General features: G+C 46.2%; 1 protein-coding gene and 1 long non-coding RNA gene across 5 annotated transcripts; one reads left to right on the forward strand and one right to left on the reverse strand.

The window, feature by feature from the left end:
- Positions 1-25,412: 25,412 nt before the first annotated feature.
- On the reverse strand, positions 25,413-113,963 carry prmt2ip (PRMT2 interacting protein). Of its 4 annotated transcripts, XM_085972215.1 has the most exons (4): positions 113,507-113,963; positions 108,465-108,505; positions 32,973-36,628; positions 25,413-27,921 (listed from the first exon to the last, which is right to left on the reverse strand). In XM_085972215.1, the coding sequence occupies exons 3-4, from the start codon at positions 36,583-36,585 to the stop codon at positions 26,912-26,914; spliced, it is 4,623 nt and encodes a 1,540-aa protein (XP_085828341.1). In that variant the 5' UTR covers positions 36,586-36,628; positions 108,465-108,505; positions 113,507-113,963; the 3' UTR covers positions 25,413-26,911. The 4 variants fall into 4 exon arrangements, with proteins under 4 accessions (XP_085828341.1, XP_085828340.1, XP_085828343.1 ...); XM_085972214.1 differs by lacking the exons at positions 108,465-108,505; positions 113,507-113,963 and adding an exon at positions 59,501-59,605; XM_085972217.1 differs by lacking the exons at positions 108,465-108,505; positions 113,507-113,963 and adding an exon at positions 59,372-59,463.
- Positions 113,964-129,003: 15,040 nt separating this feature from the next.
- On the forward strand, positions 129,004-131,817 carry LOC147097334 (uncharacterized). Its single transcript, XR_015074359.1, has 2 exons — positions 129,004-129,694; positions 129,736-131,817. It is a non-coding gene; the product is annotated as an uncharacterized LOC147097334 (long non-coding RNA).
- Positions 131,818-144,179: the final 12,362 nt, after the last annotated feature.

A 144,179-nucleotide genomic window follows, 5' to 3' on the forward strand; every position in this document is an offset into this window, starting at 1 on the left:
TCGATATCATATTGATGTGCCCCTAGGAAAAGGGACCATCTCTGAAGGCTCTGCGCCGTCATTACCGGAACACCCTTCTTAGGGTTGAAAATGGAAACCAATGGCTGGTGATCTGTCAGCAGCGTAAACTTTTGGCCTTGCAGGTAATGGTTAAATTTCTTAACTCCCCACACGAGGCTGAGAGCCTCCCTATCTATCTGAGCATAGTTGCGCTCTGCGGAGGTCAATGATCTGGATGCGAACGCGACTGGCCTTTCCAAGCCATTGGAAACTTATGTGAGAGCACTGCCCCGATACCATATGGAGAAGCATCACAAGCTAAGCGAATAGGCAGCGTTGGGTTAAAGTGAGCCAACACTTTCTTAGAGGTGATCAGTGCCTTGCTCTTTTGAAAAGCCCGCTTACAATCATCGCTCCACTTCCATGGTATTCCCATTTGCAAAAGAGTGTTCAGCGGGTGTAACACCGTGGATAAATTTGGAAGAAACTTGTGGTAATAGTTAACCAACCCAAGGAACGACCTCAACTGGGATACATTTTCCGGAGCAGGAGCTTTCACAACAGCTTCGATTTTGTCAGGTGACTTATGGAGCCTCTCCTGGTCAATGACGTGGCCGCAGTACGAGATTCGCTTTTGAAAGAACTCACATTTCTGGCGATTAACTCTGAGCCCATATTCTTTCAATCTGGTGAGCACCTGCTCCAAATTCGCGAGGTGATCCTTATCGTCATCTCCTGTAATCAGGATGTCGTCCAGGTAGCATTGTGTGCCTGGAATTCCCTGCAATACCTGCTCCATGGCCCTTTGCCAAATCGCTGGAGCCGATGCCACTCCAAAAACCAGTCTATTATACCGATATAAGCCCTTATGTGTGTTGATCGTGAGATACTGGCATGATGCTTCATCAACTTCCATCTGTAGGTACGCCTGCGCCAGGTCTATCTTGGTGAAGTGTTTCCCGCCAGACAGCAAAGCGAAGATATCTTCAATCCGTGGAAGCGGATATTGCACCGTGTGAAGAACCGGATTAACAGTGATCTTGAAATCGCCACAGATGCGAACCTTCCCAGGTTCCCCCGGCTTGTTGCTCAATGAACGCTTCATGACAGGAACAATGGGTGTGGCCCATTCACTCCAGTCCACCTTGGACAGTACTCCTGAACATTCTAGCCCTTCCAGCTCTGCTTCCACAACAGGTCGTATCGCATAAGGTACCGGTCTGGCTTTGAAAAATTTGGGGTTTGCATGTTCTTCAACCTTGATGTTTGCCGTAATTCCTTTCAGTGTTCCCAGTCCCTGTTGGAACACCTCCTTAGCATCGTCTAATATTTTGGACAGTCGTTTAGGTTTGATGTCGTCCCCTTTACAGGCATCTACAGTCAGTGCTTGTATGGAATGCCAGCCCACATTTATTCTCCGGATCCATTCCCGTCCCAGTAGTGGCGGACCTCCATCAGGTAACACATACAAGTCCATGTTCTGACTTTACCATTGTAGACCACATTTACTTTTATCTTTCCTTTGGGGTATACTATTTGCCCCGTGTATGTTTTCAATACAATCTCCGTATCCCTCAGGGGAATGTGCGAGAATAACCTTTTGTAATCTTGCTTATTCATGACCGTCAATGCCAATCCAGTGTCCAATTCCATCTTCACTTGGACTCCTGCTATCCGAAGCATGACCCAAATAGTTTGGTGGTCTGCTGTGTTACCCACATTATGTATTTTTAGACAACCCAGTTCCTTACTGCTGGAGTCTGAATCCATCTTCTGTTCATCCGAACTGTTCTCTGTCACCTTGTGTACTTTTTTGTACTTCTCCTTCGACGACTTTTTGCTGCTGGTCTTCTTTCCTGACCGGCATACTCTCGCTATGTGACCAAGTTTGCCACATTGCCTGCATTCTTTATCTTTGAACCAGCACTGGTTCTGGTCATGCGTTGTCCTTCCGCAACGATAGCACTTTACTGCGCCCAATGCCATTTCATTGGTGCTGAATTCCAATGGCCTTTGCTGTATCTCTGCAGCGCCTCGTGCTGCTGCCTCGTGCGATGCTGCAATGCTGAAAGCTTTGTCCAGCGTAAGATCCTTTTCCTCTAGCAGTCGCTTCTGGGTTCCTTCCCTTAGGAGCCCACACACAAACTTATCTCTCAGTGCATCTGCTAGTCCTGTACCGAACTGACAGTACTTTGATAACTTGCGCAGTTCGGTTAAGAATTCAGCGTTGCTTTCTTCTTTGAGTTGAATTCTTTTGTAGAATTTAAATCGTTCCATTATCAGCAGCGGCGTGGGGTTTAAATGCTCTTGCAGGATAGTAACAATATCCGCGAAACTCTTTCCTACCGGTTTATCTGGTGTTACAAAGTTCCTTAATAACCCGTACGTCTTCGCACCCATCGAGTTTAATAGGGTTAGTGCTTTCTTATCCTCCGGTACCTCATTCGTTGTACAGTAAACTTCGATGCGTTCCACATAAGTGGCCCAATCTTCCACATCGCTATCAAAAGCAGTGATGTTACCCGTTTTTGGCATCCTTGTTGAGTTTCCTTTCCTTCGGATATGATTATTATTTTATTTATTTATTTATTTTTCAAAATGGCTGCTTCCCGCGCTTGGCGGCTTTTCCCGCGCTTGGCAGCTTTTCCCGCGCTTGTCTTCTTCCCCCGCCGACTCAAAATGGCGATTACCGTGCTGTTGCCGTTCTCGCCTCCCAGCGGTCCTTTATTTTCCCCTACGCTGCTGCTCTTGTTCCTCGCCGCTCCCGCAGTCCTTGTGGTCATAAACGATTGCAGTCCGGCCCCTGACACCGGCTGCGGTCGTGTTCGCCGCCCTTTTCGTCGTTTCCCTCCCCTTCTCTTACTGACAGCTCGGCCAACTTCCCCCCCGTGCCGCTCGATCGGGCTTACCCGCCGCTGTTGTCGAAGGGATGTTCACTAATGTTTGACTCCGTGGCCAGAAACCAACCCGGGTTCCCGATGGCCTCCCGTGCGCCGTGCGATGCAGTGCCCAGCAGGATGTTGAGGGTGGATGTCCTTGTTCGATGCCCGTTTCAGAGGGCGAAGCTTCCTTTGATGCAACTGCCGCTAGGTAAGATCAGACTCGTCGCCACTGTTGAGTCTGTGTTTTCAAATGTAGTTATGCTGAATAACAGGACACAGACTACAGAAGTAATCAAACAGGTCTTTAGTGATTGAGGGTCAAGGCTGAACTGGGATACACTTTGCTCCGCAGGGTTTATATACCGGTGTGGTCACCACCGGTACTACAATGTACAGGAGCCATCAAAAAGTAGTCCATCACCTTAAGGTATCCTCTTAAGGTGGTACAGGTTACATACACCACAGCTTCCTGTTTAATCCGTCTTTCGGACGCTAAACCGAGGCCCCCGTCTACCCTCGCAAGTGGAAGTAACAGATCCCGCGGCACTATTTCAAAGAGGAGCAGGGAGTTATCCCCCGCGTCCTGGCCAATATTTACCCCTCAACTAATATCATTAAAGAAAATGATCACATTGCTGTTTGTGGGAGCTTGTTGTGCGCAATGTGGCTGCCGTGTTTCCCACATTACACCAGTGACTACACTTCAAAAATGCTTCATTGGCTGTAAAGCACTTTGGGACATCCTGAGGTTGTGTAAGGCGCTATATAAATGCAAGTCTTTCTTTCATTCTGTCTTCTTTCTATTACTGGTGTTGTTTAATACATTTATGGCATGCTCGCTTCACATTAAAATGTGCAACTATCTCTTTCCTGTTTTCTCCTCTCTCAGAAGCATTGTTCCATGGCACTTATTGCCCAAGTGGTCATTCTACACACGTGAGCTTTGACCTTGAGGGTCAACAGGTTATTCCACTGATCCAATGTTCACCTGACATTCAAGCGCCAGCACTTTCAAGCAAGGGGGGGGGTCATTGGACAACAATCAGGAACAAAACTGCGGCTATTTTTGTCCAATGCTTAGGAAGGAAACATTGAGGCAAAAAAATAGCATTGCACTGCACCGCCATGTGAAATCATCGAATGCGTCACAAAACAAAGATGTCACGCTTTTGGTGGTTCATAAAAGATTGCTGAGGACCTTTAAAATGAATAACTGCCAATTGTGTGACCCACTAAGTTAAGCAATACTATCTTTTCATGTCTGGGATCTAGCCTCAAATCTTTTAGATAAACTGAGGCCCCGTCTGCCCTCTCAGGTGGACGTAAAAGATCCCGCGGCACTATTTCAAAGCAGAGCAGGCGGGTTCTCCCCGGTGTCCTGGCCAATAGTTATCTCTAAACCAAAATCCCTCCCTTCCTTCCTTCCTTCCTTCCTTCCTTCCTCCCTTCCTTCCTTCCTTCCTTCCTTTTCACATCCATAATAATCATAATCAACTTTATTGTCATTGTTAATGCACAAGTGCAGTACAACGAAATGTAGGCTTGCGGCTCCCGAGAGTGTACATTTAGATTAAGACATTTAAACATTCAACATTCATTTGGCTTGTAACACATTAATATAAACATAATAAAGTGCATTGGCAGATGTGCAGGCTTTAGAGTTTATTTGTGGAGTTCAGTAGGATGACAGCCCTGGGAAAGAAGCTGTTCCTAAATCTGGTCGTTCGGGTGCAAATGCATCTGTAGCATCTCCCAGATGGTAGGGGGGCGAACAGACTGTGGCTGGGGTGGGTAGGGTCTTTGATGATGGACCGTGACCTCCGTAAACAGCGTTTCTGGTATATGTGCTCTATGGTCGGTAGCCGGGTGCCGGTAATGCGTTGGGCAGTTTTGACTACCCGCTGCAGGGCTTTCCGGTCATAGGAGCTACAGCTGCCATACCACACTGTGATACAGTTCGTCAGGATGCTCTCTATTGTGCAGCGGTAAAAGTTAGAGAGGATCAGGGGTGACAGGTTACATCCCTTCATCCTCCTTAGGAAATATAGGTGCTGCTGGGCCTTCTTCACCAGAGAGGAGGTATTGAGGGACCAGGAGAGGTCTTCCGTGATGTGGACTCTGAGGAACTTAAAGCTGTCCACCCTTATCTCCAGGAAAATCAGATAGTATGTTTTCCACTAGAAATCCAGTTGCTGATGCTCTCCAGGGATATCTTTGTACTGGTTCCTACAGGGGTGGGCAGACTGGAGTTCATCAGTCATTACTCTTGCTACATTTTATTATCTAACGCTAGGAGCTTTCAGATGATGCAAAGGACTTGGTGCAGCTCCATCCAAAGTTGTTTAGCGATGGCTCAGTTCCCCATCAGTTTGTGGTAGGGTGTCTTAAAGGCTGTTGATGATTGCTGTCACAACACTGCCGGAACTTGTTTCACTTAACATCAAAGAACTCGACCTTGGCCTTTAACCGACAACTCAGCTCTGAACGGCTCGCTCATCCTCAGATCATTGATCTGAATCACAAGTAGGTGCCAACCACGTCCCTCGCAAATCGCAGCCAAATTATAGCATTTTGGAATGTTATCTTGTTAAAGTGCATCATCTTCAAGAAAATATTTCTGAAGGAAAACCTCTTTGTTAAAAAAAGGACTATGTTAGCTCCAACACAACTGTATTCCAGCCCAGGGTTGGTTTAGCATTTAGGCTGAGTATTTCATTGCTAAAACGAACCTGGTAGCATCATTGTTTAAGAACAAATTTCGCATGTCAAATGAACCGCATCTTTCCTTATATTAAGGTTAAAAATAACATGATCCAGGCTTGCTATCTGACACAATTGAAGCAGTAAAACCACAATGCAACAACGTGAGAGCCCAGCCACAGTTAACCAAGAAAGACCTTTGTGTCTATCGCTGAAGCTCTTACATTCGCTAACTAGTATGCCTCCACTGTAATAAAAGTTAACACTAAGTTTACTATCATAGAATCGCACAGCCAGAAGGTGGCCATCCGGCCCTATATGCCAACACCTGCTCTTTGAAAGAATTATCCCATTAGTCCCATTCCCCCGCTCTTTCCTTGTAGCCCTGCCAATCTTTCCTTTTTATTATTTATCCAATTCCTTTTTGAGAGTTACTGTTGAATTTGTTTCCACCGCCCTTTCAAGCAGCGCATTCCAGATCATAACAACTCGCTGCGTAAAAAATATTCTCCTCATCGCCCCTCTGGCATGTTTACCAATTACAGGAAACTCTTTGGTATCCGGCACCGACGGGACCCGGATGGTGCCGGTTGATTAAAAATTCCGGATGACGGAGAGGGTTATCTACCGAGGCTATTTTTAACAAACAAAAATAAAAAAATCAAGAAATGTGCAGTATACAGTCATTGGTGGATCGGAAGAGACTCCCGGCAGCGCAGGAGAGTCAGGCTCCTGTTACAGGGGTATTGAGGTGTTCGGACTTCTGACAGCGCCAAGAAGCCGAGTAGTGGCAGTTTGGAGAACTACTCCCCACTGACTAACTCGGCCACCGCGGAAGACTCGGGCTTGGCAACATTGCCGGTTATTGAGGTGTTGTTTTCGGAGTGAGAATTTTGCCGGTTAATAGAGAATTCTGGATATTTAGGTGCCGTTTAAACTGAAGAAGACTGGTTGCAATCAAGATGTTTTGATTGGAAATCTGAGTCCTCTGGTTAATGACTGCTGGTGGAACCGGTTTCTCCCTATCTACTCTATTAAAAAATGTTGAACCCCTCTATGAAATCTACCCTTAACCTTCCCTGCTCTAAGGAGAACAATCCCAGCTTCTCTAGTCTCTCCTCATCCTGGAAATGTTTCCTGATCTCCTTCCAAGTTCCGTAGATGGTGGAAGTGGCAATGACTCTATTAATAATACCCTAGTAGGTTTTGACATAAGAAAACTACTAGGCACTTGGTCTAAGCATTAAACAAAGCTTTAATCAACTGTTTTACAACATGGAGGTCTAGTTGTGTCCTTCACTAGTTCCTGTTAAGAATGTCCTGCGCAAGCTGGGCCCGTGCCCGAGTATTTATACTCTCCCTGGACAGCGCCACCCGTAGGCCGCTCAGTATTATTTCATAAGTCTTTCTTTCATGAATGACTGATTCATGTCAGGTTTATTTTCTGAACCAGTGCATGCTCAAGCACAACACATCTACCCTCGTTTCCGAGATCTCTTCCACAGTGTCGTTGAATGGGCTTTCTTCAACAGTTTCTGAGTTGTGCAATTTCCAATCAAAACATCTTGATTGCAACCAGTCTTCTTCTGATAGGAAACAAGAGGCTCATTTCTAGCTTGTAAGGTGTGACGAAAGGTCATCGACCTGAAACGTTAACCGTGTTTCTCTCTCCACCGATGCTGCCTGACCTGCTGAGCGCTTCCAGCATTTTCAGTTCTTATTAAAGTTTAAAGCAATTTTATGTTCAGCAACTCACCTGGATGAGTGTAGCTGCAACGATACGCACAGCACCATCCAGAACAGAGCAGTGCACTTGATTGGTGCCCCTTTCACCAGGCTCCATATCTACCCTCTCCATCACTGACGTACTGTGGCTGCAGTAGGTACAATCTGCAAGATGCACTGTCGTAACTCACCAAGGCTGCCTCGATTGCACTTTTAAAATTCTCATCCTTGTTTTCAAATCCCTCCGTGGCCTCGCTCCTACTCCCTAGCCCTGTGACTTCCTTCAGCCCCGCAACCCTCCGAGATCTCGGCGCTTCTCCAAGTCTGGCCTCTTGCGCTCCACCATTGGCGGCCGTGCCTTCAGCAATCAGGCCCTGAGCTGCAGAATTCCCTCCCTGACCCTCTCCGCCTCTCTTATCTCTCTCTCCTCCTTTACGACGCTCCTTAAAAACCTACCACTGCGACCACCTCTCCTAATATCTCCTTATGTGGCTTGTTGTCAAATTTTGGTTGATAACGTTCCCCCGAAGCACCTTGGGACGTTTTACTACCTTAAAGGCGCTATATAAATGCAAGTTGTTATTGTTGTATTAGATATATCTAACCATTCTTTTAAGGAACCAGCCCTTTGATGTGGTTGCTTTGCCTGTTGTCCCAAAAGTACAGCGTTCACCAAACTGGGAGTGTTTTACAGTAGTATAGCTTTGCCATCACATAGTGAAACTAGAAGACAGACAAATATGTCACGTTGTTTCACTTTGAATGTGATAACGTTCAGCGGGGGAGGAGGGTGCTTTGAAAGACTATTTCAGCTTTCAAAATATATGCAGCTATTCTTTCATATAACCGTCTGCACAGAGCAACAGAACATTCCTTAATTCTGCTCACGATGCGGTCTCCTCTACATTGGGGAGGCCAAACGCAGATTGGGCGACCGCTTTGCGGAACACCTCCGTTCAGTCTGTAAGGGGGACCCCGAGCTTCCGGTCGCCTGTCATTTTAATTCACCGCCCCATTCCCACTCAGACCTCACCGTCCTCGGCCTCTTGCATTGTTCCACGGAAACCCAGCGTAAGCTCGAGGAACAGCACCTCCTCTTCCGATTAGGCACTTTACAGCCTTCCGGACTCAATATCGAGTTCAACAATTTCAGATCATAACCTCGGCCCCTATTACATTTTTACTTATTTTTTATCCCCACCTTTGTTTTGTGCCCTTCCCCCTTTTTCTCTCCCACATGGCAGCTGTCTCTCATCCTGCCAGCGCATTTCACACCTAATCTAGAGCCGTCTATTGTCTCCACTAGTCCTATCACCATCTCGTCTGGTTTTGAATACCTCTTAATGTCTCTTCGATTCTCTTTTGTTCTTTCATCCCCACTTCCCAGCCCCCAAACTGGCCTTTTAATCTGTTTCCTTTCCTGTGCTTTTTCAGTCCTGATGAAGGGTTTCGACCTGAAACGTTGACTCTATTTCTCTCTCCACGAATGTTGCCTGACCTGCTGAGTTTTTCCAGCATTTTCTGTTGTTATTCCTTAATTCTAAGTACCTCTTGTCTCAATGGGTCCAGGCACTGGGCGTGCTGCACTGCAATGCAGTCGAGCTCAGATCCACAGCGGTAATTCTGCATTTGACAGGGGTACAATTGTCCGTCACAAGGCCCGGGCGTTAATCTGGCAGAGGGGATCTCCTGCCCATTGTCCAGCTTTCGTTTCAGTGAGTTCAATGGAAAATTGGACGGGATCGACAATGGGTGGGTGATCCCAGGCAGTGAAGACAGAAATTTTACCCAGGAATTGCAGATCTTGGCGCAGACATTTTGGAGGTGTGTTCCAAGGGGAGTGCGGGGGATGGGGGGGGGGGGGAGTAATTCGGTTGCATCACTCATTCAACCCCACTCGGAGATGCCCTCTCAGGTGGACGTAAAAAATCCCATGGCACTTGACGTAAGAAAACTACTAGGCACTTGGTCTAAGCGTTAAACAAAGCTTTAATCAACTGTTTTACAACATGGAGATCTAGTTGTGTCCTTCACTAGTTCCTGTTAAGAATGTCCTGCGCAAGCTGGGCCCGTGCCCGAGTATTTATACTCTCCCTGGACAGCGCCACCCACAGGCTGCACAGTATTATTTCATAAGTCTTTCTTTCATGAATGACTGATTTATGTCAGCACTATTTCGAAGAAGAGCAGGGGAGTTCTCCCCGGTGTTCTGGCTAATATTTATCCCTCAACCCAACATCACCAAAACAGATTATCTGGTCACTAACACATTGGTGTTTGTGGGATCTTGCTGTGTGCAAATTGGCTGCCGCGTTTCCCACATTACGACAGTGACTCCACTTCAAAAAATACTGCATTGGCTGAAAAGCAGTTTGGGACGTCTGGTGGTCGTGAGGTGCTATAGAAATGCAAGTCTTTCTTTCTTTCTCTCGTAAAGCACAGAGGCAGTACCTGGAGCATTTCAGCCCTGATTTTGACTTCAACAGAACGCAAAACCGGGTGGGGTGTAAACTGGGCGTCCCACCCGAACCCCTCCCGTTTCCGCCAGGTGGGTTAGATTAAAATCATTCTCTTCATTTCATTTTTGTGCAGAGATGGTACTGAAGTCCTCAAAGGTTGAATAGACCTCTGCAAATCAAAGTGATACACATTATACAACTTAATAGCTTAGAAGAATGAGAGGGGATCTCATTGAAACTTATAAAATTCTAACAGGACTAGACAGACTAGATGCAGGAAGGATGTTCCCGATGGCGGGGGAGTCCAGAACCAGGGGTCACAGTCTAAGGATAAGGGGTAAGCCATCTAGGACAGAGATGAGGAGGAATTTCTTCACCCAGAGAGTGGTGAACCTGTGGAATTCTCTACCACAGAAGGCAGTTGAGGCCAATTCATTAAATACGGGCCACAGCGAAAAATCGCATCGACCTCCTCAGAAGACAAACACGGGACACAACCAACAGAGTACCCTTCGTCGTCCAGTACTTCCCCGGAGCAGAGAAACTACGCCATGTTCTTCGCAGCCTTCAACATGTCATCGATGACAACGAACACCTCGCTAAGGCCATCCCCACGCCTCCACTACTCGCTTTCAAACAGCCGCCTAACCTCAAACAGACCATCGTTCGCAGCAAATTACCCAGCTTTCAGGAGAACAGCGACCACGACACCACACAACCCTGCCACAGCAACCTCTGCAAGACATGCCAGATCATCAACACAGATACCATCATCACACGTGAGGACACCACCCACCAGGTACATGGTACATACTCATGTGACTCGGCCAACGTTGTCTACCTCATACGTTGCAGGAAAGGATGCCCCGGAGCATGGTACATCGGCGAGACCATGCAGACACTGCGACAACGGATGAACGGACACCGCGCAACAATCACCAGGCAGGAGTGTTCCCTCCCAGTCGGGGAACACTTCAGCAGTCAAGGACATTCAGCCTCCGATCTTCGGGTAAGCATTCTCCAAGGCGGCCTTCGAGACACACAACGCAAAATCGTCGAGCAGAAACTGATAGCCAAGTTCCGCACCTATGAGGACGGCCTCAACCGAGATCTTGGGTTCATGTCACGCTACATGTAACCCCACCTGACGCAGGGTCACCCAGACTCGAGTCGACATTGGCTTGTTCTCTCTACACAGATGCGGCCGGACCTGCTGTGATTTCCAGCAAAAAAAATGTTTTTTGTCTTTTTTTGTTTTTCATACAGACCCCAGCATCTGCAATATTTGACCCCTTGTGACCCCACCTCATTGTTCTTTGATGTAATGTTTTCCTGACTGACCTGTTTGGACACCATTCACACCTTTGATTGCTGTGATTATCTCTCTGCCGAGGTGTGATAAATGGCAGTTGGAAAGGTTACCTGTAAACATCTGACATTATTCTCTGACTATATAAGCTGTGTCTTTATGCATTTCTCCACTTCACCTGATGAAGGAGCAGCGCTCCGAAAGCTTGTGATTTCAAATAAAGCTGTTGGACTATAACCTGGTGTTGTGTGATTTCTTACATTTGTCCACCCCAGTCCAACTCCGGCATCTCCACACCTTAACTATATTCAAGAAGGAGTTAGATATATTTTTTAAGGCTAAAGGGATCAAGGGATATGGGGAGAAAGCAGGGACAGGGTACTGAATTCGGATGATCAACCATGATCTCATTAAATGGCGGAACAGGCTTGAGGGGCCGAATGGCCTACTCCTGCTCCTATCTTCTATAGGAAGCAGGTTAATTTTGAAAGATTTCTTTTTTCTTGCCATTTTCTCTCCTCTCCTCTCCTCTCCTGAAGGCAGCGATTCAGGCTGAGGGTTGGCTTCGCAGGACCTTGCAGACTACAAGTAGCTCACACGCACGAGTGAGCCTCAACACTTGAGTCAGCAGGATACTTTTTACTCTCTTCACCCAGAGAGTGGTGATAAGGTGGAACGCGCTACCACAAGGAGCAGTTGAGGCGAATAGCATAGAGGCATTTAAGGGGAAGCTGGGTACAGGAGGGAGAAAGGGATAGAAGGAAGTGTGCTGATGGGGTGAGATGAAGCAGGGTGGGAGGAGGCTTGTGTGGAGCACAAACACCAACATGGACCAGTTGGGCCGAATGGCCTGTTTCTGTAAATACTTTGTAATTCAATGCAAAAGGCAAGACAGCTGAACCTGAAATCCTGTCCTTACCTGAGACCCCCAATGCCACATTCAGTAGCACTCACTGGATAGCATTCAGAAGTGGCTGATTTTACCTCTTCCTTAGCCCATTGAGACCAGTTTCAGAACTGCTAACTCTGGTCAAACAAGGGGTAGAGTCTGGGATCATCAGGGACGTGTGGTTCAACACCAAACTGGGTGCTGTATTCACCCAGTGAGACACCTGGGAGACATATAACGTAACAATTCCATTCCACTTCATTCTGATGCAAGTGACCGTGGCTAATTTTTTTATTTGATCCTCATACACCATCGTTAGTTCATGGATCAGATAGTTGGATTTTATTGTTTGGTTTAAGTTATTGCAATGAGCAGTTCTGCGTTTTACATTTATTGGCCCAGAAATTCGGGTCGGGGGCTTCCCGCGGGTGCAAGCCCCTGACCTGCACTTACCTAGCGCACCGGCCGTTGTGCTGTGGGCCCGCGTGGGATTCCGATCCTGGGCCTGCTCCAACTGCCGGCGCGCAGTGCTTGCGTATCCCAGGGGCGCAGTTAGTTCGAAGCGTCCCCTGGGATCACGTGGGCCATGGAGAGCCAATGGTGGCAGGGAATGCTTCATTCATAAGTTTGACAGGAAGAGCTGTCAAACCTATAAATACTATAAGCCCCAAAACATCACTAAAACTTCAAATAGATTTTTTAAAAACATCACATTTTAAAAATAACTATAAATTACATGAAATAACTATTGTAAACAATAATTCAAATTTTTGAAAAAATTAATTAAATTTTCTAACGGGGCTAAAAATAAACTTACCTTTCTTTAAAGTATTTAAAAATAATAAACCTGTGGAAAAAATGTTTTAATTTTAATTAATTCACCACTTACCTTGTTAAAAGCAGGCCTTGCGCCTGCTTTTTAAAAGTGTAACTGCTGGAGACTTACCCTCCCGGAGAAACCTGCAAAAAAAACGGAAGTTCGATGCGCACGCGCTGCCTCTCCGGCGCACGTGTTCCACCTGTCAACCCCTTCTTTCAGGGGAACGGAAGTGCCGGTTTCCTGCGCATGCGCAGTGCATGCACGAAACCGGCACTTTCGTTGGGCCGACGCGTGAGTGCCCCGTGCGTACTCACGTGTTGGGACCCGAATTTCTGGGCCAGTAACATTTTAATCTGTGCAACTTAAAAAGCGCAAACCGATTTACAATTGTTCCCTTAATAGTAAACACACGTTGACATTGGAAGGTTTCCTGCGCTGGTGAGATGGTTCTTAGATGCTACGTTTTATTCTGCTCCTCTTGATTCACACCATAGGGATAATGAATTTAAATAAAGACAAAGGCAGAGTCCGACTATTGGAACGACTTCAGACTTTTGTCTGAGAATAGCGAAGCCGCTTTTAGATGTGTCAACCATGGCTCACTGGTAGCACTCTCGCCTCTGAAGGTTGTGGCGTCGAGTCCCACTTCAGAGACTTGAGCGCATAATCCAGGCTGACACTCCCAGTGCGGTGCTGAGGGAGTGCTGCGCTGTCGGAGGTGCCGTCTTTCGGATGAGACGTTAAAACCAAAGTCCTGTCTGCTCTCTCAGGTGGATGTAAAAGATCCCATGTCACTATTTCGAAGAAGAGCAGGGGAGTTCTCCCCGGTATCCTGGCCAATGTTTATCCCTCAACCAACATCGCTAAAACAGATTGTCTGGTCATTAGCACATAGAAAGAAACAAAGAAAAAAGACTTGCATTTATATAGCACCTATCACTACCTCAGGACGTCCCAAAGCGCTTTACAGCCAATGAAGTACTTTTGAAGTGGAGTCACTGTTGTAATGTAGGAAGCGCGGCAGCCAATTTGCGCACAGCAAGCTCCCACAAACAGCAATGTGATAATGACCAGATAATCTGTTGGTGGGAAATAACAACAGAAAATGCTGGAAAAACTCCGCAGGCCAGGCAACATCCGTGGAGAGAGAAACAGAGTCAACGTTTGTGGGACCTTGCTGTGTGCAGATTGGCTGCTGCGTTTTCTACATTACAACACGGACCACACTTCAAAAATACTTCATTGGCTGCAAAGCGCTTTGGGACGTCCTGAGGCCGTGATAGGCGCTATACAAATGCAAGGTCTTTCTTTCTATTGCATTGCCATTTAAGCCCTCTCGCCAGCAGAATCAGCTGACCTGCCAATTTGTGAAGTAAATAAAAATCACAAGCGGGCTGTGGGCTTTCTCACCACGAGTGCCTGGGCTTGGCCATCAGCTCTCACTCCCAGCAAGCGCGACGGTCCTTTTTCAGTCGGAGTTGCCCCGGCAATTACTGCAAGTGCAGCGAGGAGGGAGCGGGATTTCCTGGGCAGGAGCGTAAATGTCTAGGTGCAGCCGCTTAAAATGGCAACCTGGACTTTTTGTTGACTTTGAAAACTGGGCATTTTCTGCTGTTTATTGCACTGACGTGTAGCAGGAGTCTGTTAATATCCATTGGGGCAGAGCGAACAGCCCCTATCAGACAAGGTGTCTTCAGTGACAGAGGTGCAACAGTGATGTTGAGACCCAACAAAATGAAACAAATAGATCTGCTCCAAAGAAACAAGCAAGAATATAAGGCAAATAAACCAAAAAATGAACCAAAAACAAGGACCAGAGATATAGATCAGCCATGATCGAAGTGGATGGCGGAACAGGCTTGAGGGGCTGAATGGCATACACCTGTTTCTATGTCCCTATGTTTCTATTGACCAGCTCTGACGAAAGGTCATCGACCTGAAACGTTAACTCTGTTTCTCTCTTCACAGATGCTGCCTGACCTGCTGAGTTTCTCCAGCATTTTCTGTTTTTATTTCAGATTTCCAACATCTGCAGCATTTTCTTTTTCTATTGACCAATCCCCCCTAAGCTGTAGAAAAAGGCAGGGGTGTGCTTTGCTCTGGTTTTGAAAGGCACACAGCACTAACTTCATGGACACACCATGACAACTCCCCCAAATCAATGCACTAATGAGACGTATGCCAGAGAGAAAAGAAAGACTTGCATTTCTATAACGCCTTTCACGACCACCAGACGTCTCAAAGCGCTTTACAGTCAATGAAGTACTTTTTGAGGTGTAGTCGCTGTTGTAATGTGGGAAACGCGGCAGCCAATTTGCGCTCAGCAAGCCCCCACAAACAGCAATGTGATAATGACTGATGTAAAAAGACTACTGAGTACTTGGTTTGAGTATAAAACAAGGCTTTAATCAACTCTTTCACAACCATGAGATTTCTAGTTACAATCACTAGTTCCTGGTTACAGAAACATCCTGAGCAAGCTGGGCCCACGCCCGAGTATTTATACTCCTTGGACGGCGCCACCAGCTGGCCGCCCAGTGTTACTTCATGATTCATGATAAGATTCATGACAATGACCAGATAATCTGTTTTCGTTATGTTGGTTGAGGGATAAATATTGGCCCAGGACACCGGGGATAACGCCCCTGCTCTTCTTCGAAATAGTGCCGCGGGATCTTTTACGTCCACCTGAGAGAGCAGACGGGGCCTCGGTTTAACGTCTCATCCGAAAGACGGCGCCTCCGACAGTGCAGCGCTCCCTCAGCACTGCACTGGGAATGTCAGCCGAGATTTACGTGCTCAAGTCCCTTGGAGTGGGACTGTGAACCCACAACCTTCTAGACTCGGAGGCGAGTGTGCCACAGCTGACACAGAGAGCAGCGTAAGCCTCCTGCACCCACGTGGAGCCCATGCCCCTATCAGAAAACATGAGGCTAAGTGCACAGCCAGTGCGTGTAGACCAAGCCTGATTTGCTGCCCAGTTCGTGCCTCCAGTGCACAGGAATTTCAGCCCAATAGCCCAGTTACTGGCCAGTGAGTTCCCGAACCCAAGGTGGCTTGGATCCCAGATGAAGGCGGGTTTATGTCAACCTTTTCCGCACTAAGTACAGCAGCAAAAGCCAATCTACCCCGTGAGCCAGCTGAAGATGAAAGGAAATCAGAGGGACATTGCAGGTGGCAGAAGGTTAAATGCACATGTCTTTGAAGCAGAGCATGACAAAAGAAAAACTGCAAAAGACTTATCAAAGAGCTGCAAAAACCGATCAGAAATACACTGAGGTATTGTTCCAAAAATGAATGGACTGTTCTGAAGAAAGAATGCTTTACAAAAGCGTAATCAAGTGGCCCATTCAGCAAGAAAATTCAACGTTTTATAATTAAAAGCCGCAGTTCCGGTGATATGTGAGACATGAGCCATTGAAGGTTTGAAAGATTAGTACTCAGACTTCCATGACCAAAAAGAATTTCATTATAATAGAAGTTCGACTTAGTTTGGTCACATGGTTAGATGACCTTGGAGAACCATCAAAAATTTAGCTTAGGTATTGGATTTACCTTCACAATTGAGACAATTTAGGCAGCTGAAAGACAGTTTAGCACTTTAAGTCTTCTAATTTAATTCACTGAAGTGAAAATTCACATTTACAAATAGGACATAAGATTCACATGCAATTTTGGATGAATCCGATCTGTTTTCTAAACTGTGACTTACAGATTCGTAAAAACTAAAAAACACAAAGGGCTAGAATTAGCTTACAACGGGTCAGAAAGAAAACTCAAACTTTTGGAAAACAGAAACAAAAAGCCCGAGAAAAACTGGAAACGCACCAGTCAGTCTGTGGCGAGAACAGATAGTCAATGTTTTGGACTCGCGCCCTTCTTCAGAACTAGAAAATAAGAGATGGACAAGCATATTAATGAAGCAGGCGGTTAAGAAGGCAAATGGTATGTTGGCCTTCGTAGCGAGAGGGTTTGAGTACAGGAACAAGGATGTCTTGCTGCAGTTGTACAGGGTCTTGGTGAGACCACATCTTGAGTATTGTGTGCAGTTTTGGTCGCCTTATCTGAGGAAGGATGTTCTTGCCATGGAAGGAGTTCAGCGAAGATTCACCAGGCTGATACCTGGGATGGCAGGAATGACGTACGAGGAGAGATTGGGTTGATTGGGCTTATACTCGCTGGAGTTTAGAAGAATGAGAGGGGATCTCATTGAAACTTATAAAATTCTGACAGGACTGGACAGACTAGATGCAGGAAGGATGTTCCCGATGGTCGGGGAGTCCAGAACCAGGGGTCACAGTCTAAGGATAAGGGGTAAGCCATTTAGGACAGAAATGAGGAGGAATTTCTTCACCCAGAGAGTGGTGAACCTGTAGAATTCTCTACCACAGAAGGCAGTAGAGGCCAATTCATTAAATATATTCAAGAAGGAGTTGAATATATTTCTTAAGGCTAAAGGGATCAAGGGATATGGGGAGAAAGCAGGGACAGGGTACTGAATTTGGATGATCAGCCATGATCTCATTGAATGGCGGAGCAGGCTCGAGGGGCCGAATGGCCTACTCCTGCTCCTATCTTCTATGTTTCTATGAAGCCTTTTCATCACTGGACAGACGTTTATATGGTGCAGTCGTGTAGTGGTGATAAAACACGGCTAACATTGCAGAGGTCATGAATTAAAATCTCAAGTTGTTGAATTGAATTCAATGCATCTGGTAATCTGGGGACACAGGAAAACAAATGAGGATGGACGCTGTCGGATTGTCATAAAAACCCAACTGGTTCACCGGTGTCCTTCAGGGGAGGGAACCAGTTGGGTTTAGCCTACACGTGGCTTTAAACCACACCATGTGGTTGACTCACTGGGGGCAATTTTCCCAGCCCTGGGGAAGGTGGGTATGGAGGCGGGACTGCCGGGAAAATGGCAGAAACTGGGAGCGGGTACCGACCCCGCTCCCAACCCGGCTCTGTGCCATCTTCCCGGGAGGCGGGTCTCCGACTCGCGCAGGGACCCGTCTCCTCAAGGCGGGAAGGGGATTAGAGCCAATTAACTGCCTGTTAACAGGTAGTTAACAGGCAGTTTTGAGGCTTATCCCCATTTTACGCCTGCAAGTGCGGGCTTCCCGATGGCTGCGAACCTCGCCAGGGTCAGCGAGGCGAGCAGTGGGTCTGCGGGGGTCAGAAGGGTCGAAAAGTCCACTGTGGAGATGAGTAATGGGTGCAAGTGTGGAGAGATAAGCATGAGAGATGAGTGTGAAGTGTTGGAAAAAGATTCCTTACCTTTGCTTCTTCATGCAGGCTTCAACCTTTGAGAATCCGGAGGTGCCTTATCTCAACGGCAGAGATGACAGCATGGCTGCTGCATTCTCAGATGCAGCAGCCATCTGCTTTCTGCTGAGGAGAGGGGTTTTGGTGAGCCTTCTGTGCAAGGGCTCACCTTAGAACAGAGATTGCCACTGTTTGACAGCTTCTCAAAGCTGTCAAACACTGACAATTCATCTGTCAAAAATTTTTCGACAGATGAAACGTCATACGCTGACGTCCTCTGCCACTGGCTTTCCCTTAATTGGCCGGTAAGGGCGGGCTTAACAAGGTCAATCAAGGGAAAATAGCGTGGGTTGGTCAGACGTCATTGGGGGTGGGACTGAAACCCAAAAACCAGCAGTCCCACCCCCAACGTGCCCCCATTGACAAAATCCAGCCCTTAGTGTCATCTGACAGCAAGCCACTCCATTGCAAAAAGAAGTGCCACCAAGGAGAAGAGCTGCCACCACCTCAGGGCGATGAGGGTCACATCCTGAGAACAAACTTAAAAACATTGTTGGCATGCTTTGTGAATGGCCAGTCTTCTTGTCACTTTATTTCAGAAGCCATCAAACAGAGGGCCATGTTCTCAGCTGCTCCATCACTTGCCGGATGACTCATGCCTGCAAGCTGGGTTTATTTTCCATTTCTACTTTGTTGCCATTTCTCTGCCCTCTCCCTTCAGCTGGGCTTTGGGAGCGTTGCTGCAGGTATTTAAAGGGTTGCAGCAGCCTCCTAGAGTGGAACTAACCAGGACTAGTATCTTGTTGGTGGTCACTGAAACCTTTAGTACTGCCTAACAATTCTGGAAGGAATAAAGTGAACAAATCTATTCATTTGGATCAATGTAACTATTTCACAGTCTTAGAAATATTTAGCCTTCAGTCATTAAAAAGGTCCAGCACTTAAAATGATCCCTACTATACAGGAGGCATATGCGCAAAGGTACTATGCAGTCTTTAGTCAAGTTCATTGCTGTACGCGCCAATGATTTTGCAAATTATTTTTTTTAGCTTTTCTTCCCAGGGTATAGCGCCACAAGTATTAGCAGCCTTCCAATAACTCACCAAAGTGATCATTCTTCATTCCTAGTTAATGAGTGTTAGCAGGCAGACCACAGCCAGGCACAGTCGGCTCATCTGATACATGCACTTGCACTTTACAGGAAACATTACGAATAGCGATCAGCAATAGGAACACTGGTTAATTTTTCCCCTTCTTAATATGGGAGGGCGGGGAATTGCAGCTAATTATTAGACCCCACTCGGCACTAGCTAACCCAGCACAGAGCAGGGATCAAACCTGGCATCTTTCTGCAATGGATATAACTTAGTTTCACAGCATTTACTCACTGAATCATGGACAGGGGAGGGAGAAACACAGAAGAAACACAGAAGATAGGAGCAGGAGTAGGCCATTCGGCCCTTCGAGCCTGCTCCGCCATTCAACGAGATCATGGCTGATCATCCAAACCCTAGCACCCAGTCCCTACACCGACAGCCATCCCACCCAAGCCCTATCCCCGTAACCCCACGTATTTAATCCCCCCTAACACTAAGGGTCAATTTTTATCATGGCCAATCAACCTAACCCGCACATCTTTGGAAGTGAAACCATTGCAAATATCGTCCAAATTTAAATGACTCAACCATTCTCTGCACTGGTGTCACTGCTTGTAACATATGGGGCAAAGAAATTCAACAAGATCAAGCGATTGTATAGGGCCTTGGTGAGGCCACACCTTGAGTATTGTGTGCAGTTTTGGTCTCCTTATTTAAGGAAGGATAGACTTGCATTGGAGGCAGTTCAGAGAAGGTTCACGAGGTTGATTCCTGAGTTGAAGGGGTTGTCTTATGAGGAAAAGGTTGAGCAGGTTGGGCCTATACTCATTGGAGTTTAGAAGAATGAGAGGTGATCTTATTGAAACATGTAAGATTCTGAGGGGGCTTGACAGGGTAGATGCAGGGAGGAAGTTTCCCCTCGTGGGGGAATCTAGAACTAGGGGCATAGTTTCAGAATAAGGGGTCGCCCATTTAAGACGGAGATGAGGAGGAATTTCTTCTCTCAGAGGGTCGTGAATCTTTGGAATTCTCTGCCCCAGAGAGCGGTGGAGGCGGAGTCAGTGAATATATTCAAGGCGGAGATTGACAGATATTTGAAAAACAGGGGAATCAAGGGTTATGGGGAGTGGGCAGGAAAGTGGAGTTGAGGCCAAGATCAGATCAGCCATGATCTTATTGAACAGTGGAGCAGGCTCAAGGGGCCGAATGGCCTACTCCTGCTCCTATTTCTTATGTTCTTATGCGCAGTCTCAAGAGATGGTCACAGTTTGAGTAGAATGAGTCTCAATGCTCCGAGATGGATCTTCCCCACCCACATCGTAACTTGCTAACTGCAGCGATGAATTTATTCAATTATTTGTTGATTCTACAATTCATAACATAGTATTATTTTTTATGTGAGCTTCAACACTATTGCCACTCTGGGTCCGGGCTCCTGAACGATGCCTTGTTGCTTCTGTTCCAGCGCTTCTGGCTTCTCTTATCCGATGACAGCAATCTCGCCTCCCTTCCTTGAACATTTACAACCCACTCGTTTATGACCAGTTTTCTTCCTTATCTTCTTCTGCTTATTATTTTTCATCAGTTCATTATTTTTTTTATCTTGTTAAGAGCAGTCTTCTTCCTTACCTTATTTTTTAACCATCCTCAAGGTTCTTTTGCATATTATTTTTCATAAGCACTTTTTAAAATCTCGTTAGAGCCATGATAACCATGACCCGAATCTTCCTCTTCCATACATGCATTTTTTAATTAGCATGGTATTTAACACTTTTCCATGTATTTTGGTTTTTAGAGAAATGTAATTTCAGTTAGCAATGCCTGTATAATGATATACAAGTTGCTCCCCTAGTTAACTATACTGTGAAAGATGGTCTTGACTGGCTCCTGGTGGAACGTCCATTTTTTGTGGTTATTATTTGCGCTGTTCCGAAGGCCTCCACTGTCTTGGATGTCTTGCAGCACCATGAGCTGCTACGCCAGCTAGCCTATTGATCTGTATGCACCGGTGGCAGATTTGCAGTTTATCTGCATGGGACATGAGGGAGCTAAGTATTCCTCTTCTCCTATTTACATCATTGAATCATTGGGGTACTGTCACTCCGTACTTTGATTGTTCTGACCTGAACCCTGTTCTCAAAAGTATTTGAAGGCCAGCTCAACTGTTAATTCAAGTCAAATGTAGCTGAACAAAATGGAAGGAGGTTGCCCTGCCATTGGAAACTTGATTGGAAAGATTCAAAACTGGGAGTTGTGGGACTGGGAACAGATTTGTCGGGCAACGCACATTTAAGAACTTTGAAGAGAAAAGGGAGGTTGAAAATGAGCTGGTAGTTTGCAAGGACAGAGGGGGTCTAGATGATCACTAGGCTGCTATATGAAGTGTCCCACCTGACCAATATCATCTATATTGGCTTGAACGTTGCTCTTTAGCCCCTTTGCCTCATGTTAATGTTTACCCTACCAATGCCAGCATAGGAATTAGTGACCATCAAGACATTTCTTGTGATGATACAATTGGTTGAGTGAGGGACTCAGCCCCCAACCTTTCTTTGGTGAGGTCCTATATGGACAGCTCTTTGGCAGTATATTGGCCTTTGGAGGTCATTCAGCTCAATCACATGACATCACTGCAGGAGTTCCTCAGGGCAGTGTCCTAGGCCCAACCATCTTCAGCTGTTTCATCAATGACCTTCCCTCCATCATAAGGTCAGAAGTGGGGATGTTCGCTGATGATTGCACACTGTTCAGCACCATTAGAGACTCGTCAGATACTGACGCAGTCCGTGTCCATATGCAGCAAGACCTGGACAACATTCAGACTTGGGCTGACAAGTCGCAAGTAACATTCACACCACACAAGTGCCAGGCAATGACCATCTCCAACAAGCGAGACTCTAACCATCTCCCCTTGACATTCAATGGCATTACCATCGCTGAATTCCCCACTATCAACATCCTGGGGGTTACCATTGATCAGAAACTGAACTGGACCAGCCATATAAATACTGTGGCTACAAGAGCAGGCCAGAGGCTGGGAATTCTGCGGCGAGTGTCTCACCTCCTGACTCCCCAAAGCCTTTCCACCATCTACAAGGCACAAGTCAGGAGTGTGATGGAATACTCTCCACTTGCCTAGAGGAGTGCAGCTCCAACAACACTCAAGAAGCTCGACACCATTCAGGATAAAGCAGCCCGCTTGATTGGCACTCCATCCACCACCTTCAACATTCACTCCCTCCACCACCGGTGCACTGTGGCTGCAGTGTGTACCATCTACAAGATGCACTGCAGCAACTCGCCAAAGCTCCTTCAACAGCACCTTCCAAACCCGCGACCTCTACCACTTAGAAGGACAAGGGCAGCAGACGCATGGGAACATCACCACCTACAAGTTTCCCTCCAAGCCACACACCATCCTGACTTGGACCTGTATCGCCGTTCCTTCACTGTCGCTGGGCCAAAATCCTGGAACTCCCTTCCTAACAGCATTGTGGGTGTACCTACACCATATGGACTGCAGCGGTTCAAGAAGGCGGCTCACCACCATCTTCGCAAGGGCAATTAGGGATGGGCACTAAATGCAGGCCTAGCCAGCGACGCCCACATCCCATCAATGAAAAAAAAATGTCTGATGCACATTAACATCAATGGACCTCATCTACCAACAAATCTGTGGCTTGTGGCTCAATGTCAAAGGCCATCAACATGGGAAGCAGTGTTGAGGTACTTGAGGACTGCATCACGACTGCTGAAGGAATTGCTGACGTGTCACTTTCTTGCACTGACAATTAAGTGAATGTAATTTGAAGGTTAGGTCACTCCTCAGCAAGCCACCTTGGAGGAGGTTCTGTGAGATCTAAGATCAGAAATACCTTCTCTTAATCAGAGAAGCTGGCCGAAAGCATCTTGGCCAAGTGTAGCCGACTCATGACACAATAGATGGAAGCAATCCAGAAATATCCTGACAGAAGTCAGGATTCCATCCTCGTGATTTTTACAATCTTTGTGTTGACTTCACTTGTTCTTGGTCGTCTATTCAGTGACCTTGGGACACCAGAAATAAACAAGATCACAGAGGAATTTATTTGAATGGTTTATTTACAGTACTAGGTACAGATAAAGCATAGTTACCTTAACCTGGGGCACAGAGGTGTTGTGGTCTAGACTCCTCTTATACGAGGCCCATTGGTGGCTATCCCAGCTCTATTTATACTTCATTGCAGTCGCCTGGGTTTGCCAAAGGATAGTATATTTAACTCGATTATAAGTGGTCTGGCTTTCCTCAAGGTTAACCCTACAGCTATTCATGCATTCCGCTGTTATCACAAACTCAGATACCGTCTTCTTGGCAAAGAATGCCTGTTTTCATATCCTTTCTCTAAACAATGAAGGCATATCTGAGCGAGGTGATCAGTCCACACAGGCATAACCTAATTAAGAATGCTGGTGCTCACAGTAGTCGTAAAGGGTACCTTGGTTCAAATGTTCTGTAGCTTTCCATTTTGGGCAGGTGTGTATATCAGTACAACATTGCGCTTGTCCAGATAACAATACCTCAACTGCTCGCATTTACAAAGCCCAGAAATTTCCAAAAAGGTCCTGATATGCACTAAAACTGACAAGAGTCATACACCATCCTGACTTGGGCATATATTACCGTTCCTTCATCGTCGATGGGTCAAAATCCTGGAACTTCCTAACAGTACTGTGGGAGTACCTTCACCACACAGACTGCAGAGTTTCAAGGCAGCGGCTCCTCACCACCACCTTCTCAAGAGCATTTAGGGATGGGCAATAAATGCTGGCCTTGCCACAGCTCATGAATGAATAAAAAGAGACACCAAAGATAAAGGTTGTGGTTGTCTGAGAAAAGCAACCAAGAGGAGTGCCATTACTTAAAACTCTGCAGGAAGAGGCCATAGGCATCATCGGCTTAGACGGTTGAGTCTCTAGCTGGCAAGGTTGAAGTCAAAGTTGGCAGCAGGTTAGCAAATCAGTCTCAGCTTCACAGGTAGCAATGATTGCTTTAAGCAGAAACGTCACTGCATGCACAGCTAAATAAGCTCTTCTATATTTCATATATCACAGATGGCGTCTCGAAGAGGCCAACTACTCCAATCACTTGGGAACATCCCTTCACAACTCCTGCTAGTTTGTCATATCATCTCACATGTGCAAGCACCAGCTCAGACACACCCAGGAAGTAGTTAGTGAGTGAGAAGGGGTGCCAGTGGGTGTAGCACTGAGCACCAGTGAAAACAAGGGCCTTAGAAATAGCTGCAGATAGGGTGACTGAAATTTTTGCACTTTTGGGAGAATGTTGTTATATAAACATGGCTTGACTATGTATAGAATTCGGACTTCACGCCGGTGTATGCTTGCAACTTTTGGGGGGGGGGGGGGGGGGGGGGGTGGTGTTTAGATGTTGGCAGGGTAAATGTAAACTTGTCTTATGAACAAACTACGCAGAAGTCATTGCCAGGTGAGGACTTTGCAAGGACATAGAGAGAGAATAGGCAGGTATGAAGTGACTTTATATGGTGAGTCAATCTTCATTTATTGAAAGCACTGGGCTATCAGTTGTGCTCGGCTCTGGTCCTGCCCTGTCCCAAGTCCCCTTCAGATGTCATCCGTGGCATTACTCTCACCTCAGAGGGTCATGGAGTCACAAGCCTTTCTCACAACTTGAGCAGATAGTTTAGGCTGACACTAATACAGCAGCTGAGAATGCAGCATTGCCAGAGGTGCTGCCTTTGGGCTGGGACATTACACAGACTGCAGCTGACCACTCCAGTGGACTTAGATCCCATCGCACGATTTGAAAACCAGATGGAAAGTTTTCCTGATGTCCTGGCCAACATTTATCCATCAACCAATATCCAACACAGATCTGTTCATTTATCTCATTGTTCTGTCGATCCTTTTTGTTCTCTCCTATTTGTGTATCCTCCACCTCCTGAGCTTCTTGCCGCAGCAAACTTTTCTTCATCGCGATATTATGGTAGTACACAAGATGCTGCAATGATTGTTGGTGCCTCTCACTAGGCCGTATTATAGGGCTTCACTAGATTCATCCAAGCACCAAAAACAAGAGCAGAGAATGCCTACAGTCTGCGGCCATGTGCCGTGCATCAAATGTACCCCCCCCCCCGGCATCTGTGAGCACCTTATCGCAGTCATAAGCCATGACAGCAGTACCTCAAGCCATAACTCATATTTGTTACATACATTTGTCCAAAGAATGAAAGACAAACTTCAAAGTGGTTTCAAATCTTTATACAAAAGTATACACACTTAAGGTAGTTTGCAACAACACTGGGTTTTAGACCTACCATTTTCACATTTAGGCACAGTATTTCAATAACATAAATGACTCAAATAGGAAAATGTAACAATTGAACTGTAACTAGTTATTAGAAAAAGTACATATAAAACACTACAGTGTAACTACACTACTCTGCAGTTATGTTATCAATGCCCTAATTTATCTTAGTCTGTACAGCAGTAACATTTGTCCCAAGGATTTGTACGATGAACACTGTAGGATGGGTATAAGGAGGGAGGAGAAAGGGAGAGAGAATTTGTGTTTTATTTTATTGCATAATGAAAGTTTGAAAAGTACATTAGAAAAACAAATTACTAGCAAGTGTTTTGTAATTGCTGCCAATGAAAATTGGTTTGAACTGGATAAAATATTGAAACTGAGAAAGGCTCCTGTACTACCAGTCGTCAATTCTTGATAAATATCTTAACCAGCAGAGGCCAACAAGCAGCATTGTTTTTGCATTGGAGCATAATTGGCAGAACTCTGCTGGTACCTGCCTCAAGAGATGCAAGTGAACAGCGACAATTGTTCTAGTACTATTGAAAGTTTGTAACTAATTCTATGTTTAAATAATCTAATTTGCTGATCTGAACTTGAATGGCTGCGATACATTTACACAATGATTTATAAATTAACCACAGGTGGTGCACAACAGAAAACCCCGAGCGAGCTCATTTCTGCTGGGGATGTGGTTTGAGGAGCCACAACTGACCTCAGTAGCCTAGGGGCTAGAAAGAAGATTACAATTCCTATCCAGAGACTTCCCACTGGAACTGCAAGTGTGGGCATCCAGCAACAACTGGACCAGACTCTGCTGCAATGCTCCCCATAGCCAAATAGCCCACCAACACCCACTGTCTTGGCTCACACATGAAGAATGACTACTTGGGCAAGGACTGGAGGCTGCTGGCACATGTGGACTGTGCCCCCAAAGCAAGAGTCAGCACCTTCACAAGAGGAAGAGGAAAAAAAACACCTGGTTTTACTAATTTAGTGGTTTTGACAGTGGAGAAAAAAAAAGTGCACCATGTAATTTTATCTAGAAAACCATCCAGTCATTCATACTTGGCTCAGGAATTACAATGGGATGAGATTTGGTACATTACAATTCTTTCCTTGGATTAAATAATGTTTGGAACAAGTATACCTTTATCTTCAGTTGACTCCAATAGGAACATTATTTGCCCTAATTTCCTTCCAGCATTTTCAGATGCCAGTGAAAAATCAGAGCACACAAAATATTCTGCGCCTTTGGAATGAAGAACTGCAGACGTCTTTTCCCCTGCAAAGTAAACTAAATAATGACGACTTGCTGTGCTTCTCCCACAGACATACAAAATGTACACTTCTACCTCGCCAGTCACTGACAGGTGTCAGAGATTACCGTTATAGACGCAAACAAAAAGGCTAAAGCATAATGCTTAGTTTTACAAGTCAGTCATCAACCCTTAGCCACCCCTTTTCATAATCCTGCAAGAGTTCAAGGTAGTACTGCCAGTCAGGTTCAGTGTCATATTTAACTTCATACACAGTCTCTAAAGGATTCTGGTGCTTTTCGTGCACTCGGACCACTACACCTTTATACCAGGACTCGGATTTATCATTTTCCTCATACAGGTGTCGGATACGTTTGCCCACTAAATTTGGGTACTCTTTTCCCTGACGTTTTGTGAAGCGTAGAGGTTTCGCTATCTTCTGATCCAGTCGCCGGCGAGCATGCGTTAATGAAGGTTTTCTTGTAGTCATGATTGGTTTCAGCACTATATTTCTACATGGAGCAGTCTGCACTGGTTTCTGAAATTTTAACCGCACAATTGAACCACGAAGATGCAGCACTTTAGATGTGCTTCTAGTTGGCCTCAGTGCACCATTGCTCTTTTTCTTTACTGGCATTGGAGAATCTTTGATCTTTACAGTGGGGGAAATGTCCTCATTGACGGACACTCGATTCAGTCTAACCACCAAAGTACTGCCCTTCTTTTCAAAATTACCTTTGCTGAAAGCCTTTTCCTCCCAAAGTCCTTTCGTTCTCTTTCGTAACCTTCTCGGACCTGGCTGGGACTCCTTGCCCGACTGCACTGTACCAGCATCTTGATCCGGTTCTGTGCAGGAAGTTTTCTCTGAATGGACAACCGACGATGGCTTTACTTGATGTGTGGATTGCGAACCGCCGCTTGAATTAGTACACGCAGGGTCAGAATTTACAGAGGAGGATGCAGCTTTGCTTTTCCTTCGTCTTTTTCTTAGCTTTACGTCAAGTCTGGCTACGGTGACGCCGCTGTCAGGCTTCTCTGCTGAGCAAGTAGTGTTTGCTACCGTCGTTTTGTTTCTCGTTTGGGTCTCTCTGGTAGAACTAGCGTGCGTTTGCCGATTTTTATTACCACTCCGGTCAGCTGGATTCGGAGCGATAGTCGTCTCCTTCAGGTTTTCATCCTTTTGCTCACCTAAAATAAAAAAGGCAAAAATCGTATCCCATTAATATTGCAGATAATCAAATCAATATTTATGAAAGAAAACAAAAACAAAAAAAATAAAAGTGCTACAGGATTCAAAACACTGGTTAAGAGATACCTGCACTGGAGCATCTAGACCAACATGTGAAGGTAGATCTGCAAAAAACAAATTTATTTACAGTGATCTTTAACTATTAATGTAAGACTTAAGTCTAATATATTCCAACTAGGTTGGTTTGATAACACTGGTTTCTAGTACTTGCTGCCTAGAAAATATTTTCAATAAGAGTTTCAAAACTGCTGGCCCACGACTAACACGATAGTTAGGTTTAAAAAAATCTGAAGCCTTTATCTCGTGGTAATAAGATCCTTCTCCCTTCCCCTCCCCTTTGTAATTTCCCAGGATTAGCTAGCTCAGATTCAGGAGGGCAAAAATGGTCTTTAGCCACGGTAATATCAACCATGGGACACCATTTGAAACATCGAAACAGGACATAATTAACCGAGACAGAAAATCTACCAAAAAACAAAAAATTCCAAATTGAATTTAAATTTAAATGCATGTAGAAAGATGCAAAAACGTCACAAGACGCAAGGCACAGAGATCCTCGATTTTTATTACAAAAAAAAGGCTCTACACGACGAGTATTTTCTAAAGCTTGGGGGCGCGGAATTTCAAACACATCATGCCATCCCCAATCAAATGACACCTTCCCTTTCTACACAGTCACTTCTTCATTAGTTCAGTCAAGGTCAGTGGTAACTTTTGTCAGAAAAGTAACAGAAAGTAAGTCATTTAAACTTCCCCACTGAGCAATTTTTGGAACAGGAAAAGTAACACAACCAAATTGTTACTAGGATGCCAAAATCCTCAACCTGCCTAGCAAACGACAAGACTGGATTTTTGCCTCTAATGCATTTAAAATAAAATCAGCCCAAGATCTAAAGTTCCTCAATCGCGAACAGGATTTGCAGAGGGTAGGAAAGTCGGTATATGAAAGAACAGTCCTTAGTTAAAAGAGGTTAGGAATTCATAAAGAAACACCCAGGATAGAGGCACAACAAAGCTGTTGGAAAGAATTCAGACTAGGGCTTGGATGGTTTGGGGCTTCAATGTATTGCCGAGGAGGCTGAAAAACCTAATGAAAAGGAGTGCGGGCGAGACAGGTGTAGATGTAGGGCACAACATAGGATCTGTAAGAAAATATTAGTAGGGCTGGAAAAATTTGACAGCAAGGTAGAGACGGAGCTAGGAGCAGGGCTGAAAGTAATTTTACAGCGGGACCAGGAAATTTGAGGAAGGCTGGGATTGGGACACGCATTGGAATGGCACTGGTGTGAAAATGGCGATGCGACGGTGAATTAGAGTAAAAATCGCTGTTCAAGGAAAGAAAAAAAGTGGTATGGGGAAAAACAGTTCAAGCACAGAAGTATAAAAAAATCTTAATAAAAACTGTAGAAATGGTTCTCAACTTCATAGAAAGTTGAAATGCAGAAACTGCAATAGAATGGGGAAAATTGAGGGGCGAGCGGTCTAGAAGCTAAGCTGCTAGGAGACAGCTCTGTCCCGAAGCACAAGGGGATTTCATACAAGGCAAAGCCAACTGCCTTGGTTCACAGCAATGACTTTCGGTTGAGGCTAATTTCAAAGACTGTAAGCAGTACTTTGTGATAAAGCCATTAGGTAATAGATTCAGTTTAAAATATTCCAACATTTCAAAAATACCAAGTTTTCATTGTTGACTTGTTTTCGGTTAGCCCAACTTAATTTGATAGGATTTTGCAAGTGAATCAAGCGAGAATTCCAAAGTGACTTTCAAGTTCATTATTTTTTTTGAAAACTCTTGAATTTCTCCAAGTTTCCATCCTTTTCTCTGAAATGATGCAAACCCCACAAGCACTAACAGCGCTACAGAATATTACCCGTGACCATTTCACGTGAACCTTCGACAATGCATGTCTGCAACCAAGCCAGATTCTGTTCTCATCCGACGTGCCCACGTGCACTTTCCAGCAGAGGTCATTAGATAGGAATCGGGAATGTTTTCCCTTCTCCACTGCAACCTCCTAACTACTGCCCCAGATACATCTGATTGTCTCAGCAACGACTGGGAATAGAAGCTGGGCATAAGAGTTACACTGGGTGGCGCATTTACTCACTAGGCTATTGGTACAGCTCAAAATCTGAACATTTAACACAATGGTTACTCCACTTCCAAGTTGCCACGAGGCTGGTTAAGGCACAACACAACACATTCAATGTTGCACCTAGCCCCATATGCACTTTAAAAGTGGTTCAGTATACCTCTACAGGTTTACGGGAGAGTCTGTTTTATATTCATGGAAGCACTGGTTTATCCATAGACTAAAACTTTGATTATACAGTAGCAAAGGCTGTAACTTTTGACACGGGCATCAAGGGTCCTGTGAAGCCAGAGAAAGGCAGTGTTTGACAGCGAGGTAGAGACGGAGCTAGGAGCAGGGCTGAAAGCAATTTTACAGCGGGACCAGGAAATTCAAGGAAGGCCGGGGTTGGGACCAGCGTTGGAATGGCACTGGTGTGAAAATGGTGATGCCACTTTTTTTTCCTTCCCTTGAACAGCGATTTTTACTCTAATTCACCCTGTCGCATCACCAATCACGGCAAGTTACTCTCCTCAGCTGAATGAATGTGCTTAGCCTCTCCCCACCCACTAAAGTGAAAACACAAGAACAAGCGGTGGCGAAATAAAAAGCAGTTTGATTAACATAAAACATGTCCGTGACTTTGCCCCAAGTTTTATATGACTGACATTTAACCACGACTAACCTATGGTTTCCCCCAAAATTACAGCCACTAAGGAAAACCAGTAAACTCCACCTCCATTAGTAGTAAACGGACTCCATTTCATTAATACTAAGTGGCCTCTCGGACGTAAAACTCGTAAACAAAAGCAAGCAAGAAAACGAAAATTGAAAATAAGCATCAAAAAAGGAAAATAAAAGCAAGAGAAAGTTAAAAAAAAAGTCGAGGAGGTAGAACACATTACAGGAAACTCGTTTAAACGGCACCTAAATATCTGCAATTCTCTAATAACCGGCAAAATTCTCACTCCGAAAACTACAGTATACAGTCGTTTAGAAGTTTTGTTTTACTGTTAAGTAATTAAAGAGTTATGGATTACCCTCAACTGGCAGTACTGTACTTAATCAAGCATCTTCCACCATCCGTTTAACAACATTCTGTAGGTGAGTACCCAATTATACTGCAAGTTTCTTGATTTTTTTAATTTTTGTTTGTTAAAAATAGCCTCGGTAGATAACCCTCTCCATTATCTGGAATTTTTAATCAACCGGCAACACGCCGGTCCCGTTAGTGCCGGATACGAAAGAGTTTCCTGTACTCCACATGCTAGATGCCAGCGCCTACCATTATGCTTTACCAAAAATCCTAGCAACAATCCTGCAGGTAGGTCAGGAGTTGGAATTTTAGTTAAGATTAATCTTCAGTCTTCAGATATAATTGTAGTCATTTTTAGAACTTAGAAAAACCATGTATTAAAAGTGTAATATTTTGAAATGATGTAGCACTTTCTTAAAAAATAATTTCTCTTTGGTAAAACATTAGCCAACACAAAACCCAAAATCTACATTTCTTGGAGACAGCCATTCACATCATTAACTTGATGGGACTTGTCCATGGGAATTAGAAAATTAGAGATAGCACTTACTGTACTAAGTTGTGTTTATTAAAAAAAAATTTGGGGGGGGGGGAAATAATGTGATGGCAGCATCCATCAGGAATGGATGAGAGTTTCAGTTCTGACCTGCTTGGCTCCTGCCATGAGCCATATTGAGCAAGCAGGTGCTATGGCTTCCCTGAGCAAAAAACAAAAATGGGTGTGGGGAAAACCTCCTCTCTCCTCCATCACCCAGATAAAGCCATACTTGGGAGATCACTAGCATCTTCCAGTGACTTCTGCCCTCTTAACTGCACAGGATCAGTGAATTGTAAATCGAATCACCGGGGGTTGGGGTTCACTAGCACGCAGGATGAAGGAAAGTCCAATAAAGCTAATTAGATCATGACATTCAAACCCACACTTTCTATTCCGTTAACTTCGAGCCTCATCTTGAGCCATGTCAAAAACCGAACATTTTATGTTGGAAAAGTAAACACCAATATCAAATTTGTCAACCAAATAATTGAACACACAAGTAAAAGCATTATCCATTCATTCCCTCCCTTTAAAATCATTTTTTATATTCCTGCTTTTTGCTCAACTTACACCCAAAACCAGTTCCCAAGTCTTCTCAAATCCAATTGTCTAAAGTTGGACCCATCAACAGCTAGAACTAAAAACCAGGGATAATTTTCATACTGTCTTTTCAAAAATAACCTGCGCAGTAGGCGTAAACCAAGCATTTAAACAATATATGGGTTATATAATGTGGAAAACTGGTACATAAGGATGTTTTCAAGAAGGCTGGTCACTTCCAGTTCCCATACAGTTAACTGTTTGACGACTGTTATAGTATTTCTGCACCAAAAGAAAAGTAACAAGATTAGTTTTATAAATTAGTGGTTTGGGGTTTAATATACTTATCCTACAAGATCCAACATTAGCATTTTAATAGAAAGAATAGGAAACATGCAGATTTTGAAAGTGGCAATGATACATTAGCATGCAAAGAGTTAACAGGTTAATCCTTGTAAGATGAAGATGGCATAAGGGATAATTAATTGGGAAAGAGAGTGTGTGAAAAGAGGCAGGCAAATATAAGTAGTTGTAGTGTAGTTTGGGAAGTGACATTACGATTCAGTGCATTTATGCAGAGACAATAGGTTATTTATGAAATTACAGTAAAATAACCCCAGCGATACCAACATTTGACTTTTAGTTCAGCTAACGCAGTATTTTTTTTTTTTTTTTTTAATTTCAAAGTTAAAAAGAAAAGTAGCCAGCTTGATAACCATATAAAAAAGGTCATTTCCCCCAAGATCAGACTTGCCTGAAGAACTACTCTCAGCCAAGCGCAAAGAAAAATGCCAAAATACTCACCAAGACGAACTTTCACACAAGAATGCCAAAGAACATTCAGCAAGTCTCGATAGATCTCGGGCAACTGCTTCAAGGAAAGCAGCTTGATTAGTCTGGAGGAACACCTTTGAAGCTGCAATTCACTTTGCAGTTTCTTCTCCTCTGAAAGGGTGGCTGGTCGCAGTTCTATTTTGTGCTCCTGAAAAACTTGATCAATCATTGCTCCCTTGAGGCTGGAAAACAGTTTCTCCTTCACCAAATAGATTGGAATAAAAATCGCACCGGCCCTTATTACATGGGGAAATGGGCATACTTTAGTAAAAAGATAGGTCTCCAGGCGAGAAAGCAGTTTTTGCATGGTCGGTTGAACTTGCCCATAGTTGTGCCAAATCGCTCTGGATTTTGACATCAATACCTCAAAGTTTCTGGTACCATACTTTGACTTAAGTGAAGACTTCAATTTTGGATATTCCTCGTCATCGTTCTGCACGTCAATGTCCTGCAAACACACACGCAAAACTTCCTCCGACGTTTCAGCCACAGACTGTGCAATCATGTCACACAGGGACTGGTGAAGTTGCACAAAATAACCGTAAGCGTCAGTCTCGCTCTGCATTAATAGGCCATTACCGGGCACACTGACTATTATAGTTTCACAAGGGGGCTTTTTAGCTTCTGGAACAGGGCTCAGTGATTTGGGCACATCAGGTAATATTAGCTTCAGAGGTCGCAGAATTAATGTCAAAGGGTCAACTGGTCTAATTGAACTAAATTTATTAGCTTCAGTAGGCTGAATTGGATTCGTTTCACCAACTTTTGCAGGGGCAGGTCTCAGTATTTTATATTTACTCATTTCTATCCTATGGTAGTTACTCATGTTGCTGGTTTCAATAGAGGTTGTAACAATAGTCTTTTCTCCATGCTCTCCAGGGAGTCCTTTGCTTTCATGTTTCTCTGCATTACTCACAGATTCTGCAGGATTGCCTTTCTTTTCTTCATTTAACATTTTTGAACTTTTCAATTCTTCTCCGAACCCACAAGAAACTGAACAGGTTTGCTGAGTGGCATCCACAAGTTGATTTTTATTCTTAATACGGAGGTCCAAGGCCATATCAGCATCCATTTTGTTCATCCCAAGCTTTTCATCAACATGGTCACCGGCACAGCTTGCGTTACAATTATTACTCTGGTGTGTGCCATTTCTGAGCCTACTGTGGTTAGGAGATAGATTAATGTCTGGATGATTAATGTCTTGATGCTGAATGTCTAAAGAGTTCTTTTGGATTACAGTTTTATTTAGCTCGTCTTTTCCTGTTGCGCCTTTTTCGTTCGTGGATTCTACGCACACAGGGTTGTTTTTCTTCAATTCAGCCTTCTTGGCTTGCAATTCATTGATGACCTTTGAAAGCCTACTAGGGCTATGCTTATTTGAATCCAGTTCGATGACCTCTTTTCCTGATGCGCATTTTTCGCTCATGGATTCTACGCACACAGGAGGGTGGGGTTTTTTCAATTCACCATTCTTGGATTGCAACTCATTGATGGCCTTCGCAAACCTAATAGGGCCGTGCTTATTTGAATCCAGGTCGCCGACACCACCATAACTGCAAGTTTGTGTTTTATTTTCTGAAGAACAGGAACAGGTTAAAGATTTGTCACAATCTGACTGACATTTTAGACATTTTGAAAAGAACAGACCCGTGGCTTCCAGGTAAGCTTTGTAAGGTGCCAAACTGAACACATTGTTTATGACTGGCATCGGAGGGGAAGCAGGAGGAGTTGCTCTCTTGTCTTCCTTAGAAGCAGGAGGGGAAGTAGGAGAGAAGTTCATCTCCGATGTTCTTCTGGTTGGACTAATATTGTAACTCTTTGGTGGGCTTTCCAGTCTACCTTCTACTGGTTTATTGATATTTTCACTTTCTTTACTGAATACAGACCTTCCATGATCACTGTTGGATGAAATATGAATGCTTGGGATAGGTTCCTGCATATAAATGTCCTTTGGTCGTTGATCTGCAGGAGTGCCAGCAGGTCTCTCAAATGTCCCCTTCAGGTGTTTTCCAGACAGTACCGGGTGAAAGGCACTGTGCTTACTTATCAACTGTTGCTGACCAACGTATTTCTGATTATAAAGCGAGTTTAATGAATTGTAGCACCTTTCATCTGTTTGCGCATCAACGATGACACGAGGCCTGAAGTGCAACATGTCCGGTGAAGGATGCTTTACATTGGCTAGATCTTGGGGAGATGCAGACACTTTTTTTCCAGAAGGACTCGGTGACTCAAACTCTGTTGGTTGTGCTACAGGATGAAGCAAGGGATCGGTCATGGGGACACTTTTCTGCAATGAAGGAGGAGGGGGACGAGCAGGATAGCCTAGAGATTCCGAAGGCGGTGGATAAGGATTGCCCGGACTGAGTTGACCTGCAAAATTAGAACTGGATACTGGCATCCGCCCACCTGTGCCTGGAACTGGATACTGGCACCCGCCCACCTGTGCTTTGTAGCTAGGTGGATGCAACAATGAGTAAGTACCCACGTTTGGCTGGTTTGAAATAGTGTTTTGAGAGTGTATAGCTTTTGGCTGAATTGGCATTGGATACTTTGGTGGCGATAGCTTATCACAATACAAAGGTGGCTGCATCTGGTGCCCATCAGCTGCTGCAAATGGGTGTACGGGAACTTTCCGGAAGTCTTGGAGGTTGTGCACAGTTGCGTTGATGCGACTTGATGCGTTTCCGTTAGAGTTTTCATACGAGAGTGCAGAATATCTGGGATCTTGTAGGACATTCCTACTGTAAGCTCCATATCCTTGACACAGAGGTGCATGCACTCCAGGTAGTCTTCCAGTTTCTTTGGCGATTCTGTCCACAGGGCTAGTCTGTATATTGCCGGATTCATGATGCAACGGTTTATTTTTCAAAAGAGGATTACCATATTGCAGGTTATGCATCAGTTGATCGTTAGCCGCAATTAAACAACTTGAGGTAACCGGCGGCGGCATTCTCCATTCCGTTTCTTGTCCTCTTCTACGAAAATGATCCGCTGAATTTTCCAAAGAGCAGCCAGCCCCCGAACAACAGACACTATTTCTATATACAGGTTGCGGAAATGCTACATTTACACACGAGGTCGAAATTAAATTGTGCTTTCCGGCTGCGGAAGAGCAGAGCACTGGCGGGAGAGTCTGGCCATTTCTCAAGCTCTTCTGCCGTTCGACAAAAGTGACCCATTTTGACCGAACATTCATCAAATCTTTCACCAAATCAAGCTTATCCTTCTCATTTACAGATGGCTGAAATGCTGGGGATACAGTTTCAGGCTCTGTCCGATACAAGTGGCTGCCGAGACGGGAAGAGTCACTTGGCTGCGACTGGATAGTTGGATTACCCATATGGTGCAAATAAGGTCTTGGCTGGCTCCAGACTCCTGGTAGGTCAGTTCCATCTCGATTTCGGAGATGATATGCTAAATAAGATCCAGTGTACTTAAGGGGATTTTCATGAGTATAATCAGGTAGGGGGCTGGGCTTACAAAGCCCTGGTGATAATCCATTATGTTCATTCTCCAGTCGAGGTATCTTGCTACAAATAAGCGAATCCATACAATCAAGATTTCTTTTATTAGCCATCATGATGCTTCCAGTCTTTTATCCGCTCCAGATAAAGGAAAAGAGCCTTAACCAGAAAAGAAAGAGAACAGAAAGTTAAAATTAATCATAGCTTTGTGAAGTTTTAAAAGTGACACGATCGTGGTTAAGAGAACTATAGAATGTACATTACATAATTAACAAACAACTAGATGTTTATGGAACATGGCAGCCTGTGCAAATATAGACTTGTTCCAGCGTAGCCTAATTTTCAACATTCTGCCACAGTTTGAATGTATTTCAGCATCATGAAAGAAAAGACTTGCATTTATATAGCACCTTTCACAACCACCGGACGTCCCAAAGCACTTACAGCCAATGACGTACCCTTTGAAGTGTAGTCACTGTTGTAATGTGGGAAACGCAGCAGCCAATTTGCGCACAGCAAGCTCCCGCAAACAGCAATGCGACAATGACCAGTTAATCTGTTTTTGTTAGGTTGGTTGAGGGATAAATATTGGCCCAGGACACCGGGGAGAATTCCTCCTGCTCTTCTTCAAAATAGTGCCACGGCATCTTTTACATCCACCTGAAAGGGCAGACGGGGCCTCGATTTAACATCTCATCCAAAAGACGGCACCTCAGACAGTGCAGCGGCTCCCTCAGCACTGCACTGGGAAGCGTCAGCCTGGATTATGTGCTCAAGTCCCTGGAGTGGGACTTTGAACCCACAACCTTCTGACTCAGAGGCAACTGTACCACAGCTTGATAAGAATGAGGAGTCAGAATACACACACACAAATTGTGAATCAAAAGACTAGGGTTTTCTCTGGTCTCCTAACCCATTTTTCACTTTAGTTGTACTTGAATCTTCTACAAACGCTGTGACACACGTCTGTGCTCTTTGCAGTTTGCAAGTTTCATTTGCATCATCAGGATCACAAATTTTAATGGGGCAATTCTTAATAAGGTTTACAGAGTGAGGACTCGACTTGTCACTATCAAAATGTTTTATTAAATGGTTTACAAGTTGCAAATAAAAATCCCAGTTATCTGACCCAATTTGTGGCATGCTTATCCTCCTGTGAATAGACTTGCCTCACTTCCTAGTTTAAAAAAAAAAATCTTCCTGAAGATCAGTTACTTGAACCATTTATATTACCAGCCTCTCACTATTAGTCACCTCCTACCAGCCAGTCACAAGCAGTTCAACTGGATTATATAAATGAATGAATGTTAAGTACAGTATATGATGCTGGTTTGACTAGCAATCGATTAGTTCTCACACTTTAATTATCGACCATGTTTACATCAAGTACTGAGTACAAACAGCAGAACTGAAAAGGAATTTGAAGGAATCCATTCAAAGTTGCAAGTTGTTGTGAAATATTCAAAAGCAAGCGTGCAGGACTTTCTAACTAATTTCAGGGGAGTCGCACCATTGCTACTATTAGCACATTTGCAACAGAAATTTACATGGATGCTAGACAAGACACCAACTTTTTAAAGAATGCCATTTCTTCTCAAAGCTCAGAGCTCGGAGCTCCAACGCCATCTGTTGTGGAGCTTGCACGAGGACTCGTGGAGAAGTACAAGAAAGCAGCAGTTCAACTGTGCTACACGCCACTGAATAGAAGGGCTCAGCTGATGCCTCAAAAAAGAGAGTGCATCACAAAATCACAGTGAATAGAAATCTCAAACTAGTAATAAAGTTTTTAATTAGCACTGCACAGACAGGTATCCAATGGACAACTGACAGTCCAATTAAGACAGTAAACAAAAGAATCAAGTCTAAAAATTGAACTATTAGTACATTTACAGAAGATGGAGGCAGAACTTCAATATGCCAATATTTTCTCCAAATTTGACTCCTCCACACGGTTGGATAATCAAATATAGATGCACAGTAATTGCTACGTACAGTGTAAGCGCTTTGCAGTATGCTCAATCAAGATTGGAGCCTGAGGATTATGGTGGTGAACCAATACAAAATAATACTGTTACACTAATTGTAAAAAATCTTCTACAAACTGGGTTGTTGTCTGCAAGTCTTAAAAATGACAGAAACCCGATATAAAAACGGTTTTGATATGGTCACGGAAACCCATAATCTCATTATCCAAGTCACCTGTTTTGATTACCCGTGTACCTATATGCTACAAGGCGCCATCAATTGAGGGGTTTAAGCTAAAACTCAACTGATCTCTGTGCTGTGATATTATCTCAAATCAAAAGATGATTTACAGCCTTTTGAGTAATTATTTGCTGCTACGTGTGAATATACACTTCTAAAGGCAAGTGTTTCTTGTAGTTATGCAAAGTCGGTGGTGAATTATTGTAACATTAATAAAAAAGACAATATAATCAACTGCACTTATGACTTATAATACAACAGGTTGTGTACTTAAGATTTTTTCATGCTTATAATTTTTTTTTTTTTTTTTTTTATAAAAAGATGCAGTTTTTCCAAACTACCAGTAAGTGGCGCATGTACACAAGATTTCCAATAAGGCTTATTACAATGCCCTTTCACAGTAGAAGACATTACATGTGCATCAAACCCACTTTGCTGCGAGGATGGTCAGGTTGCTCGTTTTAAAAGGTGCAACATCAAGTGAAAAATAAATTGTGGAATTTACAAGATTTTTCAGGGAATTTCGGTTGAACTGAAGATGACTCATTACAGTTAGAAACGTTTACCATTGACTTCAAATTGTGTTTAAAATCATAAGAAAAATGTACACTTAGTATTAGAATGTTAATATTAAAGCACCAGTATAGAGGGGTAGCTTCCCCCATTCAATGCCTTCTCAGGCAAGTTTCAAAAAGAATATTCCTCATCCAGAAAAATGGTCCAGTATGCATTGATCGTAATTTTTTTTTAAATCCAAGTTTTGTATCCTTGATTTTCCTGTTCATGACAACCAGTGCAAAACGTCACCACGTAAGAAAAAACTCCTAAATTATTAATCTGCTATCGCATCTTGTATATAAAGTGGTCACAACAGCACAAATAATTAAATGATGTAACAAATACAATCCATACCATTATAGATCTTTACTGACATGGTCCATCATTAATCCCACACAGATTTAAGAAAAAAAAAGACACGCACAAACAAAAACTCGGCACATCTGAAACTTTAGGGAACTCGACCTACGTCCTGCACTGCAGCAGAAGCAAGAACGAATGGAAAGTCTTGGGTGCTGTCTGCTGCCTGTTTGGCAAAGGAAGCAGACTCGTGACAATCAGTGCAGGATCAGCCAATAACCAGCTGCCAAGTGCACTCTGTGAAGAGCAGCTATCAGCAGAGATTGCAAATATTTTTTTTTAATCCACTGGCCACTATTAATCTAACTACACAGTGTTTTCAATCATGTACTGACAAGCAGATTTAAAAACTGAAAAGATAAGCAAATTTATATCTAGATTAAATCACAAAATTTGCCTCGTGCTCTAGTAGCTGTGAACAATGAATCTGAATATAATTTAAGCATAGGTCCTCTTTCTCAGTGCTTCTATTTTCAGCTGAAGCTATATAGAGTTTTCTCCTCCAGTATAAAAAAGTGAAACAACACTTCGCTTTCAACACTTGCCAGCTGTACAACACTGAACAAGGATTTTAAAATGAAACTTTTGGCAAACAACAAAGCTTTTCTTTTTTTTAATAAATGAAAAAAACACACACACACACTAGATATCCTGCCTCTATTTTATATCATTTACCTTTTCAGGTTCTGTAAAAGGTGAAACCTACTAATTCAATTTTAAAAGGCATCCCATGTTGAAGCTCTCGGGAAAGAAAATCACTTTGAAACATGTCTGAATTCAATGTATTCTACTGATGCCAATGTTAATAAACAATCTGCTTTCATAGAAAAAAAAGGCACCGCATCGATGGTTGAGTTAACACAATTTGTTTAATTTGGATGAAAACCCAAGGGGGAATGCCAAGATTCCCCAATCTGGCATGCTGACTATTTGTTCTAAATCGTTGATTTAATCCCAAAACTAATGATGTCAGAACCATGACAAAAGTAATAAAAGTGCCAGCCTTATATTAACATAATTCCCTCTGCATTTTCACAGTGCTACCATTCAAATGATTATAGGTGCCTAGCCACAAAATCTGCTGGAGGGAAAGTGGTAAAAGGAACAGAGGGGGTATTTAATTGCCACCAGTTAAAATATTTTCACAATGTCTTAAGAGAACCCTTACATCGGATATACGGCACAGAAACAGGCCATTCGGCCCAACCAGTCCATGCCGGTGTTTATTCTCCACTCGAGCCTCCTCCCGTCTTTCCTCATCTAACTATCAGCGTAATCCTCTATTCCCTAATATGCTTGTCTAGCCTCCTATTCGCCTCAACCACTCCCTGTGGTAGCGAGTTCCACATTCTCACCACTCTCTGGGTAAAGAAGTTTCTCCTGAATTCCCTATTGGATTTCTTAGTGACTATCTTATATTGATGGCCTCTAGTTATGCTCTTCCCCACAAGTGGAAACATTCTCTCTGTATCCACTCTATCAAAACCTTTCATAATTTTAAAGATCTCTATTAGGTCACGCCTTCTCTTTTCCAAGAGAAAAAAGAGACCCAGCCTGTTCATTCTTTCCTGATATGTATACCCTCGCATTTCTGGTATCATCCTTGTAAATCTTCTCTGCCCTCTCCAGTGCCTCTATATCCTTTTTATAATATGGCGACCAGAACTGTACGCAGTTCTCCAAGTGTGGTCTAACCAAGGTTCGATACAGGTTTAGCATAACTTCCCTACTTTTCAATTCTATCCCTCTAGAAATAAACCCTAGTGCTTGGTTTGCTTTATGGCCTTGCTAACCTGTGTCACAACTTTATGATTTGTACTCGAGATGCCTTTGTTCCTCTACCCCACCTAGACTCACACCCGCCAAGTGATAAGTGACCTCCCTATTCCTACCAAAATGTAATACCTCACATTTATCTGTGTTGAACTTCATTTGCCAATTATATGCCCATTCTGCAAGTTTATTAATGCCCTCCTGTAATTTGTTGCAGTCCTCCTCAGTATTGACTTCTGGGGAGGGGTAATTAATTTGGTGTCATCCGCAAATTTAGAAATTGTGTTTTTGATTCCAAAGTCTAAATCGTTCAAATTGTGAACAGCAGTGGTCCCAGCACTGATCCTTGTGGAACACCACTACTCACCTTCTGCCACTGTGAATAGCTACCCTTTGCTCCCACTCTCTGCTTTCTGCCTTGAAGCCAGCTAGTTATCCATTCTGCTACTTGTCCCCTGACTCCGCATTCTCTGACCTTAGAATCATAGAAATTTACAGCACGGCAGGCGGCCATTTCGGCCATTCGTGTCCGCGCCGCTCGACAAAGAGCTACCCAGCCTAATCCCATGACAAAATAACTAGGGAAATGAATCAAATAACTTGTATCCCCTAGGGGACAGCATTAAAAGATGTATTCAGAGTCTAAAACAAACTATTGCACTACATTACTCTAGACTGCTTACAGTTGTGAATTGGTTACTTGGTTTGGTAGAATTCATCAAAGGCATTATTACGAAGTTAGCTTTGCTGCAGGCATCTACTCGGGTTCAGTCACACCAAGAGCATGCTGGCCAGTTGCTTCTTAGGGAAGACAACGCCCACTGCCCAGGGAGTGCAAGAGTGAAGCTCCAATGTGTTTGGGACCAGATCTTTACGTCACACGCACGTGTACTCCTTCAATCTCTCTCCCTCTCTGTTAACACTAGGCGAGATGATGTTCAGTTCAATTCATAAGCACAAAAGGCAGACCAGGGCAGTAGTTCTCTCCTTGCAGTCTGCTGCTCTGCGCCTTTCTGGAGTCTGTCCTGATTATTTTAAAAAGCCTTTCAAAAAGACTGATACAGATCAAAATAATTTGCAACACTAAAATGAGATATCTTCCCGAATGTCCAGATATTGCTAACACATCGGTCATTGTTTGGGATTTGTGCAGTACAATAGCCCATCCTGCATTTAAAATACTTCTCGTCTGCCTATGCCCCCACCACTCAGCATGGGGTTGGTGTGAAAAGCCAGCAGCCTTTGCTCAGTTTACACATTATATACACCACTTGCATCCAGGTCCTCGATGCAGAAAAATGGCCAAGGGTCCCAAACCGTGGCAGTCATTGGGCATCCTCGGAGACAAACAATTTCCAACCACAAATAATGGCTTTTTCAACAAATGACTCAATTCTACAGTTTAAAAGCTGTTCAAGAGTGTGATGGTCAGACCATGCATTTTTACGTTAGCAAAATACTGCGGATGCTGGAAATCCAAAATAACAAAACGCTAGAAAAACTCAGCAGGCCAGGCAACATCCGCAGAGAGAGAAACAGTCAACGTTTCAGGTCGAAACCCTTCGTCAGAACTGAGAAACAGTCAAAATGGGCTGAATAGCCTTTATCATCTGTATGCATATGATGGCCCTGTAACTGCTGTTACTCACTGTATAGAATTAACTACTTAATGCCCAGGTGGGCAAGGTATCAGAAGGCTACCTGCTTCTACAAACCTGTATCTCTGAGCATGAATCAGCACCTTCTGGAAAGGACAAGATAAACAAGAGGGATGGGAAGAAAATACTTCAGGCAGGCACACCCCAAAAATAATTTCTCCCCCACAGGCAACGTCACAAAGTATTAGAAATGGTTTAACTGAAAAGCTTTAGTAGAATACTGTGACTTGAAGTCTTTAATTTGTTGTAGTGTTACATTGAATTGAATTTATTATGCTACTCTATTACTGAGATGGAGTGATTATTTTTTCTGACAATATTTTTTTTAAATACATGACTATAGTTAGTTATTAGCAGAATAAATAGTCTCCTACCTAATCCAATATTTACAAGATAAGCCAACAGTTTGAGGAACGACAAGTTGGAGTTTAGGTTTGTTTTTAGTGTTTTTAACATGATCCCGAATGCACTTGGGTCAGACATAAACTGCGCCAATTAAAAAGCTCAGTCACCAGCAGGGGCCAAGCACAATACAGGTAGACTACCTTTTATCCGAACTTGGGGTGCTAAAAGTAGCGCCGATTAAGTTAGCGCCCCAAAGGGGGTGCAACCCAATTTTTCCCCTTAGGCTTTCAGCTTAGAGTTGAATTAACTGACTGATAAGAGACCTCAGTATACCAGATAGTAAATGGTATAGAAAAGGTGACTCCAGAACATCATCTCAAATTAAACTAGGACAGGAAGGCACAAGCTAAAATTGGTGAAAATTCAAGAAATTCTTCTTCACAGAAAGACTAACCAACACATGGATGGATGGTGTGCCAAATGGTTTTCCTCATCTGTATCCACCTTGCAATCTTGTGAATGTAAAGGCACGAGACTTTCTTGATTAGGTAGCATTTTAACTGCTATGTCGAAACAGCCCACTCTTCCTCTGTGGTATATTGCCAGTAAGCTGCCTGTAGTCTTCTTTCCCCCCCATGTTTTGGGCAATCTTTTACTCATGTTTGCGTAACACAATTGCAGTGGAATCTGGTTATACTGATCAAATTAGACAGCTGACCAAATGATTACTATAACCGATCGATCAATAGCAGCGATTCCTGATGTGCACTGGACTGCCAAACCGCCTACAGCCAAGCGACTTTGGAGTGCGCCCGATGATCTCATCCAATCTTGGAAGCTAAGCAGAGTCAGGCCTGGTTAGTACTTGGATGGGACACCGCCTGCAAATGAAAAGGTGCACGGCCAAACAGCGATCAGTGCTACAAACAATTGATTGGATGTTTAGCCTCGCTTCGCCGATGTGCTGTTCAGATGTATTTTTTCAGTCCCATTTTCCGGTCAAAAACCAGCACTTTAAGCGGAGTGTTAATCAGCACTCGCCACAATTATAAAACAGCGGAGCAGAGATGATAGGACTGAGCTGGATTGTGATTCCATACATGACTGACAGCCCTGCAAGCATTGGTCTACACCATGAGGACCCAAGCTTTACTCTTAGTGAGCCACTTAGCTGCACTTCATGGAACCTTGCATAAAACATGGCAAGACCAAACACAAATCATGGAACGCTAGTTCAAAACAAAAACATTTGATTTGTTAGAAAACTGATTTTTTTTTTATATAAAAGAACTCTACATCACCAATTTGTTTTACTTAATGCCATATCTCATTGAAACTTATAAAATTCTGACAGGACTGGACAGACTAGATGCAGGAAGGATGGCGGGGGAGTCCAGAACCAGGGGTCACAGTCTAAAGATAAGGGGTAAGCCATTTAGGACAGAGATGAGGAGGAATTTCTTCACCCAGAGAGTGGTGAACATGTGGAATTCTACACCACGGAAGGCAGTGGAGGCCAATTCATTCATTAAATATATTCAAGGAGTTAGATATATTTAAGGCTAAAGGGATCAAGGGATATGGGGAGAAGGCAGGGACAGGGTACTGAGTTTGGATGATCAGCCATGATCTCATTGAATGGCAGAGCAGGCTCGAGGGGCCGAATGGCCTACTCCTGCTCCTATCTTCTATGTTTCTCTTAATTGAATTTCTCAGTAATATACATTCATTTGCTTCTTTTTGGCAACAAGGTATGCAATGTATTCTTCCTGATACATCCCCAATATCCTGGTTCCTGCTTTTCCCATCCCAATTTCCTGGTTCCGGCTTTGCCACCCCCCCCTCCCACACTGTCCTGGTTCCTGCTCGCCTCGATGTTGACTGTTTACATTTCTTACTCAGTTGGTTCCTTCTACTTGAAATTTGGGTGGATTACAAGGGTCTTCACAACACTGTTCCCTCATTGGTGGCTTTAAGATTATTTGCTAATTAAGGACCATCCCGAGAAGATGTTTCCAATCTGCCAGATACACAAAATTAATTAGATCACAGCTGCATATGGAAAATTAGTTGCAAAAAGACACACCGGGACTTCATTAGGTTGGATATCGAAGGCTGGGGACCGAATATGAATTGACCGTGGTTGAGACACCTTTAGTCTAGACTTGTATCAAGAAATTTCATTCGATTAGTCAAGAATATATATATATTTTTTTAAACTAAACTGTGAAGAGATTTCCAGTCTAATTGCATCTTGGGGGGTTAACATGCATTAAAATAAATGCTCAGAAACCCCTCATGATTTGTAATGTCTGAGCCCCTTCTGCACTATAATCAGTTATCCATTATCACTATACAATATTTGTAGGGAGAAATAAATTGCATACGCTTTTACTTTAAACTAAAATCAGCTTTCTGTTGAAGATTATATACAATTGTTCCAATTTAGGTCATTAAAACACTATTTTCTCAAGTAGTAAAATTTGAAACAAAATAGAAAATACTGGAAACACTCAGGAAGTCAGGCAGTAACTGTATAGAGAAAAGACAGTGAACGTTTCAGGTATGGCAGACCCTTTGTCATAACTGGGAGATATTACAAATGAACAGTACTTTTTTAAAAAAAGGAACAAGGGGAAGGGAGAGTGGAAACCACAACACAGGAAAACGAAATCGAAAGACCTGGAAAGTGGTTAAGTGAAAAAACAGGTGATGGTTCAATGGCATGAGAGGGAACCATCAGATAACAGGAAGCAGAGAGAGAGAGAGAGAGAGAGAAATCATCATAAAAATAAAAGACATACAAGACACAGCGTGTGAATAGCAGAGGTGTGGGTAGAGGATAGGCAAGCATGAAAACTTAGCAAAGTGGAGAAGATAGAAATCACCCCACCAGCAGTGTTGCAATTAGGGTTCCCACCCCATGCAAACTATCCGCTCCCACTCATTCCTGGAAAGTCTAGCATAGTCAACCCACATTGCCTGTATCGGTGCCATTTCCTGCTCTCGTCCCGAACTGGAAAATTTCATCAACATTGCTTCCAATCGCCACCCTTCCCTCGCCTTCACATGGTCCATTCACCTAGTTTCTCCGTCTCAGTCACATCTGTTCTGACGATGCCACGTGCTTCCAATATGTCTTCTTCCTTTTACCTCAACCGAGGATTCCACTCCACTGTGGTTGACAGGGCCCTTGACCGTGTCCGTTCCATTTCCAGCACTTCTGCTCTCACCCCTTCCCCTCACTCCCAGAACCAAGACAGGCTTCCCTGTCCTCACCTTCCACCACATTCAACAGATCATACTCCGCCACCTCCAGCATGGTGCCAGCAGCAAACACATCTTCCCATCCCAGCATTCCAAAGAGACCGTTCCCTCCGTGACACCTGGGTCCACTCCTCAATCACCTCCAACAACCTCGCCCCTTCCCACGGCACCTTCCTGTGCAAGCACAGGAGATGCAACACCTGCCCTTTTAGTTCCTCCCTTCCCACCGTCCAGATAAATCAGCGATTCACTTATACTTTCAATGTATTCGCTGCTCACAATGCGGTCTCCTCTATATTGGGGAGACCGAATGCAGATTGGGTGACTGCTTTGCGGGACACCTCCTTTCGGTCTGCAAGCATAACCCCGAGCTTCCGGTCGCCTGTCATTTTAATTCTCCGCCCTACTTCAGATCATAACCTCTGCTCCCATTTTTTCCTGAGACGGCATCTGTTGTTGATGATTCTGACATTCCCATTTACACCTCTTCTAGACCCATCTTCTGTTTCTTTACTTGCCCCATTACATCTCCTTTTGCCTTGCACCATCATCCCATGTCATTTAATCTCTCCCACCTTCCACCCCATCACAGACCTTCCCTTTTGTTCTTTCCCCCTTTCCTTGCCTCTGTACTGGATTAAAACTGGTTACATCTTTAACCTTTTCCAGTTCTGACGAAGGGTCTTCGGCCTGAAAGGCTGACTCTGTTTCTCCCTCCACAGATGCTGCCTGACTGGCTGAGTATTTGCAGCATTTTCTGTTTTATTTCAGATTTCCAGCATCTGCAGATTTTGCTTTTGCCACATTGGCAGCACCCTGCCAGAGAAAATTAGAGCTACAGTTCTATTTTCTTTTACCAGGCTCTGGAGCCTCCTCCGCTTGGCTAGACCTTCGTGTTTCCCTTTCCACCAGCCTGTTCTCCACCCCTTAAGCTACTCAACACTGGTACTTCCAACAATGAAGCATTCTCTCTGTACTGTACTGAATTGTCAGTATAGTATCGGCATTCAAGTCCAGGAGTGGGGCTTCAATCCATAACCGGCTGACTCAGAGGAGAGAGCGCTGCCAACTGAGCTAAACTGACAGGACATATAAATAGGGCATTAGTAAGGAGTGGCGAACAGGACACCTGAAATTCTGAAGAAGTGTCCACAACCGAAATGTAAACTGCCACAGATGGTGACTGACCTGCTATATGCTTCCAGCATTTTGCGTTTCAGATTTCTAGCATCTGCAGTATTTTGTATTATCGCCACCACCCAACCCCCCCACCTTTTTAAAAGCTATTTCTGCAATATCTTCATGATCCCAAGTGGATCCTTGTTCCCTACAATCCAGAAGCTGTACCTTTTCTGTTCTCACCCTTGCAGGAAGGGCAGAACAGGCCAACAACCCCATTTGCAGTAAATTTGCTAAATTACACAACATGAAGCACAACAGCTGGCGAATACTAAAAGTCTGATTTATGCACAACACGATGAGAATGCCCATAGTAGATTTATATTGTAGTAAGACGTGCTTCTAACTTAGTTGAAAGGTCCATCAATTTGACAAACAATTCTGCCCCGTCTCCACTGCAGTTCAATATTTAAAGCGGAGAATTTCCAGATATGCTGAGCCAAAGCTTTGTCGACATGATCTGCGCTGTCTCGCAAGTTCTGCTTTTAACTGGCTAGGTAAAGCCAATACATCTGGGAACTCGGACACTGGCCTTATCCTACTATTGTAAATCATGTACAAATACAATGAAAAACTGCAGAGGGAATTGGGACTAGCTGGAGTCCTGCTGCAGAGAGCTGGCGGCACAGGCTCGATGGGCCGAATGATTACAGCACAGAAGGAGGCCATTCTAGGATTCTGAACAAAACATTCAATTTACAGGACATCAACTGAGAGATAAACACTTTGCATCTATACAATGGGCATGCAACTCAACAATGGAATAAACTAGTTTATTTTTGATTGACCCGACAGTCTGCTAAATAAATCATGAACTAATCTGACCCAAGATCAAGTCACAATTCAAATCTGGAGGTAAATTACAACAATTCAGTTTTCCAATCCATAGTCAAAGCCTTCATTTGAATGATAAAGTCAAGACGACCGAATGATACAGTTCCAGGAGACAATTAAAACACCCATCACATTTAGCAGCTATTGTTCTCTGCAGAATCACTCACTGAAGAAGTTAGTGACTTCATGAAAACCGTCCATTGTTTTTAAAATGTTGCTAACACTTAATTGCTTGCAACCATTGACAGTTGACCACACCATCCTCCTCCATTGTCCAGCTGAGTGGGACTGCCCTCCCCCAGTTCCACTCCTGTCTATCCAGTTGTAGCGAGAACCTTCTTGCAATATAGTTTCTCTTCCCACCCACCCCCGCACCGTTACCTCCCGAGTTTCTCAAGGATCGATCCTTGGCCCTCTTCCATTTCTCATCTACACGCTGCCCCTCGGCAAAATCACCAGAAGTCAGATTCCACATGTACGCTGCTAATACCCAGCACGCAGTACCTCACCACCACCACCTCGCGTTCCCTCCACTGCCACAGTGTTGTCTGACATGCAGCCCTGGGTGAGCCATAATTTCTTCCAATTAAACAATCGGGAAGACGGAAGCCACCGATCCCAGCTCCCTAGCTGGTCACCGTCTCAGGCTGAACCAGACTGTTCACAACCTTGAGAGTATTATGTGACCCTGAGCTGAGCTTCCAACCCCATATCCTCCCCATCACAAAAACCCTACGTAACATCACCCGTCGCCGTCCCTGCCTCAACCCATCTGCTGCTAAACAATGCTTTTGTTACCTCCAGAATCGACTGTTCCAAAGCAGCACAACGCAAGTTCGACGAATAACACCTCTATTAGGCACTATACAGCCTTCCGGCCTTAAAACACTGAGTTTTAATTTTAGATCTTAAAAGATACTGGTATGGAGGATAGCTGTACCAGAGCCACTGGTTCCCCACACAGGGTGGTCTATCTACCTTTCTCCCCCACATCCCCAGGCCACAGGAGTCGCCCTCTGTGCCAGATTGTCCATGCTTCCCTCCCTTTGTTATTCTGTAACCATTTACACTTCCTCTGCAGCCAGCTTTTGTCTCTAAGTGTTCCATTACCACTCCTTTTTGCCTTGCACCATCATACCTTTTGTCACTTAATCACTCCTGTCCTCCACCCGATCACAGACCTTCCCCACTGCCAATCTCCCAGCTCTGTAAAAACTGTTAATCTCCAACTTCTTCCAGTTCTGATGAAAGGTCATCGACTGAAAAGTTAACTCTGTTTCTCCCTCCACAGCGGCTGCCTGACCTGCGGAGTGCTTTCCCGCATTTTGTTTTTATTTCAGATTTCCAGCACTTTAACAGTACTTGGCTTTTATTCCAATCTGGAATGTATTGCTGGAAAAGGGTGGTGGAAGCAGATTCAATAAGAACTTTCAAAAGGGAATGGGATAAACACTTGATGGGGAAAATGAAAGAGCAGATGAGTGGGGCTAATTGGATAGCGCTTTCAAAGACCAAAAGGTCTCCTTCTGTGCTGTCATTCTATGGTCTCCTCCCACCTCCATAAACCCGTCTAAAACTCTGCCGTCTGCAGCCTAACTCACACCAAGTCCTGTTCACTAATCAACATCGCCAGCCCTACAACCCTCAAGAAATGGTACGTTCCACCAATCGCACCTTGGCCCCACCACTGGGGGCTGTGCCATCAGCCGCCTTGGCCCCAAGTTCCGAAATTCCCTCCCTAAACCCCTCTGTCTCTCTTTCTCCTCTTTTAAGGAGGCTCCTTAACAATGTTCCCTCTAATTTGTTTTGGCCCGCGCGGCCCCTTCAACGGGCTGCGCAGGCCATTCAAAATTCCGGCCATGCACTTTTTTCTATTTAAAAGCCGATTCACCGGCTGTGCAGGACTTCAAGAGCACTGCGTAGCCGAAAGGGAACATTGCTCCTGAACACCTCTTTGACCAAGCTTTTAGTCACTGGTCCTAATATCTGCTAATCTTTGTCTGATTACACCTCATGTAAATGCCTAGGGGTGTTTTATTACGTTAAAGGTGCTATATAAATGCAAATTGGTTTTTTTACTGCCTGAAAATCAGAACGATCTGTCTTTCTGAAGATGAGTAGAGTTTATTTCAAGTGCAGGAACTTAAAGCTATTAAAATTATGTAAATATAAAACCAGTACAGTACATGCCTGTAAATGTTGGGATATTTCCTTCCCTATCTTAACAGATTTGAAAAGCTAGAGTGTAATATGTCTGATAATGAGCTCATCCAAAGCTCTGCTACCCGAATCCTAACGCGCACCAAGTCCCGTTCAATCATCACCCCCGTGCTCACATTGGCTTCCAGTCTGGCAACACTTTGCATCCTCGTTTTCAAATCCCTCCGTGACCTCGCCCCTCCCCATCTCTAACCTCCTGCAGCCCTACAACCCTCCGAGATCTCCAAGCGCCTCCAATTCTGGCCTCTTGCGCATCCCCGATTTTAATCGCTCCATCATTGGCAGCCGTGCCTTCAGCTGCATGGGCCCTAAACTCTGGAATTTCCTCCCAAAATCTCTTCGCCTCCTTTAAGATGCTCCCGAAAACCTTCTTTGACCAAGTTTTTCCATCACCTGTCCTAATATCTCAAGTGGCTCGACGTCAAATTTTGTTTGATAACACTCCTGTGAAGCACCTTGGTGCGTTTTACTATGTTAAAGGTGCTATATAAATGCAAGTTGTTGCTAAGTAACTTATTTATTACTGTTACAAAACATCAATCATAAAACCTCGTACAAAAGCAATACCCATCAGCCTTATGTCTAGCACTCACACGCATAGGATTTGCTTAGGAACCATGAAAATGGCTTCTCTAAGCCTGTTGACGCTACCTGGTCTTGAAGGTAGGCAAGAGTCTTCTCAATGGAGTAAAGCCATTGCATCTAATCTTGTACCATTTTCTTTATAGTCTGCTTCCTGCTGTATGCCTGTCTGGTACTTTATGACCCCCCCAGTTGCTTGAACAGCTAGCCAGATAAGGACAAGGGGTCTCATCTTTTCATACCATATTGTTACTTCCCATCATTGCTTCCCCCCCGAGCCATAGCTTTGTTGTACAAAACCCTTGGACGTATGCTCGATAGCAACATTGCCTTTTCATATAGCTACAATCTGTTCTCTTACACAGCCCCTGCTGTGATCAGCTTTTTGCTGTGCCTGGAATGTTGTAGAGGCTGCAGTGTCCATTAGAGGGTGCCACATGCTCACAAACTTTCAGCTAGCTAAGAATCAGATGAAAACAATGAAAGGAGATCTATTCAGTAGAAACTCCCATATCTAGGATGCACAGTTTACTGCACAAATCATGAGCAGGGTACAATCTTTCTTGCATCGTCACTGTACATTCTCTAATGCTACAGCTTGAAAAAAAAGACAGAAGCAAAAAATCTCCCATGGTTAGCATGAATGCCTTGGGTTATATACCACATGATTTTCACTACAACCATTATTATATTCCACTGAAACAAAAAATGCTAATGATGGTCAGCACATCAGTCAGTATCTGTATCGCAAACAGACATTAAGTTTACATTTCAGGTGTGGCCCAGTTAGAAACGCACCCATCTCACCTCTCCTTTAAAATTCTCGTTCTCTACCGCCCACCCAAGTACAATAAAATGTTTATCACCGAGATATCCTCACTGCTTTCTTCCCTCAGCACCGAGCGACTCCTCATCTGCGGTGATTTCAACCTCCATCTCAATTCATCATGCTCTCTCTCCTGAGTTCACCACCCTTCTATCCTCCCTTAATCTCTCACTCCACAACCCATATTCACGGCCTCGCCACTCCCAGTGTCAATTGAAGATAAGGCCATCTCTGACCACTTCTTTGTATCGCTTTCCACCCACACCCCCTTCCCCCACCTAACCCTACTTCCTTCTGTCCGCCCCCGGAAAAAACTCTCTTACAACTTGCACTTACGAAATCTCAACTGTCCAGCCTTTGGCCCTCGATTCACCACAACATTTCTGCAGCTGCTTAACCTCACCACCACCTTTGATGCCCTAGTCCCTATTAAACCATTACTCTCTCACCCTGGCCGTTCACCCAGTACGGCCCACATCTTCGCTCCCTCAAGTCCAAGGGACGCAGACTTGAACAAATACGGCAGACAACTGGTTTAGCCATTCACCGCCAGGTCTGGCTGGACCAAAGTATTATCGGGTCCTACTCTTGTCTGCCAAAACTGCTCACTATTCCATGATCATTCTGGAATGCAAAGATAACCCCCAGCTACTATTTTTTTTATTTTTTATAAACTGCTGACCGTCCTCATAAACCCGTCTCCTCGACACCGACCTTCAACAAGCGTGAGCAGTGCATGGACTTCTTTGTCTCGAAGACCGAGACCATCCGATCAGCTGCCTCTGCCACTTCCCCTCGCCCAGTAGGCCAAACTTCCTCCAAGGTTCACCCCCTGCCCTAGCCCTGAACTCTCATCTTTCTCCAGTTTCTCTCCAGTCTCCCCACTTGACCTCTCCAAGCACATCTTGTCCATGAGACACACTTCCTGCTCCCTCGACCCTATTCCCACCAAGCTCCTGACCACCCAACTTCCTTTTCTGGCTTAACAACAGGAAACGCTGGAAAAACTCAGCAGGCCAGGCAGCATCGGTGGAGAGAGAAGCAGAGTTAACGTTTCAGGTCGATGGCCTTTCGTCAGAACTGGAGAAAAAAAAACAGGAAATGGAAAGCAAGCTTGGGGGCTGGGAAAGGGGGGGAGGGGATGAAAGAACAAAAGGTCAGTGATGGGATAGAAAGCAGGAGAGATTAAGAGACATTAAGAGATATTCAAGGCGAGAGGAGATGGTAATGGGACAGGTTAAGGAACAAAGGATGGCTCTAGATGAGGTGTGAATTGTTCTGGCAGAATGAAGGACAGCTGAAGGGAGGGAAGAAAAAAAAAGTGTGGATAAAAAAAAGAATATATATTTATGTGCTAGGGGCCAAGGTTCTGATCTGAAATTGTTGAACTCCTTTTCTGGCTCCCATGTTAAGGGTTCGCTCGCCTCAGTACTGTCCCCCTCCCCCTCAAATCTGCCTTCATTACTCCTCTTCAAAAAACAAAGCCTTGACCCCTCCGTCCTTGCAAACTACCGCCCCATCTCCAACCTCCCTTTCCTCTCCAAAGTCTTTGAACGTGTTGTCGCCCCCCAAATCCGTGCCCATCTTTCCCAGAACTCCATGTTTGAATCCCTCCAATCCAGTTTCCGCCCCTACCACAGTACCGAAACGGCTCTCAAAGTCACAAATGACAAAGGTAAACTGTCCCTCCTCGTTCTTCTCGACTTGTCTGCAGCCTTTGACACAGTTGACTACTCCATCCTCCTCCAACACCTCGCCACCATCGTCCAGTAGGTGGGACTGCACTCGCCCGGTTCCATTCCTATCTATCTAATTGTAGACAGAAAAGCACTTGCAATGGCTTCTTTTCCCACACCCGCATCGTTACCTCTGGTGTTCCCCAAAGATCTATCCTTGGCCCCCTTCTATTTCTCATCTATATGCTGCCCCTTGGCGACATCATCTGAAAACACAGCGTCAGTTTCCACATGTATGTTGACAACACCCAGCTCTACCTCACCACCACTTCCCTCGACACCTCCACGGTCTCTAAATTGACATACTGCTTGTCCGACATGCAGTGCTGGACGAGCAGAAATTTTCTACAATTAAATATTGGGAGGACCGAAGCCAGTGTCTTCGGGCCCCACCACAAACTCCGTTCCCTAGCCACCGACTCCATCCCTCTCCCTAGCATCTGTCTGAGGCTGAACCACACTGCTCGCAACCTTGTCATATTGGACCCTGAAATGAGCTTCCGACCACATATCCGTGGCATAACTAAGATCACCTATTTCCACCTCCGTAACATCGCCCCTGCCTCAGCCCTTAGCGCATCTGCTGCTGAAACCCTCATCCATGCCTTTGTTGCCTCTAGACTTGACTATTTCAACACACTCCTGGCTGGCCTCCCACATTCTACCCTGCGTAATCTTGAGGTCGTCCAAAACTCAGCTACCCATGTCCTAACTCGCAGCAAGTCCCATTCGCCCATCTCCCCTGTGCTCACTGACCTACATTGGCTCCCAGTTAAGCAACGCCTTGATTTCAAAATTCTCATCCTTGTTTTCAAATCCCTCCGTGGCCTCGCCCCTCCCTATCTCTAATCTCCTTCAGCCCCACAACCACCAAGATAACTGCGCTCCTCTAATTCTGCACTCTTGAGCATTCCTGATTAGTCGCTCCACCATTGGCGGCCGTGCTTTCAGCTGCCTAGGTCCTAAGCTCTGGAATTCCCTCCCTAAACCTCTCTTTCCTCCTTTATGACGCTCCTTAAAACCTACCTCTTTGATCAAGCTTTTGGTCATCTGACTTAATTTGTTATGCGACTCGGTGTCAATTTTTTGTCTTGTAACACCCCTGTTAAGGGCCTTGGGACGTTTTACTACGTTAAAGGCGCTATATAAATACAAGTTGTTGTTGTGGCAAAATTGCTATCCACAAACTGTCAAAGTTGCCATGTGCACACCATGCCAAAAAGAATAAAACAGTGGTGTTTAAGTATATAAATTAGATCACAGTCTTAGTGCTATAACCCTTTAGCTGGCTTAACCAAACACTGGTTTCCCCCCCACTCCCCCCCCCACATCTTGTAAAAAAATTCAGCTCCATCACCATGCAATGATAACATTTTAAAACAATTGTTGCAACTGGGCATGCAAGTACAAAAGTAGCTGTCATTAAGTATGGGAATAGAATTGTCAAAAGCACAAACAATAGCAGCAATTAACCATTGAAGTTATTTCCAGTACTGGATAGCCCTCTTTATATAAAAAAAAAAAAAAAAAAATGTTTAGGTGCAAGCTTGTCTCAGTTGGTTGTTTAAATCACGATTGTCAGTTCATCCCTCATTCCAGGATTTGAGCAGATAACCTGAACTGACACGGAGTGCAGCACTGTTGGTGTTAGCTTTCAGATGAAAAGTTAAACGGGCAGACAGAAAAAAGATCCATGGCACTATTTAAACAGGTAGACCTTCCTGTATCTTGGCCATCACTTCTCCCTCAAACAGAGCATTGAAAACAGTCACTGGTTATTTGAAACAGTCTGCTCCACACCTGAAATGTTAACTTGTCTGGTCTCTCCACAAATGTTGCTTCATTTGCTCAGTGTTTGCAGCATTTTCAAAATTTTGTTTCAGATTTTTTTTTTTTAAAGCATGTGTGGTATTTTATTTTTAAACAAGACATTCTTTAGTTCTTCCCCCCCCCCACTCCCCACTCCCCACTCCCTGGCTCTGTATTTGCTCAAAAACTGTTCATCGAGCATTTTCCAGTGCTGATGAATGGCCAGCAACCTGAAACATTAACTCTTGTCTCTCCGTGGATGCTTCCTGACCCACTGACTGTTTGCAGCATTTTCTGTTTTCATCTCACTTGTGGGACCTCATTGTATTGTGCAATGAGAAAGGGATAATTAATAACCTTGTAGCAAAGGGGCCTTTAGGGAAGAGTGACCATAATATGATAGAATTTTATATTGAGTTTGAAAGCGATTTTGTTAAATCCAAAACTAGGGTCTTAAATCTAAACAAAGCAAACCAGGTAGGTATGAGGGGCGAGTTGACCAAGGTAGTTTGGGAAACTACATTAAAAAGGTACAATGGTAGACAAGCAATGGCTAGCATTTAAAGAATTATTACATAATTTACAACAAATATAAATTCCTTTAAGGCACAAAAACCCCACAGGAAAAGTGGCCCAACCGTGGCTAACAAGAGAAGTTAAAGATAGTATTAGATCAAAGGAAGAGGCTTATAATGTTGCCAAAAATAGTAAGCCTGAGGATTGGGAGGATTTTAGAATTCAACAAAGGGGGACAAAGAAATTGATAAAGAAAGGGAAAATAGAACGAGAGTAAACTAGCGAGAGACATAAAAACAGACTGTAAAAACTTCTATAGGTATGTAAAAAGGAAAAGATTAGCGAAAGTAAATGCAAGTCCCTTACAGGCTGAGCCATACTTTGTTTCTGTCTTCACGGAAGACGACGCAAAAAACTTCCCAGAAATAGTGGAGAACTAAGGGTCTAGCGAGAATGAGGAACTGAAAGAAATTATTAGTAAAAAAATAGTACTGGAGAAATTAATGGGACTGAAATATGGTAAATCCCCTGGACCTGATGGCTTATATCTTTGGGTTTTGAAAAAAAGGCGGCTAGAGAGATAGTAGATGCATTGGCTGTCATTTTCCAAAATTCCATAGATTCTATAACTGTTCCCGCGGATTGGAAGGTAGCAACTGTAACCCCACTATTTAAGAAAGGAGGGAGAGAGAAAACGGGGAACCACAGACCAGTCAGCCGGACATCAGTAGTAGGGAAAATGCTACAATCTAGTAAGGACTTGGTAACAGGGCACTTAGAAAATAATAGGATTGGGCAGGCAACACGGATTTATGGAAGGGAAATCGTGTTTGACGAATCTGTTTGTCTCCTGGCTGACCTCCCACATTCCACCCTACGTAAACTTGAAGTTATCCAAAACTTGGCTGCCCGTGTCCTAACTCGCACCAAGTCCTGTTCGCCTACATTGGCTCCTGGTTAAGCAGCACCTCAATTTCAAAATTCTCATCCTTGTTTTCAAATCCCACCATGGCCTCACCCCTTCCTATCTCCAATCTCCTTCAGCTCAACACCAACCCCCCCCCCCCCCATCTCCAATCTCCTTCAGCCCAACACCAACCAACCCCCCCCCCCCCCCCCCCAAGAGATATATGCGCTCCTCTAATTCTGCCCTCTTGAGGATCCCTGATTATAAATCGCTCAACCATTGGTGTCCGTGCCTTCTGTTGCCTGGGCCCTAAGCTCTGGAATTCCCTGCCTAAACCTCTCCGCCTCGCTACCCCTCCTCCTTTAAGACGCTCCTTAAAACCTACCTCTTTGACCAAGCTTTTGGTCACCTGCCCTAATTTCTCCTTATGTGGCTTGGTGTCAAAATTTGTGTCTTAAAATACTCCTGTGAAGCACCTTGGGACGTTTTACTACGTTATAAAAGGCACTATATAAATACAAGTTGTTGTTGTCATGCAGGAAGGTGGAGTTGAGTTAAGTTAGAAGATCAGCCCTGATCTTATTGAACGGCAGAACAGGCTCGAAGGGCCTACTCCTGCTTCTATCTTATTTGTATCCAAATTGGTTGCCACATTTGGCCACATGACAGTGACTGCATTTCTAAAAAGTATTGGGTCGGGTGTGAACTGCACTGGGACATCCTGAGGACGCAATAAGGCATTGTATGAATGAAAGTTCTTTACTTAGGAAGTATGATCCAGCAGCCCCTGCAAAAGCCTCCAGCAATTAGTGCGAGAGAAACAAAACTGCAGCTTAAAGGATGCACAGATACCAACTGAGCAAGTCTCTCCTGAAGCAAAAATTTAAGCATCTATACTGCAAAAAAAAATGTTCCCAAGCTGCAACACAAGCCTTTGATGCCAAGTCAATACCACAAGATGTTTGAACAAGCAGTGCGAGTTAACTTTCCTTCCTTTCCTGTGGTTAAAGCGCCTTCCTCTCGAAAACCCAAGCAAACTTACTGTGTTGGTAAACAGACCTACAACCCTCCATTCTGTGGAGCCCATCAAGAGTATCAGCACGCTGAACAGATCTAAAACTGGAGTTATTTGCGGAGCTATGCCCTGCAAAGTGTTCGGTTTGCTGGGCAATTCTGGAAATGTTCAGCCAGTGACTAGATGAAATTTTACAAGGCTTACCATGGAGAGAGAGAGAACACAGCAAAAGGTCAAGGTGCAGCAAACGGAAGAACAATACTCAATTTAAAAAAAAAATCAGATTTTGGAGGGGAGAGTTCACTGATAGAGCTACACTGGCAGAAAAACTAGCCCACTGATATTTTTTTTTTTAAAGTTGTATTCCTTTTGTCCCAGTAATAATTAAAAGGATTTGCGGATGATACTTTGCCAATACCCAATGGGACAATTCACACTGCTTCATGTTTGTTATGTTACAGAAGCAGTGCGATTGTAAGGGCTACAAGGTGGAAAGGTACTCTTGCAAATGCTGTGAATGTCATACATGGAACCGGGGGGGGGGGGGGGGGGGGGGAAATCACACACAGTAAATGTCACTTTAATTACATCCAGAAGCATGACTCTGCACTGCAAGAACATGATCTTAAAGTGCACAATAAGAAAGAGTTCAAGACTTCCTTCAGGGAGACACTACAGTAAAAGAGACCCTACAACAAACAAATATAGAAGAGAGAGACATCCTACAAAAGCCCATTAAGAGAAATCCTACAAAAGCCCACTTGGAGAAATCCTACAAAAGCCCATTTGGAGAAATCCTACAAAAGCCCATTAGGAGAAATCCTACAGCAAAAATAGAGGGGCGGAAAGAGATCCTACACATCCCCGCTCCTCATACAGGTTAAAAAAACAAATAATAAAGTGCGAGCAAAGTTTGTGCAAAAGTTGCAGTCAGTCAGTCACTTTGGATACCATGGCAACAGGCTGGGCGCGAGGTGCCAGCAATCCCCGGGACCCATTAACCCTTCCCCCGCCGGGCTGCAGCCACTCGGGCCGGGGAGCCCGCGCTCGAGCTATCCTCGTCTCGTCCCCTCCCCCCGTGTGGGCTGGGCGGCCCCCTCAACACCACTTACCTCACCGCGCCGCTCCTCAATGTCCTCCTCAAACCACAAATCCTTACATGACCAGTCAAATTTAAATATGTTTCAAAGTCTCTCATTAAACGGCGCGGGTGTGGTTTTTTTTTCTTCAAACACACACACCTCAGAGGTTCGCTACTCCACCACGCTCCATGTTTTTTTGAATTGTCCGACCGGCACTCGAGCGAGGCGTTGTCACGTACTCTTAAATGACGTCGGCCGGCGTCTGTCGAATCGGAGGCGGCTTTTATTTCCAAAAAAAAACGGGCGAGAGGCGGGGCTTCTCTCGCGCGCGGGAGGGGAGGGAAGGCAAAGAGGCGGGGCTTAGAGTGGGGGGTAGAGAGGAGGCGGGGCTACGCGGGAGAGTGGGCGGAGCTGAGCGGGGACTGGGTGGGGCCGCCTGGGCGTTGCTCGCGCTTGTGGTCAGGTGGGCGGGGCCCGATATAAAAAGCGCCAACGGTCGGCGTCCGTGCCTCAGGCGTTGGCGGTAGGGAGCGGAGTATTGTATGTAGCTGGTTAGTCCAGAGCGGGGAAAAACTGCTTTTAAAGGCAAAATGAAAAGAGGCTGGTCAAGAGAGAGAATAATATTGGAGAAAATGACGGAGGAAACCGAGCAGGGAGGCGGTTTGTTTGCACTCTCTGGGCGGAGTGGCCTGAAGCGCTTGAGCTCCATTAACCACGCTCCGCCTTGGGTCACAAAGAAAGAACCCGCTTTCCGCTCCCGCCAGTGCCGGGGTAGCCGCTTCACTGCTGACCGGAGCTCACATCTCCCCGGGGCCGCATCAGGGACTCGGATTGTGCACAAAGGACTGAGCCTGACCCCCCTCTCTCTCCCTCCCGGCCCCCCACCACCCGCCCCCTCTCCCTCCCCGGCCCCCCACCACCCGCCCCCTCTCCCTCCCCGGCCCCCCACCACCCGCCCCCTCTCCCTCCCTGGTCCCCCACCACCCTCTTCCCCCTCCCTGGCCCCCCACCACCCTCTCCCTCCCTGGCCCCCCACCACCCTCTCTCCCTCCCTGGCCCCCCACCCACCACCCTCTCTCCCTCCCTGGCCCACCCGCCCCCTCTTCCTCCCTGGCCCCCCACCACCCGCCCCCCCTCTCCCTCCCTGGCCCCCCACCACCCGCCCCCCTCTCCCTCCCTGGCCCCCCACCACCCGCCCCCTCTCCCTCCCTGGCCCCCCACCACCTGCCCCCCTCTCCCTCCCTGGCCCCCCGCCCCCTCTCCCTCCCTGGCCCCCCACCACCCGCCCCCTCTCCCTCCCTGGCCCCCCACCACCCGCCCCCTCTCCCTCCCTGGCCCCCCCACCACCCTCTCCCTCCCTGGCCCCCCCACCACCCTCTCCCTCCCTGGCCCCCCCACCACCCGCCCCCTCTCCCTCCCTGGCCCCCCCACCACCCGCCCCCTCTCCCTCCCTGGCCCCCCCACCACCCGCCCCCTCTCCCTCCCTGGCCCCCCCACCACCCGCCCCCTCTCCCTCCCTGGCCCCCCCACCACCCGCCCCCTCTCCCTCCCTGGCCCCCCCACCACCCGCCCCCTCTCCCTCCCTGGCCCCCCCACCACCCGCCCCCTCTCCCTCCCTGGCCCCCCCACCACCCGCCCCCTCTCCCTCCCTGGCCCCCCCACCACCCGCCCCCTCTCCCTCCCTGGCCCCCCCACCACCCGCCCCCTCTCCCTCCCTGGCCCCCCACCACCCTCTCTCCCTCTCCCTCCCTGGCCCCCACCCACCACCCTCTCTCCCTCCCTGGCCCCGACCGCCCCCTCTCCCTCCCTGGCCCCCCCGACCACCTGCTCCCTGGCCCCCCCCCCCTTCTTTCTCCCTGGCCCCACCCGCCCCCTCTCCCTCCCTGGCCCCCGCCCCCTCTCCCTCCCCCTCCCTGGCCCCCACCCGCCCCCTCTCCCTCCCTGGCCCCCCCACCACCTGCCCCCTCTCCCTCCCTGGCACCACCTGCCCCCTCCATTAGAAGAATGAGGGGATCTCATTGAAACTTATAAAATTCTAACAGAATTAGACAGACTAGATGCAGGAAGGATGTTCCCGATGGCCGGGGAGTCCAGAACCAGGGGTCACAGTCTAAGGATAAGGGGTAGACCATTTAGGACAGAGATGAAGAGGAATTTCTTCACCCAGAGAGTGGTGAACCTGTGGAATTCTCTACCACAGAAGGCAATTGAGGCCAATTCATTAAATATATTCACGAAGGAGTTAGATATGTTAAGGCTAAAGGGATCAAGGGATATGGGGAGAAGGCAGGGACAGGGTACTGAATTTGGATGATCAGCCATGATCTCATTGAATGGCGGGGCAGGCTCGAGGGGCCGAATGGCCTACTCCTGCTCCTATTTTCTATGTTTCTATGACACAAAAAATGTAAATTTTTGGGCCCAATATGCTCTCTTCCCCTTCCAACTTGTCCCAGGCCCTGTTAAAGTTGAAATTGGCCTCATAGTTGGTTGACGTGCTCCAGTTTGGTTCGATTGGTCGCACTCTTGCCTGAGTCGGATCGTGGGGTTGCACGTCTTAGGAGCATAGCTGGACACTGCAGTAATGAGTGCTGCACTGTTGGAGAGATGTTAACAAGAGTCCCTGTTGAGATGGACATGATTTAGCGGTGGTATTTGGAAAGCAGGGCATTCTCTGCATGCCTATTTTAAACAGATCTGCAAAGAACTGTTCCACATGTGGCAAAATAGTACAGGAATCAAACCAAGCAGTGTCACTGGAGAATTAAACCACAAGACAGTGGGCTCCAACAACAAATGTTAAAGTTGCTTTATAGTTGGAGAAAAATCCAACAGCAAAAAATGTAATGTCATTTAAAATAAATACTTTTGCCAACATTCTGAATTGAATTGCTAATTGTCTCGTGTTTACTTTGAATCTTGTCTAGGTTAATGAAACTCAACAAAGCGACAGCAACAATGACAATTGTCTTGTAAAATTTGAGGGGTTTAATATTACCATTCTCTCTTCCATAGCACCTCTTGCAGTCGACCTTGTCCCCGATAGGTAGCTTTTTCATACTGTGCCCTCGCAGTATGTCCTTGCTGATAGCATGTGACCTATAAGATTAGCAATTACCTGCTTGCAGGCATGTGCTCTATTATCTGGCAGAATATCACTCTGTTCAAAATGTTGGCATAGTTAAAGTAACTAATGTATTTATTGACGAGCACGCGGGATAAAAATGAAACCGATTTGCGCCAGTTTTTAAGGACACCATGTAACACAAATATGACGAGCCATGTCCTGAGTAGTTAGCCGTTCAATTGACTGTTGGAAATCAGTTGACCATTTGGTTAAAAGTTCTTGTAAATATATGAAAACAACCGTTTTGCTTCTGTTAAACAAATAGCTGGATGTTTGGAATGGAATCCTGATGTGCAGAGTGCCAGTTGTGTCATGTCGAATGAATTGCAGTCTTTTCTGTGAGTACTTGAAAATGGCTCATCAAATTAAGCTAGATAAGATCAGCACTCAAATTATAATTAATACTTATGTTGGGTGATCAGATACAAAAAGGACAAACTCAAATCCTTAAGCAGACTAGGCAGCACTTAAATATATTAACCGGCAAACAACTTAAAGACAGAATCATAGAATGATACAGCACAGAAGGAGGCCATTCGGCCCATCGTGCCTGTGGCAGGCTGTTGAAAGAGCTCTCCAATTACAGGAAACTCTTTGGTATCCAGGACCGGCGTGTTGCCGGTTGATCAAAAATTCCGGATGACGGAAAGGGTTATCTACCGAGGCTATTTTTAACAGAAAAATAAAAAAATCAAGAAATGTGCAGTATACAGTAATTGGGTACTCACCTACAGAATGTTGTGTTAAATGGATGGTGGAAGATGCTTGATTAAGTACAGTACTGCCAGTTGAGGGTAATGCAATGCAATGACTACCAGCAGCGTGGGAGACACACAGTACCCCTGTAAAATGGCGGATCAGAAGAGACTACCAGCAGCACAGGAGAGTCAGACTCCTGTTACAGGGGTATTCAGGTGTTCCGACTTCCGACAGCGCCAAGAAGCCGAGTAGCGGCAGTTTGGGGAACTACCCCCACTGACTAACTCGGCCACCGCGGGAGACTCGGACTCGGCAACATTGCCGGTTACTGAGGTGTTGTTTTCGGAGTGAGAATTTTGCCGGTTAATAGAGAATTCCGGATATTTAGGTGCCGTTTAAACGCGAGTTTCCTGTAGTCCCACTTCCCTGCTCTTTCCCCATAGCCCTGCAAATTTCTCCATTTCGAGTATATGTCCAATTCCCTTTTGAGAGTTACGATTGAATCTGCATCCACCGCTCTATGAGGCACTGCATTCCAGATAGTAGTTTCCACCAATGACTTAGTAAGTGTATTCAACAAGTATCTGTGCTACACCGACCATCTCAAGGTCTAGCAGATAGCTGATGTCTGCAAGGCTGCAATATCAGTGCTGCAATTGACTTGATCGCCCCTGGGCTAGGGCGTGTAAAATCGACCAAAGTTTCAGCTCCTGCCTGTTATCCATTCGTGTGTATTGGACTGAGTCAGACCCTATTTCAATTTCAATTTTATTTGCCATATGTAACTAGTACAATGGAATGCTTACTCCCCGATCACTCCCACAATAAGCTGTGGGAGCTCACAGAGACACGTCGCTATTCTCCAGCGCCATGTTCAGAAAAGTCAATTCAATGGCAGTGGGAACGCAATGTCCCTCAGCCGCTCCATCACCGCGGCCTCTTCCTCACTGTTGCCGGCTCCATGATGTGGTGGCCTGCTTCTCACGGTCCGGCCTCTGGCCACCATGCCCGGCTCTCCTCCTCCCAGTCGGACTGCGAGCTTCCTGCCGAGGAGCTGCCGGCCGACGTGCTGTAGCGGGTCGTCGTAGCTGCTGCTTACTGCTGCTGCGCTGCCTCCGCCCGACTCGCCAAACACATCGTCGAGATGTATAAGCTCCGGTCGCCGTGGCCTCCTCCTCACTGTTGCCGGCTCCACGGTCCGACGTCCCAGGGGCTGCTTCTCCCACTCACGGTCCAGCCTCTGGCCACCATGCCCGGCTCCCCTCCTCCCAGTCGGACTGCTAGCTTCCCGCCGAGGAGCTGCCGGCCGACGTGCTGTAGCGGGTCGTCGTAGCTGCTGCTGCTGCTTGTTGCTGCTGCACTGCCTCCGCCCGACTCGCCGAACACATCGCTCCGGCAGTGGGAGCGGGCCGTCCGAAGCAGGGAGAGCGCTTACCTATGAATAGCCACCTCGGACTTGTCAAAACTCACTATTAAAGCTCATATGTAGCGTGACTACTTGGACAGGGTATCAGAGGGTGACCTGACTGCTGGAGAACTGAACTCCAGCAGGGAGTCAATGACTTCGGGAACAGAGATTTTGTACAGTTCTGCGATTGTACAACTATTACTAACTTACAACTGCCAGGCAATGATTTTATCATTGACACTGTGATAAGAGGAATACAATGGTTAGCGAATCATTCTTTTTAAGACCTTGAGCCGATCTTTTTTGCATCAAATGCATAAACTAGCACTTCAAACCTCTGAACTTACAGAAACAGTTCAAAGAACCGTGCTTGAGTGAGCTGCCATTTCAGACTTTGGGCATTTGCTACACACACTAACTCATTATACCAAGTACAACACAATCAAAATGTAGGTAAAGCTAAAGTCAAATTCTGTTTATTTTTTTCTTTTCAACCAATCAACACCAAAACCATAAAAAAAGGAAACTTATCAAATTAAATACGAATGTTATTTACACTGTCAACGATGCACTCCAGTTCCTATGGTGCCCAGCTTCTGGGTTTTTATAACGTTAATTGGCCCAGAAATTCGGGTCGGGGGCTTCCCGCGGGTGCAAGCCCCCGACCTGCACTTACCTAGCGCGCTGGCCATTGAGCTGTGGGCCCGCGTGGGATTCCGATCCTGGGCCTCCTCCAACTGCCGGCGCGCAGTGCTTGCGTATCCCAGGGGCGCAGTTAGTTCGATGCGTCCCCTGGGATCACGTGGGCCACGAGGAGCCAATTGGAGCAGGGAATGCTTCATTCATAAGTTTGACAGGAAGATCTGTCAAACCTATAAATACTATAAGCCCCAAAACATCACTAAAACTTCAAATAAATTAAAAAATAAAATCACATTTTTAAAATAACTAAATTACATGAAATAGCTATTTTAAACAATAATTTAAATTTTTGAAAAAATTAATTACATTTTCTAACGGGGCTAAAAATAAACTTGCCTAAATAATAAACCTGTGGAAAAAATGTTTTAACTTTAATTAATTCACCACTTACCTTGTTAAAAGCAGGCCTTGCGACTGCTTTTTAAAAGTGTAACTGCTGGAGACTTACCCTCCCGGAGAAACCTGCAAAAAAACTGGAAGTTCGATGCGCACGCGCTGCCTCTCCGGCGCACGCGTTCCACCTGTCAACCCCTTCTTTCAGGGGAACGGAAGTTCCGGTTTCCTGCGCATGCGCAGTGCACGCACGAAACCGGCACTTTCGTTGGGCCTACGCGTGAGTACCCAGTGCGTACTCACGCGTTGGGACCTGAATATCTGGGCCATAGTCTTTTGCCTTTGAGTCAGAGTTGTATGACACTAAATATATATAGGAATCCAGGGTTTTGACCCAGCGACGATGAAGGAACGGCGACATACTTCCAAGTCAGGATGATGTGAGACTTGGAGGGGAACTTGGAGGTGGTGGTGTTCCCATGCGCTTGCTGCCCTTGTCCTTCTAGGTGGAAGAGGTCACGGGTTTGGGAGGTGCTGCCGAAGAAGCCTTGGCGAGTAGGAATAATTAGAAGACTTAAAACAGACTTGGGTGGGGTGTTTATTTGATCTGCACGCTAGCATCCAGAGTATAAGGAAAAGAAACAAACTTTTTTCTGTTTTATAATATGCCTGTTAACTGCAAATGGAGAGCGGATTCTCATGGAAAGTTAAAGTTGAATCCGGTGGAGTGGGATTTTGCAGACACAAACATTACTGCTTTTCATTATTCATGAAAAGAAACTTAGTAAAAAGTTACTGACAAAGAGAAGCCCAAAGGAAATCGTGTAACCATATTGTTGGCAAACATAAGTTTTGGTGAGACTCTTGGCTAAGGTGAAGCAAATTCTGACATCGTCGTCACCTACACACTAAAGTGTAGCCACGATTTATTAAAATGAGTTCTTTGATGTTTAATTGGATGATTTGTGAAGTAAAATCCTTGATTTCTTTTATATATATTACTAAAAATGCAATAAAACTAGCAGTAAATTGTAAATAATTTTTGAGGATCAGAAGTATAAGATTGTTTGAGGGGGGGGGGAAGTAAACCAGTGAATCTTTCCAAAAATAATCTCCATGATGACATTAACATTGCAGGCTTGCCACCAATTTTAACTTGCTCACTTCAATGTAAAGAATCAGGTGCCCCTGCATGTACCCCTGCCACCCTTGACAGCAAAAAAATCAAACTTGGAATTGGCGGTCTTGCACCAATTGCATTTGCTTATATTACAAAACAGTAGCGTATTGGAAGGAGCCGGTGGCATAGAAGTTGAGAGCCACCGTCACCTTCACTGCCACCAACAGAGACGTCCTGCTCCTCAGCTGTGGCTGCAGATCTCAGTGACCACCTCCCTTCTGAATCGCAGCCTCCGAACACACTGCTCCTCAGACATGTTCAGATATGAGAACTGCTGGCGGTATACCCTGGGTGGGTAAGGCCTCCTGTGCCGACGCCTAAGGCGCTAGCGGCTGGCGCTAACAACTGAATTTCTAGGCCATGGTCTTGTAACTGAGGTGCCAGCAGCCTGTGATAAGAAGTACAAATCTCATACAAATTCTATAGTACTGGTGGAAAGCCCTTTTAACAATAAGGTTACTTTTGCAGATAACATCTAAAATAAAAGACATTTACAACACCTTATGAACTACTTCAATGTTAATCAGTTACACAATGCTTCAGACCTCACATCTCTCATAGGTGTTAAGAGACACAGTAAATACCCTCTCCTCCCAGACAGTATTTCTGTGAACAATGACTTTTCAGTCTGAATACTGGGTAGACAAAGACCCCCCTCAAGGCCATTGAGTAAATACACACATGATGTGGGACACATCAGGAAATTAGCAGACTGATCTCTGCTGAGTTAACTAATTGCAATAGCGGTCTCAACATCTCTTGGCTAGGCAGAGGAATGTCAGGATTGCTATTCTTCATATTGGTCCAGTGCCCTTCTTACACCCTCTGAGTCAGAAGGTTGTGGATTCAGAGTCCCACTCCAGGGACTTGAGCACATAAATCTAGGCTGACATTCCCAGTGCAGTGCTGAGGGAGCGCTGCACTGTCGGAGGTGCTGTCTTTCGGATGAGACGTTAAACCGAGGCCCCGTCTGCTCTCGCAGGTGGACGTAAAAGATCCCATGGCACTATTTTGAAGAAGAGCAGGTGAGTTATCCCTGGTGTCCTGGCCAATATTTATCCCTCAATATAACAAAAACAGATTATCTGGTTGTTATCACATTGCTGTTTGTGGGAGCTTGCTGTGTGCAAATTGGCTGCCGCGTTTCCCACATTACAACAGTGATTACACTCCAAAAGTACTTCATTGGCTGTAAAGCGCTTTGAGACGTCCGGTGGTCGTGAAAGGCGCTATAGAAATGCAAGTCTTTCTTTTCTCCCCTCAAACTCACAAGGCTGAAGACCGTATCAGGCACACATGGCTGAATAGCATGCTGACACTCACCTCATTGGCTTATAAATGAAGAAGGCAAAGTTAGGTGTTATGAGCTGCTGCCTTTAGGCGAGGACTAAGAGCAAGGCAAGTTCAGGTGGATGTAAAAGATCCCATGGCACCATTCAAAGATCAGCAGAAGAGTTCTCCCCGGTGTCCTGGCCAACATTTATCCCTCAACCAGCACTTTCTAAACATTTATCACATTTCTGTTTGTGGGACCTTGCAAATTGGCTGCCACCGTTGCCTAAAGAGCAATAGTGACTACAATTCAAAAAATAACTGGCTTTAAAGCACTTTGGGATGTTCGGAGGATGTGAAAGGTGCTATATGAATGCAAGTCCTATCTTTAAGAAGAAAGAATTGGGGTGTGTTTCAAGCTGGAGTTAAGGGATGTCACTGAGCTAGGTCAGGACATTTTTCTTTGTATTTGGCCGAACTGTACCTGACCTGGAAGTACTTGATGCAGGCAATGGATACTCACAGTGGAAAAGTATCTCTTACCCAGCACTGGATTCCGCATAGAAACATATAGAAGATAGGAGCAGGAGTCGGCCATTCGGCCCCTCGAGCCTGCTCCGCCATTTAATGAGATCATGGCTGATCATCCAAATTCAGTACCCTATAGAAACATAGAACATCTTGAACAGCACAAGAATACAAATGTTAAAAATGAAAATAATGTTTCTGTTTTGTGAAGACTGCAAGGAAGCACTGGCCTTCACTTGGAAAACATGTTTATTGTGAATCAGCATATTATGCTGTAACTAAAATTAAATTTACATGGGCAAAGGTTAAATTCCCATGCCAATTAAAATACATTTGCCTGTGAAAGAAAAATGTGGGTTGCGATTGTACTGGCTCCAATGAGATTGTAACAAGGACATCACTGACAGAAAGGCAGAATGTTTGAAATTCTGGTATGTAGAGAGCGAATTGTCGTTTACATATAGATGTCTGTACGGCATGTGTGCAAATCCTTGTGCAGATATGGCAAATTACCAAAGAACAAGGAAGGACATCGTGTGAAGAGGAGTGCAGGCAGACAGACATCAACACTCACAAAGTGTGTGATTAGCTCTTGAAAACAATGGACTGCTGAAAAGCAAAGGGACCTTGAGGATGGTTAAAACAAGATAAGGAAGAGTAGCAGACACCATGTCTGACATTATCGTCCAGGTACAATAAATAAGTCAGTTGAACTGCTCGTAATCAAGTGGGTTATAAAAGGCTGAAGAAGATGGGAGATATTTCTGTCATCGGACAAAGCAAGCCTATAGATGACTGTCTCCAGAAGAAGAACTGCTGACCCTTATATGTGAGCATAAATCCATGTTTTGTAATATAAGCAAATGCAAGCAAGGTTAGCTAGCAACTCTTCACATAATTGAATAAATGTTGAAGATTAATCAAACTAAGTGACTCCATCTGTTCTTCAGTTCAAACTAATTGGGAATGAGATATTCACCAGTTTAATACCTCCCGATTAAATAACTGGGCCATATCAGGTGTCTTATGGATCAGATATCATTTGAACAAATAAATTAGCTTTGGGGCACTGGGTGCTTGTGTGCAGATGGCATGGGTTCCCTCTACACCAAAGGCATCTCCCAGGCCGCCTACCTTTTCTACAGCCTGGAGGAGTCCGTGCTCCATGTATATATAGAGTGTCAGAGGTTGCAGCCCCTCTTCCATTATTTGAAGGGGCTGCTCCCCGATTTTTGGCCGCACCTCAGTCCCACACTCCTGATCTTCGGTCACCCGGTGCGGAGGCGAGAGCGGGCAGATCGGAGGACCTCCTCGTAGGACTGCTCCTGGGGCCTGGCCAAAGTGGCCATTAACTGGTCCGTGCAGCGGGCGGTCGAGGGGGGGTCGTTTGGCCTGACTGCCCCTGCCTCTCTTCCGTGGCCATGTTCGCGCCCGGGTGGCCCTGGAGATGGAGCACGCGGTGTCCGCCGGCACGCTCGAGGCCTTCCGCGACCGGTGGGTGCCGCGGGGACTGGAGTGCATCATCACCCCGGCCAATGAAATTTAAATTTAATTTGTTAAGTTTTATTTAATGTTTTATTAGGTTACAGACTATTTGTTTAATGACCCAATCAGAAGAGCACACAAAAGACATTATTATTTTTTAATTTACAACAGTGATTCTCTTCAGTTAAGTCACTGGCATTGAGAATTCAGATGTAGAGGCCTGCAGCGGGTAGTCAAAACTGCCCAACGCATTACCGGCACCCGGCTACCGACCATAGAGCACATATACCAGAAACACTGTCTACGGAGGTCAGGGTCCATCATCAAAGACCCTACCCACCCCAGCCACAGTCTGTTCGCCCTCCTGCCATCTGGGAGACGCTACAGATGCATTCGCACCCGAACGACCAGATTTAGGAACAGCTTCTTTCCCAGGGCTGTCATCCTACTGAACTCCACAAATAAACTCTAAAGCCTGCACATCTGCCAATGCACTTTATTATGGTTATGTTTATGTTAATGTATTACAAGCCAAATGTATGTTGAATGTTTAAATGTCTTAATCTAAATGTACACTCTCGGGAGCCGCAAGCCTACATTTCGTTGTACTGCACTTGTGCACTAACAATGACAATAAAAGTTGATTTGATTTTGACAACTGTGAACACATACCCCACCGCTCAATAGCATTACATGTTGTACCATCAGGGCAAGTTTTAAAAGCTGAGAGTATATCCTCCACAATTCATTTAGATTTTTGCTAGTGATCCTTTGTGCTGCCAATCAATTGCCTAACTTCATATGAAGATACGAACATATATTGAAATGTTTAGTCATTGCACACAATTATCTCATTAAGCTCTACTCCCCTTCCCTTTGTTGGCCAAATTTGAGTAGAATAGGAAACGGACTTTCCCAGATGTAATAATTAGTGCGGAAAATCCCAATTCTGGCATTCTCATGGTAATGCCGGATCTCAGCCTGCATTTTACCCATCCCAGTTTTGCAATCGGACATTTGCTAGCTCCAGGAAGCATCTCAATTCAATTCAATTCAATTCAATTTTTATTTGCCATATGTAACTAGTACTAGTACAAGTACAATGGAATGCTTACTCCCTGTAGGGACACGTCAGCTATTCTTACAGCGCCGTGTTCAGAAAGTCAATTCAATGGCATCCAGTGGCAGTGGGAGCACGATGTCCCTCAGCCGCTCCGTCCTCCTCGTCACCGCGGCCTCCTCCTCACTGTTGCCGGCTCCACGTGTGGTGGCCTGCTTCTCCCGCTCACGATCCGACCTCTGGCCACCATGCCCGGCTCCCCTCCTCCCAGTCGGACTGCGAGCTTCCCGCCAAGGAGCTGCCGGCCGACGTGCTGTAGCGGGTCGTCGTGGCTGCTGCTGCTGCTCGTTGCGCTGCGCTGCCTCCGCCCGACTCGCCAAACACATCTACCAGTTTCTGGATGGATGCATAATGATGCACTTTCTTTTCCCATAATTTCCCCCATAATGTTTATGCTGTTTCCTTTACCTCCTCACATAACCTGTTGCTAGGCGCTGGACTCCGGAAAGAAATCTATTTAAAGAGAAGGATTGCGATATTGTTCGGCACTTGCTGAAACGTCTCTTTTTTGTTGCTCTGTTCTCGTTGCCGTTGAGATTTTTGATGAACCTTTACAACAATTTCTGTGCTGCTGCCTTCGGCACAGGCGTAACGAGATGCAGCAGTTCACAAAGTTATCTAGCACACCATTGACATATTGAAGCAGCTTGCTTGATCTGAGGCATTCTCCAAGGTCGTCCGGCTAAGGTTTCAAGAATCATTGTAGTATACGCCAGAGACTTGAACACAAAAAAATCTAGGCTGACACTGCAGTGCAGTGCTGAGGGAGTGCTGCATTGTCAGAGGTGCCGCCTTTCGGATGAGACGTTAAACCGAGGCCCCGTCTGCTTTCTCAGGTGGATGTAAAAGATCCTGCGGCACTATTTCAAAGAAGAGCAGGGGAGTTCACCCTGGTGCCCTGGCCAATATTTATCCCTCAATCAACATCATTAAAAACAAATTATCTGGTCATTATCACATTGCTGTTTGTGGGAGCTTGCTGTGCGCAGATTGGCTGCCACGTTTCCTACATTACAACAGCGACTACGTATCAAAAAGCACTTCATTGGCTGTAAAACGCTTTGTGATGTCCTGAGGTCATGAAAGGCGCTGTAGAAATACAAGTTCTTTCTTTCTTGTTGCTAGGCGCTGGACTGCAAAAAATAAATCAATTTAAAGAGCCGGATTGAATAACAACAGAAAACGCTGGAAAAACTCAGCAGGCCAGGCAACATCCGTGGAGAGAGAAACATTCAGGTCGAAGTTCCCTTCGTCAGGACTTGTTGGGCACTTGCTGAAACTTCTCTTTCTGTTATTCTGTTCTTGTTGCCATTGAGATTTTTGATGGTAACAATTTCTGTGGTGCTGCCTTGTTTTCAGTCCTGCCGCAAAGAATTTTTCACTGGGAATTCTTCTATATTTCCGCTTTTTTTGGGGGGGGAAAGAAAAAGGAGGACCAACAGAGGGATTCTCTGAACCACTGACAGTCCCACATACAGGCATAGGAGCACGTATCTCCGCACGTCCAAGGAGCATTGCCTGTGAAGGCTTCAGTTTACCAGGGACACCATGGTGGAGTTACAGCACATGCTGAAAGTGGATCCCCGGCCAAATTCCACCGCCGGCACACCACTGCCACTGGCTGCAAAAAGCCCGATTGCCTGCCTCCCTTTCGCGGCTATGTTCGCGCCCGGGTGGCCCTGGAGATGGAGCACGCGGTGTCCGCCGGCACGTTCGAGGCCTTCCGAGACCGGTGGGTGCCGCGGGGGACTGGAGCGCATCATCACCCCCCCCCCCGGCCGATGTCATTCTAATCTAAGTTGATAAGCCTTATTTGACGTTTTCCTTAAATTGCAGATAAATTGTACAACCAAAAAGAGGGACAACTGATCCCCGGCCCCAGCCCAGAACCAGGGGTCACAGTCTAAGGATAAGGGGTAAGCCATTTAGGACTGAGATGAGGAGGAATTTCTTCACCCAGAGAGTGGTGAACCTGTGGAATTCTCTACCACAGAAGGCAGTAGAGGCCAATTCATTAAATATATTCAAGAAGGCGTTGTGTTGGAGGAAAATTTAAAATGGCACCGTAGTGCCTGCTGAAATACTTGACATTTATTGACATTTTGCAGACACTGGCATAACAGACAGCTGACTTGATCTGCTTGCACCAACTTGTGATATCACTTGTACAGACGTAAGACAGGAACGGCTAGTCAACTGTTGGGGTAAAACTGTAAGAGCGAAAAATTATGTTTAGGAAGAACAAGGGAGGTAAAGGGTGTTTAAGGGCGGGGTTACACAACTGGCAGGACATAGGTATCACTGTGAGAATAGGGTTGCGAAATACCAACATGTCACATGAAAGAAGCTAGCTAACAGTAATATAATTAAGTTGTTTGTGAAAGAAGCTAGCTAACGGTATAATAATATAATTAACTTGTTTTTGACAGAATGTGATTAAGGGTTGCTAAGGTATCGGATTGGCCAAAGTTGAAGGATGCTAAAGTACCAGATTGGCCAAGGAATTAATGTAATAACTGCTGATATGGTACCTTTCCTGTTTTTAAACTGTATAAAAGAAGCTCGGCTACTATTGTAAAACCGAGAAGCTGGCAGCTGAGACCGCGGGGTCTACTGTTCTTCTTCTCCCAGAGCGCTCTGTACATTAAACTGTGCATTTTTACTTCTCTCAAACTATTTGGTTGTGTGAGTTTATTCACATAAGTCTAAGTTGGGTAACGCGTCGACCTCGTATATCACTTGGCCCGCTCAGGCTCCAATTAGACCCTAACAAGTTGGATATATTTCTTAAGGCTAAAGGGATCAAGGAGAAGGGAGGGAGAAGGCAGGGACAGGGTACTGAATTTGGATGATCAGCTATGATCTCATTGAATGGCGGAGCAGGCTCGAGGGGCTGAATGGCCTACTCCTGCTCCTATCTTCTATGTCTATGTTTCTATGTTATTTTAATTTAAGTTGATCAGCTTTATTTGACGTTTTCTTAAGTTGCAGGTAAATTGTACATCCGCAAAAGAGCACAACCTGCAGTCACCTGACACCAATGATACTATAAAAGGGCAAAAAGCACTACCGCTTGGGACATTTGTGAATATAAACCACCGTGAACTGTGCATAAAGGTGTGAGGACAGTCACACCAGCTGCATTGTTTCATCGAGCCGCACAGTGCAGATCATTCCCCCCCCCCCGCCCCCCCCCGTGGACAACTGACATCAGCATGAGATGGCTCCGCAGTTTTAGAGCGGCAGCTTTCCTGATGGTCCAGAGAGTAGCTGGTTGCACCAATGCGGCCTTTTGTGCTTCTAGAACCCATCTGTCATATTGTCAGTCTGATCCCAGAAATGTGCACGTGCAGGGTCAGCGTGCTACGGATTGGGATGATGCGATCGACTGATCGCCTGACTTCTGGGCAGGCTTAGGCCCAATTCGGGAAAAAAAATCCCAACTTTTTTCTGTTCTCAAGGCTAAATCTGTTCTGGGGTATTTCAATAGGTTCTTTTACTACCTGAGAAAGAAGATTCCTAAATCTGGAATTTGGGGATGAATTCTGCAGGGTAACAGGCCATCTATTTTTAAGAGTAAATGCTTCTATAAATAAGGCAGAAAATGAAAATTTAGATATATTATTTAGAAGCAACGCTGTTAGGGCGCTTCAAGTATTTTTCGTGAGATGCAATAGTTGTGACACTATTCACATTACTACCAGCACGGTAGCTGTGTAACCACAAGGTAAATAAATCTCAGGTGCCAGAGAAGGTGTATCTGAGGATCCTTAAACATAGAAACATAGAAGAAAGGAGCAGGAGTAGGCCATTCGGCCCCTCGAGCCTGCTCCGCCATTTAATGTGATCATGGCTGATCATCCAAATTCAGTACCCTGTCCCTGCTTTCTCCCCATAACCCTTGATCCCTTTAGCCTTAAGAAATATATCCAACTCCTTCTTGAATATATTTAATGAATTGGCCTCTACTGCCTTCTGTGGTAGAGAATTCCACAGGTTCACCACTCTCTGGGTGAAGAAATTCCTCCTCATTTCTGTCCTAAATGGCCTACCCCTTATCCTTAGACTGTGACCCCTGGTTCTGGACTCCCCGACCATCGGGAACATCCTTCCTGCATCTAGTCTGTCCAGTCCTGTCAGAATTTTATAAGTTTCAATGAGATCCCCTCTCATTCTTCTAAACTCCAGCGAGTACAAGCCCAGTCGACCCAATCTCTCCTCATACGTCATTCCTGCCATCCCAGGTATCAGCCTGGTGAATCTTCGCTGAACTCCTTTGTTGTGTATGTAATATGTGTGCTACTTTGAACCTATGGACAGGACTGCACTACTTGTAGGGCGTAGTGATACGCAGTACCACTCCTGGCCATAGGGGTATAAATAGTACTGTGGGTACTGATCTCCCCTCAGTTCCCGCCTGTGGGCATGAAGTAAAGACCTACGTATAGTCCCTACCTCCAACCAGTAAAGACCTGTTTGAGTTATACGTTTAAGTCTTTGTGCTAATTGTTCAATACAATACACATACTTAACACTGGCGACAAGTCAGGTTCTTACCCTGCGGCAGTTGAAGAGAGGTTTCAAACATCACCACCCCACTAGAAGTGACAGGCTTTAGGACTCTGAAGCCTCCATCAGCGACTGAGCACTGGAGTGCAGCAGCTATCCTGACAGCTTCCAGCGACTGACAGAAGTCTTTCTGCAGTTTCCTTGTTCAACCTAGGTGGTGGGGTAAGCCGTGCAGCGTTGGCTGCAAAGACAGGGCTGGGGAAGTTGGAGAAGATAAGGGCGATCGCAATCCCTGATAAGAGCCGCGGTGAAACCCGCGAGCGGGTAAGCCAGAGCCCGGGAGGGAGCGAGCAAGAGCCGCTTCGGTCGGGAGCCACTTCGCGATCCAGCGATCGCATCCGCTGATAAGGGCCGCACTCGGGCGATCGCGGCGAAGATAAGGGCCGCACTCGGGGGCTGAAGGGAGATGGCGTCGGGGGACGGGTGAAGACTGCCAAGCGCGGGAAAACCGCCATTTTGTGGGCGGAGGACGACGGCAAGAGCGGGAAGCCGCCATCTTTGATAACAAGTAAACAAAATAAAATCTGAGAAATTGCAAATCTACAATGCCTAAACACGGGAATATTAGCACCTTTGATAGTGACCTCGAAGATTGGGCCATATATGTTGAAAGAGTAAAAAATTATTGTAAGGCCAATAAAATTCGTGACCAAGATAAAGCTCTAACATTATTAAATTTAATGGGTGCGAAGACATACGGGCAATTGAAACACCTGTTATCACCAGATGAACCGGCGGATAAGACGTTCGATGAGATTGTTACTGTCCTGAAAGATCATCTAAACCCCACGCCGCTGATGCTAGCGGAACGATTTAAATTTTACGACAGAAGGCAGCTACAGCATGAAAGCAATGCTGAATATTTGCTGGAATTGCGTAAATTAGCGAAATATTGCCAGTTTGGAACGGGACTGACAGATGCACTACGAGACAAATTTGTGTGTGGTTTATTTAAACAGGATACACAAAAGCGACTGCTCGAGGAGAATGAGCTGACGCTTGAGAAGGCGGTCACTATGGCAGCAGCACACGAAGCCGCAGCGAGAGGCACGGCAGTAATGCAGCTACGGTCACCGGAGCTCAGTGCACACAAATTGGGTGTGAGTTCTGGCAAATGTTATCGTTGTGGAAAGACAACGCATGATCAGAACCAGTGTTGGTTTAAAAACCAAGAATGTAGAACTTGTGGTAGGCTTGGACATATAGCTAGAGTATGCAGGTCAGGGAAGAAGACCAGCAACAAGAAGTCACCGCAAGGAAAATACGCAAAGGTACACAAGGTGACCGAACAGGAGTCCGATTCAGACGCTAGCAGTAATGAACTGGCTAGCTTAAGCTGTAATGAACTGGCTAGCTTAAGAGTACTCAACGCTGGTAAGGGTGCAGACCTCCAGACAATTTGGGTCACTCTTCAGATAGAAGGAGTCCAAGTAAAACTGGAATTGAACACTGGATCGGCATTGACGGTCATAAATAAGAAAGATTACGGAAAGTTATTCCAACATATTCCCCTACAGGATACGGGGATTATATTGAAAACATACACGGGGCAAAGAGTGTACCCCATCGGGAAAATAGAGGTTGCAGTGGTCCACAAGGGCGAAGACAGTCAAATAATGGACTTATATGTGATATCTGAAGGAGGTTCTCCACTACTAGGACGGGAGTGGATTAGGAAAATGAATATGGACTGGCATTTCCTACAAACAATAACGAGTGAGAACTCGGTGAAGATAGTCGGCCCAGACTCTGGAACGGATGATGGTAAGCCCAACTCAGGTGCAAAAGACAAAGTTTCAGCACAGAATTCCACTGAGCAACAACAACATAGTTTAACTGTGGATTCTGAGTCTGGCAAGTCTACTGATGTGCCCATTTCTGAGGGACACCGGGCTCGAACTCAACTCCATTTCAAACTACAACAGCAATTAGAACAAATGCTTCGCCGTTTTGAGCAAGAGTTGAATGCAACGAAAGAGTTCTTTGATATAGAGTTGGAGAATCTGGAAAGACAACAGAAGCAGCTGATGGAGAAAGTGGAGCAGGAGCACACAAAACGTCTGATGTCAGAGGAGTTAACGGTCAGCCAACTCCTGCATATGCTGAAGGACAGGACTCTGAAATGGGAAAAACTTGAACACGAGCTTCAATATTCAAACGAAAGGGGTTCGGAGCTCTCAAAGGTTATTGGAAGAGCTGAGGTGGCAACACAGACTGAGATGACTGCAACAGAGCAGCCCTTGGATGCCAAAAGTACGCTGACTCACGTCAACGTAGAACAACAGACCGCTGAAACAGCTGCTCCAGTAGAGGGATTGAATAGTCCGATCAATCAATCTCCAAAAGAAGTTGAAGTAGTAAAATCTCAAATGAGGTCATTAGTAAACGACTTGCTGAAAGCCCAGAAAAAGCTGGATGAAGAGGTACGCATGAAGAAGTCTCTTCAGGAAAGATGTCTGGACTTGGAACAAAAGCTGGCTAATGCCCAGCTGGGTATGGAGGAAATAGAAGACCCTCTCGCTGGCCTAGATCAGGACGACACCGAATATTACTATGTCCTGTCCTGCCCAACTTGTAACTTCGACTCCCACCATACAGAAATCATGGAGGAGCACCGAAAGTCTACGGAACATCGGGAGAAGGTGGCTCTACTACGGAAAAAGGAGGAAGAGAAGGAGGAACTGCGCATGCAGCTGGCAGCTGACAGTGGAGCCCAGAGAGTCTCCAAGAAGCAGAAAAGGAAAAGTCGAAACAGAAGATGACCCATCTGAACCATTATTACCTCTACCAGATCACACACGTGGTCCCTCCGAACGGAGCCAATTCAGTTCGGAAGTTCAAACTGTTAAATCCATGGAAGGACTATTGAATGAGTCACTCCAGCAACGTGAACCGACTACACCACAGAGATTGAATCTGTGAACTGTTTTCCGCAGAGACTGAATCTGTGATCTGTTTTGACATGAAGTTATCTATGTATCTATGTTATTCTGTTATGTAAACCTGAAGTTATATATGTATATATGTTATTACGTTATGTTAAATGGGGAGATGACTGTAAAGCTAAGAAGGGAGGAATGTTGTGTATGTAATATGTGTGCTACTTTGAACCTATGGACAGGACTGCACTACTTGTAGGGCGTAGTGATACGCAGTACCACTCCTGGCCATAGGGGTATAAATAGTACTGTGGGTACTGATCTCCCCTCAGTTCCCGCCTGTGGGCATGAAGTAAAGACCTACGTATAGTCCCTACCTCCAACCAGTAAAGACCTGTTTGAGTTATACGTTTAAGTCTTTGTGTTAATTGTTCAATACAATACACATACTTAACATCCTTCCTTAAGGAGCTAATGGAGGGAATTGCAGGAACTCTGGCACTAATTTTCTACAAATCACTGAATACTGGGGACTGGAGAAAGGCAGATGTTACTCCTATCATTATTGTGCCAAAAAAAATGGGATAATCCAGGCATCTTATTAAATAATTGGTACAACTACACTTAAAACAATGTGGACAGTTTTGGCCGCACTGCAGAATTATATTGCACATGTTAAAAGGATACAGAAGGGGGCAACTGGAATGATTGAGGGGATGGAGGGATTGGATTGTGAGGAGCCACTATGTAAATTGTGCATATTCTCACTGGAAAAGAGAAGGTTGCGAGGTGATATGATTGCTGTTTTTAGGATTCTAAAGGGACTAGACAATGTAGACCATGGCAACATGTTTCGCCTTGTCCAGAACAGTGGAACCAAAGGCTTGAAGTGGGGTAAATTCAAAATTAATCTGCGGAAACATTATTTCAGTGAGCGAGTGGTCAATCTCTGGAACAGGCTCCCTGGGGAGGAAGCAGGAAGTGTCGATTCATTCAAATGCAAATTATATAGGCTTTTTCCCAAGAATAATATTTTGGGATACAATGGCCCTGAAATCGCGGTGCCTGTGGTGGCCTACTCTCAGAATAGTCCGTCGTAATCCTTTTGAAACGCCCCGCAAGTTCCGGATCGCCGCTCGCGCATGCGCAAAATCCAGCACTTGCGGCCTGTCAATGTCTGCGTTGACAGGCCATCCGCGGGGGCTCCGATTAAACAATCGCTGGCGCAGTGTTGGGCTACTTGCCCAGCGACTGGCCAGCAATTGCCCACGTAAGTCTTACAGTTGATGCGAGCAGACATAGGGCCTTCTTGCATCAGCGTAAGGAGGTAGCTAAGGCTTAAATAAAACATTTTAAAATCCCAAATTATACACATCCACTTTATTAAATGAGTTTATGCAAATATTGGCCCGGATTAGAGTCTTAATGATGTTTAAAATGAATATCAAAAAATTAAATATTTATTGAGGTTGGTGCAATGAAGGAACTTATGGATAAAATTACAATTCTGTACATTGTATAATTATTAGATTTGGGGATTCCATTGCGTATCATTAGGGGATTCCATTCGTAAATGATTGCAATGGGATTCTCCTTTGTCATTGGAGGACCGGGCCCACGTGATCCCAGGGATGCTTCCGAACCGCCTGCGTTGCTGAGATCCGTGGGCCATTAAGCTGCCCTCCGCCTCGACGCCTAAGACCACAACTCTTCGTAGCCTGGGCACCAGGGGGTACTTTAGGAGTTATTTCGTGGGTCGGAGGCGTACTCCGGCGGTACGCCTCCGACCGCCAATTTCTAGGCCATTATTTAATTGAATTTTACAAGCGCTGTTGCCATATAAGAACATAAGAAATAGGAGCAGGAGTCGGAAATTCGGCCCTTCGAGGCTGCTCCGCCATTCAATGAGATCATGGCTGATCTTCTGCCTCAACTCCATTCACCGGCCCTATCGCCATATCCCTTGATGCCCTTACTAGTCAGAAATCTATCGACTTCTGTTTTGAATATACCCAATGACAGCCTCCACAGCCCTCTGGGGTAGAGAATTCCAAAGATTCACCACTCTCTGTGTGAAGAAATTTCTTCTCATCTCAGTCCTGAATGGCCTACCCTTTATCCTGAGGCTGTGGCCCCTGGTTCTAGACTCCCCAGCCAAGGGAAACATTCTCCCAGCATCCATCCTATCAAGCCCTGTAATAATTTTGTATGCTTCAATGAGATCTCCACTCATTCTTCTGAATTCAAGCGAATACAGGCCTAGTTTACTCAATTTCTTATCATACGACAGTCCCGCCATCCCAGGAATCAATCTCATGAACCTTCGTTGCACTCCCTCTATGGCAAGTATAATTAGGGGATTCCCCTCATAAATGATTGCAATGGAATTCTCCTTTGTCATTGGTGACACTGGGGCAACTTAGTGTCACCGCTATAGATCAATCAAAAAAGGCCTAACCTGCTTATGACGAGGCAAGGTAGTACATTGACTATTTCCTAATCTCAGCCATCTTTTGTCTCCACGTGTCCTATTACCATCTCGTCTGGTTTTGAATACCTCTTAATGTCTCTTTTACTTCCTTTGTTCTGTCGCAGCCCTGCCTTCGATCTATTTTACTTCCTTTCCAGTTTTGAAAAAGGGTTTCGACCCGAAACGTCAACTCTAATTTCTCTCCACGGATGAGTTTTTCCAGCATTTTCTGTTGTTATTTCGGATTTCCAGCATCTGCAGTATTTTGCTATCTGACTATTTCCTTTTGTTGGGAACAGCTGATTATGCAAGATTTAATTGTTGATTGTACGAGTTAGGACAAGTGTTGATTGTGAGGAGCTTCTGATTAGACAACATTTATTGTTGATTATCAGTCGGACTCTTGTCAGTCGCTGGAATTAGAAGAAGGATGGACCTGGTGGCGACACACCACTCACGAGACAGCTGATTAAGCAAGACTGTTAAAGGAATAATGATGTTCTTCTGCTTTGTGTACAAAGCTGGACGTGTGAAACCACAAAACCAGATAGATGGAACAGAACAGCCACAAGTAGAAGGAAACTACAAACGAAGACAGCCACTATACAAAAGGAGCGTCCAGGCAGGGAGTCAGGAGGAACTGCTGCACAGACAAAGGAAGAAGGAAGGAAGAGCAAAGCAACCAACCTGTTACTGTAATAATAAGTCCAGTAGACGAAGCGACGTTGATTCATCTATGATTGCGCTTATGCGCATTTATTTAATATAAATAATTGCTGTGTTTTTATTTCCTATGTTCTCGGGAGCCCTCCTCCCCACACCCCTCCTCCCTCCACCCATCTCCCCCCCCCTCCCCCTCCCCCCACACACACCCCTCACCCTCTCCCCTCCAGCTCCCTCCCCCCATGCACCCCTCACCCTCTCCCCTCCCACCTCCCCCCACATCGACACCACCTCCCTCACCCCACCCTTCTCCCTCCCTCCACCTCCCTACCCCCACACACCCCTCACCCCTCCACTCCCCTACCTCTCCCCTTCCACCTCCCCCCCCACACACACCCCTCACCCTCTCCCCTCCAACTCCCTCCCCCATGCACCCCTCACCCTCTCCCCTCCCACCTCCCCCCACATTGACACCACCTCCCCATCCATGTCCCTCACCTCCCCCTTCTCCCTCCCCCACCTCCCTACGCCCACCCACCCCTCCCCGCTCCTCCCTCCACCCTTCTCTCCCCCTCCACCTCCCTACCCTCACCCACCCCTCACCCCTCCACTCCCCTACCTCCTCCCCTCCAATTCCCTCCCCCATGCACCCCTCACCCTCTCCCCTCCCACCTCCCCATCCACCTCCCTCACCCCACCCTTCTCCCCCCCACCTCCTTACCCCAACCCAAACCTCACTCCCTCCCCACCCCTACCTCACCCCCCACAAGCTCCCCTCCCCCTCCCTACCCCACCCCCTCCGCTACCTCGCCCCCACATCTCTTCCCCACCATCTCCCCTCCTCCTCCACTTCCCTACCCCACCCACCCCCTCCCCTCCCCTACCTCGCCCCCACCTCCCTCGCCCACCGTCTCCCCTCCCCCTCCACCTTCCTTCCCCCACCCTCCTCTCACTTTGCACCCTCCCTCCACATCCCCCCAACTTCTTCCACCCCACCCCCCACACCCTGCCCCCCACACCACTCCCAACTCTCCCCCTTCAGTCTTAAATTATAACAGTGACTACATTTCAAAAGAACTTAATTGGCTGTAAAGCACTTTGAGACGTCCGGTGGTCATGAAAGGCGCTGTAGAAATGCATGTCTTTCTTTAAGCCAGGAGCAGGTCTATCCTGGGCTAATTACCAGATTTAAAAAAAACACTTTGAACAATTTCCCTCCTTGTAGCTGCTTCAGTCGAGTCCCAGTGTTTATTTAGTCTTCACCCATCCTTCAGGTGCCACATTTGAAAGGAAAACCATTGTTGTGTACCAGGAAATTCAATGAATAAAAATGAATGCCTGCAAAGTAAAAATGGCAGTGATCCAAAACAATTATGTTCTGCAGCTTTTGGCAGCATAACATCATTGGATAAGGATATTCAGATCATTTTTTAAGAACACGTAGAAGCACTTTGAAGCTATTATAAAATAGATGATTTATACTTCAATGATTGGGAAATTCCGCTTCACCGGTGTTACTTCGGCGGAAGTGTGGCGGTAGTATAGGACATGTTACATTGGTGTATTCATAGAATCATACAAAGTTACAGCACGGAAGGAGGCCATTTTGGCCCATCGTGTCCGCACCGGCCGACAAAGAGCTATCCGGCCTAATCCCACTTCCCAGCTCTTGGTCCGTAGCCCTGCAGGTTACAGCATCCCAAGTGCACATCCAGGTACTTTTTAAATGTGGTTCGGGTTCCTGCCTCTACCACCCTTTCAGGCAGTGAGTCCCAGACCCCCACAACCCTCTGGGTGAGGAATTTTCTCCTCAAATCCCCTCTAAACCTTCCCCCAATTACTTTAAATCTGTGCCCCCTGGTTTTTGACCCCTCTGCTAAGGGAAATAGGTCCTTTCTATCCACTTTATCTAGGCCCCTCATAATTTTATACACCTCAATAAGGTCTCCCCTCAGCCTCCTCTGTTCCAAGGAAAACAGACCCAGCCTATCCAGTCTTTACTCATAACTAAGATTCTCTACCCTCTCTAGTCCAATCACATCTTTCCTGTAATGTGGTGACCAGAACTGCACGCAGTACTCTATCCCATGTACCTTATAACTATTTGCCAGCAACTCTGCTTTAGTTGTCATAAAGACCTCGAACTATACTATAGTGAATGGTCCAATTCTGGCCTCTTGCGCATTTCTGGTTTTAGTCGCTCCACCATTGGCGGCCGTGCCTTTAGCTGGTTGGGCGCTAAGCTCTGGAATTCCCTCCCTAAACCTCTCCGCCTCGCTACCTCTCTTTCCTCCTTTAAGACGCTCCTTAAAACCTACCTCTTTGACCAAGCTTTTGGTCACCTGCCCTAATTTCTCCTTATGTGGCTCGGTGTCAAATTCTTTGTGTTATAACATTCCTTGGGACGTTTTACTACGTTAAAGGCGCTATATAAATACACGTTGTTGTTGTGGTAATGAGCTAGCATTGATGTCGTTTCCTCATAGCCTACAACTACGACAGCTACAACTTGCATTTATATAGCGCCCTTAACGCGCTTTCCTGATACCCTTTTTCTCTTTTAAGCTTATTGCATTTGTACACCATTATTCGCAACCGTTTTACCATTGAGATCGACTCCCTGCTTGGTAAAATGCAGCCATTATCAGAACCACACTCTTTGCCAAATTATTGCTTTAATGATAAATGATCATCAAACACTAATTTTATTTGGCATATAAATAAATAAATGTCAAACTGACAAAATCACAAAGAATGACGTGATTTAAATAGATTTTTATTCACAGGCATATTATCAAGCACTGAATGGGAGAATGCTTTTGCTCATATGTTTGAAAGTTACCAGAAAATGTGACTTTAAAAACATTTCTATAGCGCCTTTCATAACCTCAGGATGTTCCAAAGCGCATCACAGCCAATGAAGTACCTTTGGAGTGCAGCCACTGTTGTAATGTAGGAAACGCAGCAGCCAACTTGCGCACAAGCAAGCTCCCACAAACAGCAATGTGATAATGGCCAGGTAATCTGTTTTTTAGTGATGTTGGTTGAGGGATAAATACTGGAGAACTCCCCTGCTCATTGTCAAAATGGTGCCATGGGATATTTTACATCTATAGGGCAGACAGTGTCTGGGTTTAACGTCGCATCCAAAAGACGGTGGGCTGGATTTTGTCAATGGGGAGCTTTTGGAGGCGGGACTCCCACTTTTTGGGTTGTAGTCCCGCCTCCATCGACTTGTGGCCAACCCACGCTATTTTCCCTTGATTGACCTTGTTAAGCCCTCCCAGCAGGCTCAGCAGGCCAATTAAGGGATACCTGGTTACTGGTGATGTCAGCAATTGACATTTCATCTGTCAAGAGCTTTTGACAGATGAAAAATCAGCGTTTGACAGCTCTGTGAAGCTGTCAAACACTGACAATCTGTCTTCTAACTTGAGTCCTTCTACTCAGACTCAGTTAGAGATCTCTCCAGACCAGAAAGCAGAGGCTGCAGCTTTTGACAGTTCAGCGGCCATTCTGCTTTCTGTGCCGGTGAGTTGAGGGACTCCCGAGAACTGAAGGAAGGAAGCCTGCAGGAGAAAGTAAAGGTAAGTAAAACTTATTAAAACACTTTACACTTACCTCACACGCTTACCTCTGCACACATGCACCCATCACTCACCTGCACAACGGACATCTCGACCCCTCCAACCCCTTCAGACCGACGGTCCGCCTCGCTAACATGTTGTGGTTCGGAGCCATCGGGAAGCCCACACTTTAGGGCTAAAAATAGGGATTAGGCTAAAAACTGCCTGTTAACTACCTGTTAACAGGCAGTTAATTGGCACTAATCCCCTTCCCGCCTCGGGGAGGCGGCTCCCAGCACAGGTCGGGTACCCGCCTCCTGGGACATTGGCACGGAGGCGGGTTGGGGGCGGGATGGGTTCCTGCCCCCCGATTCTGCAATTTTCCCACCACTCCCGCCTCCAAACCCGCCTCCACGGGGCTTGGAAATTCGAGCCTGGTATCTCTGACAGTGCAGCACTCCCTCAGCACTGCAGTGTCAGCCTAGATTTTGTGCTCAAGTCTCTTGAATGAGATCTGAAACCCACACCCTTCTGACTCAGAGGCGAGGGTGCTGCCTACTGAGCCACAGCCGACACTCAATCAGTTTACCCCATTTCCTTTTTATAATCTTAACCAAAAGGGATCTTTACTCTCTAGCACTACATAAACAAGGCCTTATGGGTTACTATTAGTTTTATAAAAGGTATCTGCTGCTAAACTGTTGCTTAGACAGTCAAGGGATTTTTTTTGGGAGACTAGGCAACTGCCTGCTTTAAACTGTTCTTCATTGATATTGGGTTGGCTGCCACCCAGTACAGGAAGGGCTTGCGACAGGAAATTCCCTTCCAGCACTTGGAAAACAGTGACCGGATCGGACAAAGTCAACATGGATTTACAAAAGGTAAATCGTGCTTGACTAATCTACTGGAATTTTTTGAGGATGTAACTGGTAAAATAGATAAGGGAGAACCAGTGGATGTGGTGTATTTGGACTTTCAGAAGGCTTTCGATAAGGTCTCGCATAAGAGATTAGCGTGTAAAGTTAAGGCACATGGGATTGGGGGCAAGGTATTGACTTGGATAGAGAACTGGTTGGCAGACAGAAAGCAAAGAGTTGGAATAAACGGGTCTTTTTCCGAGTGGCAGGCAGTGACTAGTGGGGTACCGCAGGGATCGGTCCTTGGGCCCCAGCTATTCACAATATATATTAATGATCTAGACAAGGGAACTAGATGTAATATCTCCAAATTTGCAGATGACATAAAGCTGGGTGGGCGTGTGTGCTGTGAGGAGGATGCAGAGAAACTCCAGTATGATTTGGACAGGTTGGGTGATTCGGCAAAAGCATAGCAGATGCAATATAACGTGGATAAATGTGAGGTTATCCACTTTGGTGGCAAAAACAGGAAGGCAGATTATTATCTGAATGGCAATAGATTGGGAGAAGGGGAAGTGCAACGAGACCTGGGTGTCCTTGTGCACCAGTTGCTGAAGGTAAGCATGCAGGTGCAGCAGGCGGTTAAGAAGGCAAATGGCATGTTGGCCTTCGTAGCGAGAGGGTTTGAGTACAGGAACAAGGATGTCTTGCTGCAGTTATACAGGGCCTTGGTGAGACCACATCTTGAGTATTGTGTGCAGTTTTGGTCGCCTTATCTGAGGAAGGATGTTCTTACCATGGAAGGAGTTCAGCGAAGATTCACCAGGCTGATACCTGGGATGGCAGGAATGACGTATGAGGAGAGATTGGGTCGATTGGGCTTGTACTCGCTGGAGTTTAGAAGAATGAGAGGGGATCTAATTGAAACTTATAACATTTTGACAGGACTGGACAGACTAGATGCAGGAAGGATGTTCCCGATGGTCGGGGAGTCCAGAACCAGGGGTCACAGTCTAAGGATAAGGGGTAGGCCATTTAGGACAGAAATGAGGAGGAATTTCTTCACCCAGAGAGTGGTGAGCCTGTGGAATTCTCTACCACAGAAGGCAGTAGAGGCCAATACATTAAATAAATTCAAGAAGGAGTTGGATATATTTCTTAAGGCTAAAGGGATCAAGTGGTATGGGGAGAAAGCAGGGACAGGGTACTGAATTTAGATGATCAGCCATGATCTCATTGAATGGCGGAGCAGGCTCGAGGGGCCGAATGGCCTACTCCTGCTCCTATCTTCTATGTTTCTATGTTAACTCATTATGTGAAGGAATTCTACCTTATAACTTAAAAAAAGATACACTACCTTATAAAGAATTCAAAGAATCATCTTTTAGCTGACCCCTGCTCTTCTTATTGCTGTATCATCAATATTGGACTAATCGCATTGGACTAATCAGTCACCTGCGAACTCATTTTTAATGTGGAAGCAAGTCATCCTCGGTTCCGAGGGACTGCCTAAGAAGAAGAAGAGAAGATCATCAATAGTTATTGGAAGTTTACCATTTATGTTCAAAGGGCAGATGTCCTTTGTTTGTCCGTTATCTGTTACGCCATGTGTCATTCTTTAGAAGATAACAAGATTATTATCCAGGGTTGACCATTGTCCTGTTTTAATAAGGTTACTTATTCAGGGTCAACTATTGTCCTGTTTCAATAAGGTTCGAATTCTTTCATCGCTAGGATTTCCAAATCCAGCTTGCCTTGTTTTTAAAGAAGTGATAAGGTAGAATTCCTTCACAATTAAACCTGAAGACTAGAGATGTTGCAATATCACGGGTTTTAAAAAGTGCCACAATACAGATTGTTGAACAATCTCAGGGGGTGAAATTGGTGTACGCCAGTAGCGTGTGATGGGCTCATAGCGAGTCTGAAACCCGTTTTACATTGTGTCCCTATTTTTTTCCATTTCTTACGACTGCCCTACACTGAGTGGCTCAGTGGGTAGCACCCTCGCCTCTGAGTTAGAAGGTTGTGGGTTCATAGTCCCCACTCCAGGGATTTGAGCACAAAATCCAGGCTGACGCTCCAATGCAGTGCTGAAGGAGTGCTGCACTGTTGGAGGTACCACCTTTCGGATGAGACGTTAAACCGAGGGCCCGTCTGCCCTTTCAGGTGGATGTAAAAGATCCCATGGTGTTATTTTGAAGAATAGCAGGTGAGTTGTCCCCGGTATCCTGGCTAATATTTATCCCACAACCAACATCATGAGAAAAGTAAAAGAAAATACTGCAGATGCTGGAAATCTGAAATAAAAACAGAAAATGCTGGAGACACTCAGCAGGTCAGGCAGCATCTGTGAAGAGAGAAACAGAGTTAACGTTTCAGGTCGATGACTTTTCTCCCCAGAGTTCTGGCCAGTACTTATCCCTCAACCAACATCACTAAAAAACAGATTACCTGGTCATTTTCACATTGCTGTTTGTGGGAGCTTGCTGTGCGCAAATTGGTTGCCGCGTTTCCTACATTACAACAGTGACCACACTTCAAAGGTACTTCATTGACTGTGAAGCGCATTAGGAAGTCCTGAGGTTATGAAAGGCGCTATAGAAATGTTTTTAAAGTCACATTTTCTGGTAACATTCAAACATATGAGCAAAAGCATTCTCCCATTCAGTGCTTGATAATATGCCCGTGAATAAAAATCTATTTAAATCACGTCATTCTTTGTGATTTTTGTCATGAGAAAATAGATTACCTGGTCATTATCACATTGCTGTTTGTGGGAGCTTGCTGTGCGCAAATTTGGCTGCTGCGTTTCCTACATTACAACAGTGACTACACTTGAAAAGTACTTAATTGGTTGTAAAGTGCTTTGGAGCATCTTGAAAGGTGCTATATAAATGCAAGTCTTTCTTTCCTTTCTTATTGCCATATCTCTGACGACCAAGGTTTGCAAATGTCATGATAGGGAAATAAAATCATTTTGTATATTGTTATATTTTAAGATCTATGCTGTTCCTGTAATGTATACAACATTGAAGGGACTACTTTGTATTGCAGATGTACATCCTTAGTTGCGAGCGTATATAACAGATGCGTATCGATTTGTATAGTCAGTGCCGAAGTTCCAGTTACCCAGTAAAGATCACTTGAAGTTACTCTCAGTCTCTGCTGCTTTATTATTTTATGTAGTTGTGTATAGCGGTACAAACACAACAAATTGGCGACGAGAATGATGAACCTACGTCTTCCTATTCTGGCATCGCATCCAGAGGACACCGAAACTTGGAAGAAAGGAGCGAGAAGGTAGAGAAAACGGAGCACGCTTGCTAAGCTAGGCAGGGGATATGTAAGTCAAGTGAAAAGTGCACAGGACTTGCATGACGCTAGCTAACTAGTAAAGAAAGAAAAACGGGTTTGGAAAAAAAATTAAAAATGGCGATGATTGTCATGATTGCAGCATTTGATAGCAGCATTGAAGACTGGGCAACTTACATTGAAAGAGTGGAGTTGTACTGTGAGGCTAACGGAGTGGAGGTAGAAAAGAAAGCCACTGTTTTGCTGAGTGTTATGGGCGCAAAGACATATGGGCTGCTACGTAATTTATTAACCCCTGAAAAGCCAGCAAACAAAACATTCAAACAAATAGTGGACACACTCCAAGACCATTTAAGCCCCAAACCACTGCTCATAGCCGAAAGATTTAAATTCCATAAATGGAACCAGAGCAAAAATGAAAGCATTTCTGAATATTTGGCAAAGTTGCGCAAATTATCAGAACATTGCCAATTTGGAGTGGGCTTATCAGACGCATTGAGGGACAGATTTGTGTGTGGCATGCAAAATGAAAGCACACAAAAGAAGCTCCTGTCTGAAAAAGACCTCACATTGGAGAAGGCTTTGAGTATCGCAATATCAATGGAAGCAGCAGCACGTGGCGCTTTAGAAATTCAACAAAAATCCCTGGAATATTCAACTAATAAAATGTCACTGAAACAAGAAAAGAAGTGTTATCGCTGTGGCAAAATGTCACATGACCACAATGACTGTTGGTTTAAAGACAAAGACTGCAGACAATGTGGCAGACAAGGGTACATTGAAAGAGTCTGCAAAGCAAATAAGAAGCAGAAAACTGATACAATACAGAGTAACAAGAAGGTACATCAAGTGACTGAAAACAAGAAACCTTTCAAAGAAAGATACAAGAAGGTACACCACGTGACTGGAAACAGTTCAGATAAAAAAAAAGTGACATGGACTCAGAGGAAGAGGATTTGGCTTGTCTGAAACTACACAGTGTGAAAGAGACAGAGGATCACAGAATAATATGGATTACTCCAGAAGTGGCAGGAGTTAGGCTGAAAATGGAGTTGGACACAGGCTCAGCTTTAACAGTGATCTCTGTACATGACTACAAACGACTGTTTTCACACATACCGCTAAGGCCAACTAAAGTACTGTTAAAGACATACACAGGACAAAGAGTGTGCCCCAAAGGTAAAATAAAAGTGACAGTGACATACAAAGAAAAAAAAATACCGCAATTGAACCTCTATGTACTGAAAAATGGAGGACCACCATTGCTGGGACGCGAATGGCTCAGGAAAATACAGTTGGATTGGCACACCATCCAAGCACTGTTTGTGTCAGCAAAGGAGGACAGCAACGCCACTCCTGTGAGACTGTCACAAATACTCCCTGACTCTCAGGAAGTGTTCAAGAAGGGAATAGGAACACTTAAGGGCATGAAAGCAAAAATTAAGAATGAGGAGAACGCAAATCCAAAGTTCCACAAGGCCAGACCAGTGCCTTATGCAATTCGCCCTTCAGTAGAAGCAGAGCTGGAGAACTTGGAGCAGTTAGGGGTCCTGTCCAAGGTGGATTGGAGTGAATGGGCCACACCTATAGTTCCAGTGATGAAGAAAATCTCCAGCACAAAACCAGGAAAGCCAAGAAAAGTGCGCATCTGCGGAGACTTTAAAGTGACTGTTAACCCAGTCCTCCACACAGTACAGTACCCATTGCCTCACATTGAGGACATCTTTGCTTCCCTGTCAAGAGGGGAACGCTTCACAAAGATTGACTTGGCCCAGGCCTATCTCCAAATGGAAATTGATGATGCATCAAAGAAGTACTTGACAATAAATACGCACAAAGGCCCTTACCAGTACAATCGGCTGGTATTCGGAATAGCATCAGCTCCTGCAATCTGGCAAAGGGCAATGGACAAGTCCTGCAGGGGATCCCAGGTACTCAGTGTTATCTTGATGACATCATCATTACTGGCAAGAATGACAACGACCACCTTTCCAACCTCGAACAGGTGCTCATCAGGTTACGGGAGTATGGGCTCCGAGTGAACCGAGACAAGTGTGAGTTTTTCAAAAAGGAAATCTCATACTGTGGACATGTGATTGACAAGGACGGTTTACATAAGTCTCCAGACAAGATTGAAGCTGTGATTAATGCACCAACACCTGAAAATGTGTCTCAGTTGAGATCATGGCCTAGACATTCAGTGGGCTGCGCCACCAGTTAGCGCCCAAAGAGGGCACTCAGTGGCTTTAGCGCCATTGGCCACACCTCCCGCGATATTTAGCGGGGCGCTAATGGCGGCGTTAGCCTGTAGCGCTGCGTCGCCACCGATGACGTCATCGGTGTGCGCAGCGCCCCGCTCCCGCCCCGATCACCATATTTGGTCGCGCCCGCCTCTTTAACGCCGGTCGCAAATCGCGACCGGTTCACAGGGCCTACCGGTGGCGGTAGTGGCGCAAATTAAGGTGGAGGTGCAGGGCGGCCGCTTTTTCGGCGGCCGCCTGCCAGCACCTCCGTCCCCGGCCTCCTAAACCCCCCCCCCCCGCGGCATTGCCGGCTGTTTCCCGAGAGCCCGGCACTTCTCCTTGGTGCCGGGCTCATTTGCCGGCACTCGCGAGCGGGGCTCGCGCTGTTGCAGGCACCTCCCCCTTAACAGTGGGAGGAAGGCCTGCAGTACCGCAGCGTGCCGTGCCGCAGCGTGTGGCGCTGCGGCACGTTGCACTGCGATAATCAGTTTCAGCGCCCCAAGCGGGACGCGGGGAGCCTCGAGTAGCGGCCCGCTTCCGTTTGGGGTGCTGAAACTGAATATCGGGATAGCGCTAGTGGCTCCGCTCGCAGCGGTAATTCCGGCGCCCAGGCGAGCTTGGCGCCCCAAACAGGGCCCAACTGAATTTCTAGGCCCATATCTTGGACTGGTGAACTACTATCACAAGTTCTTGCCCAACCTATCCACAGTGTTACATCCACTAAATGCACTGCTACAGACAGGGCCACAATGGAAGTGGAGTGACAGCTGTGAACAAGCTTTTCAAGAGAGTAAAAGACTCATTACTTCAGAAGAGGTGCTAGCTCACTTTGACCCATCCTTACCTATTCGACTGGCATGTGATGCTTCACCCCATGGCATTGGTGCCGTGTTGTCACATAAGTTCCCAGACGGCTCAGAAAGACCAATAGCCTTTGCCTCAAGATCATTGACTACAGCTGAACGCAATTATGCACAGATTGACCGAGAGGCCCTCAGCCTTGTGTGGGGCATCAAGAAATTCAACCACTACTTGTATGGTCAACAGTTTACACTGTTAACTGACCACCAGCCTCTCGTTTCAATCTTCAACCCAAGGAAGGGCGTTCCAGTGATGACGGCACAACGGCTGCAGCGATGGCCACTCTTCCTAGGGGCTCAGCTGTATGACATTGAATACAAGGGGACCAAGCAACATGGCAACGCCGATGGTTTGTCACGTTTACCACTGCCGACCTCAGAGAGAACTACAACAGTTGACTCAGCAGAGGTATTTCACACAACAATAGTTGAGCAGCTACCAGTGACAAATTCCCTCATTGAAAGAGAAACACGCAATGACCCTACATTGTCAAAAGTTTATGACATCACTTGTGAAGGGATGGCCAGCGCTTGGTGACTTATTGTTTCCAGCATTCTCAGCTAGGAGGGAGCAGTTATCAGTGTGTCAGGGAACACTGATGTGCGGCTCACGAGTTGTGATTCCTCCCAAGCTTCGTAACCGAGTGCTAGATGAACTGCATGAAGGCCACTTAGGTACGGTAAAGATGAAAAGCCTTGCCCGTGGATACGTGTGGTGGCCAGGAATTGACAAACAGATTGAGGACCTGACAAAGAGCTGCTCAGGATGTCAAAAGGTCCAGAACGCACCACCACAAGCCCCTCTCCATCTATGGGAATGGCCCTCATCACCATGGCAACGTGTGCACATCGACTTTGCTGGACCGTTCATGGACTCCATGTTCTTGATTGCAGTCGATGCACATTCCAAATGGCCCGAGGTCATTAAAATGAAATTAACCACATCTGAAAAGACCATTTCAGTTCTGAGGAACATGTTCGCTAGAAATGGCCTACCAGAACAAATCTGCACAGACAATGGACGACAATTTGTCTCTGACGAATTCCAAGGTTTCATGAGGAAAAATGGAATCAAGCACTACACATCTACCCCGTACCATCCAGCTACAAATGGCTTGGCAGAAAGATTCGTACAGACTTTCAAGAAGGCCATCAAAGCAATGTACAGCGAGAATCTACCACTGCAACACAAGACAGACAATTTCCTCTTTGCTTATCGGAACGCAGTACACGCAGCCACTAATCAGACTCCAGCGATGATGTTTCTGAACAGGAACCTGAGATCTCGCATGGACCTTCTTAAACCGAATGTACGTCGTGATGTAGAGAACAAACAGTTCAAACATTTGAATGCTAAGCCAACAAGAAGCTTCAGTGTGGGACAGTCAGTTCTTGCTCGTGATTTCCGGATGGAAAAGTGGCAACCAGGGACAATATCCACAAGAGAGGGACCACTGATGTATACTGTGGATGTGGGAGAGAATGTTTTGAGATGTCATGTGGACCAAATTCTGGATGTTCAGGTGGAAAACACCCCTATACCTCGCCCAGACTCACCTGACATGGAAACAGACACTCCTGATTCATCAGCATCAGCACCAGCCTCAACCACAGCTGAGAGCTCTACCTGTGCTGATAGCTCACCTGATGCACCTGTACCTGTACAGTCTCATTCCCCAAAGCAAAAGAGTCTGGAGAGATGTTACCCAGAGAGGCAGAGGAGGCCTCCCCAGAGACTTGACTTGTAAAAGGGCTGTTGACAAAATAAAATGTTATGTTGGAATTTGAATTTTGTTACTTTTAAGAAAACAAAAAGGTTACTGTAAAGACAGGCTCTGTATGTTAAGTATAGAAATTTTGCGTTAATATACTATTAAACTAAAGGGGGAGGAAGTGTAATGTATACAACATTGAAGGGACTACTTTGTTTTGTGGATGTACATCCTTAGTTGCGAGCGTATATAACAGACGCGTATCGATTTGTATAGTCAGTGCCGAAGTTCCAGTTAACCAGTAAAGATCACTTGAAGTTACTCTCAGTCTCTGCTACTTTATTATTTTATGTAGTTGTGTATAGCGGTACAAACACAACAGTTCCCATTGAGCAGAAACCAAAAAAGCAATAGCATGCCTCAGTATGTGGGGCAACGGAGTACCAATGGAACTTTTGAGTACTTGTTATTCCATTTCTGTGGTCACCAGGCTGGTCGTCCTACATCCTCTTTAGCGTAGGTAAAGTGGTTTTGCACACAGACAATAGAATGTGTAAGAACCACTTCTACTTTAACTTGTGTAGATGGGTCATGTGAAGCGCATCAAGCCACTTGCATGTTGAACCACAAGGATCTTGTTGGCCCAGAAACAAAATTCCATAGGTGCCTCTTGACTTGGCATCTTAATGGGGGAGGAGTGGGTGTCCTACATTCCGTCCAGCTCACCCAGAACAAAAATACTGTCTTTTTTTTGGTAAGATATTACAGAAAAGTAGGGGCATGCCTGGTGACATGAATCTTGTCATTTATGTGGAAATGACTTGTGAAATAATACTGGGTGGCCTGCTGGTGGCGCTGTCCAGGGAGAGTATAAATACTCGGGCATGGGCCCAGCTTGCTCAGGACATTCTTTAACAGGAACTAGTGAAGGACACAACTAGATCTCCATGTTGAAAAACAGTTGATTAAAGCCTTGTTTAATACTCAGACCAAGTGCCTAATAGTTTTCTTACGTCACCTGGGGTGCATCATGTCTGTGTATAGTCTTTCCTCTTTGGTTGCCCTGAATTGAAAAGTAGGGAGGTTATGCGAAGCCTGTATCAAACCTTGGTTAGACCACAGAGTACTGCGTACAGGTCGCCATATTATAAAAAGGATATAGAGGCACTGGAGAGGATGCAGAGAAGATTTACAAGGATGATACCAGAAATGCGAGGGTATACATATCGGGAAAGGATGAACAGGCTGGGTCTCTTTTCTCTTGAAAAAAGAAGGCTGAGGGGTGAGACTTTAAAATTATGAAAAATTTTGATAGAGTGAATACAGAGAGAATGTTTCCACTTGTGGGGAAGAGCATAACTAGAGGCCATCAATATAAGATAATCACCAAGAAATCCAATAGGGAATTCAGAAGAAACTTCTTTACCCAGAGAGTGGTGAGAATGTGGAACTCGCTACCACAGGGAGTGGTTGAAGCGAATAGTAGAGATGCATTTAAGGGGAGGCTGGACAAGCATATGCGGGAGAAGGGAATAGAGGGTTACACTGATAGATTTAGATGAGGAAAGACGGGAGGAGGCTCGTGTGGAGCATAAACGCCGGCATGGACTGGTTGGGCCGAATGGCCTGTTTCTGTGCCGTATATCCTATGTAATCCTATGAATGAACATTGGAATGGATACTTGAGGGAAATTCACATAACTTGATATTTCTATGTGCCCTTTACAGACCTCCAGCTGCACAAACAGGAAATAAAAATCACAGATAGAACTGAGTGCCTGGATTTCGTGAGCCAGATTGCCAGGGCTCATGGGTCATGTATGGCCTTAGTTTCGACTGTACAGATTTGGTTTCTCGAGGACAATACTCTATAGATTACCACGTAAATGTTTTAAATTATACCCTCACCCGGGATCGCCTCTTTTCCCTGGGTGGGCTTAGCGGTAGAGCTGCCCGGATTCCCCACCCCTCCTGATTGGCGAATCGCACGATAGGCCGCAAATGAGGCCTGGCCATGAAAACAGTTCCGGCCTCTTTCCGCTCCATCAGGTGGACGGCCTGCTCGCTCCACACATCGCCTACCACTGCGGTGACTTCAGTAAATCAACCCAATGAACGTGTGCAAGACTAGTAGAGCCAACTGAAAAAAAAACTGAGCATGCTGAGGGGAAAACTGTGACCCCCCCCGACCCGGCTTTAAGCTAAAAAGTAATGCAAATTTCTAAAAGTTTTAACATAGTGTTGGATTTCCTGTGTTGTTCACAGTAAGTTAGAGGATGTGCTGTTTTATAATGACAGGAGCAGGATACCATGTAGCACACAATGCAGATGTGGCCCATTGGGAATCCAGTCCTAAATGTCCTACCCCGTATCCTGAGACTGTGACCCCTCGTTCTAGAGCCCCCACCACCCCCCCACCCCAGCCAGGGGAAACATCCTCCCTGCATCCAGTCTGTCTAACCCTGTCAGAATTTTATACATTTTAATGAGATCCCCTCTCATTCTTCTAAACTCTAGTGACAAATCCTAAGAAAGGATATTCTTGCCATAGAGGGAGTGCAGCGAAGGTTCACCAGACTGATTCCTGGGATGGCAGGACTGTCGTATGAGGAGAGATTGGGTCGACTAGGCCTGTATTCACTAGAGTTTAAAAGAATGAGAGGGGAATTTCATTGAAACGTATAACATTCTGACTGGGCTGGACAGACTGGATGCAGGGAGGATGTTTCCCCTGGCTGGGGGGGGGGGGGGTCTAGAACGAGGGGTCACAGTCTCAGGATATGGGGTAGGACATTTAGGACTGAGATGAGGAGAAATTTCTTCACTCAGAGGGTTGTGAACCTGTGGAATTCTCTACCACAGAAGGCTGTGGAGGCCAAGTCACTGAATATATTTAAGAAGGAGAGAGATAGATTTCTAGACACAAAAGGCATCAAGGGGTATGGGGCGAGAGCGGGAATATGGTATTGAGATAGAGGATCAGCCATGATCTTATTGAATGGTGGAGCAGGCTCGAAGGGCCGAATGGCCTACTCCCGCTCCTATTTCTCTATGTTTCTATATTTCAAGCCCCACGCCTCGGAGTATATAATTTAAGCTGTGGCTTCAATGCAGTGCCAAAGGAGTTTGGTATTTTTAGACAAGGTGTTAAACCGAGGACCTGTCTGCCTGCCCAGGCGGATTTAAAAGATCGCAACCAAAAATACGAAATACTGCAGATGCTGGACATCTGGTTCTGGCGACAGGCCATCGGCCTGAAATGTTTAACCCTGCCTTCCTCTGTCCACAGGTATCTCGCCTGAGTTGCTGAGTGTTGCCCGGAATGTACAGGAGCCGTGAGACCCTCTCTGCGGGCAGATTACTTGACCGCACTTCTGAAGTAATTCCATTGACTGAAACGCTTCGGAGCGTTCTCCTATCGTGAAAGATACGGTACAATTGCCAGTTTGTCCTTTCATTGAAACCGTGTATCAATGCAGCATTTTATTGCAATTGAGGCACAAAAGAAGTTGTGTGCTTGTTGTCCTTGTCCCACACACGCAATAGACACTTTTTGGTCATTGTAGACTAAATATGCGTCTGAGTCATCTGAATTGGCTTCTGGGGCACCAGAAATGTGAGCCTTAAATACAACTCTCCATTGCCTGCGATTTGAACCCAAGATGATCCATCTGGTATACGGCTAAAGTGTTCCAAACTGTGACATGATATTGTGGTAAAACCACCAATGAACTCCTATACAAATGAATAACTGTCTTTAAAGCAATGTTACAGCACCTATGTCCGTTTGCTGAGTGTAAACAAGCTTTCTGTAAAAACCCTGAAACAACGCGATGACGTCATCACGTTGGTCACGTGCTGCCCTGAGTGGCGGGAAACGTGATGACGTCATGACGTCAGAGGTGGGAGGTTCTGAGTTCAGACCTCGTGGAACAAGCTACTGTATAGACCTGTTTGTTGTTGCTCCTGCATGTTTTTGTTTTGTTCACCAGTTTAATTAAATTCGGTTAATTTACTGAACTGACTCTGTTGTGTATGTAACCGTTTACCTTTAAGGGAACTATAGAATGTAACCGTTCGCCTTTAAGAGCACTACTTTAGGGTGGCACTATTTATTGGCTCATGTATACTGTAATACCGATAGTGACCACACCAGTATATAAGGGTTGGAATACGTTAACTAGGGCAGAAATCGCCCAGACCTCTGAATAGTAAAGACCTGTTTTGTTTGTACTTCTAAAGTCTCTGAAGTTATTTACTGCACAACCTACAGACTTTACAGTGGCGACGAGTCTGATCGTACCCTGCGGCAAGACTAACCAGTAGCAGAGAGCTTCAAAAAGAAAACACGAGGCTCCGTCTACTAAAAGTATAGTACTTACTGGAAGCTGGAAGATTAACAGCAAAGCTGCGGCAGCAACAGGCACAGATTACCCTGCTACCACATCTTGAGCGAGCCAATCAGCCTAAAACAAGGCGGCCGAAGAGACTGTGAGTAGGAAAAAAAAAAATTAAGACAAATAAATTTTAAAAAACGGGGTAGAAGTATTTGGAGGAGAAGGGCAAAGCATTCGGGTCCAACGGCGTCGGGTGACAGCCGGACCGCGGGCAGTGTGAGAAGCCGTGCAGCAACCGCTGCCACGAAGCGCTGAGCCTGCGAGTAGGCGCGGGAGTGTCAGAGCCGAGAACCGCGCGAGCGGGGGAGCCAGAGCCGAGCGGGAGGCGTTGCAAGCCAGCGATCGCATCTCCAGATAAGGGCCGAGAGCCGGAGAGCGATCGCATCTGCAGATAAGGGCCGGCAGCCGCTTCGCGATCCAGTGATCGCATTATAGATAAGGGCCGCACTCGGGCTGACAGACGGCGTCGGGGGACCGGGTGAAGACCGCCAAGCGCGGGAAAACCGCCATTGAAGTGGGCGGGGAGAGCGAGAAGCGCGGGAAAGCCGCCATTTTCGCGGGGAAACCGCTGAAGAAGAAGAAGATGGAAGCGGGAAACCGCCATCTTGGAAATTATTAAGAATTTTCAAAAATTAATAATAAGTAAAGAAATACTTGTGTTGTTCTCGAGAAGAGAAGAAGATGCCTAAACGAGGTAATATCACCAAATGCTATCGTTGTGGGAAGTCAACACACGACCAAAAGCAATGCTGGGGTAAAAACCAGGAATGCTGGAAATGTGGCAAGATCGGGCACATAGCTAAAGTGTGCCAGTCAGGAACGACGTGCAACAATAATGAGTCCTCACAAAAATGGGACAGAAAGGTACATGACGCAAATAGGAAGAGTCTGAAGGAACGGAAGTCGGACACACACGCCAAAGGCAGAGGACTGGACGGTCTAAGAATTCACAACGTGAGCAATGAAGCCGACCGTCAAACTATTTGGATAACGCTACCGATTGAAAAGGTCCCAGTAAAAATGGAAGTGGACACCGGATCGGCGTTGACGGTCATGAATAAGCATGACTATCAAAAGTTTTTCAAGCATATTCCACTACGGGATGCGGATCTGATACTGAAGACATACACGGGGCAAAAAGTATTCCCCATCGGGAAGATAGAGGTCAAGGTGAAATACAAAGATAAAGTTCACCACCGGTTGGAGCTGTATGTGTTGTCTGAGGGAGGCCCACCACTTCTGGGACGGGAGTGGATCCGGAAAATAAAGATGGATTGGCATGCACTAAACACCATGACGGTGGAGCCCGAAAAAGAGGACGTCAAACCTGAACGGTTGGCCAGAATATTAGACGAAGCTAAAGAGGTATTCCAGCAAGGACTGGGAAAGCTACGAGGTATTAAAGCAAAGGTCAAGATTGCAGAACATGCAAGCCCAAAGTTTTGTAAGGCCAGGTCGGTACCGTATGCAATACGACCAGCAGTGGAGGCAGAACTAGAAGAACTTGAACGATCAGGGGTTCTGTCAAAAGTAGACCACAGTGAGTGGGCCACGGCCATTGTACCCGTCATGAAATCCTCACCAAGTAGTAAGCCAGGGGGACCGGGGAAGGTCCGTATCTGCGGGGATTTCAAGATCACAGTGAACCCGGTGCTTCAGTCGGTACAATACCCGCTGCCAAGGATTGAAGATATTTTCGCTTCGTTGGCTGGAGGAAAACACTTCACGAAGATAGACCTAGCTCAGGCATATTTACAGATGGAGGTTGAGGAAGAGTCACGCCAATACCTAACTATCAATACCCACAGAGGGTTGTACCGTTATAACAGACTGGTCTTTGGAGTGGCTTCGGCACCAGCAATTTGGCAGAGGGCCATGGAACAGGTGTTACAAGGAATTCCAAGCACGCAGTGCTATTTGGATGATATCCTAATCACGGGAATGGATGAAGAGGAACACCTCACGAATTTGAAACTGGTACTCACCAGGTTAAAGGAGTATGGCCTTAGGGTTAACCGCAATAAGTGTGAGTTTTTCCAAAAACGAATCTCATACTGCGGTCATATCATTGACCGCGAGGGACTACATAAATCACCGGAGAAGATAGAAGCAGTCGTGAAGGCTCCCGCTCCAGGGAACGTGTCACAGTTAAGATCATTCTTGGGGTTAATCAATTACTACCACAAGTTCCTACCAAATTTGTCCACGGTGCTGCATCCACTGAATGAGCTGTTGCGAAAGGAGACACCATGGAAGTGGAGTGAGGAGTGCAAAAAGGCTTTTCGCAGAAGCAAGGAGTTGATTACCTCTGAAGAAGTGTTGGCTCATTTCAACCCAGCATTACCCCTTCGGCTGGCGTGTGATGCTTCACCGTACGGAATTGGAGCAGTACTTTCGCACAGGCTACCAAATGGCTCGGAAAGGCCAGTGGCTTTTGCGTCCCGATCTTTGACACCCGCGGAGCGAAATTACGCCCAGATAGACAGGGAGGCCCTCAGTCTTGTGTGGGGCGTGAAGAAATTCAACCATTACTTGCAATGTAAGAGGTTCACATTGCTGACAGACCACCAGCCGTTGGTGTCCATATTTAACCCGAACAAGGCCGTGTCCAACATGACAGCACAAAGGCTACAAAGATGGTCAGTCTTACTTGGGGCACACCAGTATGATATTGAATACAAACGGTCCAAGCAACATGGAAACGCTGATGGGCTATCACGCTTGCCATTGCCAATGGTAGAAGAAGCGAGGACAGTAGACCCAGTAGAGTTGTTCCACTCATCAATAGTGGAGTGTTTGCCGATCACGAACTCAATGATCGAAAATGAGACAAGGAATGACCCGACCCTTTCACGAGTCTATGACTTAACGGTGGAGGGATGGCCAGCGCAGTGCGAACCAACACTGCAAGCATTCGCACAGAGGAAAGAACAACTGTCTGTGTGTCGAGGAACCCTGATGTGTGGGTCTAGAGTGGTGATTCCACCCAAATTCCAAAAGAAAATACTCAAGGAGCTGCACGAAGGACACCTGGGGGGCGTAAAGATGAAGAACCTAGCTAGGGCGTTTGTGTGGTGGCCAGGCATCGATGGGGACATAGAGGAGATAACGAAGAATTGCCTAGGATGTCAGAGGGTTCAGAACGCGCCACCACAGGCTCCTCTGCACCCATGGGAGTGGCCCTCATCTCCCTGGCAAAGAGTACACATCGACTTTGCGGGCCCTTTCATGGACTCGATGTTCTTAATAGCGGTAGATGCCCACTCCAAGTGGCCGGAAGTAATTAAGATGACCACCACCACGACGGAAAAAATCATTACGGTGCTAAGGACAATGTTTGCACGGAATGGTCTGCCAGAACAGGTCTGTTCCGATAATGGGCCGCAATTTGTGTCTGAGGAATTTAAGAAATTTCTAAAAAGCAATGGGGTTAAACATTACACATCAGCCCCATACCATCCCGCCTCCAATGGACTGGCTGAAAGATTTGTCCAGACCTTCAAGAAGGCCATAAAGGCCATGAGTAATGAAGACATAAGTTTACAGCATAAGGTGGATAGCTTTTTGTTGGCCTATCGAAATGCAACACATGCGGTCACGAATCAAACTCCCGCAATGATGTTTTGCAATAGACGCCTAAGATGCCGGCTGGATTTGCTCAAACCAAACGTAAGAAGGGACGTAGAGAACCGGCAATTCCAGGGCATGAATGAAAGGGCCACCAGATCTTTCCAGATGGGGCAACAAGTTTTGGCCCGGGACTACCGTACGGAGAAATGGCAGCCTGGAACTATTAAAAAAAGGCTAGGACCGTTGATGTACACGGTGGACATTGGGGACAAGGTAATAAGGCGCCATGTTGACCAGATCATAGGGTCCGCCACAAATGAGCAGCCGACTTCACCACCTTACCCGAGTAATGTGGAAACTGAAGTACCCAGAACACCTACTTCTGATCTAGTAATACTAGAATCAGATAAACCTGACACTGTTGTTCCAGCTGAATCGACTTTACCAGAGACACCTACTGGACCGCTGGGAATGACGACACCACTGCGGCGTTATCCGGACAGAATCCGGAAACCTCCACAGAGACTGAACCTGTAAACTGTTTCCACTAAGAGTATGTTGCAACTGTTCCTACGGAGACTGAATCTGTGATCTGTTTTGACATGAAGTTATATATGTTATTATGTTATGTTAAACATGAAGTTATATGACGTTGACTCCATCGAGAGTATATCTGTAAATTGTTATATGACGTTGACTCCATCGAGAGTATATCTGCAACTGTCTATATAAGTTGAAGATTGTATGTTTAACGGGATTCTGTAAGTAATAAGCTAGAAAGGGAGGAGTGTTGTGTATGTAACCGTTTACCTTTAAGGGAACTATAGAATGTAACCGTTCGCCTTTAAGAGCACTACTTTAGGGTGGCACTATTTATTGGCTCATGTATACTGTAATACCGATAGTGACCACACCAGTATATAAGGGTTGGAATACGTTAACTAGGGCAGAAATCGCCCAGACCTCTGAATAGTAAAGACCTGTTTTGTTTGTACTTCTAAAGTCTCTGAAGTTATTTACTGCACAACCTACAGACTTTACAGACTCGACCTCAGTGATTTAGATAGGAATCCGTTGATTCTTACAATATAAGCATTGCACACCAAAATAGCCAGCGGTAGTTCAAGTAACTGTGGGCCTTCCTCTGCCCCAGGTATAGGTTCAGGTTTCAGTTGAGGAATGTCCCCCGAGGTATTATTGCAATCAGCCATTATCTGACACGCAGACCTCTTTTCCCGTTGCCGAGCTTACCTTCGGTGTTGCCCACTGGGCGCGCGTTAATCCTGAAATGACGGCGGCCCATCGGCCGCTTTCCATGGTTTCTGCCGCGTTTGCCATTGTGCTTTGTGTTTGCTCGATCTGTCGCTGCCCCTGCGGCGCTGGAGGTTCGGATTAGGACAGGATGTTTGCAGCACCCTGGTAACTACTGAGAAGTCCTTGCCTTGGCAGACAAGCCGTGCCTGCGGGCTCGTGCAGAACGCCAAGGCTCAGGCCGGCTGATCGGGAAGTATAGGCGAGACGTAAGCGTATCGACTCCAGTTGCAAGTACCGGCAGTGTTACCCTCCAGAGTATGTAGACTTTTCTTTAACGCCTTTTGTCCTTCTCCTGAAGACATTGATGCTTGACGGGGTACGTTTCACAGGTAGCCAAGCTCACCGAACTCCGCACACACCAGAGTTAAATCTCGGGCCTTCCTGGTCCTTTACCAGACCTTTCGTCCCTATTACCATTCTTCGTGTGTAAGCTGGGCCTGGAGTTTGCGCTGTTCCTTTCAGCGCTAGTCGCCCCAAAGCGGCCAAACCCGTGCAGAAGAGCGAGGGATTTCAAGCGCAAATTACGCCCAGTGCAAATCGAGCCTCCGCGGTCCTTTGCGCTAGCTTAAAAAAACGTCGTGCTGGAAGCCGGCCCCATCTGGCCCCATCTTCCCATGCGCCTGCTGCCCTTGTCCTTCCAGGTGGAAGAGGTCGCGGGTTTGGGAGGTGCTGCCAAAGAAGCCTTGGCGAGTTGCTGCAGTGCATCTTGTAGATGGTACACACTGCAGCCACGGTGCGCCGGCGGTGGAGGGAGTGAATGTTTAAGGTGGTGGATGGGGTGCCAATCAAGCGGGCTGCTTTGTCCTGGATGGTGTTGAGCTTCTTGCGTGTTGTTGGAGCTGCACTCATCCAGGCAAGTGGAGAGTATTCCATCACACTCCTGACTTGTGCCTTGTAGATGGTGGAAAGGCTTTGGGGAGTCAGGAGGTGAGACACTCACCGTAGAATACCCAGCCTCTGACCTGCTCTTGTTGCCACAGTATTTATGTGACTGGTCCAGTTAAGTTTCTGGTCAATGGTGACCCCCAGGATGTTGATGGTGGGAGATTCGGCGATGGTAATACCATTGAATTTCTGGTTATGACAAGAAAGTGCCTACTTGCTAACCAGCGGTAGTTACCAACAAACTATCTACATTATCAGTTAACCATAACCTAAGGCGGTCATGTTTAATTATCTAACCCAACCAGATACCTTTACTTCGGACACAAAAGCAAAATACTGCGGATGCTGGAAATCTGAAAGAGAAACAGAAAATGTTGGAAACACTCAGCAGGTCAGGCAGCATCTGTGGAGCGAGAAACAGAGTTCATGTTTCAGGTCCGTGACCTTTCATCAGAACTGAAACGTTAACTCTGTTTCTCTCTCCACAGATGCTGCTTGACCTGCTGAGTGCTTTCAGCATTTTCTACTTTTACTTCTGAGTTTCCCGTGAAGTTCAATCTCATTTTGAGACTCCGATCAGTCGGCCCCTCGTTGAGAAACTGACTTGCTCATTTCAGACCACTTCCTGATCCATCATCACCTCCACTTTTCTGTCCATCTGTTTCCGTATTGCTTCCTTTTTCTCGTCACCAGTCTCACTTCTTTCTCTGTCTTAATATTGCTAGAAGATGTTTCTAGTTTGCATAAAATATTTTTATCGTTAGAATTTAGAAGATTTTTTCCCCCCTTGACGTGACCCCTCCTGCCTCTTCTGTTGATCCTCCAAAGTCTCCTAGAGTGATCAGGTTTCCTCAGCCTTTGATCATTTTACTTATCACAGCCGAAAGGCACAGGTTATGCAGCAGGTCAGAGGCTGGGTATTCTGTGGCGTGTCTCACCTCCTGACTCCCCAAAGCCTTTCCACCATCTACAAGGCACAAGTAAGGAGTGTGATGGAATACTCTCCACTTGCCTGGATGAGTGCAGCTCCAACAACACTCAAGAAGCTTGACACCATCCAGGACAAAGCAGCCCGCTTGATTGGCACCCCCTCGACCACCTCAAACATCCACTCCCTCCATCACCGGCTGCAGTGTGTACCATCTACAAGATGCACTGCAGCAACTCACCAAGGCTTCTTTGGCAGCACCTCCCAATCCCGCAACCTCTTCCACCTAGAAGGACAAGGGCAGCAGACGCATGGGAACACCACCACCTCCAAGTTCCCCTCCAAGTCACACACCATCCTGACTTAGAAGTATATCGCCGATCCTTCATCGTCACTGGGTCAAAATCCTGGAACTCCCTACCTAACAGCGCTGTGGGAGCACCTTCACCACACGGACTGCAGCGGTTCAAGAAGGCGGCTCACCACCACCTTCTCAAGGGCAATTAGGGATGGGCAATAAATGCTGGCTTTGCCAGCGACGTCCACATCCCATAAAAACGAATACATTTTTTAAAACAATGTAAGTTATTGAATTGTATGAGACACCTATTTGTTTTGGACTTGAGTATGAACTCTTGGTTTGAATTTTCAGCATCAATATTTATGACATGTAATCAAACATACCTCTACGCCTAAGAGAGATGATCCTTGTGTTGCTCTGCAAGCATATGTCAATGTTGAAATATTCAAATGAGCGGTTCTGATTGCATTGTGACTCGTGCCTCATGACTTGGTGACAGTCATAAATGTAGATTTATATTACAAACCTGAAACCACAGCAAGAGAAGTGAAAGATTGCCAATTGACGTAGGCAGACTACTGAAATAGTCGCTTGTTCAACTGCCCTGCACTTATACCTAAAGCAGAAGGTGCAGACGTGAAGCCATGCAATATTCTTCCCGCAATATTGTTGCATCACTGTTATTTCCTTCATTTTGTTTTTCGAACTCGCCAGTCTGCAAATGCTGACAACAGCATATATGGGCGCCTTTAATGCAGACAAGCAGTCCAAGGCGCTTCAGAGCTGTAAGGAGATAACCTGAAATTAGGAAGAATGATCGGTCAGAAGGGGTGAGTTTTAAAAGAGGATCTTAAAGGGGGTGGTGAGGCAAAGACTCTGCTTTAGCAGCTCTGGTGACGCACAGGACTTAGTAGGACAGGCATGGCCACAGCCATTCATGCCCATCATATATCCTCGAATCGGTTAACCAAGATAGAAGTCAAATGTTGCAGATGCTGGGGTCTGTATTGAAAAACAAAAAACTATTTTTTTGCTGGAAATCACAGCGGGTCCGACCCCTTGTGACCCCACCTCATTGTTCTTTGATGTAATGTTTTCCTGACTGACCTGTTTGGACACCATTCACACCTTTGATTGCTGTGATTATCTCTCTGCCGAGGTGTGATAAAGGGCAGTTAGAAAGATTACCTGTAATCATCTGGCAGTGTTCTCTGACTATATATGCTGTGCTTATATGCAACTCTTCACTTCACCTGACGAAGGAGCAGCGCTCCGAAAGCTTGTGATTTCAAATAAAGCTGTTGGACTATAACCTGGTGTTGTGTGACTTCTTAAAGATGTGGGATGTGGAAGGGGTTGGTAAACAGGGATGAGGTCAGCCAAGGATGGGGTGGCCACGAATTGGCCCAATAGTCTTTCTCATCCTTAACACAGATATATTGGTATCAATGTTGCATCACCGTACAAGAGCTTACTGAGTTGTGGTTAGTTCAATATGGGCTGATTTCTCCCCTTTTTGCTCCCACTGGCAATCCTTCTTTTTATTTTTCCCGTCATTAGGCGTCAGTGTTCTTCTCCCCCCAGGAACTGGCTTGAAATGTGTATTTTTTTAAAGAAATCGTTTTTTAAAATTCTGTTTTCTCACCAATTTTCTCTCTGTTCCTGAAGGCTGTGCTGGGGTGCAATTTCGCAGGCATCTCACCAAGTGCCCATTAGTCATGTGGAAACATAGGCAGCGAGGCTATTGAACCATGGGGAGGAGTGGGGGAGCATTACAACTGATGTTGATCTTGTTCTCGCCCGACAGCCACAGATAAAGATGTCCCAGCACTGGTTGCTGGACAGCAATCAGAAGCAGTGAGCTTGGCTAATTATCCCTGTCCTAATCAAGGGGAACTGAGGCCAATTCTAGCACCTCCACCGTTGCCTGGGTTGAGATCAACTAATTCAGAGTTCAGCCGTGGCTCAGTGGGCAGCACTCTTGTCTCTGAGTCAGAAGGTTGTGGGTTCAAGTCCCACTCCAGAGACTTGACCATAAAAATCTAGGCAGTGCAGTACTGAGGGACTGCTGCACTGTTGGAGATGCCGTCTTTCAGATGAGACGTTAAACCGAGGCTCCATCTGCTCTCTCAGGTGGATGTAAAAAGATCGCATGGCACTCTTTCGAAGAAGAGGGATTATCCTGGCCAATACTTATCACTAAAACAGATTATCTGGCCATTATCACATTGCTGTTTGTGGGAGCTTGCTGTGCGCAAATTGGCGGCCGCGTTTCCTACATTACAACGGTGACTACACTTCAAAAAGTACTTCATTGGCTGTAAAGCGCTTTTGTTGTCGTGAAAGGTGCTATAGAAATGCAAGTTCTTTCTTTCCATAGACAAGCCATCAAATAGTTAACAATCCTAGTTGATACGGCTCCGCTGCTCTCTGGATAAACAGTGAGATAGCGGTGGAGCTCCGGAGAGGTTCTTTCAGTCGTGGTGCTCAGCCTCTAGGTGGCACTATTGTACTTTTGCGCAAAGTCAGGTTAGCGCCATCTGGCTGTCGAAATAACGTGCTATACCTCGAAGCTTGCCATTCCTTGGCTGTCTTAGTCTTCCAGGCGGCTTCACTTTTGACCTATGATTTGCTTTTAATGCATTTATAAGTAAACCTCTGCTAACTGTTTTCTTAGACATCTTGGCTAGAATGCAATAAAATTAGCGTTTCTCTATAACTATAGGAACAGAAATAAACTTACCGCAGGTGTTGTGTTCTGCTAGTTCTTGCTTGATTCAGAGTCTGAGGAGGAACAAAACCACTTAGTGGAAACAATGATTGCTTCAGCAATATATCCTCTTTTGTGCCTTGTCATGGTCAACATTTACATATATTTAACTTCACCAACAGCATTCAAATTCATTGCATAATCGTCATGTTTTTCAGATCTAAAAAAAGAGGCATGCAGTCAGAAAAAAGAATGAAAACAGTGTCCCTGTTTCCTTAGGGAATGATCCCACATGTCATTTACAAGTTAAAAATATCTATATGTAGCTCGACGTAAGCTCGAGGAACAGCACCTCATCTTTCGATGAGGCACTTTACAACCTTCTGGACTCAACATTGAGTTCAACAATATCCGGCCATAACTTCTGCCCCAATTTTTTTCGGACGGCAGCTGTTGATGATTCTGCCACCCCCGTTTACAGCCCTTCCAGACCCATCTTTTGTTTCTTTACTTGTCCCGTTGCCATCTCCTTTTGCCTCGCACCCCCTTTGTCTTTTAATCTCTCCTGCCTTCCACCCGATCACAGACCTTCCCTTTTGCCCTGTCCTCCCCTCCCCCCCTTTCCCGGCCCCTACACTTGATTAAAAATCCTGTCCCACCTCGAACTTTTTCCAGTTCTGACGAAAGTGGTCAGCGACCTGAAGCGTCAACTCTGTTTCTCTCTCTCCACAGATGCTGCTTGACCCGCTGAGTATTTCCAGCGTTTTCTGTTTTTATTTCTATATGTTGCTTGTTTTGCAAGCTAAAGTTAAAAATCTCTTGCAAAGAATTAAAGTTGCAACTCTCTGCATAGAAAACTTAGAAACTAAGGCTCCACATGAGTAATGGGCACTTGGTGAGGTTCCGTCTCCGTGGAACTGTCCCTCGGAAGAGCCTTTGGGGAGGAGAGAAAATTGGTGAAATCTTCTTTAATTGCCCTTAGTGCCTTTATCCTAAATTCACCAGGATCTTAATTCGGAAAATTAAGTTACATTTATATCACATTTATTTCGGATTTCCAGCATCTGCAGTATTTTGCTATCGTACATTTATATCACACATGTAATAAGTTCTGATTCAAATGACGGAGACTACTTTCTGAAATTAATATTCGGCCTAGAACTTGCCGTAGCAGGGCCTCCATCTGCCGTGAGCTGGACTTGCCCTTTGCACACTTGTTTTTTTTAGATTTTCTGCGTGTCAAGTTGCTGAAAGTGTGAGCTGTTAATGGCGCAGTGAGGGAAACTGGGGGCATCGGGGACCTGAGTGGACAGTCAATCAATCAGATTGAAGGATTGAGAAATATACAGCGCAAGGACGGAGAAGGAAGTGTAAATTAGAGGGGGTGAATTCAATGTCAAGTTAGTTACAGAAAGAGACATAAAAAAATGGCTTGTTAACAGCCAATTTAATGCTATTTTGAGCCGACCGTGTAATTTTACGTGTTCCTCCCGCGGGTTACCCGCTGCTCGGGGAACACGCCAGCCAGCTCACCCTGGCGTGAGTTGAGTCTGCTTTGGTTTATCTGATAAGCTGACAGCTGCAGAAGTGGTATAAAGGATACCATGTTGCAGCTGTTCAGTTTCAGAGCTCAGAAACTGTTGGTTACTGCGTTTGTAAGACATATAGGGGGAAACATTTGGTTGGTTAGCACCTCCCGTTAGCGCCTCCAGGGGGGGCGCTAGCAACTTAGCAGATCGTGACGTCATGCAAGCGTGCAACGCCCTGGTAGCGCCCCGGACCGGATATTGAGTCGCGCCCCCTGCCTTAGCGCCTGCCGCTAGGAACGACAGGTAGAGGGGAATGTTTTCAAGTCAGGAAGGGCCTGGGGGAGCGCTATTTAAAGGCGGGCACTTCCTGCCTTTTCTTGTCGGCAAAATTTTTGGTACACGCAGGTTGAGAGGGAGAGAGACGTCTGGAGAGATTTAACGCTGTCCTAAGGAGATTCGTCCTCAGCGCCACTTTTGAGGTTCCTAAGCGCCGAGCTCTTTCCCTGGGCCTATCCATCAGTGCTTCCAACACAATTGCTTTTGAGGTCTCTCCAGGCCGAGATTCAAGGCTGCAATGAGCAGGGTGTGGCTGGCCAGCAAGATGGCCCCTCCCCTTTAAGAACTGGATGGCGCCAGTCTGTTTGGCTTCCATGGTAACGGACATCGCCTGAGCTTCAGTAGCGTTCTGAGGTAGCGCCTCGCTCTCTGACGTTAGCACCTTAAGAGAGGTGTGTAGCGCCTGATTCAACGCTCAAATCACCTCCAGGGGCGATAGAGGCAAATTTTGCAGTCGGAGGCGATAATTAGCGCCGGGCGCTAAACTTTGCGCCCGGCCGATATTAACGCCCCAAAATGGGCGATACCCAATTTTTCCATAGAGCTTTCTGTAGCTTGCAAGTGTTCAGAGCAAACTCTCTATCCAGTGGCACCTCTTTAGAACAACCTCTCTCACCATTGACGGATTTGCTTCTGTCATCTCTCCGTTGCCTGCTATCTATTACATCGGAATGGGTATGGTTTACTCTCTCACACCTTGGTCCTCAGAATCTGACCACGATCAACCCCAACACCAGCAGCACCAGGCACACCAGCAGCACCAACAACAACACCTCCAACCTTCTCCGCAATCAACTGACGCTGCACAGGACAGAGGCCATCAGCACCCGACCACATTGCTGCCCGGGACGCCAGGGATGGCCTCACCATGGCCACATTTACTTCACTAGACGCTGAACACCCTGGCTGCCACATGATATGCCAGGTTGGTACCACCCCACAGCAACACCATAAAGCATCCCTACAATGACCAAGCCATTCCTTTCACACTCATCACCATTGTGGGGGGTACCGCCATGTCTCACCATTCACTGCAACTCACTAAGCCACTTCTAAAGGTGCACACAAATCTGTCCAAGACCGGAAAGTGTTGAAAATAAAGGTTTCAATGTTTAACAGAAAATTTACATGAACATTGCATAAAACACCCAAGTGCCTACCCTTGTGTGTTGTTAGTTGGTATGATTGGATTAGGATGAGGGTGAGTGTGAGGGGTGGCTAGTGAGATGGGGATGTGATAATGTAGATAGAGAGGGATGGGTGGAGGTGCAAGGTAAGTTGGTGTGAGTAAGGATGTGCAGGATTAGGGTTGGGAAGGCAGAGTTATGGGGATGTGATGAGAGGCACAGCAGGATGAGGTTGAGTGTGGCTTTGCAGTAACGTTTCTTGATCTGCTGAGATCATTGAAAGGTTTGTGCCACTGCAGCCTGGTCCTCCTGACCACATCCGTGCTTGTGCCCTCCTGTGCAATGCGCAACCAGGCTGTGTTGGTGTCCTGGGGAGGTCTCTTCCGCCCATTGGAAGGGAAGAGAACCTCCCTGCATGCTGTAACTCCCTCCATAACCATATGGAGGGAGTCATGGGAGAGCCTGGGTGCAGGCGTGCAGTGATTGTCAGTATTTGCAGCACCTCAATGCAGTAGAACACTGACAGCACAACTGTCAAAATGAATGCGGCCATGGTCCCTTTAAGGAAACCGGCTGATGACATCATCAGACCCGCTTCCTTTTAATTGTCTGGGAACCCCGCAGGGTGGGCTTAACAAGCCCTATTAATGAAAAATCCTTTTGACAGCCGGGAGTGAGACCGCAACCCGCTAACTACCTCTCCCGCCACGATCCCACCTCCGCTGGTGAAATCGCGGCCAAAGAGAGGGAAAAAAAGATTAAATTAAGAGAGAAAGAGAGAAAAGAGACAGAAAGAAAAAGTAAAACTTTCAATTTTTTAAATTTTTTTGATATTTAAAAAAAATCTCCAACAACAATTAAGACCTGAAGGAATGAGACTCCATAGTTTTACTGGCCAATTTTCAGTGCCAGAGAGGCTGGCAGTAATTAACAGTTATCACGTTGTTAAAAGGGTACTTGCGTGTGTAATGACAAGACTTAACCCGTCTGTGGCGAATTGAAGTCGTAACAACCGCGCAAATACATCAACTTCACACCATTCAATGCATTTCAATGGCGAAGCAGATAACCAAATGTCGTATTCGCGAAGCTAACGCAACTCAGGCAGCAACCTTCGGCTAGCGGCATCTGTCCCTTGCCTGCCGTTGCTGTATGGTTTACGCTTGAATAACGGGGAGCGCCATTAGCTGTTATATCGACAGCAAAATCTGGGGCATTATTCCTCTCAGAGAAGTTATGTGTATTCGAATCCCCCTATGGGTTTCTCGACGCCCTGACTTGTGATACTAAAATTACTTCCAAATACATAACGTGTGTGTAATCTCATGATAATATATGCATTTCACTTTGCACGGTCCCATAAGTAAATGTGTATTGGGGTGGCGTTATAAAAGTTTTTGCAATCCTGAAGGTAATTATTCCGTGAGGTATGTAGGCGTTCTTTCTTTACAATCAGGAGTTATGATTGTCAGCTTAAAGTAAACTTAAGGGGGTGACTGCTTCATACTGTTGAATTATTCGCTTGTGGAATAGAAGCACAGCGAATATGGACTTGGTTCAACTTGCAAAAAGGAAATGGACTGAATCTTGATGCGGCAGGGAGTAGAGGAATGTGGGTTTGGCACTGCGGTACATTTGTTAATAGTTTACAGAGGTCCTGAACATAAACCCTAAATGAGCTAAACAAACTGGCTTGTCTCTTGATCATACTACCAGATTTCGAGGTTCTCATATAATGTGTTTACACACATGAGCACGATCTTCATTTATGAAAGTCGTTATTCAGCTCTGTTCTGCCCGTTCAATTGCAGCCTGTACAGATATTATTTTCGCAGGTTAAGACAAGGTCATTTTCAAGCACATCTGGGATTTGCAGGAAAATGTTTGAAAAATAACATGCTAGGGAGCTGATGCAATGAATGCACCCCAACAGCTGCAGACCGGCATTGTATATTTTACTTAAGTCTCTCATATTGTTCTACAGTGAAAGGAACTCCCGGCCACATTACTGATCCCAAATGCACTTTGAAGAAGAGAAAGGGGGAGAAATGATCAACGCAAGCACATTAGAGATTGTACCTACCTTTCCAAAGGCAATCCGCCAAACAAGTTAAACGATTCATTTCTTGTCATGCAACGATCCACCTCTGCTGGCACGTATCTTCAGCCAAAGCAGCAAGAATCTTCAGTGGCAGGACCTGCCGAGGCAAAGCTCAGCTTTCGGGTCTGTAACAAATAGCACCTCGCACCCCAGACAAGGGGAGCAACAGGAAAAAGAGGCAAAGCCGGTTGTGATCGCACATAAAGCCTGCAGACAAAAGTCAAAGCACCTCTCGAAGCCAAAAAAAAATAGTACGTCTGAACTGCTTGAGAATAAGCAAAGCCAGTGCCAGTCGTTTACTGTAGGAAACAAGGAGCAAGTTCCTTTTTAATGCACAGAGGCTGCTTCAGTTATGATTTAAAGACGAGCCTTTTCTGACGGTGTTGTTTTGGGTTATGATAACTGTTCATTCAAATGCAGTCAGCAGCTCTTATTTCCATTGCAAATCTAACTTAACTTCTGACTTCCCCGTTGCATTTTATACTTGCATGCATATCTGAAATGATGAAATAGCAGGTGATGTCACCACGTCTGGGCAGTCAGCCAAGTTAAACAAAGCAGGACTAACCAGGCAAAGAATTACAGACATGTGGGCACACAAGGACTCCGCTGCATGATAAAACCTCCCCCGAGCAGATCTGAGGATCATTGGCACGGGACTTTAAAAAATGCTACTGAAAAATGGGGGCGGTGGGCTTCGATTCACCAGAAAACAGGTTAATCAGCTTCAACTACGACAAAGTAATTATCCAGTGCTGCAGTGTGGAAAATAAACGTTGAACAACAGCAGTTCAAAGGAGCTTGTACTTGGATGATCTTGTCTGTTAGCTTACCAAAAGCAGAAACTCAACGTAAAGCCTCTCGACGGATTTTATCAACTTTATGCACATTAGAATTATTTTTATTTTTTGAGCCAAAAGCTCGAATTGAGGTAGGCAACACAGACCGCTCCTCGCTGCAATGAACAGGAAATGGCATTTTTTGGCCGCTGCTTTCATTGTACAAGCAGATCGTAACTTTGCCACCTTCAGCCTCCACTGCTAGCAGTGCAGCGGCAAAGTTATTCCGATAATAACGGGCAAGTTTACGCTGAATCGACCAGCTGTGCGTTACCTCTAGAATTCAGGGTTTTACCATTCGGACTAGAACACTAGATAGAGTAGGGCAAAAAAAAAGACATTCATTTGCAAATGAATGCCCTATTCAAAACTCGGCTGCCCATGTCCTAACTCGCACCAAGTCCCGTTCACCCATCACCCCTGTGCTCGCTGACCTACATTGGCTCCCGGTTAAGCAGCGCCTCGATTTCAAAATTCTCATCCTTGTTTTCAAATCCCTCCATGGCCTCGCCCCTCCCTATCTCTGTAATCTCCTTCAGCCCCACAACCCCCCGAGATATCTGCGCTCCTCGAATTCTGCCCTCTTGAGCATCCCTGATTATAATCGTTCAACCATTGGTGGCCGTGCCTTCTGTTGCATGGGCCCTAAGCTCTGGAATTCCCTCCCTAAACCTCTCCGCCTCTCTACCTCTCTTTCCTCCTTTAAGACGCTCCTTAAAACCTACCTCAACTGCCCTAATTTCTCCTTATGTGGCTCGGTGTCAAATTTTTTGTCTTATAATACTCCTGTGCAGCGCCTTGGGACGTTTTACTACGTTTAAAGGTGCTATATAAGTACAAGTTGTTGTTGTTGTTGACCAGAATTTATTTTTAATTTTGCCACTGTCTTCCTATTTCTGCCTCCTCTTCCTCCCTTCTCATAAAGGCACTGACTGTCACTGAGGTAGAGTTCCAAAGGCATTGGCTGCCCTCCAAATGTATGTGCGAGCCCAGTCCTAGCCTCCGCTGCCATTCACACGCGTATACTTTTCAGCAGGAGTGGCTGGCTAGCAATGCGGAATTAAAACGCTGGCTGATTGGAAAACATTGCAGGGCTGCGGGGAAAGAGCAGGGGAGAGCTCTTTCTCAAAAGAGCCGGCCCAGGCACGATGGGCCGAATGGCCTCCTTCAGTGCTGTATCATTCTGTGATGCTATGGTTCTTCCCAGCCCGGAGGTTTTGAGGGAAATTATAGCACTCCTCCAGCCCGTCCTCTGCTATTACTAACGCAGCACAGACCAGTAACTGATGCTCAATATGGCTCAGTTACATAACAAGGCAGTACACTAAGTAACCATAGCCATTGCCTTCAAGTGTCACTGTCATGTATTGAGTTAGATAATAGTGTGTAAAATCCTGTGTCAATTGTACCTCTTCGTGTGCTGTTGCTTTGTCCGTCTTGCATATTTGTCCCACTCCTTATATCACCCAGGAATTATTTCCCTTGGCCTACCCCTTTTGATCTTGGGCTTTTCCCAATTCTCCCACGCCCTCCTGATGCCTTGGCATTAATCATATCAGCTGTGGCTCAGTGGGTAGCACGCTCGCCTCTGAGTCAGAAGGTTGGGGGTTCTAAGTCCCACTGCAGAGACTTGAGCGCAAAATCCAAGGTGATGCTCCCAGTGCTGAGGGAGCGCTGCACTGCCGGAGGTGCCGTCTTTTGGAGAAACGTTAAACCGAGGCCCCATCTGCCCTCTCAGGTGGACGTAAACGATCCCATGGCACTATTTGATGGAAGAGCAGGGGAGGTCTCCCCAAGTGTCCTGGCGAACATTTCTTCTCTTCTTCTTAGGCAGTCCCTCGGAACCGAGGATGACTTGCTTCCACATTAAAAATGAGTTCTCGGGTGACTGATGAGTCCAATGCGGGACCTGCAGTCTCTGTCACAGGTGGGGCAGACGGTGGTTGAAGGGGCGGGTGGGTGGGGTGCTTGGGTTGACGTGCGCTACTTCCGCTGTTTGCACTTGGCTTCCGCTTGCTCCTGGGGAAGAGACTCGAGGTGTTTGGCGCCTTCTCGGATGCTTCTCCTCCACTTTGGGCCGTCTTGGGCCAGGGATACCCAGGTGTCGGTGGAGATGTTACACTTTTTCAAGGAGGTTTTGAGGGTGTCCTTGAAGCGTTTCCTCTGCCCACCTGGGGCCCTCTTGCCGTGTTGGAGCTCCGAGTAGAGCGTTTGTTTTGGGAGTCTCGTATCGGGCATGCGGACAATGTGGCCCGTCCATCGGAGCTGATCGAGCGTGGTCAAAGCTTCGATGCTGGGGATGTTGGCCTGAGCGAGAACACTGACGTTGGTGCGCCTATCCTGCCAATGGATTTGCAGGATCTTGCGGAGGCAGCGTTTGTGGTACCTCTCCAGTGCTTTGAGGTGCCTGCTGTACATGGTCCATGTCCCTGAAGCCTACAGGAGGGTGGATATCACTACTGCTCTGTAGACCAGTGCTGAGGGACTGCTGCACTGCCGGAGGTGCCGTCTTTTGGAGAAACGGTAAACCGAGACCCCATCTGCCCTCTCAGGTGGGCGTAAACGATCCCATGGCACTATTTGATGGAAGAGCAGGGGAGTTCTCCCAAGTGTCCTGTCGAACATTTATCCCTCAACCACCATCACCCAGAAAACAGATTACCTGGTCATTATCACATTGCTGATTGTGGGACCTTGCTGTGCGCAAATTGGCTGCTGTGTTTCCTACATTACAACAGTGACTACACTTCAAATAGTACTCACTGGCTGTAAAGCACTTTGGGACACCCTGAGATACTACACTGGGGTGTCAGCCTAGATTTATGCGCTCAAGCCTCTAGGAGTGGGTCTATGAACGCACAACCTCCTGATGCAGAGGCAAGACTGGTACCCACTGAACTATGGCCGATACTTCAAGGTACTACAGCCGTGATGGATGGGTCCTGGCAAACAAGCGCCTTTTAAACTATGGTACACCTTCTTAAGTGCAGATGGGAATATGGAAGACGTGGAATTTAGGACGTCTACGCGTTCTACGCGGAGTGAACACACGAAAGGCTGCTGGACCGGATAGCATCCCTGGACGGGTACTCAAGGAATGTGCTGATCAGCTGGCTGATGTCTTCACCGCCACCTTCAATCTGTCATTGGCCCAGGCAGTAGTCCTTACATGCTTCAAGACCGCTACCATTATTCCTGTGCCAAAACAAACGGCTGTGACGTGCCTGAACGACTATCGACCTGTCGCACTCACACCCATCATAATGAAGTGTTTCGAGAGACTGGTCCTGGCTCACATCAAAGCCAGTGTTCCCGCCTCTCTTGACCAACACCAGTTTGCCTATCGTGCAAACAGATCAACGGAGGATGCAATCACAACTGCTCTACACTCGGCACTGAATCACTTAGATGGTAAAGAGACCTACATCAGAATGCTGTTCATAGACTACAGCTCAGCATTCAACACTATCGTCCCCAACAAGCTGGCCACCAAACTCCAAACTCTTGGCCTGAATACTTCCCTCTGCAACTGGACCCTGGACGTCCTAACAAACAGACCCCAGTGTTGTGTATGTAATATGTGTGCTACTTTGAACCTATGGACAGGACTGCACTACTTGTTGGGCGTAGTGATACGCAGTACCACTCCTGGCCATAGGGGTATAAATAGTACTGTGGGTACTGATCCCCCTCAGTTCCCGCCTGTGGGCATGAAGTAAAGACCTATGTATAGTCCCTACCTCTAACCAGTAAAGACCTGTTTTATTGTTACTGATTAAGTCTGAGTATTAATTACTTGAACAACTCACAGATTTAACACTGGCGACGAGTCTGATTCGGACCCTGTGGCAGTCACTCCACGGCAGCTTCGTCCACAGCCAGGACGTTGCAGAGAGGTTTCCACCCTCTCCACCCCACTGGAAGACATCCTGACCTCGGAGCCTCCATCGGCGACCGTCAGCTTCTTCTCCAGCTTGGTGGTGGGTAAGCCGTTGGCTGAGCCGGGCAGCGACGCGACAGGCAGTCGACCGCGTTGGCCGCACGAACGGGGCTGGGGGAGCTGGAGGAATAGGGCGCGAGAGCCGCTTCGAGCGGGAGGCGTTTCAACAGAGCGATCGCATCTCCTGATAAGAGCTGAGAGCCGCTTCGCGATCCAGCGATCGCATCCGCTGATAAGGGCCGCACTCGGGCGATCGCGGCGAAGATAAGGGCCGCACTCGGGGGCTGAAGGGAGACGGCGTTGGGGGACGGGTGAAGACCGCCAAGCGCGGGAAAACCGCCAATTTGTGGGCGGAGGACGACGGCAAGAGCGGGAAGCTGCCATCTTGGATAGCAGTAAAAAAAAAAAAAATCTGAGAAATTGCAAATCTGATAAAGTACTACAATGCCTAAACACGGGAATATTAGCAACTTTGATAGTGACATCGAAGATTGGGCCATATATGTTGAACGAGTTAAAAATTATTGTAAGGCAAATAAAATTCATGAGGCTGATAAAGCACTAACATTATTAAATTTAATGGGTGCGAAGACATACGGGCAATTGAAACACCTGTTATCACCAGATGAACCGGCGGATAAGACGTTCGATGAGATTGTTACTGTCCTGAAAGATCATCTAAACCCCACGCCGCTGATGCTAGCGGAACGATTTAAATTTTACGACAGAGGGCAGCTACAGCATGAAAGCAATGCTGAATATTTGCTGGAATTGCGTAAATTAGCGAAATATTGCCAGTTTGGAACGGGACTGACAGAGGCACTTCGAGACAAATTTGTGTGTGGTTTATTTAAACAGGATACACAAAAGCGACTGCTCGAGGAGAATGAGCTGACGCTTGAGAAGGCGGTCACTATGGCAGCAGCACACGAAGCCGCAGCGAGAGGCACGGCAGTAATGCAGCTACGGTCACCGGAGCTCAGTGCACACAAATTGGGTGTGAGTTCTGGCAAATGTTATCGTTGTGGAAAGACAACGCATGATCAGAACCAGTGTTGGTTTAAAAACCAAGAATGTAGAACTTGTGGTAGGCTTGGACATATAGCTAGAGTATGCAGGTCAGCGAAGAAGACCAGCAACAAGAAGTCACCGCAAGGAAAATACGCAAAGGTACACAAGGTGACCGAACAGGAGTCCGATTCAGACGCTAGCAGTAATGAACTGGCTAGCTTAAGAGTACTCAATGCTGGTAAGGGTGCAGACCTCCAGACAATTTGGGTCACTCTTCAGATAGAAGGAGTCCAAGTAAAACTGGAATTGGACACTGGATTGGCATTGACGGTCATAAATAAGAAAGATTACGGAAAGTTATTCCAACATATTCCCCTACAGGATATGGGGATTATATTGGAAACATACACGGGGCAAAGAGTGTACCCCATCGGGAAAATAGAGGTTGCAGTGGTCCACAAGGGCGAAGACAGTCAAATAATGGACTTATATGTGATATCTGAAGGAGGTCCTCCACTACTAGGACGGGAGTGGATTAGGAAAATGAATATGGACTGGCATTTCCTACAAACAATAACGAGTGAGAACTCGGTGAAGATAGTCGGCCCAGACTCTGGAACGGATGATGGTAAGCCCAACTCAGGTGCAAAAGACAAAGTTTCAGCACAGAATTCCACTGAGCAACAACAACATAGTTTAACTGTGGATTCTGAGTCTGGCAAGTCTACTGATGTGCCCATTTCTGAGGGACACCGGGCTCGAACTCAACTCCATTTCAAACTACAACAGCAATTAGAACAAATGCTTCGCCGTTGTGAGCAAGAGTTGAATGCAACGAAAGAGTTCTTTGATATAGAGTTGGAGAATCTGGAAAGACAACAGAAGCAGCTGATGGAGAAAATGGAGCAGGAGCACACAAAACGTCTGACGTCAGAGGAGTTAACGGTCAGCCAACTCCTGCATATGCTGAAGGACCGGACTCTGAAATGGGAAAAACTTGAACACGAACTTCAATATTCAAACGAAAGGGGTTCGGAGCTCTCAAAGGTTATTGGAAGAGCTGAGGTGGCAACACAGACTGAGATGACTGCAACAGAGCAGCCCTTGGATGCCAAAAGTATGCTGACTCACGTCAACGTAGAACAACAGACCGCTGAAACAGCTGCTCCGGTAGAGGGATTGAATAGTCCGATCAATCAATCTCCAAAAGAAGTTGAAGTAGTAAAATCTCAAATGAGGTCATTAGTAAACGACTTGCTGAAAGCCCAGAAAAAGCTGGATGAAGAGGTACGCATGAAGAAGTCTCTTCAGGAAAGATGTCTGGACTTGGAACAAAAGCTGGCTAACGCCCAGCTGGGTATGGAGGAAATAGAAGACCCTCTCGCTGGCCTAGATCAGGACGACACCGAATATTACTATGTCCTGTCCTGCCCAACTTGTAACTTCGACTCCCACCATACAGAAATCATGGAGGAGCACCGAAAGTCTACGGAACATCGGGAGAAGGTGGCTCTACTACGGAAAAAGGAGGAAGAGAAGGAGGAACTGCGCATGCAGCTGACAGCTGACAGTGGAGCCCAGAGAGTCTCCAAGAAGCAGAAAAGGAAAAGTCGAAACAGAAGATGACCCATCTGAACCATTATTACCTCTACCAGATCACACACGTGGTCCCTCCGAACGGAGCCAATTCAGTTCGGAAGTTCAAACTGTTAAATCCATGGAAGGACTATTGAATGAGTCACTCCAGCAATGTGAACCGACTCCACCACAGAGATTGAATCTGTGAACTGTTTTCCGCAGAGACTGAATCTGTGATCTGTTTTGACATGAAGTTATCTATGTATCTATGTTATTCTGTTATGTAAACCTGAAGTTATATATGTATATATGTTATTACGTTATGTTAAATGGGGAGATGACTGTAAAGCTAGGAAGGGAGGAATGTTGTGTATGTAATATGTGTGCTACTTTGAACCTATGGACAGGACTGCACTACTTGTTGGGCGTAGTGATACGCAGTACCACTCCTGGCCATAGGGGTATAAATAGTACTGTGGGTACTGATCCCCCTCAGTTCCCGCCTGTGGGCATGAAGTAAAGACCTATGTATAGTCCCTACCTCTAACCAGTAAAGACCTGTTTTATTGTTACTGATTAAGTCTGAGTATTAATTACTTGAACAACTCACAGATTTAACACCCAGTCTGTCAAATTAGGTAACCACACCTCCCCCCCCTGACCCTGAACACGGGGGCCCCACAAGGATGTGTGCTGAGCCCCCTCCTCTACTCCCTCTTCACCCACGACTGTGTGGCTGTTCATGGTTCCAACACCATCATCAAGTTTGCGGATGATACCACGGTAGTAGGCCAGATCACCAACAACGATGAGTCAGCCTACAGGGAGGAGGTCCAGCATCTCGTGAAGTGGTGCGCCGATAACAACCTGGCCCTTAACATCAAGAAAACCAAAGAAATCATTGTGGACTTCAGGAAGTCTAAAGGCGGAAGTCACACCCCCATCCACATCAATGGGGCTGTGGTGGAAAGGGTGGACAGCTTTAAGTTCCTCGGAGTCCACATCACGGAAGACCTCTCCTGGTCCCTCAATACCTCCTCTCTGGTGAAGAAGGCTCAGCAGCGCCTATATTTCCTAAGGAGGCTGAAGGGATGTAACCTGTCACCCCTGATCCTCTCTAACTTTTACCGCTGCACAATAGAGAGCATCCTCACAAACTGTATCACAGTATGGTATGGCAGCTGTAGCTACTATGACCGGAAAGCCCTGCAGCGGGTAGTCAAAACTGCCCAATGCATTACCGGCACCCGGCTACTGACCATAGAGCACATATACCAGAAACGTTGTTTACGGAGGTCACGGTCCATCATCAAAGACCCTACCCACCCCAGCCACAGTCTGTTCGCCCTCCTGCCATCTGGGAGACGCTACAGATGCATTCGCACCCGTATGACCAGATTTAGGAACAGCTTCTTTCCCAGGGCTGTCATCCTACTGAACTTCACAAATAAACTCTAAAGCCTGCACATCTGCCAATGCACTTTATTATGGTTATGTTTATGTTAATGTATTACAAGCCAAATGTATGTTGAATGTTTAAATGTCTTAATCTAAATGTACACTCTCGGGAGCCGCAAGCCTACATTTCGTTGTACTGCACTTGTGCACTAACAATGACAATAAAAGTTGATTTGATTGATTTGATTTGATGTGACATTATCCCCTCCTAACTCCTTCACTAGTGGGAGAGTATAGTTACCAGTGTCACAAGCTTACAGAGGTAGATTCAATGATAAACCTGGACATAGGAATATATAATGGGATAAGTTGACAGGGAGTGCACACAGATATAAAGGGGGCAGTTTTGACCTAATTCGCCCACCGGGAACCTGACGGTATCAGGTGCAACGCTGGTTTTACACTCCGCTTGATTTTACTCTCCACAGAAAGAAGTAAAGAAAGACTTGCATTTCTATAGCGCCTTTCACAACCTTAGGACGTCCCAAAGCACTTTACAACCAATGAAGTACTTTTTGAAGTGTGGTCACTGTGGTAATGTGGGAAACGTGGCAGCCAATTTGCGCACAGCAAGCTCCCACAAACAGCAATGTGATAATGACCAGATAATCTGTTTTTAGTGATGTTGGTTGAGGGATAAATATTGGCCCCAGGACACTGGGGAGAACTCCTCCATTTTCTTCAAAACAGTGCCGTGGGATCTCTTACGTCCACTTGAGAGAGCTAGACGGGGCCTCGGTTTAACATCTCAACCAAAAGATGGCGCCGCCAACAATGCAGCACTCCCTCAGTACTGCACTGGAGTGTTAGCCTAGACTTCTGTGCTCAAAGTCCATGGGGTGAGACTTGAACCCCGCAACCTTTGTGACTCCTGAGGTGAGGGTGCTACCCACTGAGCCACAGCTGACAGTCACATTGCTTTTATTTGTTTATAGCCCATATAAACTCGTAGCAAGTTCTGGCAGGCCTACAGATAGCATTACTCAAATTTGGACGGACCTTCTGAATAAACGCCCTAAACCTAAAATGTTTCACCAAAAGTTCTGTTTAAGTAGGGAACGGTGCAGATATGAAAAGATTAAACCTGTGAACAGAGGGACTGTAATGGCAAAAAAAGCTCTCCTCAAATTAATTGCAAAGATTTATTTACTTACTTATGTAAGTATAGCATGTGACGGAGCAAAGTTTGCTTCTCGATCTATTTGCATTTGTTCAGGGAAGTACTATTTATTTATTTTGCAGGAATTGAAAAAACACTTCACTGCCTCTGGAGTGGCTTTTTACAAACTTCTTTCCAAATTTGTTAGTGGAGATATGAAGCCCGACCTCAACCCCCGACCTCAACCCCCGACCTCAACCCCGACCTCAACCCCTGACCTCAGCACCCGACCTCAACCCCTGACCTCAACCCCGACCTCAACCCCCTGACCTCAACCCCCGACCTCAACCCCCGACCTCAACCCCTGACCCCAACCCCTCCCCATTCCTCCCCCCACCCCACCTCTCCCCACCCTATCCCCATTCATACCCCCACCCTCCCCCACCCTCCCCATTCCTCCCCCCACCTTCCTCTCCCCCACCCTGCTCCCCATTCCTCCCCCCACCCTCCTTTCCCCACCCTCCCCATTCCTCCCCCCACCTTCCCCAACCCCTCCCCACCTCTCCCCACCCTGCTCCCCATTCCTCCCCCCACCCTCCCCAATCTCTCCCCCACCCTCCCCAACCCCTCCCCCACCGCACCTCTCCCCACCCTCCCCAATCTCTCCCCCACCCTCCCCCACCCCACCTCTCCCCAATCTCTCCCCCACCCTCCCCAACCCCTCCAACCCCTCCCCCACCCCACCTCTTCCCCACCCTCCTCCCCATTCCTCCCCCCACCCTCCCCAATCTCTCCCCCACCCTCCTCCCCATTCCTCCCCCCACCTCACCCCCACCCTCTTCCCCATTCCTCCCCCACCCTCCCCAATCTCTCCCCCACCCTCCTCCCCATTCCTCCCCCAATTTCTCCCCCACCCTACCGCTCCTCCCCAACCCCTCCCCCACCCCACCTCTCCCCCACCCCGCTCCCCATTCCTCCCCCCACCCTCCCCAATCTCTCCCCACCCCTCCCTAACCCCTCCCCCACCCCACCTCTCCCCACCCTCCCCAATCTCTCCCCAACCTCCCCCACCCCTCCCCCACCCCACCTCTCCCCCACCCTCTTCTCCATTCCTCCCCCACCCTCCCCAATCTCTCCCCCACCCTGCTCCCCATTCCTCCCTCCACCCTCCCCCACCCCACCTCTCCCCCACCCTATCCCCATTCCTACCCCCACCCTCCCCAATCTCTCCCCCACCCTCCTCCCCATTCCTACCCCCACCCTCCCCCACCCCACCTCCTCCACCCACCCCTCCTCCTCCCCCATCGTCATCACCTTCACCGAAGCGTATGAGAGCATGGGCCTTACACTAAACATCCGGATGACAAAGGTCCTCTACCAACCTGTCCCCACCACACATTACTGCCCCCCGATTATCAAAATCCACGACAAGGCCTTGGACAACGTGGACCACTTTCCATACCTTGGGAGCCTACTGTCAACAAGGGCAGACGTCGATGACGAAGTCCAACACTGCCTTCAGTGTGCCAGCGCAGCCTTCGGTCGCCTGAGGAAGAGAGTGTTTGAAGACCAGGACCTCAAACCTGGCAATAAGCTCATGGTCTACAGAGCAGTAGTGATACCCGCTCTGCTGTATGCCTCAGAGACATGGACCATGTACAGCAGGCACCTCAAAGCACTGGAGAGGTACCACCAACGCTGCCTCTGCAAGATCCTGCAAATCCATTGGCAGGATAGCCGCACCAACATCAGTGTTCTTGCTCAGGCCAGCATCCCTAGCATCGAAGCTTTGACCACGATCGATCAAGTCCAATGGACGGGTCACATTGTCCGCATGCCCGATACAAGACTCCCAAAACAGCCGCTCAACCCGGAGCTGCGACACAGCAAGAGAGCCCCAGGTGGGCAGAGGAAACGCTTCAAGGACACCCTCAAAGGCTCCTTGAAAAAGTACAACATCCCCACCAACACCTGGGAATCCCTGGCCCAAGACCGCACATTGTGGAGGAGAAGCATCCAGGAAAGTGCCAAACACCTCGCGTCTCTTCGTCGGGAGCAAGTGGAAGCGGAAGGAGCGCACGTCAACCCAAGCACCCCACCCGCCAGCCCCTTCAACCACCGTCTGCCCCTCCTGTGACAGAGACTGTAGGTCCCGCATTGGACTCATCAGTCACCTGAGAACTCATTTTTAGTGTGGAAGCAAGTCATCCTCGGTTCCGAGGGACTGCCTAAGAGAGAGAAGCGTGTATACTACTGAACAGAAGCAAGCTGTAAAACTTCCAACTTTGTCCATCTGAGCTTGGTGATTTCGCAGCGGAGGCACACCCAGGCAGCTGTAAAGTTGGCCATTAATTACTTTGTAATCATTCTCCAGTCTGATCTCACACATACCTTGTGTACTTGAGATCTTTGTACTTTTGGCACATGTTTGTGACAGGCATCTCTCGCGCCTGCATGAACAGACATACCACTCGTGATAAAGTTTGGATAAGTAACCCAATAATTGAAGATAAATTTACAATTAAAGAAACTCCCACAATGGAACATTCTGAGTATTGCTTAAGTGATAAATTAATTGAATGCAAACGACCTTCTGGGATGCATTCAGTTCATAGGTTAGAAAATGTTGTTTGTATGCCAATATGCCGTCAAAGCATGCAAAATGTAGAGAACGGCTTTGCTGGCTTCAAATAACATGTTAAATCGCGGCCCCGTCTGCCTTGTCAGGTGCGTGTAAAAGATCCCGCGGCACTATTTCGAAGAAGAGCAGGGGAGTTCTCCCCGGTGTCCTGGCCAATATTTATCCCTCAACCAACATCACTAAAACAGATGATCTGGTCATTATCACATTGCTGTTTGTGGGAGCTTGCTGTGTACAAATTGGTTGCCGTGTTTCCCAGTACAACAGTGACTACACTCCTAAAAGTACTTCATTGGTTGCAAAGCACTTTGAGACGTCCTGAGGTCGTGAAAGGCGCTGAATAAAGTCTTTGGGGGAAATATTCGGTATCGACCAATTTGGGGCGCTAATATCGCCTGGGCGCAAACTTTAGCATCTGGCGCGACCGCGAAATTGAGTTTTAGTGCCATAAGAGGGAAGTGCAGCACTAAATCAAGCGCTACACACTTCTCTTAGGGCGCTAACGTCGGAGAGCGGAGCGCTACCTTCAGAGCGCTAATCTAGTTCCGGCGCTGTCAGTTCGAGAGTCCGCAGACAGACTGGCTGATGTAAGAAAACTACTAGGCACTTGGTCAAAGCATTAAACAAAGCTTTAATCTACTATTTTACAACATGGAGGTCTAGTTGTGTCCTTCACTAGTTCCTGTTAAGAATGTATTGCGCAAGCTGGGCCCGTGCCCGAGTATTTATACTCTCCCTGGACAGCGCCACCCGCAGGCCGCTCAGTATTATTTCATAAGTCTTTCTTTCATGAATGACTGATTCATGTCACTGGTGCCTTTCAGTTCTTAAAGGGGAGGTTCAATCATGCTGCACAGCCTCACTCTGATCATTACTGCCTGTGAACTGGGCCTGCAAGGAGCTGCAAGCTGATCAGAGGCCCAGGGAGAGAGCTCGCCGGTTCAGCAACCAGGCTTTGGAGGTTCTGGTCATGGCCCTGGAACGCCGACGGGCAGCGCTCTTCCCGGACACTGGCAGGAGGCCATTGCCACAGGCCTTTAGGAGGATGTGAAGGGAGGTCGCCCAGCACGTGTCGGCCAGAATCATGGTCCACAGAACTCTCACCCAGTGCTGGAAGAAATTCAACGACCTCACTTGGGTGTTCAGGATGAGTAGATGCTTCAAAAACCTCTACATGCCACCATCTCAACCTCGCTCTGTGCACACATTGTATAAACCGCCACATCCCCAACACTCACCCACCAACTATACCCACCTACTAAAAGTGACATGCACATCTCACGCCTTGCATACATTAACAGCCATTCAACTATGGTGGACACATCTGCCAAACACATAGCTGCACACTCACTCACACGCTTTCCTTTTTCTTGCAGGCCATGCTTGCTCACAACAGGAGGGAGCGGGAGGAGGTGAGGCGGACCTGCACCCCCTTACAGACCTGGAGGAGTGAGTGGGCTGCATCATTGGGGCCCAGGTCATGGGCACTATGGCCGTCGGAGATGATGACCCCCTTGAGGGCAACAATGGTATGTTCATCACCTCTCCCTCTTCTCTCATGCCACTTCCCCCTCACACCACAAGCATTTCCCACTTTCCACCTAAGTATACTGTCTCCATTCCTTGCTCCTTTCCTGCCCCCCTCCCCTGATCTTAACCCCACTCTTGTGCCTTTATGCTTTCAGATAATCAGCCACCAGCTGACCAGCCTGTCCCTCAGCCTCCCAATGGCAGCGACACGGGAGAGGAGGAGGAACACCAGGCCGGAGCCTCGCTGCCTGTGTCTCCAGAGGGCGAGAGGTCTGATAATGGGTCCACGCGGTCGCTGAAGGGGAGCAGAGGAAATAGCTCTGATGTGGGTGAAGCTCCGGGACCCAGCGGACTGCAGCAACGCCATGAGGAAAGGGAAGTTCAGGGGCCATCTCCCCAGAGGGTGAGTGCGCGCACGAGTTCTGCTGCACAGGACTCTGATGAGGACCTCGATGTGGAGGGGTTGACCAGACAGGCGATGGGCATGCACACCGAGCTCATACTTGCAATGGCAAGGGTGCACAAGAGCATGGATGTACTGGCTAGGAGCGTGGAGGAGTCCGCCTCCAACATTGCACTCATCTCTGCTCACACCATCGAGCCCATCCTTGGCACTTTGCAGAGGATGGTTGACTCGCAGAGTGACCGTGGGGACCCCGACCTCATGCCGCGTGTCATGGGTGAGGTGGCAGCAGCTATTGCAGCACAGGCCGAAGCAACACAAAAGCTTAGTGCTGTAATGGAGTCAGTGGTTGGTGGCATCCAATCTCAGACTGCCCTGATTAACTCTCAGATTGATGCCATGCAAGCGCTGACTGCTGGCATCATCGCTGGGTCGCCCACAGTCCACTGGGGATCTCATGGTGCCGCAGCAGGCCAGCAATCTGTACTCGAGCAGATTGCTCCGGATGCTGAAGGTCTGGCCCGGGGGAGTGGCTGTATGTCGGTCAAGCAGGAAGGTGCTGTCCTCTCTCAGGATGACAGCATTCCTGCACCCACCACTGCCACTCCGCCATTGCCCTTGTCGCTGCCTGTAACCCAGCCAGCCCAGAAGGACAAGGGCAGCAGGCGCATGGGAACACCACCGCCTCCAAGTTCACCTCCAAGTCACAAACCATCCTGACTTTGAAGTATATCGTCGTTCCTTCATCGTCGCTGGGTCAAAATCCTGGAAATCCTTCCCTAACAGCGCTGTGGGAGTACCTTCACCACGCGGACTGCAGCGGGTCAAGAAGGGGGCTCACCACCACCTTCTCGAGGGCAACCAGGGATGGGCAATAAATGCTGGCTTTGCCAGCGACGCCCACATCCCATAAATGAATAACATTTTTCAAAAAACATCAGAGGGCGGGCTGCAGGAGTGCTACAATTTGTCTCTGTTAAGGAGAATTTCAGTACTAAGGACTTTGCAAAGACTGTCGGGATACTTGACATTAAACTGGTTGACAAAGGGGCCCCCTGAACTCGCACGTAGGCTGGGATGAGATAATGCCAGCTGCAGTTTTGTTATTGAACGATTGTGGTCACCTTGCGACGGAAAATAGGTTGGACTTCTGCTTCTCCTGTCTGCGGTTAAAGGTCCCGAAAAAGGTTTTAGACCTAGGGTCCATCGCTTGCTTAAAATAGGTAACCATTATAGATGTCACGGGGTATCGCGGTGATTAGTAATATGAGGTAATTTGTTTTGACCCCTGTATATAGGCAGGGGCTTTGTGTGTGTAAAATGAGAAGTGTGGCGATTGCACACCGGGTGTATAGCTGCTTCTCCCAGAGCTCTGCAATAAAGCATTCTTTTACTTTGTCATTCACTCGTGGTCAGAGTTTTATTTGACTCCAAAGGCTTCTGTTGGGATCGTGTCGACCTAGAATATCACCTGGTCCACGTAGCCCCAAATTAGCTACAACAATTGGCGCTGCGAGCAGGGTCACCGAGTGACTGGCCGCCCTGATCAAGCGGACACACGCTCGAGTGATCTAAAAGAACAAAAGAGAGGTGAGATGGCATATGTAAAATTGTGCTAGGATACTAACAACCGTAAGACTGCATTATTTCTTGTAATTCCAGGGAAACTAGGTATAGCCTGGGAGGAGAACTGGAGATTCCAGGGAAACCAGGTATAGCCTAGGAGGAGAACTGGAAGAGAGGAGAGGTAAAGGAGCCGGACCAACCTTTACCTACACGTGACGGACCCCGAGAGAAAGGTATTTGTGTTCTCAGAATCGGGGGGCCGAAGATAGTGACCAAGGGACATAATGTCGAGTAAGGATCTGAAGCGGGGGCCCCCGGGCTCCCTCATCGATACTTTTATGACGGATAGATGTACCCTTATTGAAAGAATGCAGGAAGACGGGTGGGACGTATCCAAAGGTTTGGACCGACAGCGGTCATGGTGGGACACACAGAAAAAGGGAAGAACTAAAAAAGCAGGAGTACTGTTGGTTCATCAATTGGCAGGATTGATAGAACAGGCAGAAAAGGCAGCGGTGAGTCTTAAGGGAAAACAACTTCAGATAGATAACCTCCGAACAGAGTGTGAGGGATGTAAAAAGCAAATAGAAGTCCTCAAAGGAGTTAATGAAGGACAACAACAATGGCTGAGAGAATATAACCGACAAACCTGGGGAGAGACAGGGAGGAAGAAAAAAGGGGGGGCGAATATATGTGTCTGCACTAATAGGGGGCCGACCATGTGAGATGTTAGTGGACACAGGAGCAGCAATATCTATAACCAACCTCCCCCTCCCTGTAACAAAGAAAAGTGCGGTAATTACTGGGGTGGGCGGTGAAGGTGTCACAGCCTTCCGCAGCATCCCGCAAGTAGTAGAAATAAATGGGCGTTATATCCCCATGAGCTTTTATGTATGTAAAAATAATGAAGGGACTATAATGGGTAATGACCTGTTAAGAGAGTACCAGGTACTTGTAGATTGTGGAAAGGGTATGTTAACCTGGCCAGATGTAAGTGGAAAGACCCAAGATGTGGGGTGCTTAACGGGCCACACGACAACGTTAGGAGTAGCAGCAATAAATACGTGGTCCAACCCACCTCTACCAGAATATGAAGACATTTGTAACTCTGTGGAGGGCACCTGGGCGGCGAACAAGCTGGACACTGGTAGGGTCAACATGGACCCTATCATAGTGCCCGGACCAGAGCATAAACCCCATCGTCAGTACCCCATAAAGCCAGAAGCCCGTAAAGCAGTAATAGAGATAGTAAAAGGGTTAGTGGAGCGAGGTATTCTAAGGGAAACAACCAGCACCACTAACTCCCCGACCTGGCCAGTGGGAAAACCTGACGGGAGCTTCAGGCTTACAATAGATTACACCGCCCTAAATAAGGTAACCCCAAAGTTACACCCCATAGTTGCTAGCCCCTCCACGATATTAAATGGGTTAGACCCGGGGCATAAGATCTTTACCGTGCTAGACATAGCTAACGGGTTCTGGGCTCTGCCATTAGACCCGGGGTCTCAAGAAAAGTTTGCCTTCACAGTAGGCGACAAGCAATATACATGGACCCGACTTCCCCAAGGGTTCCATAACAGTCCAGCGATCTTTCACCAGGTCATGTGTGACATTCTCCAAAAAGTGGAACTCCCACTTGGGAGTACCACCCTCCAGTATGTGGACGATATACTCATAGCGTCCACTACAAAAGAGGGACATAAGACTGCACTCGGTGCAGTCCTAAAGACCTTAGGGGAGGCAGGACTGAAGGTCAGCCCCAAAAAGGCACAAATAGGCAAAACCCAGGTCTTATATTTAGGACACCTTATCTCACAAGGGGTAAAGGAGATGCCCGCAGATAGAAAAGGGGCAATACAAACCATGCCTAGACCGGTAACAGTAAGAGGAGTAAGGAAAGTACTGGGGCTTTTTAATTACAGCCGAAACTTCATCCCGGGGTTCGCAAAAACAGCGGAACCCATACAGCGATTGGTAAGAGGGGGTAAGCCTGCCCTGGACCCCATCGAATGGGGTCCTGAGCAGGAACAAGCTTATACCCAACTTAAACGAGATCTGATATCAGCCCCAGGACTAGGACTCCCAGATATGAACAAACCCTTCCACATACACTGCGATAATGAGGAAGGATTTTATTCGGCCGTAGTCACCCAGGAGCATGGAGATAAACGTAGACCCGTAGCATACTATTCCACTGCAGAAGGACCAGTAGTATCGGGACTCTCGCGCTGCATAGCCGCTCTAGATTGTGCAGCTTGGGCCGTAAAAATTAGCGAGCCCGTTGTAATGACAGGAGATATTATTCTCCACACAAAGCATACTTTGGTAGAAATGTTAAATACCAGAAAATTGCGATCAGTCTCACACTTGAGACGAGCGAAATGGGAGGCTGTTCTCCTCCCTCCCAGTAAAGCAGTAACAATAGTCAGAGACGCAAGGGAAAACCCGGCTGAAGGAGTATTGGGGTCGGGTATTTCCCATGATTGTGGAGATGTAGATGCTGACTTAGAGGGAGACAAGATAAAAGACAGTCCGTTACCAGGGGCTGAAGAGACCCTGTACGTGGACGGGTCCCGAAAATATATAGACGGACAGCCTCGTACGGGCTGGGCTGTAGTAAATAGTCAGATGAGAACTGTACGATCGGGGAGACTTGAAGGAGGCTTGTCAGCCCAAGTAGCAGAACTAGTGGCTCTGACAGTAGCATTAGAAGAGTCCGAGAATAAAATTGTAAATATATATACAGATAGCCGATATGCGTTCGGTGTAGTCCATGACTACATGGCTGCATGGGGCAGACGGGGATTTGTAACTACCGGAGGAACCCCCATAAGACATCAGGAAAGAATCGAAGCCCTCCTGGAAGCGAGTAATAAGCCTAAACAGGTCGCAGTAATAAAGATTAAAGCACACCAAAAAGAACCAGCCAGAGACAGTCCAGAATGGACGGGTTATATGGGCAGCCAGGCAGCTGACAGGGCAGCTCAGGCAGCCCTGATCTTGGAACGGAAAGAAGCAAACCTAGAACGGAAGGAAGGAAAGCAGATAGCGAAACAATCCGCGGAGTTAGCCTTAGGATGGGAACCCGAGGAACCTGTAGCCAGTGTAGATAGCCCAGGAAATGAAATTAGTATCGCTGAGCTACACGAGGATATATTACCTAGTGAAAGGCAAAGATGGAAAGAACAAGGAGCCAGACCAACAGCAGACGGAGTATGGCGAATAAATAACAAGGTAATGGCCCCCGAGTGTATACAGAATACCCTACTCGAAATACACCATGGATTAAGCCACTCTGGAAAGGAGGCGATGCAACAGACTTTAGGTAAGGAGTGGTGGTGGAAGGGTATGGGGCGGGACATTGCTAAGTATTGTCAACGATGCATCGTGTGCGCTCAGCATAACCCAGGAAGACCGGTTAAGATTAGATTAGGACACCAACCCAGGCCCCGAGGGCCATGGGAGCACTTGCAAATTGATTTTACGGGGCCCCTACCCATGTCAAAGGGTAAGACGTATTGCTTGGTAATCATTGATCAATTCACAAGATGGGTGGAGGCCTTTCCCACCAGAAATTGTACTGCCACTACAGTCGCTCGAATCTTGGCGGAGGAGGTAATCCCACGTCGGGGAATGCCGCTCCAGATAGATTCGGATCAAGGGACCCACTTCACAGGAGGTGTGGTCAAACATATGTGCCAGTTAATGGGAATTAAGCAAAAGTTTCATATACCCTACCATCCCCAGAGCTCGGGGATGGTAGAAAGAATGAACCGAACACTAAAAAATGCGCTGGCTAAGGCCATGCAGGAATCGGGAAAAACATGGGTGGAAGTGTTACCTATCATTCTGATGAAATTACGAGCCACCTGTAATCGTACCACAGGCCTTGCCCCGTATGAACTTATGACAGGACGAGCAATGCAATTGCCAGAAGGCATAATTACGGGAGGGGTGGATGTAGGCCCCTTAAAGGACAAGCTACGGCGATATGTCCAAGAAATGAGTAAACAGCTAAAAGAAATGCGGACGCAGGTAAGGTACCGCCAGAGGGAGCAGGACGAGAAGGAATTCCCCTTCCCGTTACCAGAAGTCCCTACAGCGGGAACTAGGGTAATGCTAAAGGTATTACCAACCAAATCAGGCTTTGCTCCCAAATGGAATGGGCCTTACGAAGTTATTATTAGCGGAGATACTTGCGCCTGTCTAGACATACGGGGAAAGGGAGTGTGGAAACATTGGACACAGCTAAAGATATATGAGCCAAAGTCATCCCTGGAGCCTCCTGAGACGGAGACTACCGGGGAGAGTGAAACCACGAAAGAAAAGACTGACTAAATGAATGTAACCAGCATAAAATTAAGATTAAAGTTGTTAAGGTATTGTGTTAAGGACTCAATCTGTAGGGGCGTACAACGCAGATTGAGAATTGATACTGTTTGGTTAAGGCATAAGGATTACGCTTCGGGGTTACAGAACTCGTACTCGGCCTTGGAAAGGTGACTGCGATTATGCGAGATCTGTTATGGTGTTTGGATCGTTCTGACCTGCTGACATCCAACACCCATTTTAAGTTTTAAGCCTTAATCTACCTCAGAAGGGGTGTGCATAGAAGTTACTAATAATACGCCCTTGTATTATTTTCCAGGTCAACATCAGCTGATTAATGCCTGATACTTTGATCTGTTTGCCTGTGTGGGCATTTATTTTGTGGCTTATTGCATCGGTTGTGCTTGTGTGCTTTTATCTTAACGCGTTGTTACAAGAGTGTTATCGGGAGGGCCAGAGAAACCATAAGCCAGTTTCAGACAGGCAGTCCTTACTTAAAATTGAAAATGAAGACCGTAATATGTTTAGTTGCGATAATATGCATTGTTACGGTAACCCGGGGCAGACCGCGGTGTAAGCGTAATTTACACGTAAATACCTTTGTTTATATGTCCTACGAGTATGCTAAGAAAAGGGGGCAGTCCAGCTGTTGGGTCTGTATCCACATCCCGTTATATGTGGTCACCGAGCCTATCCATGGTTACCCTGGAATTGGACGGGTTCGTGTTACTTAGGTTATGTAGTACCCTACATTCACCTCTTGAATGAGATTGGGGAACACCACGAATTTAAGAAATACCGGATTAAAAGAGAGCTAGGAGCTTATCAAAGATTTTTTGGTGTAATAAACCCTCCCTATGGAATAATGAACTTAATGGATGAAACAAGGAAGTTGGCAAGGTTAATAGAGGTAGTTGCCAATGTTACTGGGGAAGCTTTAACAGAAATGAGTACCGAAATGGTAGCCATTAAAACAGTAGCCCTCCAAAATCGAATGGCCTTAGATTACCTCCTTGCGGCACAAGGAGGAACCTGTGTCTTGATAGGAAGTGAGTGCTGTACTTATATCCCTGATAGTGCGGAAAATATCACAAACTTAGTAAACCACATGAAGGATGAAGTGAAGAGAGTCCATACCAATCCGGGAGAAGGATGGTTGGAGTGGCTAGGACTAACAGGATGGGGTTCCTGGATAACGCATGCATTGGCTATCATCGTTGCGATATGTGTTGCAATATGCTGTCTGCTAACTATAGTGAGAGCTTGTTGCAAAATGGCAATGACACCGGTAATGCCAGTCAGTGTGATTCAGGCGGATGAACTATCGCTTATGGAAAAGGACAAGGAGGACCAACCTGAACCAACTGCCTTCCCTCGGATGAGTCAGTGGTTGTAGGAACAACACTGTGAAGAAAGAAGATTGATGGTCAGCTGGACCAAGAAGATCGTGATCCAGGACCAAAAGGAGGGATTGTTAAGGAGAATTTCAGTACTAAGGACTTTGCAAAGACTGTCGGGATACTTGACATTAAACTGGTTGACAAAGGGGCCCCCTGAACTCGCACGTAGGCTGGGATGAGATAATGCCAGCTGCAGTTTTGTTATTGAACGATTGTGGTCACCTTGCGACGGAAAATAGGTTGGACTTCTGCTTCTCCTGTCTGCGGTTAAAGGTCCCGAAAAAGGTTTTAGACCTAGGGTCCATCGCTTGCTTAAAATAGGTAACCATTATAGATGTCACGGGGTATCGCGGTGATTAGTAATATGAGGTAATTTGTTTTGACCCCTGTATATAGGCAGGGGCTTTGTGTGTGTAAAATGAGAAGTGTGGCGATTGCACACCGGGTGTATAGCTGCTTCTCCCAGAGCTCTGCAATAAAGCATTCTTTTACTTTGCCATTCACTCGTGGTCAGAGTTTTATTTGACTCCAAAGGCTTCTGTTGGGATCATGTCGACCTAGAATATCACCTGGTCCACGTAGCCCCAAATTAGCTACAACAGTCTCAAAGGGAAGGTCTGTGATAGGGTGGATGGCAAGAGTGATTAAACGACAAAGGGATGATCAAAAGGGGACAAGTACAGAAACAAAGGATGGGTCCAGAGGAGGTGTAAATGGTTACAGCAGAACCAATACCAGTTCCTGCTGTCCAAGATTTGAAATTGGAACTGTCACCTACATGAAGTCTGCGATACTCAAACCCACTGTCCAGCGCCTAGCTCGCTAATGTGGCCTTGAGGGGTAGACTTGTCACTAGTTGCTGGGACTCTACCCAATCTGCGCCAGATAACCCTAATGGATAGGTTCAATAAAGCTGGACAGGCAATGTTAAGATCCTTGGCAATCTGTGCCTGAGTCCGTAGGCTTAGGTAAGGGCAGTTATGCCTATGGGGAGAGAGTGTGCACTCTGTATGAGGCATATAGACATAAAACCGTAACAACGTGGACTTCTCAATGCGTTACTGTGGAAACTGAAGCATGATGGATGTGCCAATAACTTTCCAACAGTGTTAATCCTCCTTTAATATCTGTTTAGTTTATTTTCATTTAGCTTGCTTTAGTTTCTTTCTCCTCATTGGAATATTTCGCATTAGTGGTAACAACTCCATAAAGATAAGATCCTATTAAAAATGAGTTAAACTCTCTGTACACAGCAATGCACACAGTGTCCGTAATAAAACAGGGGAGCTGGAGGCAATCATGCGTTGTGAGGAACCCGACATAGTAAGGATTACTGAGGCATGGCTACAGAAAAATCAGGACTGGGAATTAAACATTGCAGGGTATAACATATTTAGAAAAGATAGGGAGGGGAAAAGCTGGAGTAGCTGAACTTATTAGGGATAACATAATGGCAGTGGAAAAAAGTGGCGCAGATATCAGCAAGACAAAAATAGAATCCATATGAATGGAGGTAAAAGATAATAAAGGATCAATTACACTAATAGGCATAGTCTACAGACCACCTAATAGTGGAAGGGAGGTGGAGGAAGAAATATACAGACAAATTAGGGAAATGAGTAAAAAACATAGAATAATAATCATGAGGGATTTCAACTACCCCGATATTAATTGGACAGAAGAGGTAGGTAAAGCGGATAAGTGAATGGAGTTCCAACAATGTGTACAGGACTCCTTTCTAACCCAATATTTAAAAAGCCCAACAAGGGAGGATTCGCTATCGGATCTAGTAATGGGGAATGAACAAGAGCGGATAAGAGAAGTAAAAGTAGGGGAACATCTAGGTAATAGTGACCATATTATAATATGCTTTACGATGATAATTGAGAAGGACATAAGTATGACGCAAACCAGGTTAATAGATTGGAGAAAAGCTGATTTTGAGAGGCTGAGAATAGAACTTGGGAAAAAAAATGGGCAACAATATTGGCAAACAACGATGTAGAACAGCAATGGGAAACATTTAAAATGGTGTTCAATAGAGTGCAGGAACAATAAATTCCACTGAAAGGAAAGAACAAACTAAACAATAATGAGACTCCATAGATGAATAAAGCCATAAGGGAACAATTGAAAGTAAGGAACGAGGCATACATTAAGTACATAGATAGCAGGGGAGGGCATGATAAGGGAGAATATGAAAAGATTAGGAGAGAAGTCAAAAAAACAATTAGGGAGGCATAGAGGAACTATGAAATTAAATTATCAAGGAACATTAAACAAAATAGTAAAATATTTTACAGACACATCAATAAAAAATGAAGGTTGGGATGGGAATAGAGCCATTAAGGGATAAACAGGATAATACTGCAGGTAACGATAGGGAGATGGCAGAAATATTAAATAATTATTTCACTTCAGTATTTAACAAGGCGATAGAACAGGCGGACATGACATTGGATGATGAGATTAGTAATGAGATAAGCGTATTTAAAATAAAAAAAAGGGGATGTATTAAATAAACTAATCAAACTCAAAGAGGATAAAACCCCTGGTACAGATGGATTGCATCCATGCATTTTAAAAGAATCTAGGGAAGAGATAGCTGAGGCATTACTACGCATATTTAATAATTAATTAGAAAAAGGTGTAGTGCCAGAGGACTGGCGGATAGCTAACGTAATACCGATATTTAAGAAGGAGGATAGAACATTTCCAGGGAATTATAGACCAGTCAGCTTAACATCGGTGATAGGAAAAATAATGGAATCCCTACTAAAGGAGAAAATAGAAGAACACCTAGAAACCAAAAATATAATAATGAATAGTCAGCATGGATTTCAAAAGGGAAAGTCTAGCTTGACCAACCTTATTGAATTTTTTGAAGAGGTAACAGAGAGAGTAGACAATGGTGATGCAGTAGATGTAATTTATCTGGATTCTCAAAAGGCCTTCAATAAGGTACCCCATATTAGACTGATGAACAAGGTCAGAGAATGCGGAGTCAGGGGACCAGTAGCAGAATGGATTGCTGGCTGGCTTCAAGGCAGAAAGCAGAGAGTAGGAGTAAAGGGTAGCTATTCATAGTGGCAGAAGGTGGGTAGTGGTGTTCCACAAGGGTCATTGCTGGGACCACTGCTGTTCACAATTTACATTAATGATTTAGACTTTGGAAACAAAAACACAATTCCTAAATTTGCAGATGACACCAAATTGGGCGGATAGTCAATACTGAGGAGGACTGCAACAAATTACAGGAGGACATTAATAAACTTGCAGAATGGGCATATAATTGGAAAATGAAGTTCAACAGCCCAGTATGATTTGGACAGGCTGGGTGATTGGGCAGAAGCATGGCAAATGCAGTATAATGTGGATAAATGCGAGGTTATCCACTTTGGTGGCAAAAACAGGAAGGCAGATTATTATCTGAATGGCAATAGATTGGGAGAAGGGGAAAGGCAACGAGACCTGGGTGTCCTTGTGCACCAGTCGCTGAAGGTAAGCATGCAGGTGCAGCAGGCGGTTAAGAAGGCAAATGGTATGTTGGCCTTTGTAGCGAGAGGATTCGAGTACAGGAACAAGGATCTCTTGCTGCAGTTGTACAGGGCCTTGGTGAGACCACACCTTGAGTATTGTGTGCAGTTTTGGTCGCCTTATCTGAGGAAGGATGTTCTTGTCATGCAGGGAGTGCAGCGAAGATTCACCAGACTGATACCTGGGATGGCAGGAATGACGTATGAGGAGAGATTGGGTCGATTGGGCTTATACTCACTGGAGTTTAGAAGAATGAGAGGGGATCTCATTCAAACTTATAAAATTCTAACAGGACTGGACAGACAGGATGCATGAAGGATGTTCCCGATGGCCGGGGAGTCCAGAACCAGGGGTCACAGTCTAAGGATAAGGGGTAAGCCATTTAGGACAGAGATGAGGAGGAATTTCTTCACCCAGAGAGTGGTGAACCTGTGGAATTCTCTATCACAGAAGGCAGTGGAGGCCAATTCATTAAATATATTCAAGAAGGAGTTGGATATATTTCTTAAGGCTAAAGGGATCAAGGGATATGGGGAGAAGGCAGGGACAGGGTACTGAATTTGGATGATCAGCCATGATCTCATTGAATGGCGGAGCAGGCTCGAGGGGCCAAATAGCCTACTCCTGCTCCTATCTTCTATGTTTCTATGTTTCTTTGTAACACAGATAAATGTGAAGTATTACATTTTGGTAGGAAGAATAGGGAGGTCACTTATCACTTGGAGGGTGCGAGTCTAGGTGGGGTAGAGGAACAAAGGCATCTTGGAGTACAAATACACAAATCACGAAGTTGTGACACAGGTTAGCAAGGCCATAAAAAAAGCAAACCAAGCACTAGGGTTTATTTCTAGAGGGATAGAATTGAAAAGTAGGGAAGTTATGCAAAACCTGTATCGAACCTTGGTTAGACCACACTTGGAGAACTGCATACAGTTCTGGTCGCCATATTATAAAAAGGATATAGAGGCACTGGAGAGGGTGCAGGGAAGATTTACAAGGATGATACCAGAAATGCGAGGCTATACATATCAGGAAAGGATGAACAGGCTGGGTCTCTCTTTTGAAAAAAGAAGGCTGAGGGGTGACCTATTAGAGGCCTTTAAAATTATGAAAAATTTTGATAGAGTGAATACAGAGAGAATGTTTCCACTTGTGGGGAAGAGCATAACTAGAGGCCATCAATATCAGATAGTCACCAAGAAATCCAATAGGGAATTCAGAAGAAACTTCTTTACCCAGAGAGTGGTGGGAATGTGGAACTCACTACCACAGGTATTATGTCCGTGTATAATTGAGACACGGACTGCAGGAGTTGATTATACAAGTCTTTACTGAATGGAGACAACCTGGAAACTGAAACTACAGAAGCCTGCTAGGGCCTTTTATACAGGGGTGGTCACTGCCGGTACTGCAGTCTGAGACCAGTCATTCCCTTAAAGGTACATACACAACAATTCCTCCCCTTTTAGATAAACAGTACATAACATTCATTTAACAACTAAATAATAACTAATTACAATTACAATTACGGTTGCTAGATACATTGGTTGAAGTTAAGCAATTATAAGTTCAGTCTTTGAGGAGGCTTCCTGATTCTGTCTGGATAACGCCTCTTTGGGGTATCAGGTTCTTCTGGCAAGGCTGAGTCGGGATCAATGTCGTTGTTTGGTTCGTCTGCTTCCAATATCACCGATTCTGCGGTAGATGCCATTGGTACTTCGGTTTCATCGCCAGGTGTATCAGATCGTGGTGTGGAGTTGACGTTTTCCAGTGACTCTAGAATCTGGTCAGCATGGCATCTTACAATGCTCTCTCCAACGTCCACGGTATACATTAGAGGTCCTTGCCGTGTACAGATCGTTCCTGGCTGCCATTTCTCTGTGCGGTAGTCCCGGGCCAAAACTGGTTGACCTATCTTAAAACTCCTGGTCGGCCTTTCATTCATATTCTGAAACTGCCTGTTCTCCACATCTCTTCGGACGTTTGGCTTAACCAAATCCAAGCGGCATCGTAGTCTTCGATTGAAGAACATCATGGCTGGAGTTTGGTTGGTAACCGCATGTGTCGCATTCTGGTAGGCAAACAAGAAGTTATCCACCTTGTGTTGTAGGGGTATATCTTCATTACACATTGCCTTGATAGCCTTCTTGAATGTTTGAACAAACCTCTCGGCCAATCCATTAGTGGCTGGATGATATGGGGCGGATGTGTAATGCTTAACACCATAGTTCTTTAAGAACCTCCGGAAATCTTCAGACACAAACTGTGGTCCATTGTCAGAGCAAATCTGTTCAGGCAGCCCATTCCTGGCGAATATGGTTCATAAGACTGTGATAGCTTTTTTCTGTGGTGGTTGAGGACATTTTTATTACCTCTGGCCATTTTGAATGTGCATCCACCGCAATTAAAAACATCGAGTCCATAAAGGGACCAGCAAAATCAATGTGCACCCTTTGCCATGGAGATGAGGGCCACTCCCATGGATGTAGAGGGGCTTGTGGTGGGGCGTTTTGGACCTTCTGGCATCCTGTACAGCTCTTGGTCATCTCTTCGATTTCTCTATCGATTCCCGGCCACCACACAAACGCTCTGGCTAAGTTCTTCATTTTTACCCCGCCCAGATGACCCTCATGAAGCTCATTGAGCACTCTATCCTTCAATTTGGGTGGAATTACTACTCTGGATCCAAACATCAAGGTTCCTCTGCACACCGACAGCTGTTCTCTTCTCGGCGAGAATGCTGGCAGCAGTGGTTCGCCATGTGCTGGCCATCCCTTCACCGTTAAATCATAGACCCAGGAGAGTGTCGGGTCATTTCATGTTTCCTTTTCTATGTTTGCATTCGTCACCAGGAGAAATTCAACTATAGTCGAGTGGAATAACTCCACTGGATCCACTGCCAGTTCTTCTTCCACCGTCGGCAACGGTAGGCGCGACAATCCATCAGCATTCCCATGCTGTTTAGTTCCTTTGTACTCGATGTCATATTGGTGTGCCCCTAGGAAAAGGGACCACCTCTGTAGCCGTTGTGCCGTCATTATTGGTACGCTCTTCTGAGGGTTGAAAATGGAGACGAGAGGTTGATGATCAGTTAGTAGACTACATTTCTGACCGTGCAGGTAGTGATTGAACTTCTTCACCCCCCACACCAGGCTGAGGGCCTCTCTGTCAATCTGGGCGTAGTTACGCTCGGCTGAAGTTAACGAGCATGACGCAAAAGCTATCGGCCTCTCTGAACCATCAAGGAATTCATGTGAAAGTACCGCCCCAATGCCGCAGGGAGACGCATCACACGCCAGTCTTATCGGTAGTGATGGGTTGTAGTGAGCCAATACTTCTCTTGAAGTGATTAGGTCCTTACTCTTCTGAAAGGCCCGCTTACATTCATCGCTCCATTTCCATGCTACTCCCGTTCGTAGTAGAGCGTTCAGTGGGTGCAGAATTGTGGACAAATTCGGCAAAAGCTTATGGTAGTAATTCACCAATCCGAGGAATGACCTCAGTTGCGACACATTTTCAGGCGCTGGAGCTTTAAGTACGGCTTCAATTTTGTCAGGGGACTTATGCAACCCCTCTTCATCAATCACGTGGCCACAATACGATATCTGTTTCTTAAAAAACTCGCACTTGGGGCGATTGGCTCGTAGCCCATGTTCACGTAGTCTAGTGAGCACCTGCTCTAGGTTGGCAAGGTGTTCACTGTCATCTTCACCTGTCACTAGGATGTCGTCCAAGTAACACTGAGTCCCCGGAATCCCTTGCAGGACTTGTTCCATCGCTCTTTGCCATATCGCCGGAGCTGATGCTACTCCGAATACCAGTCGATTATACTGGTAAAGACCTTTGTGAGTGTTTATCGTGAGATACTTCCTAGAGGATTCTTCAACCTCCATCTGCAAATATGCTTGTGCTAGGTCAATTTTTGTAAAATGCTTCCCTCCAGATAGTGAGGCGAAGATATCTTCTATCCTTGGAAGAGGATATTGTACTGTGTGAAGGACTGGGTTCACCATCACCTTGAAGTCCCCACAGATGTGAACCTTCCTTGGCTCCTCAGACTTATTGTTTAACGTTTTCTTCATGACAGGGACGATGGGTGTCGCCCACTCGCTCCAGTCTACCTTAGATAACACGCCTGCATTCTCCAGATTCTCCAGCTCTGCCTCGACGGCTGGGCGAATTGCATATGGTACCGGTCTTGCTTTGAAAAACTTGGGAAATGCATTCTCCTCTATTTTTATCGAGGCGGTTACGCCTTTAAGAGTGCCCAGTTCTTGTTGAAATACCTCTTTGGCATCAGCTAAGATTGTTGACAATTGTCCAGGAGTGACGTCGTCATCCTTTTTACCAGCCACCGTCAGTGCCTGAATGGCGTGCCAGTCTAAACTTATCTTTCTGATCCATTCACATCCCAATAACAGTGGTCCACCATCTTGCAGAATGTAGAGATACAATTTCCGTATTTTCTTGCCGTTGTATTCGACAGGCACCCTTATTTTTCCTCTGGGGTATAGTTTTTGCCCCGTATACGTCCTCAAGACAATGGATGGCTCTCTCAAGGGTATGTGTGAGAATTGCCGCTCGTAATCTTGTCGATTCATGACGGTTAGAGCTGATCCTGTATCCAATTCCATTTTGACTTGGGACCCTGCTATCGTGAGGGTGACCCAAATGGTTCGGTGATCCTCTTTTGCGATTACGTTGTGAAGTTTGAGACAGCTTAGTCTCTTGTTCCCGGATTCACTATCGCTCATCTGGTCTTCGGAACTACTGTCTGTCATCTTTTGTACTTTCCTGTACGGTGCCTTAGTAGCCTTTTTGTTGTCGTTGGTCTTCTTCCCAGACCTGCAAACTCGTGCAATGTGTCCCATCTTTCCGCATTGCCTGCATATTTTGTCCTTGGACCAGCAGTCCTTCTGGTCATGGTTTGTTCTGCCGCAGCGATAACATTTTGCAAATCCCCGTGTCATTTCGTGGGTACCGTATTCCTGTGGCTTTTGTTGTATTTCCGCAGCTCCCCTTGCTGCTGCTTCGTACGATACTGCCACGCTGAAAGCCTTATCTAGCGTCAGCTCTTTCTCTGAGAGTAACCTCTTCTGGGTTCCTTCACTCAGGAGTCCACAGACAAATTTGTCCCGTAAGGTACCTGCCAGTCCTGCTCCGAACTGGCAGTGCTTTGATAGCTTGCGTAGTTCCGTAAGGTAATCAGCATTGCTCTCATTTTTATGCTGATTTCTCCTGTGGAATTTAAATCTTTCTGCTATCAGCAGCGGTGTAGGATTTAGGTGTTCCTGTAGGATAGCAACAATTTCGTTAAAACTCTT

The sequence above is a fragment of the Somniosus microcephalus genome, chromosome 32, assembly GCF_052327205.1.
Source record: "Somniosus microcephalus isolate GS21.2 chromosome 32, FLI_Smic_1.0, whole genome shotgun sequence".
NCBI classification, from domain to species: Eukaryota; Metazoa; Chordata; class Chondrichthyes; order Squaliformes; family Somniosidae; genus Somniosus; species Somniosus microcephalus.

Excerpts from the sequence above, each read along its gene's own strand:
- prmt2ip (XM_085972215.1), bottom strand. The coding sequence starts at position 36,585 with ATGATGGCTAATAAAAGAAATCTTGATTGTATGGATTCGCTTATTTGT. Across the intron at positions 27,922-32,972 it reads TTGTGTGAAAGTTCGTCTTG|GTGAGCAAAAGGATGAAAAC; the intron begins GTGAGTATTTTG and ends TTTTTATTTTAG.